This window comes from Amphiura filiformis, chromosome 14, assembly GCF_039555335.1.
Source record: "Amphiura filiformis chromosome 14, Afil_fr2py, whole genome shotgun sequence".
In the NCBI taxonomy this organism is placed as follows: domain Eukaryota; kingdom Metazoa; phylum Echinodermata; class Ophiuroidea; order Amphilepidida; family Amphiuridae; genus Amphiura; species Amphiura filiformis.
The window spans coordinates 21305809-21431158 of record NC_092641.1 but is presented as its reverse complement, the minus strand read 5'-3'; the positions used below and the strand labels follow the sequence as shown (position 1 = coordinate 21431158).

At 36.4% G+C, this 125350-nt stretch overlaps 1 protein-coding gene and 2 long non-coding RNA genes across 3 annotated transcripts; all 3 read left to right on the top strand.

The window, feature by feature from the left end:
• Positions 1 to 3715: 3715 nt before the first annotated feature.
• On the top strand, positions 3716 to 24480 carry LOC140168969 (uncharacterized). The gene is made up of 3 exons (XR_011861300.1): positions 3716 to 4413; positions 22951 to 23219; positions 23722 to 24480. It is a non-coding gene; the product is annotated as an uncharacterized lncRNA (long non-coding RNA).
• Positions 24481 to 24579: 99 nt separating this feature from the next.
• LOC140169823 (uncharacterized) lies at positions 24580 to 82425 on the top strand. The gene is made up of 17 exons (XM_072193125.1): positions 24580 to 25186; positions 25647 to 25715; positions 27432 to 27503; positions 28315 to 28383; positions 30350 to 30424; positions 31085 to 31153; positions 32690 to 32767; positions 34060 to 34131; positions 44509 to 44580; positions 44758 to 44901; positions 52708 to 52773; positions 65549 to 65623; positions 72736 to 72807; positions 73063 to 73119; positions 75372 to 75562; positions 79099 to 81080; positions 81851 to 82425. Exons 1-16 carry the CDS (start codon positions 25155 to 25157, stop codon positions 80520 to 80522), a joined length of 2637 nt encoding a protein of 878 aa, XP_072049226.1. The 5' UTR covers positions 24580 to 25154; the 3' UTR covers positions 80523 to 81080; positions 81851 to 82425.
• A 40864-nt stretch (positions 82426 to 123289) lies between these two features.
• LOC140168968 (uncharacterized) lies at positions 123290 to 124020 on the top strand. The gene is made up of 3 exons (XR_011861299.1): positions 123290 to 123382; positions 123572 to 123715; positions 123913 to 124020. It is a non-coding gene; the product is annotated as an uncharacterized lncRNA (long non-coding RNA).
• The last annotated feature ends 1330 nt before the right edge of the window (positions 124021 to 125350 follow it).

Sequence of the window (125350 nt, the reverse complement as noted above, 5' to 3'; positions counted from 1 at the left end):
GCATATGTGTCTGTTTTATATGTGCGGGTATCACTATGAGGTGCTATAATACAGCCAGTTGGGTAACTGATTATAAAGGAAACGCAAGGAAACAGTTTGCATGTGGACCCTTGTTCACGAAATGAGACAATGGTCTGCTTTTTGTTGTCCAGCATTCTTTAAAAATGAAGCAAATATAATGATTGTTGATTCTAACACGGTTTGGAAATACCTTTCTTTCATATTTTTGGTGTGTTATCTGTCGTTTACATATCCTTCCTAAAAACACAAAAGTGCGGATTTATTTCCAAACACCCAAATTAGCTACAAATTTAGGACATGTTAAGAAAACCATATTTCTGTGAATTTCATAGAATAGCTTAAATGTAGCTTGTACTGTTTTTTGTAGTATCCTTCAGAACGGTAAGCGGGTCTGTTACCAAATATAGCTCAATATTTTCGGTCAAATCTCCATCTTAATTAATGATGGGGAGTTTGGCTAGGCTATGAGCTGTTAGCTAAGTGCTTTGCCTCACTCATATTCTCTATGAAAGTGCGACTATTTCTTGAACATCTAACCTAGCTGTAATTTTAGGTCATGTTAGAGAAATATATTTGCTAGAAGTTTGGAGAATAGTTTAAATATTGGCCGGTTATTTTTCACACAGTGATGTTAACTAGGCAAATGCAATATACTGCTAACATACACTATTTGTAAAGGTCGCGCGTCAATGGTGGAGAGCACTGTGTATTGTGTATAGGAAAACGGACAGTAACTGCAGTATGGAGGTGTTATGATTGTAGACAGGTTTATGCTCCTCCTATAAATCCCTGATTTGTGGTTTCTAAACAAAAGACAAAAACAAATCTTATAACTTGAAATGACGGAATGTATTTTATTGTTTTATATCATAAAATTCACAATTCATGAAATTGTATGTAGAGGTTGTCCCAAACAACCTTATCACTGGATGAAGAATACTTCTATCAAACGGTCACAGTTGTTTGATGGAAAGTAAAACTGAGTCATTGTAAAGAAAATCTGAACATTACTTATGCTGGTTATCTTAAATCTTTGTTTGCATCTTTTTAAGGATAGACACTTGTATAATTGTATTAGAACATCACCAGAAAATTAAAAAACAAATGACAAAAAAGAATTTTCAAAAAACTTTTTATAATGCAAATGTTAGGCATAACTTATATTATTTGGCTAATTTGACTTTAAAATATATGTATATAGCGCCCTCATTTTGCACACATAAAATGTACAGTTTATAGAATAAAAGTTACCACAATAAAGCAGAGAAATTTGAATAATTTTATATAGAAAAAGACAATCTATGTTAAAAATTCCTACAAAATATAATACAGTCTACAAGTGTGATAGCTGTTGGTATTATTCAGGTCTAATATTATATAATGTTTTGTTAGACAAATTAATAAATGATCACATCAAGCAACCGTGCGGTGAAAGCTATGAGGTATTTTTTTGGCAAAGAAGAATAATCAAGAGCTTTAATATAAACTTTATTCCACTCCAATCGGTATTCTAGAACAAAGTTACGCTTCATCTAACAATCAAAAATCAACCTGTGGATATTTTCCTAAACGTTTCCCAAAAGGGGTGAAAGAATCGTGGTTTTGCTGTTAACAATTTAACTTTTATACTCAGAAATGTATATTTGTAATGTTAAGTGGATGTCTTTTATTTTATATCTATGTGTCATGTTTTGACATTCATAACAAACCCAGTACTATCTTGCTATAGTTTAAAGGCAATCGAAGAAAGTGAGTTACTGTTGGTTATAAGTATTCAATTCTGAAACTCAAGTTCAAATGTGAATTGCAAATCTTGTTTGGAAATCATATGGAAATTTAATTAGAAAAGTAACTATTTTACTTTCTATGTGTGATGCTTGCAAACATGCACTGTCGGCAATCACATTTGCAAACACCCGCCTCCCCCAACCCACACAAGGAGTCTATATACTCTAAAAATGCAAATATTTCACTGTCTTATTTTCGTATACCTATTTTGAAATTTTCAGAAATACAACATTTATTTGTACTGCAAATTCTAAAGTGTTATATTAGAGTCACGCGGTAGCCGTGACCATGCAGCAAGTTTTAAAAATAAAAGACTGATAAAGAAGACTAAACAGATGCTCCCGCGAGACTATAAAACCATTCTAAATGCTATTTACAGTCCCAAGTGTAATATCTTGACAAGTCATTAATTCAAAAAGGGACACAAATCCTACAGTCAATCATTGTTTGATAATAAACAAACTTTTTTGCTTTATTTCACGCGGTATTTCATAGCGTGAATTAGTGGAAAATAATACTGATCCAGATTTTTTGGACACGTCTACAGCCCCGGTGGGCATCACTTGCACTACTACTTTTTTGATATGGAGCTGAACTGATATGAAATCCACTCGCCAGTTATTTGGTTATAGAAATTAAACCAGATACATGGCCAATGGATCTCACAGACGGGGAAAGACTCGCTGAAATACTCGAACAGAAATATACGGATAAAACTTCACAAATAAATTTTAATTCCGCATCAACAAAGTGATCACAACATAATATAGATTACGGATTGAATATGCCTGCGTCCTCCTCGCATAGTGACTGGCTCTCGACTATAATAGGATAATAGGCGAGGTAAATGATGAGAGGAAGCCGTGAGAGCGATATATTTAAATGAGGAAATATAGAAAGAAAATAGCGCCATAAACAACACAGATGATCAATTTGAGTTGTTCTTTCATACATATGACAGGCCTGTGTATAGCAACAATTTCCCATGCTTAACTCAATATTCATATATTCAATTGCTTGTAACTTAATTCTTGAGGTTACATTGGATTCAATGTGGTGTCATAATGTGCAGGATTAGATAGTGCATCTATTAAAAAAACAAATTTATTCCTATATGGTTCAGTTTTGAAATTGCAATTATTTTACCAAGTGTAAGGATACTTTTTGGCGCAGTATATTTCCGCATGAAAGCTTGCGTCGAAGTCTATACAATATTGTTTTTGATACGTTGGTTGACCATTATTATGATTTATACTAAGATGTTATCAAACCTGTACTGTGATTGGCACCTGTACGAGGCATCGCTTTGTATAACGTCCTACCATTTTCCTGATTTGCTTAGGACCTGGTCAATATACAATCCCACAGGAAACACAGTAGTTTGACAACAGAGAGAAAGATCCATTGTTGATTAGGCGCGGATATCAAAAGCACAGCTCCTTTGCGTGTATAGCAGAAAATTGTAAATATTAGCATGTTTTAAATTTTGTAACTAAAATACTAAATACATTCTGCATTATTTATTCGTTTATTTGTTTGTTTATTTATACATTTATTTATTCATTCATTTTATGCCTATTTATTTATTTACTGACTTATTTATTTATTTAGTAGATTAGTAAGTAATTAGTAATATCCATCTGTTTATTATTGATTGTTGATAACTTGAACACTTGCTTGATCGATTGATAGCGATGTCATATATTCCTAGTTTCTATGAAATTGTATTTGAATATCATTGTACATTAGATATATACTGCGCCAATGAAGTATCCTCTTACTTGAAATAATCACATTATAACATTGAACAATATTGGGGTAAATTTGTTTAAATTTACCCCAATATTGTTCAGTTTTGAAATTGTGATTATTTTTCCAAGTGTAAGGTTACTTTATTTTACAACATAACTCAAGAACCACAGGACAGGATCTGTGATATTTGAATTCTTTTACACACTCGCTATGAAATGATCAATGCAATTTTTGCCAACTCGCAACAATTTATCATAATTAAGCAATATCAGGGATTACTATCAAACTTGTCACAGATATTAGTTTGTTGGCTTAGTGGTAATGTACTGAGTTTCACAACCCGGAGGTCACGGGTTTGATTCCCAGCTCTCCTATTTTGTTTGAAGGCTTGGAAAATTACAATTTCTGAACTGCTAACTTATATTTTGTGTCTCTAACTGGCACCCTCCCTCTGGAACCATGTTTTCTCTCTGAACACCCCTTAACCCATATGAAAGGCAGCATTGCCAACGTCCCGGCTTATCCAACCAAACGGCCGCTGTGATTGTTCTTTTTACGTACGTCACAGAACCCAATGATCAAAACCAGACAATACAAGTCTTATTATCATGCCCCGGTAACGGAACTTATGGCAAAACTACATAAACTACATATAGAATTGGGTTTTTTGCTCTTCAATCATGGTCACATTTGAGACGTGATAACCTTTATTGCATTATATGTGCCACATTACGGATGCAGCTTGTGTTTTTATGAGAACAATTAGGTAATCTCTATGGATAACGGAGACAAAACATCCTGCTAGGCCGGGATCGTTACTATTATAATACTGAGTCTTTAGTGCATATGAAGGTAAGGCTATTGTAATTATTGCTATGTGAATAAAATAATAATCTGGTCCGGTTCTACTTCTACCAAAGCTTTTCATATTATCTGTCATTTTATTAACTCACTTGGTAGGGAGGGAACAAACGAAAAAGGAGAGAAAATGATTAAAGAAGTCATTTGTTAAAGATGCGATACATGATTTACAGATAAGTGACTTATTTCGGAATGCAATCGTGCATTAGGAAAATATAAAATATTTAATAGTTTCCACGGCTTGGGTGGTACAAGAACCAGCGATTCTGACCATCGTTGTTTATGCGTCCAGGTCTTTACCGCTCAGCCACTGTGGCTATGTTTAGCCTTTTGTTTACATAACAATAACACATTTTGTAAAGATGGATTGGCCGTTCCACGTATAAATATCACGAACATATTGGTACAAACCAGGGTACAAAGCATTGCAATCAATGTGGATTTAAACAGAACGGAGGGGCAATAGATTACGTAGCGCATTGTTCCTTTTGTGCCGATTTGATATGCGGACAAACTATTCATCGAGAGGTATGTTTTGTTCAAGACAAAAGGGTTCCGCCATTAAATCGGTAACTGAAATGACAGCATATGAACGCTTTACCAGGCAGCCTACTGTTAATAGCTGATCAAAAGAAAGTTATGTGAAAGCGCCACCTTGAGCGAGAGGTACCTTTTGTTCTCATAGAGCCCACGAGTGTGGTGAGTTGCCGCAAGCACAAAGAGGCATAGTTGAGCCGTCGATGTGCAGTTATTTACCGCCCACCTTATTTGAGGCGTATCATTTGAGTTGCTGATCGATTACCCTTAACAACGTGGCGTGACTGCCATGTTACACGAAACACCACTAGGCAGCCATTCCATGATGCCAAAATCTTTATTCGTTACGTAATTATAATACCCGGTTACGTGTATTTCACTCCTCCAAAACATAAGTCACCCAATTTCGAAAATTGGACGTTCATGCACTCATACACTCTCATGAATATTGATTGGCAACATTTTACAATATGTCACCGCTCTAATCAGACACAATAGAACAATAGACCCTGCAGTGCGTTGATTGCAATTCCAAGACATAAGTCGTGTTCACACGTTCGGACATAAGTCACTTACTTATTATCGGCAATAAGTGACTATCGGTAATAAGTGACTTATGTCCGACCGTGTGAACACGCCTATAATGGCACAAAGTAAATCAACAAATAACGTGTAAAAGTTGAATTAAATGGTAAATAAAGAAGCTTGAACATGTCCAAAGTAGCTCGAAAAATGAGAAAAAGTGTATGTCACGAACCACACCACTTTTCGTCATACATACATTCTCCCAGCAACATTTCCCTCACATAATATGAAATTTAAAAAAAAGGAAATTTATTTTGGCAGAGGCGCCGGCGGGGCTCGAACCCACGGTGCACTGCGTCGCTATTATGTAATCCTGTACAGTATTGACATATCACCAGCGCCTTAGACGGCTCGGCCACAAGGACTTGTTGGTATCATCGTGTAAATTTAAACATATAATCGCAACGTCATTACTTCAACATACCACGTGACAAGCAAAGACAGAAAACGTACCATATTTTGGAATCGTATTTGTTTAAAAACATTAATGTGTATTAATAGTGCTCAATTGTTGATAACTGCGTGTTCTATATACAGCAATCCGACAATAAATGAGCCTATACATGCACAATAGTTTTTTCATATTATCGATTTTGACTCGAACGTGGCTACTCGCCGTATATGTCGGTCAGTATGTGGCCTACCACTTTTCTTGTAGCTTCTTGTATACATGTCAATGTTTTTTTCATTTATACAAGAAATCTACATTAGACCCTTAATTTTATTTCAGGAAATAAAAGATTAGATTATCATAAAAACGAAACAGTAATCTTTGGTGGGGTCTAATGTAATTTTTACATGGATTTTCAACGTTTTTTCTATCGCCTTTCTCGCGCAATTAAAAAAAATATTTTGGCGTATATAAAATTGAAATAAAATTCTCTGCCTCATAAACGACATCAAATGTGCCACAATTGGGTATCACGAATCGTTATATATGATGTGCAGTTAATATTCATATTTTCTTTTTATACAGAGGATGCTTCAGTTTTGACAGAAAAATATTTTCTTGAAAACCCTCTCACTCGGTTATTTCAAAAAGGTAACAAATTAGCAATGTGCAATAAATTAGCATTAAACATTTTCTTATTTTAACAGCATTCTAGAAACTCGTGGCGTTTGGCGAATAGAGGAGTAGTCACGAACACAAAAATGTTCATATCATCAAGCAAGAAAAAACGCCTAAATCAAAAATGGGTGTCATGTTATATAATAACTAAAGTTAGCTTGCCTGAAAATTTCATGAATTTTGGTTGAGTATATTCCTAGTCGTATATTGAACATGTTGAAATGTTTATCTTGTACTATATTGTCACGTGATATATTGTACGGTCTATGTTTTTCCTGCAAAGCAACTTTCATTGTCAATTGTCCATTCTTGGTTATTTACCTTGAAAATAATACCCCAACGTTCAAACAATTTTAAAAGTCAGCATAAAGGTTTGTGTTACATTATTTGGACGGTGTTAATTCATTCCAGAAATAGAAATACGAGTGAGCCACTGAGTGGGAATAACATTGCTATTATTACCGAATCTATCAAATCACTGGTATGGCTTAGTGGTAAATATTTGGAAGTTCGATCTTGGTTCGAACCCCGCTAGCACCTCTCTTTGATTTTTGATTTTATTTTATCTAATTTTTTAAATCCCAGTTTTCATATTTTATTAAAGCCATAATATACGATTTCGGGCAAATTTGAAGTTTTGTTATTAAAAAAAATTATTTTCTGTTACATTTTGAATCAGAAGTAGCGAGATAAAATGAAAGGAAACACTTAATATCTTGACCGCTTAACTGTGGTGTTCTATGGGGGATTTAATGTCTTTTAAAATAAGACATCAAAGTTAGTTGCTCTATCTGCATGATCTAGACAACGAACTTGGCTAAATCCAATTAGGTGTAATCCGAGGTGTAAGTTAGACATTGTGTAAAAATTACAAATATGCCAAAATATTAGGTTTGAAATTCGTGCATCTCATGATTTGATATGTATGCATAAAAGCTCATAAAATATGTTGTCGATAGGGGAGGGTCTAGTCCAACTTAAAAAAATCGTGAAAATCTCTGTTGATGTTCCTTTATTTGATATATATTCTTGAACTTTTAAAAATTATTTAAGTTTGATATGCTTTATTTCATATTGAAAGCTACTGAACTTGAATGCAATTTTTAAAAAGATATCAAATCGAATGTAGGGTTAGGCCTAAATATGAAATACTTAGCAACAAGAAATAAATCATGAAAAAGTGGGCCTTCAAGCTGACATCCATTAGGCCTATATTATTAAAGACAAAAGGGAGAGGGAAAAAAGAAAGAAAAACGAACTGAACAATTCCAAATCATCGATAAGGATAACATGGGAATCGAACTCTCAACCCTTCGCACCACAGACCTTCGCTCTGTCCACTAAGCCATCGCATCTTGTTTTGGCTCAAGGGTATTATTTTGCTGTCTTATTTATCGTTCAACATGTTCAAGTATCTCACTCAACAACAATCTTTTCAAAACTGCTTGTACTTCAGTTAAATGAGATGATACTACCTTCTTTGACGACTACAATATTTTGTTACACAATAAAGTATTTTGCATTTATAAAATATATAACAATCAGCTGAGTGAACACCGGCTGGTCACTGCATTCATTTGGAAATATGTAGGGACCAGCTTAATTCATGATAATGTGTGCACATGCTACATTATAATACACTTGTAGGCCTATGTTGTTGTTGGTGGTGGTGTTTAGCCCTTTTGATCTTAGTTTTCCTTGGCCTTTTCCTTATGGAAAATTGTATAGATATACAGGAGAGGATGGCAATCTTTTGCTTTCAGGACAACACATGAGCCATTTTGATATGATTACGAAAATCATTAACCACTACTTATGCTTTGAGTATATCCCCAAACCTAAGACCACGCTCAAGGAATTGCGAGGCCCCACATTGCTTCGAGTATTTTGACCAATTGCTCCGCTTCATGATCAGTGAGCACATAACTCACCCACTAAGTAATGGGTCTTGCAATTGAAATGCCTCGTGTATGCCCTGCCCTGCTTTAGGGAAAGATAAACACTATTCAAAATATCAATAGACAAGAAGAAAGGGATTTAGAGCTTTGTAATTTGTAATCTCCTTTTCCTTACATCTTCTCTGCACATATACATTCAGGGCCATGGATTCCTGAAAAGTGTTAACCCAAAGTGCATGATTTTTCAACTTTTCAGATGATATGCTTGGATTAGGGTTGTTCAATGGCTACACAGAACAATAGGTACAGTGTCGGCAAAATCAATCTCGAGACCTGTAGTGCACACGCAATGTCCAAAGGACCTTGAAAATTCGGGAAAAACGTAAAGTTCTAATTCCATCAAAAATTAATTAACATAGCTGTCAATGTAGATGCAGCAAGTTCAAACATTCATTCAACTATCATCAAAATTGCAGCTCAGTCGGACATTGGGAAGTGGGTCAAAATCCCGGGGTCAAAATTTGTGTGGAACAAAATCGTTCCAATTTGACAGTCATTGTTACGTTTTGTACTGACGTCTGTGGGGCAGCATTGGCTATAGGGGCGAATGTCAGGTTATTATTTCCCAGTCTTGAAAAAAATAATTGCAGGCAGAGGTGGGAATCGATCTCGGTACCTCCCGGTTAAAATGCATAGTGCAAGACCACTAAGCCAACTAAATATCTGTTGTGAGATGTGTGACATTAATCTTTGATATTGCTTAATGGAACAAATCGCGGAAATAAATCAGTAATAAAAGAAGTAGATTCTTATTTAGCGGTCAAATTTGATAAAAGGGGAAATATTTGTCCCTGCTCTAAAGAAAATATAGGTTAGAAAATAAATAAATTTAAATTAAAAATTGAGATTTTATATTTATTTATTTCACGAGGCGGCATTATCACAGACAAACACTGTATAAGCTAAAAACTCGATCACTAGATGCTGTCATAGCTCAGTGGTAGAGCATCAGACTGGTAATGTCAATATCGTTGGTTCGAGTCCGCCTGCCAGCAATGGTTATATTTATGATTTTAATGATACGCTACAATTTGTTCAATTTGTTTTATTTATTTATGTATTTGTTTATTTATGTAAATAATTTGATATATTTGAAAGGGGTATTTGAGCAATTTGAAATTTTAACCCCCGTATATTCCTATGGGGTCATTTTGAACCCCCATCCCCTCCCAAATTGCAAAACGCACAACACCTATGAGTTTGCATCATACATAATGATCAGTACGTCCATGTCATCATCATCAAAAAAAAACATTCTATGGGTCGTTTTATCTTTTCTGTTTCTGTTTCGGTTTCCGGTTTCGGTTTCGGATCTCATTGTTATTTTGAAGTAGCATGGTACGTGTGAACAATCGTTTTATTCTAGTCTTTTGTTGCTACAGAAAAGTTGAACGAAGATAACTTCTGTTTCGGTTTCGGGAGTTATGTTAATTTCTGACATGAAAAACGTAAGATGAGAGGGTTGATGCTAATCAAGACAAAAGAAGTGTCTAAATGTTACGGTCGTAAATTCGCGATAAATTGTACGGTTTCAATTGACTTGCGTTGGGTGTATAGGTACTCCAGCCTAAGCGGGAGTATCTCGTGAAAATAGCCCAGCGTAGAAATATACATTAACATGATTAATATAAATTAATCAATAGTAATCAGCGTTGCCAAGAATTACGTATACTTGTTCGTGCAATCGCGCAAAAATCGGTCATATTATGATTATGTAGCGATTAAATGGGAAATTATTTTCGTCCCAAATACACCTTAAAACTTGGTAATATGCAACATCAGAGAAGTGCGTTGAAGTGAAATTAATAGGATTTCTTTCATTGGAATTGGTAATCTGATAATTGCTTCAGGCAAAATTGCCAGACTCAAATCTATTTTAAATGTATATTATTTGAGAGAGTGGGGAGGGGAGGGGGGAGGAGGAGAGAGGAGAGGAGAGGAGAGGAGAGGAGAGAGAGGAGAGGGAGGGAGAAGGGTAAAGGAAATACAACATCCAATATAATTCAGATATCCACATAATTCAAAAGATGGCACAGGTGAGAGTTGGGGGGGGGAGAGACAGACAGACTAGAAAGAGAAGAAAGCGAGAGGAGAATTTAAATGTCATAGTAATATGGACCATAATGACACCAAATTTGCGTTCGGACCTGAAGTAGGCCTATCCTGCCTAGTTAAATGACTGACATGAGTAAGATTGCCCACTTGAGACGCCAGTGTTGCATATAATTGACTTATCCAGCCTTTATTGACAGACATAAGTGTGATTGACAGCACCTATTATTACCTCTTCAAATGAGAAGCATGATGCCCCAAACGTAACAATGAAGTCAACTTAAGGCCGACATACACGAGGCAATTTTCCAAGCAATTGCCTGTTGCACAGACCTTGGAAAAAGATTGCTCCGTGTATTTTGGATTTGCAAGGAATTAATCCCCAAGCATCAGGCAAATTAATCGCCCGAGCAACAGGCAAAAGGTAGAGACGTGCTCTACTTTCAAGGTTGTTGCATGCAATCTAATCTCCTTCAGCCAATCAGCTGAGTGAACACGAGCTGGTCGCTGCATTCATTTGGGAAATGTAGGGACCAACTTGATTCACCATCCACAACATGATAAATGTGTGCATTCTACATTATAATACACTTGTAGGCCTATGTTGTTGGCGGTGGTTGTGTTTGAAGCCCTTTTGATCTTAGTTTTCCTTAGCCTTTTCTTTATGGAAAATTGTATAGATATACAGGAGAGGATGGCAATCTTTCAGGACAAGACATGAGCCATTTGGATATGATTACGAAAATCATTAGCCACTACTTATGTTTTGAGTATATCCCCAAAAGGAATTGCAAGGCCACCCATTGCTTCGTGTATTTTGATCAATTGCTTAGCTTCATGGTCAGTGAGCACATAATCTCACCCACTAAGTAATGGGCCTTGCAAATGATATTGCCTCGTGTATGCCCACCTTTACACACCATCCTACTTAATCCCTTGCGTTTTCGTTTCTGAACAATAGAGCTCCCGAAACAGAAAAGATGAAACGAGCGTATGTATACCTGACGCCGGCAACTAGACTAGTATCACAAGTTCCTGCTCAAGCAAATATATAGAGCAGGTGATCATTGTTTACATGGTTTGTTATGGTTGGGATTAGTGTCCGATCTCTGTAAATGAAGCATAGAGGTTATCCGTGTTCTATAAGCTGCATATCCTATCAGCGACTGCTATAGACGAATCCAACGAGCCAAGTCATGGTCAGGATTTGGTCGGCCATCTTTGGTTTCCCGCTAGCACCAACCTGGTGTTTTGAGCGCCCGATTGTGCAAATAAAAGCCGCCTAACACCTAGAGAAGATGCAAAGACGAGGAGGGTTAATAGAATAATATATACAACAGAGGTAATCCTGTCGCATCTATTCATACATAGTCCTTTTGTTCATCCATTTGTACATCTATGAATAGATGCGACGGGATGACCTGCGGAATTATCTCTATTGTATTATTCTATTAACCCTCCTCGACCTTCTCTAGGAGCGTGTTTATAGTGAGCCAGATTATGCGGTATTTAGCTGGACTGCCACGCAGTCTATATTTGTTTATGTTTTACAAACCATTGCAAATCTAGACTACGCGGTAGTTTAGCTAAATAACGGAAAGATTGTCTCACTATAAACACGCTCGTTGTGTAAGGCGGCTTTTATTTGCACAACTGTTGGAACTGTATTGTGTTGTAATAATTCTTTTGTCTACCTGTGTTTTCGCGGAAGGTGTAAAACGGGTGATGGAATGCAGTTTAAAATTTCCGCCAAGGCCGAATCATTTCACATTTTGGATGCATTGTAGCCGACGGGGACCCAACTAAAGGCTGCTAGTCAGGTGTAGGAATGCGTGTATTTGGATTCGTCTATACCTTGTTTACGACTTTCAAAAGAAGTACCTGCATGTGCAACCATGCCTGTTTCAAAATAGCCCGCCAAAGTCATGTAAGTAACTCCGAGGTCGTGCATTGAATTGGTTTGAATGAGGAATACTACGGGAACCAGCGCCTTTTGTTGGAAGTCACACATGAGTGAAGTGGATAACCTCTATTGATATTCAGGAAGAATCGATCATAATCTATTAAGGTGGGCGTACACGAGGCAATTTCCATTGCAAGGCCCATTACTTAGTGGGTGAGATTATGTGCTCACTGACCATGAAGCTGTGCAATTGATCAAAATAGACAAAGCAATGTTCGGCCTTGCAATTCCTTGAGCGTGGCCATAGGTTTGGGATATACTCAAAACATAAGTAGTGGTTAATGATTTTCGTAATAATATCAAAATCGCTCATGTGTTGTCCTGAAAGCAAAAGATCCTGTCCTGTATATCTATACAATTTTCCATAAAGAAAAGGCTAAGAAAAACTAAGATCAAAAGGGATAAACACCACCACCAACAACATAGGCCTACAAGTGTATTATAATGTAGCATGTGCACACATTTATCATGTTGTGGATGGTGAATCAATTGGTCCCTACATTTCCCAAATGAATGCAGCGACCAGCTCGTTTTCACTCAGCTGATTGGCTGAAGGAGGTTAGATTGCATGCAACAACCTTGAAAGTAGAGCATGTCTCTACCTTTTTGCCTGTTGCTCGGGGGATTAATTTGCCTGATGCTTGGGGGATTAATTCCTTGCAAATCCAAAATACACGGAGCAATCTTTTTCCAAGGCCTGTGCAACAGGCAATTGCTTGGAAAATTGCCTCGTGTAAGTCGGCCTTTAGGGAAAGATAAACACTATTGAAAATATCAATAGACAAGAAGAAAGGGATTTAAAGATTTGTAATTGAGTAGTTTAGATGTCAGGCATGATTTAACAGAAGGTTCTTTCCAAAACCCACTCGTGATGTCTTGAGAGCAAATATAGATATCTTGGATAGAGGAAAAGAAAGCTTTAAGTTGAAGTGGAGGATTTAAAGATGTCATAGGCCTACGCCAGTGTAAAGAAAATAGTTCAGCGTCCAAGAAAATGTAATTGTATGTAGTAGACCCTACACGATATACAAGATTTTCTCTCTGAATTGGCCGTATTTTTACGAGTAAGAAAATCAATCGCATTATCGTATTCACTCTACAGCGTAAAGCTGAATTTATACTCCATCGCTGAGCGGTGAGCGATTTTGTTTTGTTTTTCGTGCCCTAAACAGAGCATTTATTTTCTCTTGCAGACATAAAAACAAACAAACAATATGACAAGACAAAAGTACAAAACAAAACAACAACACATGATTATAAGCTATAATGCAATATTCACAAAATGACTCTTAACACAGAACACAGTCAATCAGAAGATTCACTCCATTACTCAATAGGCACCCATTTGTTAAAATGAATATTTAACTTTGAAAGTCTTTTAGCACAGTAATATTCCAGTTTCCTGGTATACAAAATCATATTTTTAAAAGCATTAAAAGATGGTAATGATCTACCACATCTACATCTGTAAATATACTGACGAGCAATGATGAGTATTTGGTTGACTAATTTCAAATTTAACACATCCTCATCATACACACCATAAACTTTGTTAAAACTAGTTAAATCAGGAGTAAAATCAAGGTTATCCTGGATATCCTTCTAAAATTCATTAAAAACATCACATGCTGAAAAAATATGGTCAATTGTTTCCTCGTTTTGATTACAAATAGTACACAGGTTGCTGTCAAGAGTTTTGATTTTACAGAGCCATGAATTTGTAGGTAAAATTTTATGGGTAATTTTATATTGAAGCCACCTCAACTTTAGACTTCTCCGTAGTCCACTTGCCAATTGTGCACTACTCTGGCTATTACATTTAAGCTTAAAACTCTGATTTAATTAATGAGTGCACAATTGATAGATTTTCACAACTGATCTTTTCAGTCACCGTACGCCCTCTGTTTGTTAGCTTCCCAAGTGGACTACTGACTTTGCCTTGAGAGTTAGGCCAATTTCTGGCCTAACTAAAATTGGTGATGATGTAATGCATCTTTAAAATGAATCTGGCTTGTGATTGGTCGCCCAGATCTCGTTATTGTTTAAATCCTCCCGACGCGTACTGGTACCATTATGGTACACAACTATCTAGGGAATGCGGCGCTTTTGTGCTGGTGGATGAACGTATGCATCTAGCGCGTATTGTACCACCATGCTTAGGGTCTTTTTTATCTTTTCAGTTTCCGTAACTCTATTGTTCAGATACGAAAACGCAAGGGATTCAGTAAGTTTACTGTAATCTGACTTCATTGTTAACTCTGAAGTACCAATCAGCTTATTTCAATAGAGGTAATTGCCTGTGTCAATAAAGCCCATAAAGGCTGGAGATAAAATAGTATTGAACACCGGTGTCCGACCGCTGTTTTAATGGTCTAGCGCCCTCTCGTGTTTGACAGTGATAAATTGATTCACATTATTATGACAAAATGCAAATCCGAATGAAAAGGTACACTTTTTTCTGTAAAAACGTTGAAAATAAGCCCTTCAATCACAAAAGGTCCGCTTATGAGCCTGTCGCGCCCCATTGCACTTGTGCAGGGCCACAGTGTCGCCCTTCCCTCGTATCAATGTTTATCTCCCTATTTTGCTTCCCCCTGCCCCCCCCCCCCCCATATGATCAGTCTCCCCACTCCCTCCCCGTCCCCCGGTCCCTACTCTCTCCTCTCGAGTTCTTCTCTTTCTAGTCTTTCCGTCTCTCCCTCTCCTCTCTTTCTTCCTCACCCCCTCCCACTCTCGCTTGTTCAGTCTCAACTTAAGTATCTCCCTCCCTCCCTCCCTCCCCCTCGCGAAATTTATCAGTATGATCCATGACTGAAAATAAGCTCTGCAACATATAGGCCCAACCAATTATCAGATTAGCTTACCATGAATAGAATACATTATCTTTGCTCCAATGCAAATTCTTTTGTATTGCATTTCAATATAAAACTTGATTACCAAATCACCACTTGTACACGCCTCATTGGGATATTTTAGTCGCTCGTTTCATCGCCAATATGAAAGACTTTTGCTTATAACTTGGCAACATGGTTAGTATATATTTCAATGCAAGACTTTTTTTTTACGAGGCACTTACGTCTAGGCGTAAGTACATATACACCAAACACAAGTCAATTGAAGCCGTACAATTTACCGCGAATTTAGGACCGTAAAATTTAGACTCTTCTTTTGTCTAGATTGGCACCCAACCGCACATCTCAAGGTTTTATGTAAAAAATCAATATAACTTACCAAAACGAAAACTGAAATTCACGAGCTTCAAATTTTCAGTAACTAACAAAAGGCTAGAATAAAAGATTGGTCATACCTGGGAGACTACCACTTCAGAATAACAATGACTTACAAAAACTATTACGGATACGGAAACAGAAACTGAAAAGATAAAACGACGGTTAGTCTTGTGGTTAGATTTTATTGATAAACAAGTATGATTGACAGTGTGTGAGTCCCGGGGTAAAGTACTGCTTAAAAGTGAAAGTCCATAGTCGGTTTTTCGGATAATAAACTGGCAGATTCTAAAATTAGAATTGTTCAGTATTGAAGTGTCATTATAATTATGCCATTATGATATGTTGCATTCAATAATATAAGCCTACGTAGGGCATATACTTTACTTTTACTGTCACAAATATAATTATATAGCCTAAACTTTTTCATAACCATTTTATACTAGTATTTTGATGTAGGCCTACTAAATATCAGTATAATTTCGAGTTCAACTGAATGTGTTCATCATGATTAATAACATTTTTATTTATCATAAATCGACTATGGCATAGTCTACCTCAACTTGGAATCTAAAGCTGTTTTAAATGGCATAATATAAATGTTTTTACAATCATCTTCATTTAAATCATACTTACTGATGAGATGAAATTGACTTACAGGAGCTACAATACCTCAGCGGTGAGCGATTGCTATTTGACTAATAAGGTAGCGCTAAGCGATGTAGTATAAACTAGAAGGCTATATATTTGTACACAAATACGGCTATACCCGCATGTTATCGGAGTACCCAAACTTACAGTCCTTATTTGCTGAGGACTTAAAATAAAGAAATTGTATGTGTACAAAGTGAAAGTCCAAGTCACAAGCTTTAATTGAATGTAGGTTGCACTGTCGTAGCACTTAAAATAAAGAAATTGTAAAAGTCCCTCCCAGGGAGTCGCCTCTCTTACTCTCCATAGGTTGCTGTTGTCAGTCTCTCTTACTCACAGTGAGGCTATGCAATATGATTCAGGGGAAACTATTCCAGAGGGAGTATGTAAATTAAATGGAACAGCCATTTCAGAGGGAGTATGTAAATTAAACGGAACAGCCTTTTTGGGGCCATTTCAGAGGGAGTATGTAAATAAAATCAAACAGCCAATGGGTATGTAATTTAACTGGAACAGCCTTAACGCTTCACGCTGGTATTTCCAATTATGATATAATACGATCTGTCTGTTTAGTCCTACGTGTGTGGGGTGGATGGGTGTGTGGGTGTTAGTAACAATATAATTCTCAGGTGCTATCTGTGTACAAATTCTGAGCCCGGAAGCTGCTTTCTTTGATAAGAAACGGCCCGCCCTTTGTTTTAACATTTGGGGCCCTGTACATACACTGTAGCTACTTTATTTACTGAGTAACGGCCGGCCCTATGTTTTAGCGTTTGGGGCCCTGGGGCCAATATTATGTGATATATGGGGCTCATATGTACATATAACAATGTAGTTCTCAGGTGCAATCTGTGTACAAACTCTGAGCCATAAAGCTGCTTTTATATGATGAGAAACAGCCGGCCCTTTGTTTTAACATTTGGGCCCATGGGGCGCCCAGCCTTGTACATCTGGGGCTAAAATGGGCAAAAGGCACATCTACAACTTAGGGCCCATACATATGCCACATATGAGCCATAGTGATCTTGTACTTTTAGAGCTAGCCTTGTCAATCTGTTGCACCATATTTTAACATTTGGGCCCCTGGGGCCCATAATATATAACATATGGGGCTCTTGTATATTTGTAAATATAGAGTATATATCAGTGTACCAACTCAGGGCCCCGAGGCTGCTTCATTTGATGAGAAATGGCATGCTTTGTATTTTCACATTTGGGCCCCTGGGGCCCGTGACCTTTGACCTCTGGGGCCAAGATGGGCAAAAGGCACTTCTACAGGGTAGGGCCCATAAGTGTACCACATATGGGCCACAGGGCCTTTGTAGTTTTAGCGCTAGCCTTGACAGAATGATGTGTTTGATGGAGAAGGAGAAGGAGGAGGAGGAGGAGAAGAAACCACAGGATAACAATATACCCGTCCATGCTTCGCATGCGGGTATAATTCAGCTTAAGTTGGGCCCTATTGGACTCATTGGAACGTTCTAAACGCCCCCCCCCCGAGACTGTCAAGGTAAAATGAATTTAGTATAAAAGTACACTTGAGTTCATTCTTTTATACATGGCTGTTTCTGTTATAAGCTTACGCCCCTCTGGAATCAAGCACATGAAAACCCATGTAATAACCTTCATATGCCATCATCAATTTGCCTTGTAATTCAACAATACAATCGCAGGAAGTATACTTTACACTTCCTGTTTTATATATTAGTAGCAACGCTACTGTTTGTGATCTGTAGTTTTTGGATTCTGCGTGCTACCTAAGTTTAGTTTTTTGTTTTGATGTAAGAGCCATTTCGTGTAGAGCCATTTAATGCTGTGAAGGTCGTTCTTATTTTGAATGATAAGCGCCAAATCTTACGTAACACGATGTAAACACCATCCAGGTCGTTTTCTTTTCTTTCAACGAATTTCTCCTTTTTTCCCAGATTAGATTTGGTTTAATTTAGGTGAAATATCCTATAAGATTTACCCCAGTGGCCGAATTTTAAAGAAAATCAATAAAATTAATATCTGACATGGTAGTTTAAAAACCTGCTGTCACACAAACTCCCGTCACTCAAACCCTGTATAACTATACAAAACGGTTGAGATCATAATTAGTTGGTATACAGTAAACAAGGGTGTCATTTCTCGTGTTTATTAAGAAGCAATAATAAATATTGGTATTGACCATTATGTTAAAATTCAAAACCTAGAAAAGATATCTTACCCTTCCCAGAATTCTTTGCAATATGATACACCCCATGATTCATCAAATGGCGCTTACATTACTTTGTATAGGTTTCTCTTGTTTTCATTTTGAGAAAAGACTGGCTGAACATGTTGGTCGCTAGTCAAGAAAAACACGTTTTGAAAGATCTGGATGTGCTCTGTTCACTGAGGTATATTTCGTCACCACTATGATTGCACATGTTGCACTACATAGCAAATCAGTACAGAAAAATTAAAATGGAAGAAATGCATTATGGGAAGTGTAAGATATCTTCTCTGATCCAAGCCACTCTAAGGAAAAAACTTATTATAGGGGGTACTACACCCCTGACAATTTTGTGCCTATTTTTGCATTTTCTCAAAATTTAAAGCGCATTGGTGACAAGTAAGATATGTATATTATAGGGGCAAGGACTACATGTACAACTACTGCACTGGAAATTTTATTTCAACAAAGACAACAGTTGTGGAGTTACAGTCAAAAATGAGGGAAAACCAGTATTTTATCAATAAATCAATAACTACTTGCCTTGAGTTGCTTAATTTGCTGTACAGTATTTGTAGTCCTTGCCCTATAATATACATATCGTATTTGTCACCAATGCGCTATAATATTTGAGAAAAATGCAAAAACAGGCACAAAATTGGCCAGGGGTGTAGTACCCCCTTAAAGTGGTTCCTTTTTATGCAAATGAGACATTATAAGCTTCATAGCATTTACACAGAGATTTCGGGGCTTGCTTTTTGTTATGTTATTAAAAACCTTCTCAATTCGTTTCTACACAGGTGAACGGCATGAAATGTCCATCATTACTTTTTAAGAAGATGTGTGTATTTTGGAAAAAATAATTACAGAACTCTGAGTAACATCTTACAAAATATCAGAAAGACAAAAATTCCACACATTTTCAATATTTTTACACTGTTTTGTGAACGTAACCAGACCCAGTTAACATGTGTAGCGCATCCCCCGGAAAGTCACTTCGTGTATGTCGTGCGTTCGACTTTTAGTGGGTTGAGATTTTCAGAGCGATAGTAAAAAGTGCTTTGTTTCGTTCATAAAAACGTATCGTCATGCAAATTTCAATGAATTTCTAGGAAACATGTCTCAACCTAAATCTGGAGGAGAAAGAGAAAAGTGATTTGTGGGCGTTGTTTTCGCCACTGTTTCTGTGCCCGAATTGAACAGGTTTGTGTACAAAACGTATTCGCATCTCATTTTTTTGTATATTTCTAGAAAACATGTTTCAAACTAAAGCTGCAAGCTGGAGAAGTATCAATGTAAAAAATACACTATGCACCAATTGGCTTCAATTGGGGCTTCATTTGGGGGGAAAAGCTTATTTCTAGGGGGGACAACCCATGGCCGAGTGGTTAAGACATATGTCTCGTAAACCTGAGGGTTCGATTCCCAGACGGGATCACTTTTTCTACTTGTCTCCTTTATTTTTTGCGACGGAAACACAGCATGCATAGGCAGATAAAGCAGAGAAAAAACTCCTGACATACCTGCCTGTGCAGGGACTTGAACCCCTGACCGTCCGCTTGTCGGACAAACGCTCTAACCACTGAGCTGTCCCTGCTCAAGTTTGCTACTTACGTATATGAGCAAAAAGGGTAAATAGTACAAGCAACACACAACACACAATTTGTACAGTCAAGTGCCAAAATGGTTCACCAAATGGCTTCAATTGGGCCTTCATTTTGCAAAAGTTTCTCACCTCTGAGATGGGGAACACCTCAGACAACCCCTGCGCCACGAAAAGCACCACGTTATGCCTGCTTAGCGGCCATTTATTACATGTTACTCAAGTTGCCTCGCTTCATTGATCTACATCCGATATCCGCCAATGTGTGTCCACTCCAAAGTTTTCGGAAAGGATTGACAACCCTGCACTCGCCTAACTGAATTTAGAAACCTTTAAATATATTTTGTGCTAATACGTACTTCCACCTTTCAGGGAAATGGTAATGGTGAATTCAGTCATACAGAGAAAAATTTGAAAATGTCGTTAATCAGTATGCTTCGGCTATATTTATAATTCTATTACCCCCACGACCCATTATTCAAAATCGCGCACTGTGATTTGTTGAAACTCGTCACGTGACAGACCATTAATTAGCGATAAAGTGTCAAGGGCAACGAACTTTATGTTCTCATCATAGCGCACAGCAAAGCGCACAGCACACCTGCTTATGTAGGGGGAGAATGGAATGCCAGGGGTGTGTTATTGTATGTGCATACCTGCTTATAGGGGAGAATGGAATGTTAGGTTGTGTTATTGGAATGTGCATACGCTTTGGCTACGTGTAGGCGCTACACCTTGAGGTAAACAACTTGAAATATTTGGGCAAAAATGTGATATTTTCTCTTTAAATCGCACTATTTTGTGGTAATAGAATAGAAATAAAGGGTGCAGCATTATCCTTTACACGCAAATAATGTGTCCTCGGCAGTAAAATCGTTTAAATAATGGGTTCGGCTGCGCCACAGCAGCGAGAGGCGTGAAGCTGTGAAGTTACGTAAGCTTACATAAGTGCATGCTGCCGGGAACCAGGCCCATTGAAATACTGTATAAAATCATCAAGCACTATATTCCTATAATACCAGGCGCGGGTAGAAATGTTTTTTAATGTGATGACGTAGCACCTGGCAATGACTTGTTTAGACCTTTCAGATCCCCAAACGCTTCTTTTAATCATTCACAATTCAACATTTTTGGTAGAATTTTGAAAACAAACCAACTTTCTGACGCTAAATAATCTGTGTAAGAGACGGATCCAAACATGTGCGCAAGTGAGACTACAAGTATACAGTGCTTGGAATACGATGTCAGGCTATTTTTAGATATTGCACTTTCAATCATCATGATCATGATAAACCCCGATGTGATGGCCTACATTTTTGTACACTATGGAAATTCAGGATAAAAATACTTTGATCTGACATCAGGAAATATTTCCAAGTTGTGAATTTATGGATGTAAAATGTTCACCTTCGACAGAAGGCCTTGCATGAATTAAGCGACGCTATCCATGTGTTGTTTACTTCAGCAGACCCGGGCAGCAGACATGCATGGGCCATGGCAGATTACAGTGGGATGTTGCATGGTCAATAATAGCTATTTTTAATATTGGAATATTCTACTAAAGGAATTAATTATGAGCAAATATCAGTGAAGAAAAGCTCAGGACAGACAGAGTAAAAGGTAATTTATGCAACCTGACTTATATAAATAGTTATGTAGTAGTCGCCATGTCAGTATACCGATCATGACTGTCCGAGCGATCCAAGGAGTGACGACAACCACAGGTACATTTTAACTTCTAACTTTCATAAACAATATATGATAATTAACTCCAGACTCCCATGTCAGAATATATTAAAGCTGAAATATTGTATCATAGAAAAATAACAAATTATTATTGTCTGTATAGAATGAATTTAAATTCCCATGCCATGTCTGTATATTAAAATACTTGGTCTGACTGACCTTGCACCAAGTTGCGTGAATGAAAGTCTCACCCATTATTTACGTTTTTACTGCCTCGGACACATTATTTTCGTGTAAAGGATCATGCATTACCCTTTATTTCTTAAATACATATTTATAAAAACGCACGTGACCCATGGGCGCGACATACCAAGACAAGCAAGCTTGACCAAATCCTCATGCATTGACCTCTACACAGAAAAGGATAGGAACTCTGTAGATAAATATCACCAAATTTAAGTATTAATTGAATAGCAAAATTATTACACATTGGGGATTCCGAATTTGTAATATCAAAAACAACATTTTGAAAGTATTTGACGACGAAAAAAAAATATTTATAAAAATATGTACAATATAATCACAAAGTTGTTCCGCCTTTGCATTCAAATGTATAGGAAGACCACCCGCTTTGTAAAAGGTCACTTCGACACTTACTGTCCACAATATGTTAAGGCAGCGCAGAGGTGGTCACGTGCGTATTTATAAAAACGTATTTTTAAATATAGTCGAAGCACACTGTTAATTCTCAAGGCGAATCCGTATTAAAGTGGTGCATATATATAGTGGTGCATAGAACAGTAAACTGTTCACCATTCCATTGTTCTGGATGATACAATGGTTACATTTTTTACTCGCAATATTGCGATACGAGGATCGGTCCAGATATTATGAAAATTCACGTTTTACTATTTTATGAAATAATTTGGTAAGTTTTTTTTTTCTGTTGCAGATGAGCTAAATGTTAAGCTGAATACTTTGGCGGTATTGTTTTTTCTAGTCTTTAAGATTCAAGCACGTCAGGAACGTCACAGTGTCCTGCTAACCTGCAAATTGGAAACAACTGGATAGCAACATGTTTCCAATGAAGGGGATGCCGATATTGCAGTGTTTGATATTAACAGTGATCTATTGTCAAGCAGTTGCATTAAATAAGACAATATGCGAGATGTGCCATTGCCATGATAACTTTGTTAATTGCTCGTCTCATCGACTGGATGACTTGCAAGACTTGCGGCATGTGATCATCCCGAATGATACTGATACATTGTAAGTATCACTGGTAAAAACAAGCTTTGAATATCGTTTACGAAAACGTCGATTATAATAAAGTTGATAGTACGACGATGATATCTATCAACGGTGATAATGACGATGAAGTTGATGACGATGATGATGATGATGATGATGATGATGACGATGATGTTGATGATGACGTTGATGATGATGATGATGAAGTTGATGACGATGACGATGATGATGATGATGATGATGATGATGATGATGATGACGATGATGACGACGATGATGATGATGATGATGATGATGATGATGACGGTGATGATGATGATGATGATTTGTAATGATGTGTGATGATGATGATGATGATGATGATGATGATGATGATTATGATGATGATGATGGTGTTGATGACGATGATGATCAAAATAATAATCATGAGAAGTAGGAGCAAGATGAGAGGGGAGATATCATCTGTAAAATGTATTATGTCCGTCTCATTATCATTACGATTATTATCATTCAAATACAGGGATATTTCGGTCAACCAGATTGAGATTGTTGGCAACGTTTTCTACAATTTACCTGTGCTACAGATATTGTAAGATTATTTTAATCCAAACAGTATTGTGATAATGGAAAATTATGCTAAAGTAACTGGCGTTCACCATTTTTCTGTTTTATCAAATAAAACCTGCAACCCCCTTGACTCAACTTACAAAAATAGAGGAAGTACTATAAACATAAATAAAAAAAATAAATGTAGATATTTATATAGCGCTTAATGCCGTAAACAGCCTCAAAGCGCTTTACATTTATTCCGCCGTTATTAGAATATGTCAGAACCACGTTTGCTGCCTACAAATAGCGCAGGGTTCATCAGTACAACGACTGTGACTACCCCTAACAGCTTCCCATTGCACCTGGGTGGGGTGAGGCAAGCGTGACAAAGCGCCTTGCCCAAGGGCGCAACACGGTGGCGGGACGGGGACTCGAACAAACGCACGTCAAGCAAGCTCTCAGATTATGAGTCCAAGGCCGTAACCACTGAGCCACCGTGCCCTCTCAACATGAAACGTGAGCTTTAATTTGTAAACGGTACGTTTTAAGAGTAACACGGGTCCGTTGAGGTCCCGATGTATGGGAACATCCCAATTGGGAAGGATGAGAGAGTGCCATCATACGAGGGCCCTGGAAAGAATTTTTAGAGAATTCTTATATCGTCACGTTTTCAGGCTTTAGTATGTTAGCTGAAAGAAATGTATTAAAATTCTTTATCTTCCATAGCTTTGCCCCCAATATTTAAATCCTTACTATTTTATATTTCGTTGATCTTTATATTTTTATACGCTGTTCTCGTTTATTTGGATGAAGACAGTGTTAATTTTGGTCAAACAAATTATTGTACCTTGCTTTCTGCTTCTATTCAGCAATATCTACTGTGCTCATACTATAGCAGCCATACCGCGATGCAACCAATGTATGAATGCCCGTAATACTATTACAACTTCACATCTAAGTTCCTTTCACCACATAATATACTTATGTCAACATTACCTATATATATAAAATTGCCAACTCATTTTCAGACAATAATACAAAGTCAATACCATGATATACTCTATTTGTACATAGCCCTGTTTCTGATTCGTATTACTTTGTCATTTTTAAAGACATTTCTTGTTTGCTTTGTGTTTTGCCCATCCTATAAATGCATACCTTTTGGCAACGGTAGCGCCGTTCTTCGATCGCAATTCCAGTATCCCTTTCTGCTGTGTAAGCTCTAACCAGAATTTTAAATTTTGAAAACACATTTTTCTCCCTGACGTAGATCTTACTCAAATGCTACTATTTCTGTAATTTATAATTTTCATGTAGTAACCTTTTATACCAGCAGTAAAATCTTCATAGCTTTTCTTGTTTGTTTTCATTCATAGGACCTTGAAATATAACAAGATAGCTACGATGTACAGGCTACCATATTCACTATACAGATTGTATGTATCATATTATTGCTATCGTCATCATCATCATCATTATCGTGACAAAAATAATACGATAGCTACACCAAATTGTATGTATATTATTTTCACCAAAAGTGTTTGTGTCTTATTCTATCATCATGATCATGGTTTTGATGATTATCATCACCGGTATAAAAAGTTAGTATTATTATTATTATAATCATTGTCATTATTATTATTATTATTATTATTATTATTATTATTATTATTATTATTATTATTATTATTATTATTATTATTATTATTATTATTACTATTATTATTATTATTATTAGTGTTATCATTATTATTATGTTTATTATTATTATTATTATTATTATTATTATTGTTGTTGTTGTTGTTCTTGTTCTTGTTGTTGTTGTTGTTGTTGTTGTTGTTGTTGTTGTTATTATTATTATTATTATTATTATTCTATTATTATCCTCATCCGCAGGTATGGTCAATACAACCAATTGACAGATATATTTGGAATGTTTATTAATACTAGAAACATTGAGTTAGTGTAAGTTTTGCTATCAAAATAATTATAGAGTGTTTGAAAGCATTCAGTGTTTGCATATGTAAATGCCACATCATTTAGCTATTGTTGCATGATATCCCATGCAAAAATGGTTTGCAGGACCAATTTGACTATTTTTGTGTGGGCGCACGTACGTACGTCCATTCGTGGATTTTCTATATTTGACAAGAAATCAGAATTTTTTTGAATTTTGCATCGTATAGGAAAAAAGTGCTTGAATTATCAAAATTATAGAGAACTTGCTATTCGTTTGACATTTTGTCTTATGACTCAAATATCGTAAAAATTACGATATTTTTATGGTTTGATTGTTGTGGGAAAATATGACAAATTGAGCAATATGACCCACATAAAGCGCCCGTCATACTTTCCTGTCGCTTACCGCTGCGGCAAGCGGCAGGGCGTTTCAACCAATGACAAGCCTTTAGTGTGTCCATTTGTCTGCAATGCGCGTGCGCCACGCCGCTCAGCGGCAAGCGGCAGGGTAGTATGAAACCAGCATAAGGCTCCAAAAACACATTGTGCCTGTGAAATAAACCGTACAGGTAAATGCCACGTATTATGTATTACACGGGTTTCAATGGGAAAATGGCTAATTTCGGGTGGAATTTTCTCATATTCAGAACTCCCACAGTTAAATGCCACTAATAACAGGTGAAACTATTATGATTTAGATGCCAAATGATCAAAAATTCAACATAGGTTGACCTGAGACTATGTTGTTAAATGGTTTATGGAATGATGTGGGGTCGTAGTGGTCAGCGACAACCTGTAAAGTGTGCTGAGGCTTGTGGATCAACGTCGAGGCGTTGTGCCTATGCGTAGCGCACTATAAATCACTGCGCTTTCTTTCTTTCTTTCTTGTTTTAACGCACTGAACCATAAACACCTTAAAATGACAGTGCGCCCTCGAAGCTGAAAGTTACAATACGGTAGGGCGAATATTTACTAAAAACCGAAGCCGTGCGTATGAATTTTGGTACTATTACAACAAAAATGTCATATAATAAGAGAAAATGTACCATTTTGAAGCATCAAACCCTAAAAAGTACTTTTTTGGCTATATAACTTGATCAATTTTGACAAGTTTGAAAAACAAAATGTCAATTTGAGAAAAAACAATAATATAATTTCCACCAAAATCAGGCAAAATGTCTTTAGCTACCGCAAAAGTTATGCTCACTGACATAATTTCAAGTTGAATAAATGTTATATCTTCAAATTTATTTATTTATTCATTTAATTATTTATTTTATATACTGTTATGTTTTTTTTTAAAAACCTGATGATACCTATGTACACGATACGCTCTTAACTTAAGGGGGTACTACACCCCTGGCCAATTTTGTGCCTAATTTTGCATTTTTCTCAAAAATTATAGCGCATTGGTGACAAGTAAGATATGTATATTATAGGGTCAAGGACTACAACTACTGCACTGAAAATTCAGCAAGTCGAGACAAGTAGTAGTAGATTTATTGATCAAATATTGGTTTCCCTCATTTTTGACTGTAACTCCACAACTGTTGTCTGTGTTGAAATAAAATTTCTAGTGCAGTAGTTGTAGTCCTTGCCCCTATAATATGCATATCTTACTTGTCACCAATGCGCTATAATTTTTGAGAAAAATGCAAAAATAGGCACAACATTGGGCAGGGGTGTAGTACCCCCTAAACGCTGTTCTGATTCTTACAACAGCGACCTGTCATCTAACAACATTTCATCGATATCAAATGGAACCTTCTCCAGCTGTGTGCATCTAATTTACTTGTATGTTACTTCTATTATGTATAACCGTAACATATTATGTATACTACCGTAACATATTACTATGATACTACTACTACTACTACTACTACTACTACTACTACTACTACTACTACTACTAATAATAATAATAATAATAATAATAATAATAATAATAATAATAATAATAATAATAACTCTAATAATAATAATATTAACACTTATAATAATAATAATAAAGCACATCAGACATACCAAATCGTACTCTGTATACGAGGAATGTCCTTATTAAAAATTGATATTTTTAATATTTAACTGTCCTCGAGGTTGACTTTATAAATCGAATGATCTATGTAGCTGGAAGGACAGCTGTCCATTATACATGTATTAAAATTCTGACCTTTCTAATTGAAGATATACATTTTCCCCAAAAGACATAACATTTTTAAATGTCAAAAATGTCAATTGCCATGAAATTCAAAAAATTAAAATTATTTATCAAAAGGATATTCCCCGTATTTAAAATGCAATTGGATGTGTCTGATGTGCTCCCAGGTCCCACAAAAAATACGTGAAAACGTCGCTATCCGAGCCTTTAAGGGAATAAGTAGATTGAACAATTTGGTGGTGTTCAACGATGTTTATTGACATAAAAATATATAATGTCAATAAACATCGTTGAACACCACCAAATTGTTCAATCTACTTTTGACCTATACCATACGATGTCACGTGGGAATCCTTACCTTTAAGGGAATGCTCTTTAATACTACCATTGGTGTGATGCGCATAAAGCATGTTAACATGAACACATTAAATATTATTCATATCACAGAGATCTTTCTATTAATCCGTTATATATTCACGATGGAGCTTTTTCTGGACTTTCTCATCTACGATTGTTGTAAGTACCACGTATTAATATAGCTTAAAGCTTATTAATGATATAATGTGATGCGATCAAGCAAAATCAGTCGGAACTCGGAAATATTAAATTTTCAGTTTCTTATAGTAGTGTGTGAGCTCGGGGGATTGGGCGGTACCACTTGGGGAGGGAGGGGGTCAAAGCTGCAGTTTTACCATAGGTAGTTGACATCATGGGCTACACAAAAATACCCGATAGCAATTGAACCGGAGTAGCTTTGGCGGGAAAAGGTCATCGAACTTTACACAGGGTCACATTTCAACGTTGCTCAAATTGTGTTAAAACCATTTCAATGTATTTATCTAGTCACAAGGATTCAGAAAATGTACAGTTGACCTATTTAGGACCTACCAAAAAGGTTAAAGGTCACGTTTTTGGCTCTATGGGGGTCAACAACATCAAAGTGCTCCGATTCTGCCAAAAGAGGTGTCAAAATGTTCGTTTTGATAAAACACTTCAAATAAGGATAATTGCACCATCTTGGATGTTTCGTTACCTAGGTAACACAGCAAAATAGGTCAAAGTCAATAGAGCCAAAAACGTGATCTTTGACTTTTTGGTTATAATTCAAGAACGGCACGTCCTAGATAGGTCAAACGTAAACGTAAGTAACTGATGATGTTGAGGAACATTATCAGCTATCACATACTTTTTGAATTTTGACAGTTGACCGGTTCGTTTTTGGAATAAAAGAATTTTACGAAACCACATAATTTTCAATCCGTTCCACGGAGTCAATATCTATCAATGACAGTAAACGCATCATTAGTCTCGGTCCCAGCTGATTTACGCTCCTTCGTCACTAAACAAACCGTCTGGCGACAACCTCATAGTTCGTATTTTCTGATTGGCCAATCATCTTCATAAGAAAATGTTCTGACTGAGAAATGGCTGTCGATCAGCGCTGGGCTTGACGGTTGATGGACAGCTATGTGGTTACATTAATCCACACAACGTACGTGAGTACTCGCTGCGAGTCGCTGATGAAATGCGACACCAGACGGTTGGCCCCTCAGTAACTGTGAGCTAGCGTATATTTTACGTTTGCGGTATCTACAAATAGTGGGAGGCCTATGATGTTTAGTGTAAGTCACGTCCTATAGCCAATATTGAAAACAGTTTTATTTGGAAAATCATTAACCAATCAGCGGTCATTATTTCACGGTTGTCGCCAGACGGTTTGTTTAGTGACGGATGAACACAAACCGGCTGGGACCGAGACAAACGCATCACGCGATGATTATGCGCAGTGATTAGGCCATCTTAATTTAATAATTCGTCTCAAAGCCCTTCCCAAGTTAAAAACCTAATACGGAATGCGGTTTAATTTATTGTTTTTAATTTTAAAAATGCTTTTTTTTTTTTTTTTTTTGTGTGTGTGTATCTGTGGCAAGAAGGAGGTTGCAGATGAAGAATTATAATTGAGATTTACGCTTTAGGCTATTTTGACGTCTGACGATGTCTGACGTATGACGTGAGAATCGGGAAAAAAACTAAAACAACCGAAAAAACTGAAATTTACTCAATCCAACGGGCGATTTTACTAATGCGCGCGGGGCTTTGAGGCGAATTATTGAATCAAGATGGCCTTAGCACTCTGAATATAATAGATCATCGATTGATATTTGAATCTGTGGAAAGGCTTAAAAATGAGGGAATTTCGTAAAATTCTTATATTTCAAGAACGGTATGATCAATTGTCAAAATTCAAGAAGTATGTGATAGCTGATTTATTCCTCAACCACAGCAAGTATTTAGTTATGTAATTTATGTCGTTAAAATACCCAAACAATTAAGTTTCCGATGATCAATTCTTTCAGGGATACCCTGTACAAATTGGGAAAGAATAGATGAAGAAACATAATTACGAGTAAAAATATTTCCGGATAAATTATCACTGATTCATCACATTGTTATTTTTGTGTTCTTTTTGCATTACTGATAGACATCTAAAGCATGTTCATCAAGTGTCCTTTAATAGGGAGACTCTTAGTGGCCTGCCCGGAATTTTAGTTGATTTGTAAGTACACCGTTAAGTTAACCCTTGAACAACTGAGCCATATTATGTAACATCGACAACAAAAGAGGGTTGTTAACCCCTTAATATTTTTCAATTACTCCGTTATATACTTTGCGCAAAAAAGTATCCTTACACTTGGAAAAATAATCACAATTGGCTAAGTTTCAGAATTTTCAGTCTGATATGAGTCAAAATTGCCTAAAACACATTACAGGTCGTTACCATGGCAACGGTTATCATATGGGCGAGCAAAGTGGATTTTTACAATCTACACCCAAAGCCCTTCCAACCTATGAGATAAAAATGTTTTGGCCTTTGCCAACTATATATGATTTTTAGATGGGGTGACTCATTTAAACATATTTATTCACAAAAGTCTTTGCACAAGAACAAATGATAATGAGAAATGATAAGGGATAATATATAAACACAAGTAATTAGGGTGACTACGTAATTGATGCATGCTTGAACCATCTTTTGAACTTTGTTCTCAAAATTACAAAACAAAAATGAATTACACAATTATCGTAGTAGGTTGACGATTAGCCAATGCAATGAAGTGTCCAGAGATTTTGGTTTCAAAGGTCACTAAGGGGTCACATCAAGGCTGTATTCGTGGTCTAAGACCACAGTCATGTCTAGTTTGTTTTTATTTTTCAGAATAATACAATCACCGAACATTTCTCAAATTGATCCCGGAGTATTTGATTTTACCGTTACTAGATTGCTGTAAGTATATCATGTGGTGCGAGATTTAGGCTTCAACAGGAGAGAGCTAAAGTCAGTTAGCAGGGCAGCGTCAGAGGCTGCAGAATCAGGATCGTCGTGGGTGTGGTCCAAGTACATTCAGAGGAGTAGATAATCTGGAAGTGAAGTACATCATCAGTATCCTCAGCCAGAGCAGGCAGGCCAGCTAGCCATATCTTTTACTTGTTCTCATTCCTTCATATCAACTCCAGTTAGCTAGGTTTAAGTGATTCCAGCTGCATGGTAGGGTTAGAGGCGCCTTATCCCGTCTGCTTACTACAGACTAGTTTGGTCATCTGGGGGTACATATACACAGATCCCCCTTTTGACGGTGATGGCGTATCCCCATATGGGCAAAGCGTCTTGCTTTGTCATGCTGACATAGTATGGGTGCTAACTGGTGCTTGATCTTCTATTTTGGTTAGCTGGCCTGTGCCGGTTTCATTTTCTGAGAAGCAGATTGTTTATTTAGCAACAGATGCTAGAAGCAGAGTTTTAGTTTTATTTAGTAGCTCACCAGCGGGAGGTGGTGTTTCTTTCACTGCCGGCCCCCCACCTCGAGGGAGTCTTGATTATAAGAGGGCCGAAACTCCCCAAGACAGGTGGCAATCAACTGATGATCTCGCTGGTGAAAGCACAAGACATTTTTCATCTGGTCTTTGTGTATATTTAACTTGTGGTGAAATAAGGCTGTAATAAGAATGAGCGGTCTGAATTATCCCTACGAAGACCAAATGAATTCCAAAAATTAGTTGTTTTACCATAAAATCTGAAATACTATTTTTTAGGAGTAGGAGATTGTTTTTAATGAAAACAATGCATATTTTTGTTTATAAGTTAGTTTAATTAGGTTTGATTGTCGGCGATTTATATAAATCTTAAAATTGCAAAAATTGCCGATATAGAGGCCTTTTAATGAATTACTTGGCCTAGTCTCATAACTTCACGATAAACATAAATTACTAAACAAGAAACCCTACCAACTCACCCCAAAATAATAAAGTATACCCAGCCACCCAAAAAAATCAATAAACGAAAAAGAAAAAGAAATATCGGATTATATTTTGACGATGCGCGAGATTTCATTACCATGGACATATCCATTCCACTCCAGACAATTTCAATAGGAACAAAGGAGTGGTCATTCCTCCTGAATGGAATAGATTATTGAAAAGGACCTCTGACCAAGTTAATTAGCCTGTTTGTTCTCCACGCATGACGTTCTCCTTTTGATTCATTGACACTTCCTGTCGATCATTTTGATATCCCCCTCATTGACACTTTATGTCAATCACTTTGACATGTCCTATTGACAGTTCCCCTAGTATATATAAGGCGCATCATCATGTTTATTTAGTTGCTCTGAGGATGGCACTCGCTAGAGTTCCGAAAGTTCAGCCCTCTGAAAAGGACTTCTCTAGGGAAATATTAAATCTAACTCACGTTTCCCGACCTAGAGTACCAAGTAATTTCAAATCAAAAGATAAACGAGTACTTTTTTGTTTTGCTTTTTAACAGTTCATTTAGCGGCGGACGTCTGCGATACTTGCCTGGAGGAATCTTTGGTCCGACAAAAAATAAATTTTTCCTTACAATGTAAGTTGTCGTTTATTTTTCTGCAAGTGGATTTTTACACAACATGAGCTGATTTTTGCACTAATTCCGATGGGCCAGTACATTTCGTCGGTCGTATTACATATTGACGCATTTTTGACATTTTTCTGAATTTTGGCAGAGTAAGTAAGTAGACAACACTCTTCAAAATTACCAAATCCTAACTATGGATGCTGCTCCATTAGTGAGATAATTAATTAATTAATCAACATGGTCGTATTTGCTTAATTTCATATTGTCCGTTTCACATAGTAGCGTATTTGCTTCAATCCGTTCATTTACACGTGTTTTTCATAGTGGCGTATCTTGCCGTTCACCCGGCCGTTCGTAAAAATCGCCGTTTTACATAGCGACGTATTTGCCGTTGTATTTAAACTTTGACATAAAAATCGATGTTTTTGTTGTTTCACATACTGACATATTTTGTCGCATTGAAATACAACGGTGTTATTTGCATCGCATGTCAATGTGTAATTTTTACCGTTTTACATACTGACGTATTTGTTTGTTTGAATACTCGGATAAAGTGAAGTATCTATGACTAGAATAGCATTTATATTAACTTGATGAACGTCTTCTTTAGACTGGAATGGTTTTAATTCAATAGATGGTATATTTTAAGAGTACTGAAACAATAAATTTCTCAAAAACTCCAACGCCGTTTTTCTGGAAATACGCATTATGCAAATACGGCACTCTGTGATACGGCCGTCACGATTTTTAGTTATGTAAAGATTATGAAACATTCTCCTGTATAGAGTATCTACGAATCTCAAGTATAGATCTCAATCATAAAGGCAAAAGAGATGAAAGGCAAACGATGTGCAATGGAAAATATTTGTTGTACTTGTTTCTGAAAGTCCAAATTTACATGGTAACATCGGTAGACTTCCGCATCACTCATGCACCGCAAAGACCATGCTAATACACCCTGCCTTCGGAGGGGACGTGAAGCCGGCAGTCTGTACACAGAGAAGAATACCTATTTATCATGTTTATAAAGCTCATAGTTTCGTAAAGATAGGGTATAATTCACCTGATCGCCCGACCCGTTGCAAATGCATGCAAGAGACTCACATTTAAAGCAAAACTTCGGCACTGGCTAAATAATGTGAAAGGCTACCTTTTATTCAGATGTCAAAATAAAAATAGAATAATAGAATAATAAAACGAACATATTATTGGAATTTGTTAAATGTTTTCCATGAACGCCGTGCTTATACACAGTGTCGTTCACATGCTGTGATAATTATGGTTAATGTGATTGTTTTTAGGTACATCGACGATATGCCTCTACAGGACATATCCCCAAGGACATTTGATGGTATCGGATACATATTTACACTGTAAGTCCTTCTGACGGCCATTTTGAATACAATATCATTGGTGGCCATCTTGAATTCAAAACATGCAATTATTGAAAAAAATTGTGGCCAAATACATAATATCCGGTCATTTCAGGTGATGGTTACATTATATTATTGAAATTCTACTTCAGTCAGTCGTGAGCACGGTCGCTAATGAGCTCAAACGGCCAGTTGTGAAATGAGGATCCCGAAGAATCTCATGGTTTCTCGCTTGCAATCCGTGTACAATAATTTGGACAAAAACACGCTGAGCACTGGCTGACCTGAAAGATAAGGGGTATACTGGCATCTGTTTTCTGAAAAACATTTAGAAATTGCTTCCGAATTGCTAAGGAGGCATGTACATTTAATTCTGTGATAAAAAACGAGACCAAGTTTGCTTTATTTTTGTTGTTTTTGGTCATTTAAATGACACTAACTTTTTGTTGAATTTACCCAAATTGAAAACCTTAGGCGACATTCGTCTACCTCCTCTCCGATTTACCGAATCATGAACTTTTTTGACGTCATTTTCATGTAGTTCACATAATTCCGCTTTGTTTGGTATATTTATAGGTATGTGTTATTTAGATTAGTAGTCTAAATTGTTCTTCAAAAACGATGAAAAAATGCGAATTTTACCGAATTGCAGGCCTTTCTCGTGGCATTTTTTGCGTCACCTATCAATCAACATTCGGGTTGTCCGCGCCCTAACGCAAATACAGCGCCGGCGCGCGGTTAACTTTGCGTGACGCTCGCGCTATGCAAGTGGTGTGCAGCGTGATACGCGTTTCAGTTCGCCACGGCGTAAATAAGTAAACAAAAAGTTTTAAAAAACCTGAATATTTTCAAAGCTCATTTCATCTTCGCCGATAACTGTCTACCTCCCGGGTGATTTACGTCAATTTGTACAACATTTTCGTGGCATTTGTGTACAAAACCGTTTTATCTTTCATATTTGTGATTTTTAAGATTGTGTTATTTAAATTACAAATACAAAATTAAGTTTAAATATGGTGCTTTTTTCCCAACTTTTTACTGAAATTGTTTAGTTCAAAACACACGTTTATTTTTCATCTAAATAATCTTTGATTTCCTTCTTTTTTTGGGACATGCAAGATCACTAGTTTGGTATGATAATTTGAGAGAGTGATAATTTTTCGTGTTAAAATAAAGAAATTAGATCTCTTCAAACAGGGGAATGTCACAGGCTGATTGTTCTCGAACCTCATTTGACCTTCGTAAAAAAGTGTCTACCTCCTGGTCGATTTACGCCCATTCGTACGGATTTTTCGAGGTATTGGTATTCAAAACCTTTGTATCGGTCATATTTTTGAATTATACGAATGTGTTATTTGAATTACCGCCGAAAAATGGAATTTAATACTGCGTTTTTTCCGATTTTTGTATTGAAATTTGCTAGTTCAAAAAACACGCTATTTATCCATCTAAATGAACTTAGATCTATTTCTTATTTTGCAATGTGCTAGTTAAATAGGTTGGCATGATAATTTGAAAGTTTTGCAATTTTTAGTATTAAAACAAAGAAATTAGAGCTCTTCTAACAGGGGAATGTCATGAACTAATTAGTATGCATAATTGGTCACGGAGCATTACGCGCACTGGTTGTTATGCATATTTATTTTCACACAGAGCAGCGTTTGAGCGTGCTCACGACTGACTGACTTCTGGCAGCCATTTTGGACATCATATTGGCAGGCATCTTGAATTCAATTTAAACCAGCCAGAACTGTGGTCCTGCGACCACGAAGACAGTCGTTCGTTGTTGTCGACCGGTAGTTTGATTTGATTTGATTTGATTTTATTCGGTATCTCCATATTGCACATACAACAATACAAGATAAATAGATATAAAACGCATAAAAAGATAAATAACATATAATACACAAAAAACAAACAAGGAGATATCACAGGATAGCCCTTTAAGCCCAAAGGCTTATTTCCGAAGGGGTCCTTTATACATAGAAGGGCAAAAGGCATAAATACATATAAAAACATATAAAGAAATATATATATACAAGTGAATATTAAAAGTAAAATTAAATCTTTAAACATGATTAAAATCATTAGAAACTAAATTTGGTTAAAAAGATGAGTTTTTACAGACTTTTTGAAACTTGGTTTATTAGAAATTGATTTGATTGCACTTGGTAAGTTGGCTCAATCCTGAATGGCATTATAATAAAAAGAGCCAGAAGTGATGGTAGTGGATGTGGATTTTGGAACACGAAAGTGTTGAGCACTGTTTCTAGTACTGTATTGGTGCACGTTTGAAACTCTGGTAAAATTTGAACTAAGATAGTCTGGGCCAACTTCATTAAAAATATCAAAAACATGGTTCAACCTGAGTTGTTTAGCCCTATTTTGTATGTTAAGAAAATTAAGATCTTTAAAATCATCTTCTGTAATATGATACATGCAATTCTTATTTAAAATAAATCTGATAACTTTTGAGCAATTTGTAGGCTTTTACTTATCTGATTATGTGTGCCAGCATGCCAAGAAGAAATAGAGTAATCAAACAAACAAAGTACGAGAGCAGAGCACAACATTTTCTTGATATTTTGATCAAGAAACTTTGCCTGTCTGTAAAGAAATTTGAGTCTAGAATTTACTTTTTTTATGACACCAAGACCCATTTCGTCACCATTCAAGCACTGATCAATAGTAAGGCCTAAGTATTTGACTGAGAGGGTAGCATGAATTGTTTGCCCTTCACTCTCAATGGTATAATTTTGTCAATTCTTCAATTTACGTTTTGTTCCAAAAAGAATGAGTTCTATTTTACCCATGTGGAGAGAAAGTTTATTATTTATGAGCCATTTGTTACAGCTTTCGAGATTTTTGCTAAGCTGCTGCCCAATTTTCAACGGATCTTTATCAGAAACCAACAGAGCGCTATCGTCTGCATACTGAAGGAGCATACAATCAACACAGTTGGGCATGTCGTTCACGTAACAAAGGAACAAAATGGGACCCAAGATACTCCCCTGTGGAACTCCACATGTTAAAGCCATAGAGTTGGAGTCTGAGCCATTAACATTAACAATCTGAGATCTGCAATTCAGATATGACTCAAACCATTTAGTGGAGTCCATACCCAGAGCAGTAAGCTTTTGACATAAAATAGAGTGATTAACACTGTCGAATGCTTTCTGGATGTCAAGAAGCACCATTCCAGTAAACAGACCAGCACTGATTTGGTTTCTGATATGATCTTGAAGATAGATAAGACATGTGTCTGTGGAATATTTACCTCTAAAACCTGACTGAAATTTAATTAAGATGTTATTTTCCGTGAGATACCTGTTAAATTGTACAAACACTGCCTTCTCCAAAATTTTGGAGGCCACAGACAAAATACTAACAGGTCTGTAGTTGCCTACTTCCAACCTGCTCTTCTTTTTATATAATGGTTTGACCTTGGCAATTTTCATTTCACTTGGAAACACTTCAGTCCTGATAGAGAGATTAATAATAGATGTGATTGGAGTTTTAATGACTTCTGCAGCATCTTTCAGAAAACGAGCCGGCAAGCCATCTAAGCCAGTGCTTTTATCGATGTTAAGATTGGTTAGCTCATCATAGACAAAGGTCTCACTGACCTCATGGAGATCAAAGGATCCATTCCTGATATGACTGTAATAGCTTTGGAACCTGTTGGAGTTAACATCATAAAGACCGCTTGGCTCAGGTAGCTCACCAACAAGTTTGGCAGCAACTCCAGTAAAGAATTTGTTGAAATGATTAGCAACTTCTTTGTTCTCAAAACACTTTTTACCATCAATATCTAAAACCATATTGGTAGAGTCTTTTGTTTTGTTTTGGTACCCAAGCTCTTTGAGATTTTTCCAGAGCTTTTTAGAATCATATTTATTTGCCTCAATCTTATGCAACATGTACTGTTGTTTAGCAGATCGTATCTCTCTTTGGACTTTATTACGTAACTTACAGTACTCTTTATAATACTCAGACATATGTTTGTTTTTATTAAATTTTGCAAGCAAACAGTCTCTTTCTCTGATGTTATCAATAATCTCACTTGTCATCCATGGTTCAGAGCGTTGTTTAATCCGAACTTTCCTTAGAGGAGCAACAGAGTCAAGAGTGTTCAAGAATATGTTACAAAACATGGACCAAGTTCTATCAACATCGTTACATAACAATATTTCAGACCAGTAAGTTTCAGACAACTTATCAATAAAAGATTCCTTGCTGTAATTCTTTAAAGATCTTACTTTAACTCTTTTATGCTCGTTAAATGTTGCTTTGGGTGACTTCCTTGTACAGTACGTGAAAAGTGATCACTTAACCCAGTTGTTACCACACCATATTGACTGATTACATTGTCATAATTACATATAATGTGATCAAGAGCAGACTTTGTGGTAGGGGTGATTCTAGTTGGGGTATGAATAAGTTGTTTATGTCCAAACAAGTGCAACATGTTAGCATATTTGGTGTATACTCGGTCTTTACGTAAAGCACACAATGTTCATATCACCCAAAATAATCACTTCAGAATCAGCAGGCAATTTTGAAAGGACATTCTCAAGATTGTTGATAAATTGTGAATGCTTTTCAGGCCTGTAACAGGAACCAACAATAAAAGGTTTGCATCTTGGTAGCAAAATCTCAGTCCAAATAGCTTCCATTTTGGGAATGTCTAAATCAGGCCTGGGATTAAATGCCAAATCAGAATGAATGTAGATGCAGGTAAACAGAGAAATTAGGAATGTTGATTTCATTATCGGTGACTGAATCATCCAGCCATGTTTCACAGACAGTAGTTATCTTGGCTCTAGTATTGGATGCAATCAATTTTAATTCACTCATTTTGGGACAAACAGCACGGGCATTGAGATTGATAATGTGAATACCCTTCTTAGAAAAGGTTTTTAAAACATCGTCAGAGTCAATATTGTTTATTTTAATATTGTTTATTTTACAGTTTCTATCATCTTTCCTTGTGGAGATCCCGGTGTTCCGGCTAACGTTGTTATTTTCAGGCTCAACTTCATTTGGTGAATCTGTGCGGAATCTTATCCTGGGACCTTTTCCTCTATGAGTTGCAGGGCATGGAATTGATCTTTAAAGATCTATGACATTTCCAAACATCAGGGTTGATATGAGTGGATTTTCCATAGTCTTTGAATTCAAGTAGTTTGTCACGATCATAAGTAATGCGATGGCCAAAGTTCGACGTTTGGGATGGTGATGGACATTGGTCAGGTCCGGGGTTAGGGTTTACATCACCAGCAACAAGGAGGCGGAGATGAAAAGTAGCATCAGAGTTATGGTGGTATGGAATACGTGCTTTTAAAAACCAGAAGTTGTTATGCTCTGATGTATAAGGGTTGGAAATCTGGGATGAACATAACACAGATCATATTGCACAGTATATTGTATAGGAGTCAAAGGACACCATAGTTCATCATATGTTGTTGTTTGTACATATTGACCACCATGAGAAACTGTCAATAGAATTACAAGTACTTGAAACCAGCAGGTCAGCATGACAGCATAACAATAAATGTAGTTCTTGTAAACAGTCACTTTAAATAATTGATGTTCCCATTAAAGTTGGCTTACCAAGCATGAGTAGAGTTTGAAGTGGCTCTAGTACAGTGCAGAAAGGGTTAACAGTAACTGTATGCTATACTGTAGTCTAGGTAGTTCTGAGGTCCATCCAATTTTAGAAACTTTAAAAGACAATTTCTAACTTCAAAAGCAGATCCAGTTCAAATAAATATCCTCAGTAGATGGAGCAGTCTATAATAAACACTTGTACATAGCAGAATACCAACAATACTCCACAAAAACCATATAAAACAGCACAAAATTACAGAGGTTGAGGAGGCGACCTGCTGGTGCACAACCTCTTTTTATTTAGTACCCCTTAATGACATTTAACCCCAAATCTGTGGAACATTCTAGCTAATGTCCATACATGTGTGCAATTGGCATCACCCAGTGTGTGTGTGTTTGTGGCAGAAGATGCATTTTAAGGTGTTTCATCTCAGACCGGAAGTAACCCCTTGATGACCTTTGACCATATACACTGGGTAAAAACAATTCATGTGTGAATCTCTGCTATGTTTTTCTTGGCTAATAAAAATGTTGACGTTATTTAGTGTTAGACCGGAAGTGACCCTTAGTGACCTCTGACCCCAAATAAAAAATGCCACATATACACTTGGTAATAAGGCCAAATAAAAAAAACAAGTTTGTTTCCCGTAGCGCGCGCATTTCGGTTTTGACGGCTTATGTTGCGCATTAGAATTTTTTTTTCATTCTTTCAAAGAAAAAGAAATAGAAAAAAACCGGCAAAAATCGCAAAAAAAATAATGTAAGACACCACTGGGTAAACATTAAATGTTACATATTACAGCAAACGAGCATTGTGAAAAACAAAACGGAGTAAAGTGAAAAACACAAGTTTTTCTGTGCTCTCTCTGTCCAGGTATTTCCTGATACGGCCGATTTTCCTGATGGCAAGACAGGCTTTTTTGCAGATTATGCGAGGTCATGGGGAGGTGTGTGTAGACTACAACACCGAAGTCTTTTGCAAAATGTCATTTCGAAATTAATTTAGTAGACTTTCTTTGTAAAACATATATATCACCGTGCCTGATGGGAAATACCCGTCCGCCATTTCATAAACCGGATCGTTTTCGACTGGTTTGTGCCCAGATGTATTGGGGCGCGCTATACTCTCATTAAACAGACAAAGTTCGTAAAACTAACGCCGTCGTTATTTGCCAACTTGATCATGGGGTCGAATATGAATTATTCATAACGGATCGATAACTGGCCTCATTTTCTAGCTAGCAAACCAACCATAGGCGTAGATCCCGGGGGATGGGGGATTTATCCCCCAATATTTTGCCAGGGCGGATGGTCCATACAATCATCCCCCAATGTTGACGCCTGATAATGGGTTTCTGACCAAATTAACCTCATATTTGCCCATTTTAGCCCCAAAAGTGCAAATTTTCGCGCTTCGCGCGCATTTAATCTACTTTTACACCATATTTCATCAGTTTAGCTTCAAAATAGCAAAATTTTCGCGCGCTTCGCGCGCATTTATATCATAAACTAATTCTGTCGCCAAAGGGTGCTGGATTGACTATACTTCAAGATTTTTTCCAACTTCATCCCCCCAAATGTGAAAAAGAAATCTACGCCACTGAAACCAACGGGACTTGTCACATGTTTGCGTTGCTAATAGAACAACCGGGGATTTAGTGTCACCCCCTTGGTTATGCACTAGAGGGTCATAGAAAGTTGAATTTATTAATGTAAAAGGGTCAAGGAACTATTACAAACTAGATTTGATACAAGTTGTATAGCATTATATTACAGTGTTGAGCATCTGTTAGGATTGTGTGTAGTGCGATTTCACTTCTAGGCGGCAGTGTATGGTATGATACGCATATGGCCGGCTTCATTGCTGTTCAAATACATGTACTATAAAGTATTGCAATTTTATTGCGTTAATATAATTCGGAATAATTGATTAATTCGTTTGAATTAAAAAATAAGGAAAGTATTTGCTTCCCCAATCCCCATGCGCGGTATGTATGTCTGTTTTTTACATTCTATTGTTGCAAATTTTTTGCACACATGCCCATGACCGTTGTAAGACTATGACTGAGAAATGTGCTTTTGTTTGTTGAGATAAAAAATAAAAATAACATGCAAGAATCATCTTTCCCCACACAATACTTGTTACAAACAAGGTGTTGATATTGGCCCCTTCGATGCAAGACAAAGCACAAATGAAGGAAAGAAAACAAAACAAAAATGTTTTGAATTTTTATTCAATTACGCAACCAAAAAAGTAATGGCCTATGAAAAGACTCCCTAAATATAATAATATTAATATTTAGTCCTAAATACAAAATATAATAAACAAGCATAAAAGAATCTGATACGAAAATTCGTTAATCTAAAACGTTACAATCGCAGTCAAAAAATCCCCAAGAAATGACTCTTGATACAATTATATTTAAAAAATAAAAAATAATAAAACAACATCAAAAACAGAAACGGCTGCCTGCATGTGGAGCTCTTCATATCTGAAAGTTTGAAGCTCTTATTTTATACATCAGCATTATTTGCAGGTTTGCAAGATGACTTAAGGTGGCGCTCTTGGCTAATGCACAAATTTAAATTTTCTTTCCATTTAGATATATGTTAAAGCTCTTGCTCTGTAGATTGCAAAAATGAACATTTTGTTTCAATCGCACATTCGGTTCTTGAGATATGTCCTGTCAAAATGGCGCGAAACCAAAACAAAAAATTGGCAACAACTTTCTTTTTTTTTTTTATTTTGACAAGTCCAGATGATTTTCTAATTACATGCATGAATTATGCAAATGAAAGTTTTCAGTACAATTATAAGAGCTATGGTACTGAGGCATGGTACATGGGTAGAACACACAAGATACTACAAAATTACGGTTGCGTTTTGGCAAATTTAAATTTGCATAATTAATTAGGGCCACTAAGTTGATTAGGGCCCTAAGTAATTTATGCAAATGGAAATTTGCCAAAGGCATCCGTGGGTTTTATATCTTATTTTGTATCTGAAAATTTTACTTTGCATAATTCTTGCATATAATTAGAAAATTACCTGACAACATTGCATGACAAAAATAATAGAAATTTGTTGCCAACTTTTTTGTTTTGCGCCATTTTGACAGGCCATATTTTGGTAACCGAATGTCCGATTAAAATAAAATTTTCAGTCTTGTAATCAGGAAAGAATGGACTCACAAATATCAATCAGCAAAAATCTATATCCAATAGCGCTACCTAAGTATCTGCTTAACTAATAACAAAAGGTGCCTGTTGGTATCTTGGAGGCATTGTCTTTTTCTGCCTCCGAGTGGCAGTATGTTTTCGAATTGGCACCTAAAATGCCGCACTATTGCGCGGCATGTAGGCCGATTGTCCAATATGCGTGACAAATTTATAATCTGACTAGTACTCTAATTTCCGCCCAATATTGAGAGCGGTAGCAAGTGCCCGCTTCTCTGCGCCATACATAAATTCGCCTATCGCCATTACCCTAAATTGAATGTTCAAAAAGGTAATCACGTGCAATAAATTAGCATTAAAATTAATCTTATTCTATAAGGATTCTAGAAACACCTAGCAAGTGGCGCCACTGGCGTGGTCTTTCAAGTTCATGAATTATGCATTAGAATATTCTCGAGCTTACAGCCATCAACCGTTGTAGGTTGCCAATATAAACAAAATGGCAGCCTCACATGGAAAGGGAAATACGGAGCCAGTCCTGAATACAAAATATAATAAAAAAGCATAAAAGAATCTGATACGAAAATTCGTTATTCTGAAACGTTACAATCGCAATTTTCAGTCAAAAAGCCACAAGAAATGCCTCTTGATACAATTAGGCCTATATTTAAAAAATAATAAAACAACTTCAAAAACAGAATCTGCATCTGGAACTCTTCATATCTGAAAGTTTGAAGGTCTTATTTAATACATCAGAATTATCTGCAGGATTGCAAGATGGCTTAAGGTGACCGTGACCCTATTGGCTAATGCACAAATTTAGATTTTCTTTTCATTTAAATATATGCTAAAGCTCTTGCCCTGTAGATTACAAAACTGAACATTTTGTTTCAATCGAACATTCGGTTCTTGAGATATGGCCTGTCAAAATGGCGCAAATCCAAAACAAAAAATTGGCCACAACTTTCTTTTTATTTTCTATATTTTTGACAAGTCCAGTTGCCAGATGATTTTCTAATTACATGCATGAATTATGCAAAGTAAAGTTTTCAGATACAAATAAAAGACCTTTGGTACTGAGGCATGGTAGGTAGAACACACACGATACTACAAAATTACGGTTGCGTTTTGGCAAATTTCAATTTGCATAAATAATTAGGGCCACTTATTAGAAAAGTTGATTATGGCCCTAATTAATTATGCAAATGGCAATTTGCCAAAGGCATCCATGGGTTTATATCTTATTTTGTATCTGAAAATTTTACTTTGCATAATTCTTGCATATATAATTAGAAAATTACCTGACAACATTGCATAACAAAAATAAAAGAAAGTTGTTGCCAACTTCTTGGTTTCGCGCCATTTTGACATGCCATATTTTGGTAACCGAATATCCGATTCTAAAAACAAATCAGTCTTGTAATCAGTAATCAGAAAAAATCTATATTTTTAGCATTTGAAGTATCTCCTTAACTAATAACGAAAGGTGCCCACTGGTATCTTGGAGGCGTTGTCTTTTTAAAGACATTTCTTGTTTAAAGACATTTCTTGTGTTTCAATTGATTTGCTTGATTTAATTTCCATCCGCAGTAAAATACGCCACTGCGAGTTGAAACATCTACCAGAAGGACTATTTGACAATACAAGGATCGTTACTCAACTGTAAATATTAATAAATTTTTTTCTTAAAAAATACTTCGGTCTTTAAAAAAAACCAAAAACAAATCACTAGATTTGTAGGCTGTTTGATATCGAATATTTCAGGAAAAATAACTTTAAAGGAATACATAATTTTGATGAATTTATCTGTCAACATTATGATGTTTTCTTATTATCAAGGGACTTATCTAGAAACCGCCTCGAGGATTTGCCAAACAACTTCTTGAAATCTTCACCAACGATAGTTATTCTTTACCTGTTCGGCAACAACCTCAAACATTTATCACCCGGTGTCTTCGCAGGATTAGAACATCTTAGATCGTTGTAAGTTGCATTTTTCATCGTATACTGTATCTAATTAACATTTTGTTCAAAGACAATAGCAATATTTGTTCTAATCATGAGTGTTCCAGTAATTCGAAGTGCAATTAGGAGCTGTAATTTTTTCTGGAGGGGGTAGGGATCATGAATTATGTCCGTGCTGTCGCGTAGCTAGTGGTCGTGGTGCACAGGGCTAAAGATACACAATGCCCCCCCATTTTTGAAACAATTGCGCGCGGAGGACGCACAAATTTGCACAAATAGGGCCAACCACTGAGTAATTTTGGTTATAATGAAGTTGAATATCGGTCTTAAATTGAAAACTTCAACATATTTAGCGAGTTCGCCACGTTACTGGAGACAATTGCCATCGTCCAATGTCGCGTTTTATTTGCTGGAGATTTTAATTTTCATATGGATGATGACAGTGACCGTGATGCTCTACACATGCTTGACATTCTTGAAGCGGCGAGTCTTCGTCAGTATAGGACCTACGCACATCAAAGGACATACCCTAGATCTCATCATTTCTCGAGATAAGGAAAGTCTAGTAACACGAACATCAGTACATCGTTATCGTTAATGCATTTATTTTATCTCTTCTTTACGGAAGTAACTAAGGGCCATGTGGGTTCGCTTTGTAACACAAGAAGTCAGGATCTTGTGATTACAAATCCCGACTGCTTGTGTTCCTGACTTAGCCAGTTTGAAATAAAGAGATAGTAAAGATATAAAAATATAGAAATAGTTAAGACAACTAAGGATCTCAAGAACTCATGAAATCTGTTCAATTTTCATGGCGTTAGTATTTTAATTGTAAGCCCATCCGCTTTAGTTATCTCGAGATCCTATTTTCTTGACTTAAAGTCAGGAACTCGTGAACTCAAGCCACGCTTGAGTTCCTGACTTCCTGACTTCAAGTCAGAAACACAGGATCACGAGATCCTGACTTCATGACTTTAAAGTCAGGAACTCGTGAACTCAAGCCGCGCTTGAGTTCTTGAGTTCATGACTTTAAAGTCAGTAACTCGTGAACACAAGCCGAGCTTGAGATCCTGACTTCACGACTTTAAAGTCAGGAACTCGTGAACACAAGCCGCGCTTGAGTTCACGACTTCCTGACTTTGAACTCAGGAACACAAGAACTCAAGCGCCGCTTGAGTTCACGACTTCCTGACTTTGAACTCAGGAAGTCACGAACACAAGAACTCAAGCACGGCTTGAGTTCGTGAGTTTCTGATTTTAGCACGTGTGTTGCTGGCGCCATCATTTAATATTATATGCATACATTTAGACTCTCTCAGCTGGTAGGTGACACCGAACTAAACTTGTCATATACTCGGATACCACTTATAAGTGGATCTTGCAACTATAGTGGATTGATATCAAATATTTTTAAATAAAATTAGCACAAAAACTACGCATTAGTACCCAACAAACGTACTAGTACATCGATGCACTCTGTAATGTATAGCATATAATTAGCTCTAATTGTACATTATGTTATCATAAGTGATGACACATGGCACTGCCGGTATCAGGATATTTGGGCTAAAGTTACAATACATGATTCGTCGTGAAGAATGATGATCCGGGTAGGCTATAGGCTTATTATGTAAAAATCTACTCAAGTATTATATCACACATATACAATGCCATCGACCATACCAGTTCCTCATACTAGCCTGCAGCTTCGAGGTTGGCTGGGGAGGAAACCTTGAAGCTCCTTGACCCTCAGGCTCAGGCCAGGTTGATGCTACAAATTTTCTCTGCGAAAAAGAGCTGAACAGAACCTTCCAGTCTGCACAATAATTTAACAAGTATAATCTGAGATAAAATTCCTATTAAATTTCAGGGAAAAATTCATTCCTAATTTCAGGGTAAAATTCATAATTTTAGGATAAAATTCATGGTTTTAGGATAAAATTCATAACTTTAGGATAAAATTCATAAATTAGGACAAAATTCATAATTTTAAGATAAAATTTATAATATTAAGGGTAAAATCATAACTTCATAGGCCGACAATTCCTAAAATAGCGTAGGCCTAATATGCATTAAAAAAGAAGGAATCCCATCAACCCTCGGAGCAGACCAGTAACCTCCACCCACCCTACCTCAATATTCAAAATCTTCCGGAGCGTCTCAACTTTAGAAGTGACGGGTAAGGCCTATGTGCCTACCGGCATAGGGCATACAAAGCGTTGGGTACAAACAAAATCAAAAAGGGGGTCATTGGGTATAACCGTATAATGATTTGAAAAAGGGGGTCATTGAGTATAAGATTTCAAAAAATGGGTCATCGGGTAGAAAATTTTGAAAAAAAGTGGAGCAAAATTTTGAAAGTTTAGGCATAATTTAAAAAAATATGGAGCAAAATTTGAAAGTTTTGGCATTATTTTGTTGATGCTATTCTAGAAAATCTAGCGGTCATTGGGTAACCGCAACCAAAAAAAGGGGTCATTGGGTAGCTGCAACTAAAAAAAAAGGGGGTCATCGGGTATAGTCGACTTCAAAAGAGGGGGCCTATTGACAGGCACATACCGTCAGTTACAAAGTTGAGTGCCCCCCTTCTGCTATAAAAAATTCACTCGATTTCTCACTTCTCTTTTCATACAGGCCAGCATGCTTAAATAGGCTTTTAAGCCTGGCTTGAGCATTTTGTTTGAGCCTGGTCCCATCAGGACCCAAGCGTGTCTCCACACGGAGCGACCGTTTAAACAAACACACAAAGTCATTGGCGTAACCTGTTTGATACATCTTCTTTTATGGTTAGGCGATATTAGATACAGGCTGACTCGATACTTGTAATTCTGGTTCGGTGTCACCTCCCAGCTGAGAGAGCCTAAATGCATCTATTTAAAAACAAATGGTGGCGCTAGCATAAATTCCAGGCAAAGTCAGGAAGTCGTGAACACAAGCCGCGCTTGTGTTCGTGACTTCCTGAGTTCAAAGTCAGGAAGTCGTGAACTCAAGCGGCGCTTGAGTTCTTGTGTTCCTGAGTTCAAAGTCAGGAAGTCGTGAACTCAAGCGTGGCTTGAGTTCACGAGTTCCTGACTTTAAGTCATGAAAACAGGATCTCGAGATAACTAAAGTGGATGGGCTTACAATTAAAATACTAACGCCGTGAAAATTGAACAAATTTCATGAGTTCTTGAGATCCTGAGTTGTCTTAACTATTTCTTTATTTTTATATCTTTACTATCTCTTTATTTCAAACTGGCTGAGTCAGGAACACAAGAAGTCGGGATTTGTGATCACAAGATCCTGACTTCTTGCGTATAAAGCGAACACACATGGCCCTTAGTTACTTCCGTACTTCTTGATAGAGTTCAACGCTATTCTGTCAATGCTTAATGCCATTAACAAAACCTTAGTATTTTGTTCGTAGTCCTTTTTTCTGTGTTGTCAAACTCTTTATTGAGCTAAAATGCAAAATGTCACCGACAGCTAGAGGACATTGATCTTTGCGCTCTTCGTGATGATGTTATACACTCACCACTGATATTGACACCTGCTGATGATCTTGATGATCTTGACGCACTTTCTGAACAATATCATACTGTCTTGCGCACGATTCTGGATAAACGTGCTCCCGAGAAAAATCGTGAGATTACCCTCCGACCATGCCGACCCCATGCTCCTTGGTATGATGGCAGCCTTTGAAATGCAAACAGGAAGAAGCGTTCTTGTGAAAGAAAGTGGAACACATTGGGCAGGCGCGGACTTCGGGGGAAGCCCCCCTCCCTAATTTTTGCACAGAGGCGCCGCGCCCCCTGTATTTTGCACAGAGGCGCCGGGGAAAGCTGCTGCGACTATTAAGAAACTTCTTGGTAGTGACAAAACAAAATACCACAAGTCAGTCATATCAAACTGCGATCAGAAACAACTGTTTAGTGTCTTCGACAAATTGTGTGTCGCTCAATGTCCAACGGTGCTACCGTCAAATGAATCTTCTTTAGATCTTGCAAATGAATTTGTCAAGTTCTTTGATCAGAAGATTCAGAAGATAAGAACATCTCTTGACAACGCTTCTGTCTCTGCCTCATCTGTTAATGTAGCTGACAAGTGTGATTGCTCTCTCTTGCAATTCCAGGAAGTTTCCGAGGATTATGTCCGTGAAATTTTGATGTAGCCGTCCAAATCATCTTGTTCCCTCGATCCGCTGCCAATCTCGCTGTTCATGTTCTTGATTGATTATCTTCTGCCTGTCATAACAAAGATCGTCAATAGTTCTCTATCTTCTGGTTACTTCCCGGTTGCCTGTAAGGTGGCTCGTGTCAAGTCTCTTATCAAGAAGTCTTCTCTAGATTGCGATGATATGACAAACTATCGTCCTATATCAAATTTCTGGTTTGACTTAAAGCTGGTTGAACGCATCGGTGTGAGCCAGTTTCAAACTTTCCTGTAAGATAATGGTCTTCAATGCAACAAACAATCATGCCTGCCGTGATAGATGTAACACAGAAACTGCACTTCTCCGTGTGTGCAATGATCTCCTTCAGACCACAGATCAGGGTGATGAGGCAGTACTGGTTCTGCTCGATTTCTCGACCGCATTCTACACCTATAGACCATCAAATATTGATTACGCGCCTCGAGGAACGATACGGAATCGGCGATACCGCACTACACTGGTTTGCGTCGTATCTTGATAATCGCAAGTAGGACGTAGCTATTGCTCTATGCTATCTGATCTGATCCCATTGGATTGTGGCGTACCCAAGGGGCTCATAGAGAATGGATTACATTGCTTAAGCATGTCAGGCTTGCCTCATGAATTGACGGTTTTAAAACAGTGATTGCCAATTTTTGCGTGTCATCAAATTTCAGCTTCGGTACAATTTGCTCAAAGCTGGCTCTGTGTCTAAATCCTGTTTTTATGTATTTCACTACTTAATTTATTTTTAATGTTATAGTCCGGTGGCAGAGCAAGGTTAGATGGTTTTGCCAGTCAAAGTTGTTTTCTTTGCTGATTATTACTCTTTCAGTGGTACAAAATAAGATTTTGAGGGATGTAAAATGGTAACCCTTGGGCAATTAGAAATATTCAAGATGGCCGCTATAGATAATAAAATTAAGCTCGGTTATTCACTAGCGGTACCATAATAAATGATAACTTAAAGTATTTTGTGTACATTATTTTCCTTTTGGATGCTTTAAATATAAACTATATACAGTTTTAAACATGACACTCTCGCAATTCAAAATGGCCGCTGTTAAACGTCATGAGCAAAAACCATTAGTTTCAAGGTAAAGTTCTTTTGCCAGATTTTGTTTCTTACAATAATTAATGTACACCCTACAATTAAGAAGATCCAGTTTGACAGTTTACTTCTTCGCATAAAAATTCCAAGATGGCCACCACCTAAATGAAAGGTAGAAATATATCACATTTTGGAAGACTTTTTGCAGGGAGTGTATTGAGTGACAGCTCGGGGTTAACAGCTTTCCATTTGGTGATATCTGAACTGATATCTGTATCGAAATTATCTGCCCAACTTGTACCAATCCTTCCTGAGCTGAGCGCCTTCAATTCCGTGACGACTAATATCAACAGCGCCTGCAACTGCAGCCGAAATTTTTTTTGAGGACTTTGTTGCCTATCAGTAAAGCTGACAAGGACTTCTTCAACTTCGTCGAGGAAATCGTAGCATGTCAGATACTGAATATGCAGACAAATCCTCGTCGATAGGGATATTGTAGTGTGACTTTACAATGCGAATGTCTTTGCACTTTTGTACTACCTGTTTGGCTACTCTTTGGATGCTACTGCCTATAACAGTTTCATTATAACTTCACCTTTCACGTGCGTTAAAGTTGCAACGGAAGACGATAAAAACTAGAATAACTTTGTGATGAAAGAACTAGAAGCTCTTCGGCAAAGTTTGTTTGGAGTTCTTCATTGACTCACCTACGATCAGCACGAGTTAACATGGTTAATGTGATTTCCAAATGTGTGCAGCATTCCTGATACAATTCAGCAGGTTTCCAAATGCGACTCTTATCACCAGATAGGACATCTACACAATCATCTGTTCTTCCTTGAGTCACAGGATCTCTGTGATGCCTAATTCCCATCGCGTGAAGATTACTCACAGAGATTTCTAAACGTTCTTTGATTTCATTTGCCATTTTGGCATAACGTTCATGTGTAGATATGTACATATATGCAAGCTTCCATCTGTCTGGATGCTTTGAATCTTTTGGAGTTTACACTTCCCCACATTAGTATTTTTCAGGCTGACATAAGCTGTCATACAAATCATACTCATAATCTTGCTTGATGATTGTTTGCATACGTGCTGGCCCATTGTTCAGAGAGCAACGATGAGCCTTATTACATTCGTTCCCGTATCGGTATGTGAAGATAAAATGAAACAAATACATACTGTTTCAATTTTTAAAAAATTACTGAAGAAAATATGCTGTCTTTTTTCTGCGCACGTTGGAATGTTTTCTCGCTGTATAATATAGGCCAGTTTGTCATTTTCAAAACTCAACCTTAGTCCATAGCTATTACTCAAGTTACTCCCTTGGAACAGCAATCATTATATCTTCACACTCCTTGAAAGTGTATTTTGAAAGAGTGTCATACAATTATACCTACAATTCGCAGGTATTTGTGTTTAAGAACATATTTCATGATGACAATATATACACATGTAATGATTTTAAATACAAATTTTAAAAGATTAAATTAAATAACAAGAAACGTAAGAGTATGATATGTTATGCAAACCAATCAATGTGTTAAGAAAAGACAGTGACCTATTATGAGCATACATTACACAACTCACGGGACGCCATCGTGGCAATTATTTTGGGATCACTGAAGCGTGTCAATTCATAATCTACGTGCATATATTACATATTGAGCCCACACTACCATCAATGCGCACTAAATACGCTATAATTATTTGTTTTGTTACTAAAAAAATCATTTGAATGCTATTTAAGAGTTACGTGTCGGCCATTTTGAATAGCTCGGATTGCCCAATGGTGACAATTTCACACCCCTTAGAATCTTATTCTACACCACTCAAAGATCATTTATCAGCAAAAAAACTAACTTTAACTGCCCAAAACACTATAATTATTTAGTATGATACCATTTGTCACTAAAACACCATTTCAATGCTATTTCAGAGTTACGAATCGGCCATTTTGAATATCTCGGATTGCCCAAGGGTGACAATTTTACACCCCCTAGAATCTTATTCTACACCACTCAAAGATCAATAACCAGCAAAAAAAAAAAACTTTAACTGGCAAAACCATCTAACCCCAAAATATGGTGTTTGCAGCCGGACTATTATGAGTCGTTTTAATCCTCATAGTTTGAATGTGTAATAGAGATGCTGGAGTGAGGGTTCCTGTTATTCCGTGGTGCACTCTCTGTTTTCTTTCTGCGTGGGCGCCGTGGTCTGGCGCAATTGGTCGCTTCAGTATTTCTCTTTCTTTTCTGAAAATTTGTAGTATTTTGTATACCGTATTCTTATGCAGTATTTTGTAGTTTTAAGATTGTGGTTTTCATGATTAGTTTGTAAAGCGCCTTGAGACCCTGTTTGGGTTACAGGGGCTTAATAAGTGCGGTTTATTATTTACATTATTATTATTATTATTATTATTATTATTATTATTATTATTATTATTATTATTATTATTATTATTATTATTATTATTATTATTATTATTATTATTATTATTATTATTATTATTATTATTAGTTACTTCGACGACTTAAAGTTGATTTGAAACTGTGTTGATTATTTTTTTTATCTTTTATCTTTTTATCTTTTATGACAGATTATTGTTTCACAATAGACTTACAGAAATACCGACTATAACACATTTGCCCAAATTGGAAAACGTGTAAGTAATGTTTACGTGTCAAATAGAGTTGTGATAATTTCATTATTGCATGTATTTTTGTAATGTGTGGTTGTACTTGAGTATAGTTGATGGTACTTGGGGTGGGTGTGTGGGGTGGGAATGTTTGCTTTGGTTGTGTTGCCTTTTTCTCGACAAAAACGAGGATCCACCTGTTATAACCCATAGGAACACATAGGAAAGGGTTAGGGTTAGGATTAGGGTTAGGGTTACGATTAGGGTTAGGGTAAGTGTTAGGGTTAGGATTAGGATTTAATAAAATTTTGCGTCCCGTTATGGTTGCAGAAAAAAAATTACGCGGCCAGGAATGGGGGCGACCGTTCGTAATGACCGTACTGTAATCTGCGGCATTTAAAACCATATTATAGCCAGGCACACCGTCATCATCCCTATATCTTCGTGTTACAAATTCCCGTGGTAGTACGATAAATCCTCACGTTTTTCAACAACTACGCATGGTGATTTTGAGCTATTTTGTTCGAGATAGGCCGTGCGACTCAGGCTATGCATACAATTTGAGATTTTGAGAGCCGGCCACACTGTTTCTATTCTATGTTTTACGATTTTCGCATGATCAGTATATGGCTGGCCGTAACCGCCACAACGTGGAGCTGCTACGCGTAGCTTACTTTTCGCTTCGCGGAGCTAAATTGACCAATCATGTTAGATCTTTTCATTACGCGGAGCCAGTTGATGCATCATCGTTCCAGAGAGAAAACTCTTGCCAAAATTAATGTTTACTATGTGGATTTTAAATGAATCGAATGTAAATAAACCACAAACAGTTGTAGTACAGGATCAATACCATTGTTTGATCAATGTTACCTTGCATGCATGTGCCATGTGTGTGGCGTGTTTGTTTGTTTGTCTACTGTGAATTTTTTTTTATTAATTTTTAAAAACTAGATAAAAATATCTAGGGACCGTTTTTTTATTTTTTTGAATTTTGACCAACTTTGAGAAATTTGCACCAAAATGGTCAAAAAATGCAAAATTTTCAAAAAAATCATAAAAAAGCATGATTTTCGCCCAAATTTCAAATATTTTTGGTGAAGTTGGTCAAAATTCAAAAAAATGAAAAAACGGTCCCTAGATATTTTTATCTAGTTTTTAAAAATTAATAAAAAATTTTTTGGCCAAACAATTTTTTTGTTACGTTGCACGAAAAAATTTGGGCCAAAAAACCCGTTTTTTGGGATTTTCTCTAAAAATGAGCATTTTGGCCCAAATTGGACCTCACAGATGAATTCATCAAGCCATTTCCATTCTAAAAATGTATACTTTTATATTGTTTAGACTAATAATTTAGCAGTTATGAGGCCCGAAAGTTTTCATAATTCCAGGGTTCAGACCAACCTTAATAATAAGTCGGTTCGTACTTTTCATAAATTACTTTTTGACCGAGGATATCTTGCAACTACGTGAAGCTCGTCTGGCAAATTCTTAATGACTAAATTCGCTTCACGTAATGAGTAAGTCGTACTTGATTGGTCAGTTTTACCTCCGAGTAATGAAAAACTCTAACATGATTGGTCAATTTGGCTCCACGGAACAAAAAGTCAGCTACGCGTAGCAGCTCCACGTTGTGGCGGTTGCGGCCTACCATATCAGTATCCCATATGATATTTCTATTGTAAGAAAATTTTATTTGTTGTCACGTAAATCACAGGTTTCGTTTAAATGTACTAACTGGAAATTAAATGTACTAATTAGTGAGGACCGGTATTTTGCTGTGAATATGTTTAACTGCAATTTGCAAATAAAAAATTTGAAATCCTGAGTAAAAATTTTGATAATATTCAACTCTTTGAGAAAATTATTTTATAAAGGAATGCTGGTAAAACCAGGTGCAATACAATGTACATTATTGACACACTATCACGCTCTTTATCTTCGTCAATAATAGAATAATCGATTTCAATCGAATTGAATGCATGAGTTTGTAGTTGACTACTGAGCGACCTAAGCGATCGATTGCTAGCCAATCAGATAGAACTCCTTTTCTTGCGTTCAGTGAAATACCACTCGCCTGTCGCTCACTACCACTCGCCCGTCGCTCACCAACGGAGTATTAAATTTATATTTATCGTATAGGACGTCGACGGTGTGCCAGGTCCATCCCAAGTAAAAACTACCGCTTTTTCATACGGTCGTGCGTCTTGAACTCGCCACTCAAAAAAGGTGGCGATGTTACATTTTCCCAAATTCGACTCAAATTAAATGATGATATCTCTGCCAAGCAAGAAGTCATTGTCATGCTTGTGGTCTCGTTTTATTGCTAAATAAAATGCACTTTCAACCCTGTAAAAAGAATTCTGTTAGACGTTTTAATACTGACAATGTGTTTCATAGAATTCAGAATGGGCAGGGTGGCGGAGGTGGGGGATGTGGAGGTGGGGATGTGGTACACACAAACTCTATGGGATTGATATTTTTAGTGCATAATCTGCTTCTGTAAAGGCTGTAAAGTGGACTTTGACTCTATTTAGCACCTAAAAGACTCATGACCTTACAGCTAAACAATTCTATTAATTGTTTTTAATCATTTATGATTGGTTTAGTCTAGAAAATACAAAATTTTCCATAAAAACCTATAGTCCAGGCCCTAGCTAGAACCCGGCCTACACCGGATAGGGTAGAGATTTTGACACTTGATTTGGGTTATTGGACCTTTGAGGTTAAAGAATCACGGAGGTGCTTTTGCGAAAGCGGCTGCGAATTCGAGAAATCCAAGATGGCCGCCGGCGGCCATTTTGAAAATTTTAAATTTTAGTTTTCACTCAATATTCATGTGTAATACATCATTCTATAGGTTTTTGCATACAAGGAATCAATTTCTGACATTATTTTTATGATTGAAGGTCAGTATAACATGTTTACATTCAAAATGGCCGCCGAATGGTTGCCAAAAGGCTCATTCTCCGATAAAGCGTCCAAGTTTGGTCTCGGTAATTGCAAAATTCCAACCACGAAGAATTCATGAAAATCATTCAGAATCGTAAACTTTAATAGTTTCAGAGCACAAAACAATGCATGGGTGATTTTTCAACAATACTTCATTTTTGAGCAATATTACTTGTACGCATTGGTGGTAACGTATCAGTGGTAACGTATCTGTGAAGCCCTTTCACACTTTTGTCTTAATCGTGCAAGTGTAAAAACTTACCGACTTAAGAGGCATTGTCCAGGAAATTCGACTTTTGGGTGGCAACGGCCAAAAATAGATTTTCCTTATAAGTTGAGTGGTAAGAGGCCTTTGTCTCATATAAACACTGGTGGTTTTATTTTGACAATTTATATCTTGTTGCCATAGTAACGGACATTTTTTTCATTATTAGCATCTTTAACCAATTATCACACTTTCGAGCAGTAAAATACCCTTTTATTGGAGTAACTGTACCTCACACATAAAATTTCTCAATATTTTCTTATAATTTTTCCAATATAGATGGAAGGCTTAGTAGCAAATACATTGCATAACAAATTAGAGTGGGTTCAGAATTGGGCTATACCATTTATTTTAAATAGGGGTGTTTTTGATAATTTTGAATATTCCCATTTAGGCCTAACTTCTGGGCTTCATAACCCGTATGGTAACGCTTTATTTGATTTGTCATTTTAGGGTTGACTTGATGGAACATTGTTACATTGAAAATGGAACAAATTAGTTTGGGGAAAATCATGTGGTAAAAGAGGTGTTGCCAGAAAATGTTGTATACTTTGAATTTTGTAAATGAATTTAGGTGCATAATAAAGCTGGTTCTCACATAGAATACTTGTATAAAATTGTACTATTATCGTGTACAATAGGTTAGTGTAGTTTGTATAATGTATCAATATAAAAAATAGCAGAGTTGCCATTCCGCATGTAAGTGTTGCCATTTTTTGGCAAAAAATGTACTACATCTGTAAAAGTTCAACGCATGCTTGCAACGCTGATGGTGTTCATGATGAACTAATAATAAACCGTACTTTGATATTGACTTGTCATGAATAGCTGCATACAACTAAAATTGACATTATTACAATAATATTTGGATTGTAAATTTGTATTTACAATATCTACAGTTGAAAGTTCTATATTCAGATTCTCATGGGCTTAATTCCCCCTTGAAATATGTGTACAAATGCTGGTCTTCTTTGCTCGTTTTCAGGCCTTTTGAGTACCTTTTGAGATATTTTATGACAACCAGTCGATGAAAGTTTACATATGTTTCAATGTAGGCCTATGGGTAGCCTGAAGTTCCACCTCGCTTATCAGGTACGAGGCATTAAAGAGCGCCCTCACTGTTTTTGATATGCTCTCAAGACTTCAAACCTGTTTCTGCCTAGTTTTTATTTCGCGGACCTATTTTCTCGATAATTATAAAAATTCATAAAAATTATGAAAACTCAAATTCATGCATAGGCATTACACTTTATTTGAGCTATAATTCGCTACTCCCTCTGATTATTAGTCTAAAGGGCAGCCCAAATACCTCAAAAAGTGTTTGTATTTTACCGGAACTCATTAGGGTTACACAAATGGCGCATTGATAGTGGTGTGCTCCCTTCAAGGATAGGCTACCGAATGTTCATAAAATCAAATTTTGTTATAATTTTCCTGAAATATAAAATGTTTTGAGTAAAACAATCAAGGTTTGAGTGCTCTGTGACATTTACATCAAGAGAAATGCCCTATTAAATTTAAATGGTGAATTCTGAAAATGTGCACATTTTCAACATTTTGACCATTTATTTAATTAGATTTGCATTAAATACCAATTCTCTACCTACGAAAAACAACCCCTCTCCTAACATTTTTTATCCGTCATAAGAAACGCATGTGCATGTGCCCAAACGACCTAAGCTTGTCGTAGATCCATCCTTTGTTCTCATTTTAGTGATAAAACTCTGTTTTTAAATGAGCTTCCACACGTTCTAATGACGCATGCATTTTCACGCAATTTGCTTCAGGACAGGAGTATGTATTTTCTCTGCTCTCTAACTCCCGCCAACATTCTATCAACATTAAAAAAAGCCTATAGCCCAATTTGCAGAGTATAGAAAGCCAAATTCGTCATTTGGCAAAAAGTGTATACTGGTATTAACTGTTTGCTCTCTTTGCAATGTTTAGTACGTTATTTCTTTTGGTAAAAGTAACTGATTTTTTTCTCCCGAATTCAATTAATGTAATAATAATGATAATAATAATAATAATAATAATAATAGCACCACCACCACCACCACCACCACAACAACAACAACAACCAACAACAACAACAACAACAACAACAACAACAACAACAACAACAACAACAACAACAATAACGATAATAATAATAATATTTAATTATAAAGATAAAACACTTAAAACGCAATTTTCCAATTTTTAAAATAGAAACACTGCTTTTTTGGAGAAATTTTTATTCATTAATATTTTATAAATTGTCAAATGCTACCAAAATACTTTGTTATGCAAAATTGTTCTCTACTAGTAAGATTATCCCTGAACTAATGTTTCTTGAACTAAAAATGAATGATTAAAACCAAAATACTATAGAAACACTGTATTTTTAGCATTTTGATATTTCTGTAATCTTTTATTTACATTTGCAATACATTAGGCTTACAATCTCCAAACATTGTAATTTTCCCACTGCTAAAAATACAAATATAGGCGAAATAGACAAATAAGAAATCGTAAAAATAGGGAAATTTCTAGAAACACTGTGAGCATACAGATGGTTTCCCCAAACCATTTTTTCTATAAATTCTTAAAGCATTCTTTAGTCTTCCAGGAAACAAAAGTTTGTTGAATTGGAAGCGTTGGCATGATACTTACAGCCGTTTCAACCATACCGGTTCTATGTACTTTTCAAAATAATAAAAAACACCCCTCTTAGAAAAAGTGGTATCTCCCAAATCAAAAGGCCCTCAGTTCCCATTTAGGTCCTGAAACACAGATGAGACCTTGACCTAAATTATACCCTCACCAACTTTAATGAACCCGCTCTAACTTTCTTCCAGAATGATATCGAATTGACAGAAAATTTTACACATAATTTTGCCAAAATCACTCAATTTAAGGGGAAAACAACAATTAGCCGTTTCCATGGCAACAAAAAGCTGGTGTCACTATAAATGTTATTTTTGATACATCACCCTAAAGTATCATTGATTGACACAATATGAAGAAAATCTGTGATTTTGCGTTTTGCCACAAATTTGAAAAATAAGTCTATTTTCCTGGACAAGTCCTCTTAATACTCATACTTGATCAGTCATCACCCAATGTACTAAAGTCTGGTATGGTATTTGGCTTCATTTATCACAGCGTTTTTTCCGAGGGGAAGTAGAATTTAGGTAACGTATCTGTGACGACATGAACGTAACGTCAGGATTTTTTGCCATTAATAGACCTGATTTGTTTTACTTTGAAACCATTGTGTTATGTACCACATATATAATATAACTATGGAGCCTGCTTGATCCATCACATATGAAAACATTCATATAGCTAGTTATTTTGACAGATTGCTATCCATTAGAAATATGGTAACGTATATGTGAACAATATTGGCGACATAGTCTCAAAGCCCTGTTGGAAAAATTTAATAACCTGCGTTGTGATGTTTTATACTTTATAATTAGGGCATGATACCAGCTATGAAAAGTACCTATAATCCATTATTATGCGCGCATGTATAGCGAACAGGGACACATTATACGGAACGCACCTTGGCTGGCGACATGGAGGAAAACAATGGATATGTATAATCAGCTTTATTGTTTTATACTTTCTAGGCATGTTACAACCTCTAGCCCCACACACTTTAGAAAGCAACTCCTAAGTATCAGTTATATTAATAAAAGTCATTTCTTTCTGACGAAACAAGTCTGAATACGACTTGTAACTATGGGCGACACAGATTTGGCTTTTTGGACACTTTATCGGAGAATGTGCCAAAAGATGGGGTTTTCATTAAAATGCATTTAGAATTCAATATTTTAACTTATTTGATGTTAAAAATAACCATGGGATGCTGATATTATGGTGACAACAAAGCATAAGTCGTCTATGTCATTTCTATCATCTCCTGGATATGTTTAAAAATCAAAATGGCTGCCAAAATGGCCGCCAAAATAGTCTTTTTTCATTAAAATGTGTTACAGGAGTATTATAAAGTACCAGATTTACAATGAAATGGTGCCAAACATTGTGTTCTTTTGTATTCAAAGTATCCCTCTGGTAAAGGGGTAACAATATGACATAGGCATCAATTAATATTATCTCATATGGGCATGTAAACATTCAAAATGGCCGCCAAAATGGCTGCAAAACATGATTTTTTCATTAAAATGGTATTTAAAACAGCATTTTAATAGATGTTGTGTTAAATATTTCCATGGAACGCTGATATAATGTTAAAGGGATATTTCTATCCCAATTTCTTCCTGCTCATGTGTTTTTACATTCATAAAAGAATCTTAAATCCTAAATTTCATGCAAATCGGACATTCCGTTGGCGAATTATGGACTATAACATACCGTATATTTCAATGGTCCATAGGATTGTGTGTTATACTTTCGTTGGCGACAGAATAAAATTCAAAATCGAACATGTTGGCCGGTTTCTCTGGAAAGGGAATATATTTGCAAGATTCCTCTTGCACATGATCATTATGCACCTAGTATATAAGGGGTCCCGTTGGTACGAGCATGTCGGCAGAATCATTTTACGACAGAATGTTAACCATATGCCAAGAAAAAAAAAAAATGACATCTCCTGTAAAAAACTGGTATCTTGAAAGTTGGTGTAACAGTCATTTAAAAGAATATAATATACTCTTTTAAATGACTGTTACCCAACATCAAAATATTATTTTGGTGGCCAAGTTGAATTTTAAACATGCCCAATTACCCATAAGTCCATGCTGTTTTCCTGTGCCTGCTAAGCTATAATGATTATGTGGGAAAATACTCTCCTTTTATAGCACCATCCCCTTGAAAACCAGATACCTAGTGTCGCTGTAACAGATTTTGATGAAAAAAATAATATTTTGGTGGCCATTTTGGGAGTCACTTTTATTTCTTTGAACTTACCCATGGGATAATTTTGAATGACATATTTTACGTTACCCTTCTGCCACAAAGATATTTTTGGATCTCGAAGAAAGCACTCATGTGGCACCATTTCCTTAAAAAATCAGATAAATTACATGTTGTTGAGACATAATATTATCAATTTAAAACTACTTGCATGGTCATTTTGGAGAAAAAAGAAAGGAAAGAAAGCACTATTGTTGCACATAATACATTATGTAAATTGTAAGTTGCTGGAAGGTATGGGTCTTGCTTAAAATGCCATATAGTTGAAAGCTTTCCATCCTGTTTCTGTTTTGCGGAATTTGATGGAAAACAAAAAATAGGCTATGGGGCAGGTTGGCCCACTTGTGCTGGGGCAGGTTGCCCCCATTGTGTTTATGGGCAAGAGTTATGCATTTTCACCCATTTTGTGTCAAATGAAGCAAAATACAATTTACACACCAACACTAGTCAGTTCCATGGATAAAATTGTTCAAAGGCGGAGTATAGTACAAAAAAATCTATATTGTTGTCCTATTTGAGCACTTTTTGACTGGAAATAGCAATATTTCAATATCATATTTCTTTATAATTGGGAATTTGTACATAAAAAGTAATTCATCACTCAGAATAGTTAAAAAAAAAAAAAAAAGTCAATTACAATTGTTATCCACAGCCTTTCAGTTTTTCGTTATGGGTTTTATAAGATGATTGGTTAACGTTATTTCCTTGATTTTAGCTATTTCCTCAAGAATGACCCATGATGGCGCAAAATGAATTTTATTTTTTGATTATCTTGGAACTATGATAGGTGATATCTTACCGCAGTTGTAACTTTAGAATGTTTTATTGGAAAGAAATATGGCAATAACACACGGTTGTGCATAGAGGGCCAACCTGCCCCGTTTGGTGGGCCAACCTGCCCCGGCCTGGTTAATTTTCTTTTCGCTCTCTCCTACAACTACTATAACTTTTGTATAAGTCACAGAGCCATATAAATTTGTTAGCATTTACCTAGAGTAAACAGCTCTCAAGTATCAAATTGAGAGCCTCCTAACCCACAAACTGAGCTCTCCAGATAAGTGGGGAAAAAGGGGCCAACCTGCCCCGGTCTCCTTACTAGGTGCATAATGATCATGTGCAAAAGGAATCTTGCAAATTTATCTTATAAATTTATAATTTATATCTAGAGAAACAGGCCGAAATGTTCGATTTTGAATTTCATTCTGTCGACAACGAAAGTATCACACACAATCCTATGGACCATTGAAATATATGTTATAGCCCATAATTCGCCAACTGAATGTCCGATTTGCATGAAAATTTGGGTTTAGGTTTCTTTCATGAATGTAAAAACACATGAGCAGGAAGAAATTTGGATAGAAATACTCCTTTAACATTATATCAGCGTTCAATGAAAATATTTAACACAACATCTATTAAAATGCTGTTTTAAATATCATTTTAATGAAAAAATCATGTTTTTGCAGCCATTTTGGCGGCCATTTTGAATGTTTACATGCCCATGAGATCATATTAATTGATGCTGATGTCATATTGTTACCCCTTTACCAGAGAGATACTTTGAATACAAAAGAACACAATGTTTGGCACCATTTCATTGTAAATCTGGTACTTCATAATACTCCTGTAACACATTTTAATGAAAAAGACGATTTTGGCGGCCATTTTGGCAGCCATTTTGACTTTTAAACATATCCAGGAGATGATAGAAATGACGTAGACAACTGACCATAATATCAGCAACCCATGGTTATTTTTAACATCAAATAAGTTAAAATATTGAATTCTAAATACATTTTAATGAAAACCCCATCTTTTGGCAACCATTTGGCGGCCATTTTGAATGTAAACATGTTATACTGACCTTCAATCATAAAAATAATGAAAAAATCATGTTTTTGCAGCCATTTTGGCGGCCATTTTGAATGTTTACATGCCCATGAGATCATATTAATTGATGCTGATGTCATATTGTTACCCCTTTACCAGAGAGATACTTTGAATACAAAAAGAACACAATGTTTGGCACCATTTCATTGTAAATCTGGTACTTCATAATACTCCTGTAACACATTTTAATGAAAAAAAGACGATTTTGGCGGCCATTTTGGCAGCCATTTTGATCTTTAAACATATCCAGGAGATGATAGAAATGACGTAGACAACTGACCATAATATCAGCAACCCATGGTTATTTTTAACATCAAATAAGTTAAAATATTGAATTCTAAATACATTTTAATGATAACCCCATCTTTTGGCAACCATTTGGCGGCCATTTTGAATGTAAACATGTTATACTGACCTTCAATCATAAAAATAATGTCAGAAATTGATTCCTTGTATGCAAAAACCTATAGAATGATGTATTACACATGAATATTGAGTGAAAACTAAAATTAAAAATCTTCAAAATGGCCGCCGGCGGCCATCTTGGAATTCTCGAATTCGCAGCCACTTTCGCAAAAGCACCTCTGTGATTCGTTAACCTCAAAGGTCCAATAACCCAAATCAAGTGTCAAAATCTCTACCCTATCCGGTGTAGGCCGGGTTCTAGCTAGGGCCAGGACTACTACCCGTTTTCATATTAAACACTGTAGTAAGTAATGCGGATGTCTTCAATAATCTAAAATTTTAATTACTTATCCTACCATAGTCAAAGTATAGATTTTCTGAAGGGAAATTTGATGAGGAATCTAAATATGGACTTACTTTTTCTGTATGGATTAGGGGCAAAATGTTTCAGTTCACAATATGTTAAATTGTAAAAAATTCTAACATACGTTGGGACACCATGTATTCCGAGATTACCAAACAGCTTTGATTTTGGTTTCTTCCAAAGTCAGTGGGCTCCCCCTATCCTCTAACCAAATGAATGTTGTTTACTTCCAGTTTATTACTGCAAGTTGGTAATAAGCAATGCATTAAGTAACCCAATTTTTATCCTAATCTTTTTTTATTCCACCCTGTATAACTTGAAGGTCAACCTGTATAATGAGTTGAAATGTGTATATTTGAATTGCGTATGCCTTCAGCTTTCCAAAAATGTATACTTTTGCTAGTTTAGGGCTGATTATTGTGGAGATAATCTAATTAGAAACTCGATTGGTGTAAAAATGCATAATATTTGTGATGTAAGGGTGGCTAGTCCAGGACACATGGCCATACATATTAATGTACGTTCTTTTTAAAATACATTTCGTGATGTTTTTTTCAAACCTAATTTTTAATTACACCAGACATACAAACGGGAAAAGGGACAGATTTATATTAAAAATATAAAAAAATACTAAAGGAAACCTATATAGGCGGTGACAAATTCATACAGAGCATGCGCACGTGTCAGACAATCTAATAGGCCTACTGGCAATGCATGGTCCGTTAAAGCCCCGTCCATACAAGTGTAGATTAGAGCCTTTATGACATAGTTATTTTCAATTCTCGCGTTTCACAATACGATGCGCCTCCAGCGGTCGCTGGGTCGAGGCCAAAATACGCAGTGCATCATGGGAAATGAGTCGACATCCAAAGCCCGCGTAATACGAATACAATACAGGAACATGCATCACTGTGGGTTTAAATGTCATTATAATGATGTTACATGCGAATGCACACTAAAACAACAATTTACAACTATAGTAGATCCATTTTCTATCTATTGATCACAGGGAATCCTTCGTGAAGCTGTTTTCAACATATTTTATTATCACCTCACCTCACCTCACCTAGGCTGTTTCATCCTCTATACGTAGTATGAAGCCCTCTTCAAGAATCTTCCATTTCTGTCTGTCTTGCGCATCCCTTGCCCATGTGGTGCCTCTATATGCTGTTAAGTCATCTCGCCATCTTCGTCTTTGCCTTCCTCTTCTACGCTTTCCTGTTCTTGGTTGCCACTCGGTGACTCTTTTTGTCCATCTGTTGTCGTTTTTTCTTGCCACATGTCCTGCCCATCTCCATTTTGCTTCCCCGATCCTTTCCATGATGTCTTTGACTCCAGTTTTATTTCTTATGTCACTTTATTATCACACTCGCGTGAAAATTCAATAGCAGCTAGAACGGCGATGTCGACTCTGGAGTCGAAAATTTGACTGCCAAAAGCAACCGCTGGCGGCGCATCGTATTGTGAAACGCGACAATTGTTACGTTCTAACTTACACAATACTGGAATCATCTAAAAAAAGTCCTCCATTGTGTATGGGAGAACAAATTGGTTAAAACGGTGGTTTAAAACCAATGTGGCATTTATCGCTGATATTATAAGTTTTGTGAAAGAATAACCAAATAAGAATTTAAAAGAAATCGTATAATAAGCCTACTATAATAATGTAAGGGTTATGGTGCATTTTTCAGGTGTGTCCGGGGCATGATGGGTGTTCGTCAGAAGCTGTCGGAGGTCCGCGGTGATATGCAAACACTCCGGTGGTGGGATGTGAGGATGTGTATTGTGTAGGGGTGTGTGAGGATATGTTGTGTTTAGGACGTATGTTGTGTGTGGGGGATAGGGTGTGTGTGGGAGTGGGGTTGTGGGTGTTATGTGTGTGTATTTGGAGGAGGTGGGGTGGGGTGTGTGCAGGGGGTGTGTATGGGGGTGTGTGTGAACGCAGCGTTGAAATCCCCAAACTAACAGGTCAGTTTATTGATTGAGTCCGTTATTTATTCCAAAAGGTATTTATTTGACAACAACATCTCATATGTTGGCAAGACTTCGCTGAAGACACTAGGTCACACTATCACGAAACTGTAAGTATACGAGTACATCAAGTTCATCGGGACTCTCAAACTATTGGTAATTTTGTTTTACAAATCCAATAATTTGATCACGTTTTTGACATAAAATTGACAATTATAATCTATTCAAGTTGGTTTGCTATTTTGAACTGGCGACAGTTTCACAGGATGTTTCCTCAGGCCGCCTGATTTTTCGGGGGCGATTGGTTATTGAACCGTGACGGTGTCATGGACAATGCTTTACTCACGTTTATCAGTACGACGGCAACTTCGTGACCTCTTTTGTTCGATAGAAAAATTTTACGGGTTGGTGAACACGGGTTACGTAACTAAATGTTGAAAATTTGGCCGGCAAACATGTTTTAGCGAAATAGCTCCAGAAATGGGAGACACGGGTCGTTTTTTGCTTAAATTGCGTACCATGATCACAGATAAGATACCAAACATTTGTGCAAAGAACAAAAACGAGTAAAAGTTGAATAATATTGAAAATAAAGAAGCTTGAACATGTCCAAAGTGGCCGGGAAAATGAGAAAAATTGCATGTCACGATCACCAAAATGGTTATATCTACAACTGTGAGTAAACGCCGGTCGTATGCTTTTCTCTAATGATAGATATTAACTAACGTTAGCTTGTATTAAATTTTCAGCGAAAACGATTGGTGGAATAATCGAGTCGTAGGTTGGAAAGTTACTCTCAAAACAGCCCCGTGTCGCAATCTTGCGTGACCCGTTAGTGACAAGTGTCACTAGCAAGATAGCAGCCGGCCTTGTCATTACATCGAATAATAATCGTCAGAATCGTCCAGTTGACTCCAGTGACATTTATTTATTCAAGCAAAATACTGCATTGACTTACAAAATATTGAAGTCAATATAAAAAGTAATATCACCTCATTTGACTGAACTTAAAAGCAGTTTTAAAATATTATTGTTGATCGAGTCCCTGAATGAGAAATAAGATTGCAAACGATACGAGTATGGTACAGTGGTCTAGTGGTTGACGCTGCGGTTTGCAGTGCGAGAGGTTGAAGGTTCGAATCCTGCAGCATTTCGATTTTCTTTCTCTCTTGTTCTGTTAGGCCTATGTGGTGTATGTGTGTAGGCCCGTCAGTATTATGGTCATTTGAAAAAAAAAAAATTCTATGCAACACGTTTGCAATGTTTTTCTTTATGTGTAAGCCTAGTACATATTAAAAATGAGATAGCGTCAGCCAAAATTTACGAATTTCAAACCTGATATTTTGGCATAATATTATTTGTAATTTTTACACCGTTCTTACACCCTACCCAGACATACACATAATTGGAATCAGCGTTTCATTGTCTAGAGTAACTTTAATTATCTTTAATAGAACACCATACGGCGGTCAAGATAAAAAAATGCTTTACCTCATTATTTCTGCTTCAAATGATCAGAAACCCTTCCTGAAAGTTGTTTACTAATATCATAAATATTTAAAAAAAAAAAAAAACCGCTATGGTAGGGTTCGAACTTCCAAACTCACACACTTCAGGCACGGCCTTAGCCACTAGACCATCACAACCTGCTAACTTATTCTCGTACCTTTTGCAATGTTATTTCTAATTCAATGTCTCGTTCAACAATAATCTTTTAGAAACTGTTTGTAAATTCAGTCAAATGGCTTGAAATTACGTTTTATATTGACTTCGATATTTTGTAAGACAGGGCAGTATTTTGTATGAATAAATAAATATCACTGTAGGTCAACTGGATCCTGACAATTATTAATCGATATATGGACAAGGCCAGCTGTTAATTTTCCTGCTGACACTGGTCACTAATGGTCACGCACCACTTGCGAGGAGAAGCCGTTTTGAAAGCAACTTTCCAACCTTCGACTCGATTATTCCACCAATCATTTTCGCCGAAAATTTAATACAAGCTCAAGTTAGTTAATATATATCATTACAGAAAAGCATACGACCGGCGTTGGCTCATAGTTGCAGATATAACCATTTTGGTGATCGTGACATGCATTTTTCTCATTTTTAGGCTACTTCGCACACAATAAACATTTATTTTCTCCACAATAATTGGACTTTTACACGTTACTGTGCTCCTTATACTCATGTTTCATATCTTATCTATGGGCTCAATATGGAAATGAAGGGAGAAACGACTCGTGTATTCCATTTTTTGATGTTTTCTGAAAAACTGTATTTGCCACCTGATTTTCAACATTACGTTACGTAACAGCAGAGGTCACGCCGGTAAAAATTACCGGAAGTGAGCTAAGTTGCTGTCGTACTGTATGATGTTTCTTCTTCCGATCGGAATACTTCATCAGTAATGCGCCGATCTAGCAACACTACCACTATCCTGTCCTGTAAATCGTGCATTCTCATCTCATTCTAAATCATGTATACGTTCAGCTACTGCAAAGAACAGAACACGCTGGAGATAAGAATGGGAGTGTTGCTAGATCTGCGCATTACTGATTAAGTCTTCTGTTCTGAAGATAAACGTCAAAAGCGTAAGTAAATTATCATGATTATTGGACTTGTAAACCGAAATTTACCAATAATTTGAAAGAAAACATTTCAAGAAAGGAATGGAAGGAAGGTGAAGAAATGGAAGAAAGAGGGGAAGGGAGGGTAAAGAAAGTGAAGAGAAGAATAAGTATATGGAAAGAGAAGAAAACAAATAGCAGAGAAGAGGAAAAAAGGGGAAAATAGAATAGAAAAAAAAAAAAAAAGGGAATTGAAGGAAGAAAAGGTAGGAAGGGAAGAGCAAATCGTACATTATTACTTAAATTAGCAGTCATTGTTTGGAATTTTTCAAGTTTTCTTATCCCTTGTGGCCTCGCTTTTGTTGTTTTATAATGACGTGATATCGATGTTTACCCTATCAACGGCAGGAAAGTCCCAATTATAGGAATGGTCTATAGAGAGGAAAATTGTGAATTTCGATGCTAAAATGGGAAACAATGTTTCAGTTGGCGTATGTTTCCTCTTTGTTGCCGGTAAGCCAACTGACATTATAAACGCCCTTTTCACTGGTCTTGTAAATTAAAAGGATTGTATTTCCGATTCATATTGGTTTTTTTACATACATACTATATTCATGGTTGAAAAGCTCGCTGATTAAAGTGGATAAATGAAATGTCCAAATTAGTTGTCACTTTCAAATTCGGGAAAATCGCATTCTAATTCAGGCAGCTATTCTCTTCCCTTCCTGTGTTATTGAATGCAACATATCTTGGCATAATTACACTGACTCACTTCAATACTGAACAACTCTGATTTTGGAATCTACCAGTTTATTGCTCGCGAAAGCCCAAGTAAAATATACGACTATGTACTTTGCATTTTTAGCAAGACTTTGTCCCTAACACAAAATTGTTACAAATAATAATGGAAGTACACGACGCGCTTTACGTACGTCCATGCACCAAGTGAGATTTTTACTTTCGCGCCAGCACAAAGCGCCGCAAATTCCACAGATTGTTGTGTACGATGTAGTTAATGGTAATGGCACGTGCCAGGAGGATTTTCAGCACAGAATAAATTAAAATATTAATTTAAGACCGATATTCAACTTTATTAGAAGCAAAATTAATGAGTGATAGGCCTATTTGTGCAAAACAACCCATAGCTATACGACACTGTTTCATAGTTGTGCAGGTTTTTCGATTAAGGCTTGGAACCAAGTTATAACTATGCTGAAGACTTTGAATTACCAGAAAACTAACACGTCAGGTATATTTCACAATATTGTAATGGAAAGAAAAATGCAAATGTTCGTTCGTCGGATGTTTGACCAGTTCTAATGAAGTCACTGTGTAAACAACGTAAAGGTATTAATAATTAATTAGGTAATACCAAATATGGAGGTATCAAAAAGTATACTAATTAGAAGGTTCAACGAATCAGAATACGATCCTGGTATCCAAAATGTTGCAAAGGAGTTGAAGGCGGTTACGTAAACATGTAGAGTGGATCGTCTCTAGTTTATAGTGATGGACCTCTGTGTCAAACAATACTTTGTTTGTCTGAATCGTTATGATCAGAGCAATACTTTGGCGTGGTTAATAACATGATCTGATCAATTTTGAAATTTGACCCCTGTATGACCTTAAATCTTTTCTGAGCAAGGTGCATTTTTGCCACCCACTTTTTTCATATTCCTTGAGGTCAGATTGTGATATTAAAACTGATTCTGGACAAACAATGCAAGGCAGGGAGGTAAATAAAGATAATTTACTGGGTGGGCAATTTAATTTATTTTTGCCCTCAAATTAGGGAAAATAATTTACTGGGCGGGCAGCGATAATTAATGGCATCCAGGCGTTTGGATTTTCGGAAATGTACTCACAGATTAAAGAAATATATTTAATTATACCTGTTTTGGACGAGTGACATTTTCTAAAATGTATTGAAATTATTTGGTAAGATAATTTACTGGGTGGGCATTTTCCCACCCAGTTAACATGTTATTTACCTCCCTGATGCAAGGGATTTTGCTTGCTTCTTGAGCAACAACAGAAAAAGAAATATTCTTTATTCCTATTATCGTCTAAACACGCACAAATTTGATAAACCCTTCATTTGGGTATAGAATGGTGTAAAATTGCAAATGTCGCGCGTTTCAACTTTTACTTAAATATTATGTAATGGAATGAATATTCGCGCACTGCTCGCCCATATCTCATAACATTGGGCCGAACAAATTCTCACGGGTCAATTTTTTTTTCTTGCACACCCCCTCCCGACAAAAATTCAGACACGCTCCTGATTTCAACTCTTTACTACTGGGCCCCCAGGATATTTTGCTGACAGGGCACTTTTCCTTAAATCCGCCTCTGCATGTAACCCGCAATCTAAAGTCAGTAGTTCACTTGGGAAGGTAACAAACAGAGGGAGTACGGTGACTGAAATGATCAGGTGTGAAAATCTATCAATTGTACACAAATTAATACAAATCATACACATCCAATTTCTCACTGGATGTACTCTGGAGCTACTCCGGATTACCTCCAGGGCTACTCTGTAGCGGTGTACCGTAACACGAGTCAAAAATCCGTGGACTACTCCTATCCGGTTTTCCACGGTGTACCTCCCGTAGAGACAGACTATAGCGGAGTACCTCTAGAGGTACTCCGTAAAAAAATGCGTGATGATCTGTTGCCAGATTTAATGCTATTTTCTCAATTTAGCTTTATTGTATGCTTTTATTAGGCTATATTAGGGAGTTTTGTTCTTTCTTTCTTTCTTTCTTTTATTATTTTCAAATATATGTTAATAATATAATAACAGAAAATAATAAACAAGTAAATAGGCCTACATAAATACATAAACAAGTTCAGAAATAAGGAAGTAAGTAAAATTAATGATGTAAATAATTGACTAAATAAATTTATCAATGAATAAACAAATAAATAGGTAATTAAATTAACAAGTAAAAACTACACAAATAAGAAAGTAAATAAGTAAACATGTGCATTATTTAGGCCTAAATTTTTTTTTTAAATGAATAATAGGCCCTACTCGTAGGCCTAGGCCTATGTAAAATAAACTTTGGTTGTTATTTAGCTTTTTAATTTGATTACCTGTTTGCTTGTTTTTTCATTTGTTTGAGTAGGCCTGCATTTTGTATGTTTTTAAGCATTTTTCTTTGCATATTATACTTGAATGATTGGTCATTTTATAACTAATATTTATTTTAGGACCCCACAATTTATTATTAATTTTATATTTATTATTTCTTTATATGTATTATATTTTACTTATTTACTATTTAATTGTTTAGTAAGTTATTTAAATATTTACTTTTTACTAAGTGACCAATCATTCAAGTATAATAAGCAAAGAAAAAATGTTTAAAAACAAACAAAATACGGCCTACTCAAACAAACGAAAAAACACATATCAAACAGGTAAGTCAACTTAAAAGATGAATAACAACCAAGTAAAAAAATATGAAAACTGTGAATAACATAAATGAAAGATGAAAGACTAGTAGGCCTAAGGCCTAGCCAAACGAATCAAAACCAAACTGTATTGCAAGAAGGTGTATTATATAGGCCTATAGGCCCACGCCTTGCAACAGTAAAGTAAATGCGGTGCAAAATGTTAGGAAAACAGCTTAAAAACAAGAAATTCAAGAAGTATAAATTATGAGTAAATTTTAACTGTAATAATAAACCCGGGTACGGTAAATAAACAAACAACATGAGAAAGTGGAACCGCGAACCGCAGTCATGGCAGTATGCACACAGGAAAACAACGTCACACAAGCATCTCAAGTTAGCAAAACTAAAAACATAACAAGGAACACAAAATTAAATAATGATTGAAAATGATTTTAAAAACAAGTTGAGAAGAAGTCGTACTGGTACTGTCGTTAAACAAAAGAACACGTTTCTACAAAGGAAACAACCACTAAGAGAAACAAAATGTCTCCGTGACATCGGCAAGTGATTCTCGCTCCGTCATGACGCCCTATGCAAACGTGCAAACATGGTCAATCAATTAATCAAAACAACAAACGTTCGCTTTGCTAAAATAGCTAGGTACGCGCACTAGTACGCGGCCGATTACGCGTTAGGTGAGTTGTTTACCGCTGCCGGTCAGTGACCCGTTTGGCTGCGGTTGTACACCGGAGCTGACTTCGGTGTTTATTACTCCAGAGTTGGCTCGTGGCTGACAGCTATCAGATGTACTTCAGAGTAGCTTCTTAAGAGTACCTTTGCAGTAGCTCCGATATGGCGTATCTAGAAGTTGGCACTAGTGTAGCACCGGAGTTGGCTTCTAGACAGACAATGGATGGAGTAACAGCGAAGTAGCTCTGATATGGTGTATCCACGATGGGTTTGCTAAGGTGTAGCTTCTTCGAAGTAGCTTCAGAGTAGCTCTATCAAGGTGTAGCTTCAGGGCTACACCAGGTGTAGCCGCGAAGGTAATCTGCCGCGGTGGTAAACCGTGAATGAGAATCTGGATGTGTAGTTTTAGGCTTAAATATAATAGCAAACGTATGCACAATATGCAAGTGGTCTACGGAGAAGTCTGGTTACTTTACTATCACGTGACTATATAATGTTGTACCTGATAAATATATTTCACTTAGCACATGTCATATTAACCAGTAATATCTTTGCAGGCATATGTATTATAACCCAATAACAAAGATTGAGGATGATGCATTTCACTGGTTAGCAAACGGAGGAAATGTGTAAGTAATATAATTGTGATATCGACCTTTTGTACTTACTATATTATATACTGCTAATATAGATATATAACCATGTGGTTCAATGTTAAGTTTAAGAACCAGTATATATATATCCCAAATGTGTTAACATTTGCATCACATGTAAAGCCTATAAGTACAACGCTCAGCATGTATGTTAAGATAATTATATTTATATGGAATTTGGCATATTTAAATGTAACGTTCAATGTCGTTTTTCCTCATTACAATTATTAGATTTATATCTACAGAGTATCTACACCAGTGGCCGAAATATGCATCAAACATTACCATGTAAGTTTAAAAAGAGCTAGACGATACAACCTCTCTTAAAAGTGCAAGCAGACGCCAAGCATAAATTTTAAAAGATATTAAGGTCTCTATAACCCATCTTTGCACAGTATTTTGTGGGACCTGAAAGCGCATCCACGGTTGTTTGATGGCATGTAAAACTGTGTCATTTTAAAGAAAAGTTGAACAATGATGGCGCTATTTATATGAAAGCGTGTTTGCATCTTTACAAGGGGTAGACACTTGTATACTGGTATTAGAACATCAGGAAAAAGACTAACAAATGGAAAGGAAATTTTCAAAAAACTTTTTATCATAAAATGTAAGGAATAACTCAGATTAATTGGCTAATTTAAATTTAAAACATATGTAAATAGCGTCTGCTTCAGATTGAGCTAGGTGCCACCTGAAAAGGGCACTAATGACACAATGTTTTCTTTACTGGTATACTGGTATTAGAACATAAGGAAAAAGACTAACAAATGGAAAGGAAATTTTCAAAAAACTTTTTATCATAAAATGTAAGGAATAACTCAGATTAATTGGCTAATTTAAATTTAAAACATATGTAAATAGCGTCTGCTTCAGATTGATCTAGGTGCCACCTGAAAAGGGCACTAATGACACAATGTTTTCTTGAGTCCTTATCATGTGTATATTTACAATTAGGTAATCGCGCATCTTAGGGTGGGTTAGGAGAATATAGGACCGCCAAAATAACATATTGTCATTGAAACAGGTTAAAGCAACTTGTAAAACACTTTGAATGATCGCCCCTATACTCTCCCAACCCACCCTAAGATGCGCGATTACCTGAACTTTTCTGTTCATACACATGATGCGGCGGACTCAGGAAAACATTGTGTCATTAATGTACGGTCTAAAAACGCCCCTTTGTTTTTTTTTGTTTTGTTTTTTTGTCTGGTCAAAAAAGGCAAGCAAACTGGGGCGTAGCCAGCTTTCTTGGTCGGGGGGGGAGGGGGCAAACTAAAATTTCAGGTCACAAACGAAAAAAATGCACCATACATACATATACCAATTTTGTTTTTATAGAGACTGTACATGTCTTCGAGCTACCCAAAAGATCTTATTTGGAAGATGTGCGCAAAATTATTTTATTTGACACTATTTTTGCCCATGATTGGTATGAAACGGACTTTATTGTGAGAATGTGCGCGAGTAGTGGGCAAGAATTTTGTATTTTACACTACTTTAGCCCATGATCGGGTTGAATTTTGGTGGAAAAGAGGCTCCTTACCCCTTTTTTCTTTGTTCTCCAGATTTTCGCTTTAATTTTTTGTCAGGAGGCACTCTTCCAACACTCCCCCCCTGCTGGCTACGCTACTGCAATTAAGCAAGGTCGTCATGAGTTGACGGCATGACTTGTTACACTAACGGGCTCGTCATGCTTCTAGATGGACTATCACCACGGTTGTTTGATGTGATCATTATCTTATTCAATTTTCTAACAAAACATTATATAATATTAAAATCAGGACCCGGACAATACCAACAGTTATCACACTTACATACACATGCTAGCTATTTTAACATAGATATTCGTATCTTTATCAACTTATTCATCTTTTTCTGCTTTTTTGTGGTAATTTGTATTCTATAAACTGTATATTTGTGTTCAAATTGAGGGCGCTATTTACGTATATTTAGCCAAATAATATAGGCTATTTGGCTAAAAAGTTTTTGAAAATGTCCTTGTTATTTGTTACTATTTTTCTGATATTTGAATACCATTATACCAATGTCTACATGTATCCCTAGTAAAGATGAAAACAAGATTTAAGATAAATAGCGCCATCATTGTTTACCTTTTCTTAAAGTTAGTATTATTATTCAACAGGGATGAAAAGGGTTAAAAAGAGCTTCCTTATACCCTGGTATGGTAGGTTGAAGTACTTTGGTAGCATGTTAGAGTTACGAGCCTTTTCAAACTCTCTTAATACTTTTTGATGAGCCCTCATGAATGTATCTGTTTTAGGAAAACTGTGAACATTACTGTTTTGATTATTGCTGCGATAAGCCGAAAAAAAAAAATAGGTTCAATTTACATTTTCTTAAGAAGATATTGACTGAAAACTGCATAAATGAACAGCAAAACATGAACGCCTCGGTAAACATTTGGTCGTTGGACTATATCGACAGACTACAGCGTACGAAATCATCCAAAAATACATATTATTAAAAAAAAACATATAGGCTTTAATACTGTCTGATTGCTTCTTCTTTCTATTGCTTAGTTCTTCTGTTGGTACTGACGTCGACGATGTCAAATGGACAGTTGGTGTATATGTTAAAAGAGTTTTATCGCAATCGGGCTTCAACTGCAGCAGAAACGACGACTCTTACTGGGAATGTGTACCATGTAAAGTTGGATATTATACCGCAACCTACGTAGGACCTGAAGGACAGTGTATTAAATGTCCCGCAGGTTGGTATAAGAATATCTGAAATAAATCGTTTATTTATCAGATCGATGTTTTGCAACTTTATTAGGATTTGAAATATTAAAGTAAATAGCTCTTTTGTATCCATGTTATGAAAAACACAGACTTAATATGTACATTCATAAAAACAATACCAAGGCACAGGCCTTCTTTAATATTATTGTATTCATGTCCGGAAACATAACAAAACGCTTCTGTTTTCGCGTCTTGTAAAATCATTTAAAAAAACTGATTAATAAGATAAAATTATGATTCAAATATTACAATGTTCATTATTTTAATTATTTTATACTAGTCTCCTCCTTCACCAGTTTCATTCCGCTCACTCCACACAGTTTGCCAATGATAACGAAAGAGCCCTTTTGATTGGCCAAAATATTTCCCACGTCATCAAGCACGGCTTCAAACAATCAGTAACAATTGGCACCTGTGCACCAGTCTATTCATGCTATTTATAGTACCAATATCGTGCTTATGGTTTACTTAATATGCTTATACTGACGAATTGCCGATAATGTACACCATTTGTGTTATACTGAATTTAGGAGGAGGTGTTATCATTTTACTTTTGTTTTTTATTTGAAGTGCAATTTTTTTTTGCTATGAACATCCATTTCGATTTGGATTTGGAAGATACCTTCTCTTAAATAACAGTATTGCGAACCACCAGCATACATAACTCGATGTAGAGAGTCTTTCCTATTCAGAGGAAATATTGCAATTACACACCTTATTGCCTTTTAACAATGACCATTGACACTAGCACATATCAGAGAAGATGTAAGAAAAGGAAGGAGAACAGAATTATATCCTTGAGATAATCCCGTAGGTAATCCTGTTGCACCTATTCATAGTCCTTTATTCTCAAGTGGTGGGTTAACCAACAATTAACAATGAGAGGACATTCCTGAACCTCGTTCAGTTGGGGATGATTTGAAGTGACCGCCAATTATGACCATTTGATATTTAATACCAGCAATGTGAAAAAAAGAAAGAAATAATGTAGTGCCAAGTTTAACAAGTTATAACTCCGCTTCTGCAGTACGAATGTCAGCGGCGAATGTCAGGTTATTATTTCCCAGTCTTTAAAAAAAATTGCAGGCAGAGGTGGGAATCGATCTCGGTACCTCTCGGTTAAACAGCACTGTGCAAAAACCCTAAGCCAACTAAATATCTGTTGTGAGATGTGTGACATTAATCTTTGATATTGCTTAATGGAACAAATCGCGGAATTAAATCAGTAATAAAAGAAGTAGATTCTTATATAGCGGTCAAATTGGATAAAAAGGGAAATATTTGTCCCTGCTCTAAAGAAAATATAGGTTAGAAAATTATCAAATAAATTTAAATTAAAAATTGAGATTTTATATTTCTTTCTTTCACGAGGCGGCATTATCACAGACAAACACTGTATAAGCTAAAAACTCGACCCTCATCACTAGATGATGTCATAGCTCAATGGTAGAGCATCAGACTGCTGATATCAATATCGTTGGTTCGAGTCCTCCTGCCAGCAATGGTTATATTTATGATTTTAATGCTACGCTAAAATGTGTTTTTTCGTTTATTTATTTATTTATCTATTTATTTATTTATCTATTTATTTATTTATTTATTTATTTGTTTTTGTTTATTTATGTAAATAATTTGATATATTTGAAAGAGGTATTTGAGCAATTCGAAATTTTGATTTTATAATCCTATGGGGTCATTTTGAATCCCCACCCCTCCCAAATTGCCAAACGCACAACACCTATGAGTTTGTATCATGCATAATGATCAGTACGTCCATGTCATCATCATAAAAAAAACACATTCTATGTATACCTGACGCCGGCAACTAGACTCTTATAAAAAAAAATAGTATCACATCTTTCCTGCTCAATCAAAATAATACTTGCAAATAGATCATAGTTTACTAATCTAATCCTGTAATATATAGACCTGTAATATAGGTGATCATTTTACATGGTTTGTTATGGTTGGGATTAGTGTCCGATCTCTGTAATGTAAATGAAGCATATTGATATGCAGGAAGAATCGATCAGGGCGCTAGCTTTATTGTCCTATGAGATGTAGGGCCTAGTCCCAGCATTCATTGTTCATTTAGTATCATAATCTATTAGGGAAAGATAAACACTATTCAAAATATCAATAGATAAGAAGAAAGGGATTTAGAGATTTGTAATTGAGTCATGCATGATTTAACAGAAGGTTCTTTCCAAAACCCAAACGTAATGATCGATAATTTCCCCAAACCTCATGTAGCAAACTGCTCAGAGCATATTTTCTGGGTCTAAAGCTTACATCGTCTCATTTACTTGATCATGATGCGCGCATTATATGAAAATAATTATGCATCAACAGACCACTTTAAATAAACAAACCTGACACACTTATATTGTACTTAATTTTGATTTCAGTTACTTAAAAAATAAAGAAGTTGTAAGCATGGTAAAAAGTAAAAAAAGCTACCTATCCATTGGGATAATTCACTTTGTACTGTACTATATGGAATAGAGTAGGCTCATGATGCAGTCATGTCTACAGTAGAATTCATCTCGACCTTTGCAGGAATTAAACCCCATTAAAAGCTATTAAACCAAGATAACACTCATTAAAACAGCTCAACTGATTAAATCGGATCTTCTCTGGTTGTGCACATGTGTCTGTTTTACATGTGCGATATCGCAATAAAGCTGGTATTATAGCTTCAGTTGGGTAACCGATTATAAAGGAAACGGAAGGAAACAATGGTATGTGGACCTTTGTTCACGAAATGAGACAATGGCCTGCTTTTTGTTAACCAGCATTCTTGAAAATGAGCAACATAATGATTGTTGACTTAACACGGTTTGGAAATAATTTCTTCATATTTTTGGTGTTATTTGTCGTTTACATATCCTTCCTAAAACACAAAAGTGCGACCCTCTCCAAACACCTAAATTAGCTAAAAATTTAGGACATGTTACAAAACTATATTTTCTAGAATTTCATAGAATACTTTAAATGTAGCTTGTACCGTTTTTTTGTGGCATCCTTCAGAACGGAGCGGTCCGTTACCAATATAGCTCAATATTTTCGGTCAAATCTCCATTCAATTAACACGGGGAGTTGAGCTAGCTATGCTTTGCCCTCACTCATATTCTACGAAAGTGCGACCCCTTCTGAACATCTAACCTAGCTGTAATTTTAGGTCATGTTAGAGAAATATATTTGCTAGAAGTTTGGAGAATACTTTAAATATTGGCTGGTTATTTTTCACACAGTGATGTTAACTAGTCAAGTGCCCATTCTTCCAACATACATCATTTGTAGAGGTCACGCGCCAATGGTGAGAGCACTGTGTATTGTGTATAGGAAAACGGACAGTAACTGCAGTATGTTCGACGACAACTCTGAAAGTTCTGAATGCAGCATTTAGGACCCAATTTATGATGATAGCATCATTAAAATTTTAGCTTTGATCGTTTTTTACTTGCGGAAATGACGTCTATTTTGAATACATTTTTATTTTCAGGTGGATTTTACCAGGATAAAATTGGCCAATTAGCTGAGGATGGTGAAGATCTTGGCTGTGAGAGGTGTAATCCAGGAACATTTGTTCCGTTAGAAGATTATCCAGGGACAAAAGCTGCAGATTGCCAAGTTTGTCCTACAGGAACTGATAAAACCAATCCAGCTGGTTTTCGCGCATGCCCTTGTTTAGATGGATATTTCCGAACAGATAGGTTTGGGACTTGCAAACAATGCCCCGAAGAAGGTGTTGATTGTTCCTTTGAGTATCAGAAATTGAAACAAGGATACTGGTGGACATGGAACTTTGACGGGAATGATACAGCAGGGTATATAGAAATGTTGAAGTACAAAGACTTTGTGAATAATATTCTGATTTCAAATGACGGCTACGACAAAAATACCACGAGTTTTAATGGTAAGATACCTATGCCATTCAAGTGCCCTCAAGGAATTGACGCATGTCCTGTACACGGAGATAACATTAGCATTATTAATGCATCCTGCGGAGATGGTTATGAAGGATGGCTGTGTTCTAGATGCAGTAAGGGATACTACCCATGGTTTGAATACTGTTTTGAATGCCCGTCATGGTGGCGTTTGGCTTTAGAACTTGTTATTGTCGCTCTCGTTGTTGTTGCAGTTGTTGGTTTTGCAATTTGGAATTACAGAAGAAAAAGGGGCCGACCAACGCGATCTCCTCTAGATACTTTCATTGGTAGCTTCAAAATTGTCCTCGCTTATTACCAAATAGCTGGTGCAATTTTAACATCTATGCACGACATTCAATGGCCAAAGGAAGTATCACAACTAGCAGGCATCTTTAAATACTTAGAGCTGAACATCTTTAAACTCTTGGCTAAGCCTCGCTGCTTCACAGATGCCTTGCAATTAAACATTTACGAGGAATTCGTGGTTGGTATGTCATTTTGTGCCGTGGTTATCATCTTGTCTTGCATGATTTATGTATGCCTGAAGTACCGTTTTCGACATGCTGTGATTCCGGAAAAATATTACTTACCTGTAATCGCCCTCGTGGTCGTCTTCTTGTTTATAACCTACCAAAGTGTATGTCAGGTTATCATGGGGCTTATGCCACCAGCTTGCCATACCTTTTGTCTTGTTGCCAACGGTACCAGGTGCACGTATAGTGTTACCAAACTACGATCTGATTACGGAATCAACTGCAACAGTCCAAAGCATCTGCACTTCCAAATGGGGGCATACATATGTCTGATATACGTTGTTGGATTTCCAATCAGCATGCTGCTTGTGATCAAAGATCCTAAAACAGTCTTTGGTATCATTAGAAACATTTTTCTCAACAAACGGAAGATAATCATGATAATGAAGAACGCGAGAGTACGGCTTCGACAATGGAAGACAGTATTGACTCTGAAGAAATTGCGGAAAGAACGCCCATGTTAAATAACATTGACATATTGTCAGAGAGTAGTGTATCGGAATCTAATCGGGATAATGATGAACGCGGTGAAAACAGTTCGGCTTCAACAATGGAAGACAGGGTTAACTCTGAAGAAAATACGGATAGAGGGCCCTTGTCAATTAACAATGACGCAGATGAAAACAGTAATGATATTGACGATGACATCCCACTGCACATTCGATTTCTTTGCGAGAACTACGAACCTGAATATTGGTTCTGGGAAATCGTTGAACTGTCGCGTAAATTAATTCAAACGTCGCTTGTAGTTTTGTGGGGGTCAGAAGATACTTTTACGCTCGGTTTATCCATTTCCATCTCAGTGGTCTATACTGTCATTCACGCATATGTAAAGCCGATAAAAGATAAATTTGAACACTGGCTCCAGATGCTGGCACTCATGGCCATTTTCTTCAACTTGTTAGCAGCTATATATTTTAAGGTTCCCTACAGCGAAGATCCTACCTACAGCAACCACAGGGAAAACCTCACGACCGCGTTCATCCTTACCGTAAACCTTTCAGTTGTGCTGCTAGCTGTAGGTAAGTTTCAGAACATGCATGCTATGGTAAAATTGAGAGCATTTTACATTGGCCTTTTCGAGATATGGCGGACACAATAGGATGGCGCTGCTCGAAATAGGTAAATTCTTTTGAATTTACCGGCTTTTACCCATATTGAAGACTGCCCTCCTACTGTGTACGCCATATTTCAAAAAGGCTAATTGGGAGCACGCCGACCTAACTTTTGTGGCCTAAGTGTTTGACTCATGATCGTAAGGAAGTGGGTTCGATCCCCATCAGGGACATCGTTTTGTGTCTTTTTAGGCAAGAATCTTTATCTCGATTGTTCCATTCCACCCAGGTGAATAACAGAGAGCTGTTGTCGTGCCGGTGCCGTTGTTTTTGGCAGTCACATGGTGTGATGTATTCTAGTGTAGGTGGACCTACTGTATCTTGAGCATGTCGATCACATATCTTTGTAACTTTTATTCCAAACAATCTTAGAGATTGGCCCGAAGTAGGCTGGAAACAGAATGAACACAAAAATGTAGTATATCTTATTCCTGACGCAATAGAACTATATACTACGATATTAATTAACCCCTGTTATGAATTAATCATTAAAAATAATACAAGCGTACTATAATTTCAGGTGAAACAAATTATAATACTATCAAATATCTCGAGTAGTTTTCATATTAAATTCCCAAAATTGAGTAAAACAAAATTTTAAACTTACAAAGCAACCACTGTTGTTACCAAATAGCCCCAAAATGTAGTTATATGAGTTTAACTTTCCATCTTTGCAGGAAACATTCTTATCAGGCTCATCAAGCTCATCGTTGAATGGAAAGCTGTTGGAAGTCAACGATGCAATGACAACCCCGTTGACAACCCCGTTGACAACCCCGATGACAACCCCGATGACAACCCCGATGACAACCCCGATGACAACTGCACAAACTTACTTCGCTGCGGTGGCTGTTGCTGCGTCTCAATTGGGGGATTGTTGTCCGAATTTTCAACCGTTAGTCATCATAATACACGAAGACGTAATCTACCCACATAACGATCAGATTTTATTATTTTTCAACCGGATGTGACAGTGACGTCAACGCGTTAAGGTAGCTGCTTCGCACTAGCGTCTATACGGCGTCTTTATTTGAGTTCTCGGGTGTGGGGTCAGAAAGAACTGGGATAATCAGTTACGGAGCTTTGATTTCATTTAAAGCTACGTGAATTAAAGTGAACTATACTCAGATCGGAATTTTTATTTTTAGTGATTTCATTGAAGAAATGACTGCAGTGATATTGACATTTATCGTTAGTTTTTACAGTTTTAGGAATATGATAATTTGTATTTAGTTTTTTTTTTCATCTTTATTATCATTATTTAAGTCGAATAGCTTAAAGGAGTATTTTGTGACGAAAACAGCTTATTTCCAAAATTTCAGTTGATTCCGATTTTGCATTTGCGAGTTATGCATGATTATGTGTATTACAGTGTTCCAAAGACAATGTGTTGTAATTTCGTTCTGGTATACCAGAACGAAATTCAAATTTCACGATAAGTATAGTATTCGCCGTTAGAAGTGACGTAGTTAATCACATTAACTACCATAGCAATAGAGGAATATAATTTTGACTATATCGCCCTGCACTACAACGCTCACTCGGTACCTATGCATTGAACCATACATGTCAAAGAACAGGGATAATGACCTATATCGTAATTCTATAGAATATGCATATTATGCTGATCACTAGCACCAGTTAGTGTGCAATCTGCTTGTAGTGCGGGGCGAACTATTCAAAATTGCTCGGACTTCGTTAAAACCACGAGCAATGTATATATGGTTGTGGAGTTATGAGCAAAAAGGTAACATTGTGACGTTATAGGTCTAGTTTTGGCACCACAGGGAGTAAAATAAAAAAATGCTCCGATTTTGTTACAAATAGTCCCAAATTATTGGTCTTTTCATGATAAATCAGAAAAATAATAGTTTGCACTATGTAGTATGTTTTGTAACCTCAGTAACACATCAGAATCGACAATACCTATTAAATGGCATTGAGTTCTATTGAGTTAATATGACCTTGACAAATTGTTGTGTTACACTGTATAGGAAAGCATTCAAGATAGTTAAAACTATTCGTCGGCAGAGTGCTACACTATCGTAAGTGCAGTTTGGACAGTTTTACAGGAGGAGCATTTTTGTGTTTAGCGTAGCCGTTTGTTTCCAAGTAGCCATAAAATGACATGGGAATGTAAAGCAATTTGATTTTAATAATATAAAATATACAAATCGTGTTACAGTTAATAAATCGATTAAATTATTTACTGATTTAGATGTCGTAAGTGCCACATACGATAGTGTTACACTGAAATTGAAATGAGTGTAGACGGCAACACTATCGTATGTGCCACATACGATAGTGTTACACTCAAATAGAAATGAGTGTAGAGTGCAACACTATCGTATGTGCCACATACGATAGTGTAGCATTCATTGCTAAATTAGGATGTGCGTAATATTGGCTCAAATATCCAATATTTTGTCATTTTATGTTTCTTAAGAAGTGTTAATTTATTTTGGCACATAATATTTTCAAATACAAGACACCTTTCGCCGTAAAGTTATCTCTCAAGATTTATTACTGAATCTAAAACTAAAAACACCGGATTTATCGTCTCTATCACCAGTCATGGGAGCTATGAACTTAGCCAGCATGATGAAAACGCATACAACCGTCAGCGTCACAGCCAGTGATGTGTTAGAGACTGTTTTGCACTTACGATGGTGTAGCATTCCGTGATGTTGTTGTTTAGGCCCAATAAAGTAGCGTATGTGGCACATACGATGGTCTTGCAGCAAATGAAAACAAAATTAGCGTGCAAGACTATCGTAAGTGGCACATACGATAGTCTTACATGCATTAATTAAAATTGCATTGCACTTACGATATTTTATTTTATTAATTAAAAAATAATTAAGCAATTTTGAAACTTAGAACCTGGTTTAAAATGTGCGTTTTTATATGGCCTTCCATAATTCGTCAAAATCTCATTTTGGCCAAAAATGTCACTTACGATAGTGTAGCACTCTGGCGACGTATTCTTTTTCTGATTTCTTGCAACCAGACAAAAAAATTTGAGATCAGTTTTTTCAATATCAGAGCAACTTTCATTTTCGCCCCTATTGGGCCCATGACTTCATAATCTTACTCTTTTGCCCGTAACTCCATAATCGTAAATCATAGATAGGCCAAAGTATAGTTTTTCTGGATCCTTATTATCAATCCACTCGCTGTACTCGCTATGAAATAATCAATGCAATTTTTGCCAAAGCTCACTACCATTCGCAGAAAATAGTTACTAACCATAAGGCATATAGAATATACTATAGTAACTCTTCCCTTTTCTCAGTTGAATGAATGTCAGCTAAACTCTTGTCACATAAAGGTTAAAGGCTTTAATTATCAGAGATTAACTAAATATACAGCGCCTTCCGCGGGTATCAATAATATATTAGAATTAATCTTTATTTCCATAATAAAAAACAACAAAATACAAAGAAATTCAACATCGAAAAAATAAAACAAGACAATTATGGAGGAGATGATCAGCATTGACCATCCCCTTACAGAACTAAATTTTATTTATTTTTATTTATAACATTCGGCCGAAGCCAGGCTAATCCCAATAGTACTCAGAGGCTACTAAATTTAAGGGACGCCATCCGGATATGACGGGACAGGGATATGGGAAGAGGTCCGATTTTAGATGCAGGAGGAAAACCGGAGCTCAATTGATTAGCGCGTTTGTACTTACCCGAGAGGTACCCGGTTCAAAACCCGGTACCGGAAGGTTTTTTTCTCTCCATTTTTAACCCAAACTTTTTTATATTCATTTGAAATGAACATATTGCAAGGCGTAATATATTTTGTTTCCTTTTTTCTGACACGGTTCGAAAAAAACAAATATTTTCCGTTCAATACAGGCCGGGCATTGTACGTCATACGAACGCGAATTGTTGTTGTTGCTTGCCTGCCCAGAATGCAATTCACGTATACCAAGGTATACGTAAATTAATACAACAGCAAACAAACAAGAGTATATAAGCCTATCACACAAGAACAAAAACGGGGCTCCAAGAACTAGTTGTAAATTGAGATTAGCTGTGTTTTATATTTGTTTCGAAAATGTTTTATTGAGTTTGCTACTTTAAGGTTATCGTTCAGGGAATTCCAGAACAGTGGGCCGGTAGTCCTGATTAAATGATCAGTGAATACTTTCTTGTTTCTTGTTTGATTATACTTATTACTGTTCCTTGTGTGATAGCTATGAATATCGGATCGTTTTAGAAAGAAACTGTCAAATGAACATGGTAGCTGTTTAAAAGAATATTTATACATGTATACACCTAGTTCTAGTTTGAATATATCATAAACATTGAGCAAATTGAATTTATGAAATAGTGGTCCAGAATGGCTTCGATAATGGCTATTTAAAATGGTTCTCATGGCCCATTTTTGAAGCAAATGTATTTTATTAAGATATGTTTTACATGCATTCCCCCATGTAGTTATACCATAATTAATATAAGGCAAGGCAAGCGTACAATAAAGCGTGTGCAAAACACGCCCAGGTATAAAAAATTTCAACTTGTTTATCATACCTATATTCCGTGAAATTGTTTTTGAGATTCCGTTGATATGGTTTTTCCATGTGAGATTTTCATCGATAATTACACCTAAAAATTTCAGTTACCCTTTGCAAGTTTGTACCATCCAAAGTAATATCTCTGTTTTCTTGTGAATTATTTATCGAAGTCATTCTAGGGGTATATCCATAATCATGTAATTAGTTTTACTAGCATTTACAGAAAGTTAGTTTGCTTTAAACCAGTTACTCACTTCGGATAACTCTTTATTTATTAATGACATTTGATTAGCAATGTCATTACTTGAGTATAGAATTGTCGTATCATCAGCAAATAATACAAAGTCTAATATAGTCGAGGTATTCGCTATATCATATATGTATCAAAGGGCTTTACATTTATTCCGCTGTCGTTAGAATATGTCAGATGCCCTACAGTGCCCAAGGCATGCTCATACCTTTGGGCGGCGCTCAATGGACAATATTCATAACACTGAGCTCCCCATTTCACCCCTGGGTAGAGAGAGAGAGGGGGGGGGGCAAGGGATTGTGTTCCAATATCTGTGTTTAAAGCGTCTTACCCAAGTGCCCAACACGATTGCACCGCCGGGGCTCGAACTCGCAATAATCAGATTGTGAGGCAGAGCCCGTACCGCTGCGCTACCGTAACATATTATATATAGGCTTATTTGATCACATGTCATATATATTGTATAAATGTATGTAAATGGTCTATTCCTGTTGAAATCCGTACCCGCCTATGGAAGACACACAAGGAGTGTAGATTTCAAATGGAGTCATTTATTTTGATAACCTCATTTGAAGTTTACACTCCCTGTGTGGAGGATTAAGGTCATGTTATTCCATAGATTTCAACTGGAATTGCCCCATAATATTAATAACTCACTCTGATTGCAAATTGGTACCATCTGTCTAGCGCCGTACTACGGTACTATGCCAAATTCGACAGACTCCGATAAAAAACAACGGAATAAAAATAAGTATGGACGTACTTTATTCTATTTTCATTTTGATATCAGAATTTGCCTTTATCAGATTTGCCATTAATTGTCCGTTTCATTTCTGTAGCAACAGCTGGGCATATGCTTGTTCCAAAAATACACAAATCCAGGGGCGTAACCAGACCTGACCTTCCGGGGGGCAAGATTGAAAAATTTCCCAATTTCTGATCAAAAGTTGTAGCATAGAGAGCGGCTTGCCGCGAAGCGTTAAACGGGCGGGGTCCAGGGGCCCGCCTTAGGGCCCCTGGTGGGGTCCAGGGGCAAAGCCCCGGCGGAGGTCAAGGGGCGGAGCCCCTGAAGCTCCTGGTTTTGGCATATTAGAAGCTAAAAAATCAGTGTTTCAGAGTACAAATTTCACAATGAAAGTAGTATAGATCTTCTTCCCTCTTTCTTTCCCTTTTCTCTTCCCCCTTCCCCTTTTCTCTTCTCCCTTCCCTTTTTTTTCTTCCCTCTTTTTTCTTTTCTTCTTTCTTCTTCCCTCTTTCTTCCCTCTTTTTTCTCTTCTTTCCCCTTTCTCTTCCCTCTTTTTCTCTCCTTCTCCCCTTTTCCCCTTCCCAATTAGGATTGTTTAGATGGCTTGCTTATTCAACCGTTTCAACCTTTTTAATATTTGTGATGCGATCTAGCAAAATCAGTCGGAACTCAGAAATATAAAATTTTTAGTTTCTTATAGGATATTCTTAGTCAGTGGGAGTGGTCTATACGTAGACACATAATCTGATTGGACAATCGCATGATTTTGGGTGTCGTCTATCAGGCCGTAGACGACCCCACGTCATCATAAGTGTTGATAACGCGTAACACGCTCGTAGAGGTGCGCGTATGTATTGCGTTGTATGCGTAGACGCAGTGCGGAATACTCGCACGCGCTAGCAGTACGCGCAACTAAGGATGTGAAGTTGTAAACAAGTTTCGTTCATTTTAGAAAAGGGGGAGTTTTTATGATGGTAACTTAATTTTGCTTTAAAAAATAGTTTACAGTTATTAAAATAAAATTTAACTGACTAAGCGCCGGCATCCACTACTCAAAATATTGGACCTGCCTGTCGTCTATCACACGGTAGAGGATAGGCAAAATAAAAATTCCTATCGTTTATTCTCTAAGTAAAAAGGATTTACAAAGCTGGATTTTGCAGAAAACCTTAGTAAAATTGAACAACCAATTCCAAAGATATGAGAAATTAAAGAGTTTCCAAAACAATAAGAAACAAAAGGAAATATTTCCTTTGTGTGGCTATATCTCAAAATCAATATTTCCAGTTCCGACTGATTTTGCTTGATCGCATCACATTTTATTATTTTAAACAAACTTGTTTTAAACGGTTTTAATACAGGTCACCAAAACAACCCGATTTTTAAACGTTTTAAACAGCGGTTTTAATATTCCATGTTGCACCAGAATAGTAAAAATGTTTGTAATGAAACGTAAAATGTAAGTAGGCGCATGCTTTTTTCTATCGAACAATTTTGTCTTCAAGGTTTGAAATATATAAATAAATACCCAGGATGGTTTGTCAATACTTTCTTGTCGTCTTCTTTGCCTATGTAGGCCTAATCATAGAGTTGAACTGCCCACTACAAAAACTGTCAGACTGTGTACACCAGTTTTGCCCAAAACGGGAATATTGTATTATACCACTCGTGACGTCATATAATCTTGGAGTAAAGTTACACGCAATCGTAACAGTTGTGTTATTCCATAAGTTTTCCTGTCACAGGTCAGTGGTTTAATACGAGATTACCGAAATAATTGATTCATCACGTCTCGCACTTGCAAATGCCTGACGACTTTAAACCCTGTTTTAGGTGATATTATTATGGCCCATTTCGGCATTAAAATTAAGAATTAGTATTTTGATATATGATTTGTCCATTTAAAAATCTGTCAAAGACGCGAAAATTTCATGTAGCTGCTTTTATTACTTCAAGTGCAAATCCATATTCTGCTGTTCGTGCAAGACCATTGCAAGTGGCAAAACATCGCTCTGTTTTATTATCGTCCATTATCGGTACTCAACTTCCTGTAACCTTTGAACCGAACGTCTATTCAAGGCCGAGATAATAAAAATCCCTTTAAAAAGGGATGCGTCTGGTCCAGAGAAAAGATTGGATGCGTTGTGGTCATGGAAACAGACTTGACGAATCAGGATCCAAGTACTAGTATATTCTCATGACTTATTATTAATCGACATAAATATAAAAATGAATATAGTTGGTGGTATTTAAATAATTTTTTGAGAATTATTACTTTTTATTGTTGATGGTATTGGACATATGTACTCAAGTGATATGTACTCATGATAGCGACACTGTTTCATCTCGTTGACCCCATATAACCTGACCCCGAATGACCTCTGTTGATGACATTGATTAATTAATTATTTATTTAACTGACTACTCTTTCTTCTTTAAAAAGGTTAATATTATAATGCAACCCTGGCACAAAATGGTATAATCCTAGTTGCGGCATGATAGTGGTACTGTAAATTCTGTTTCACCCCGTTGACCTCCATATGACCTTTGACCCCGGATGACTTCTGATTGATAACCTTTGACCTCGGATGGAATTTATTAATTTATTAATTATTAATTAATTAATTAATTAATTAATTAATTAATTAATTAATTAATTAATTAATTAATTAATTAATTAATTAATTAAATAATTAATTAAATAAATTTATTTATTTATTTATTTATTTATTTATTTATAAAACTCTTTCTGTCTCCATTTATTAAGGGTTAATATATTTAACCAATCCCTGTCACAAAATTAATTAATTAATTAATTAATTAATTTATTTATTTATTAATTTATTTATTTATTTATTAATTAATTAAATCTAGGCTGGTCAAAACCCATCTCTGCTTTCAATGATCACTTTGTGAAATGAAGTGCATTACTTTACCAGCGTGCTTCACAATTTGTGTAATATAATTAGAGAACAAAAAATAGTTTCAAATTATACTATTTCATATCATTCCCGGGATATCATTAAGTTTGGAGGAACATTATTACAAAAATTACAGCAATATAACGTAATACATTAATATTATGGCAACACAGGACTATGTTCATATGATCTTCTGATTTATTATATTGTAATTTCAAGCGTTGACCTATGAACCTATTATGGCCACAATTCTTCCTACTAAATTTATGACACCATAAGCCGCCTTACCCTAAAGAGTCATAAAAGGCTGGTCGGTCAAATCCCATCTCTGCCTCAGTCTCTGTCTCAGTATCAATGATCACATCTTCAGCTGAGTTATAACAGATAACTTCTAGAATGTGTCACTGGAACTCCCTGGGGATTTAATCCCGACACTAAATGCATCTGGCCCCTTGGGGCCAGACACGAAAAGACTAGTTTGCGTCTGACGTCATATGTCAATCAAACTCGAGCACGGTTTGTTTACAAGTGTTGTGATCATGTGAGTTGATAAACGCGGCGATAAAACCGGACGCCTTATTGTTAATTTTGCACTTTCAAACATACAAACTGAAAAGTTAGGTCTTTATAGTAGGAAACCTTTTTTCGCGAAGGTACCATGTCAACAATGCCTAGAAAAGTTGCTTTTTGCCTTGTAAAACTACGTAATTTTTCGCCATTTTGTGCTATTCCTTTTCTCCGATCTGCACCAGATAAATCGACCTTCCTTTTTTCGCGCTATTAACCAATCAAAGATCGTAGGGAATTTGATTGACAGTGACGTCAGACGCAAACTAGCCTTTTTATATCTGTCTTCAATTATACCACACGGAATAAAGCAATGATATCGTGGATACTCGGTAGTTACTGGATAGTTGTCTGAGATTCGGCTTTCTGCGTTATCACCAAATTAATGCTGATTTATTTTTAAAATAAATTAACAACATTAACCTGGGTCGACGTCAGAATCACTTTGTCTGATGCATCAAATATATATGAGTCCACCCCCCACCCTCACCCACCACACCCAGTACATGGCCTGGTCGGTTATTTTTAGATGGTGTATGTGGAAAGATTCTCTCAAAGTCAATATTTCTGAGTTCCGACTGATCTTGCTTGATCGCATCACATATGTGCCTATTAACGAGTTGCTCGGACAGGAAGGAATTTTTAGTGTGGATAGCACTTGTTAAACTTTTTCATTATTTTTCTTTTAATTTACAAATATCTGTAACACAAATATTTTGTAAATTTAAAAAAATTAAAAAGTTAAACAAACTACCTTAAGGGGGTACTACACCCCTGTGGTAAATTTGTGACTATTTTTGCATTTTTCTCAAAAAATAATAACACACTGGTAACAAAAGTTATGTATATTATTGGGGCCAGGAATCCTATTACTACACTGAAATTTTAGTGACTCAAGACAAGCGGTTCAGTATAATAATTATGATAGGAAATAAGGTACATCCTAGCGGTACCTTATTTCTTATCATAAATACCAAACCGCTTGTCTTGGGTCACTGAAATTCCAATGTAGTAATTGGATTCCTTGCTCTATAATATACATAACTTTTGTTACCAGTGTGTTATTAGTTTTGAGAAAAATGCAAAAATAGACACATTTATCGAGGGTGTAGTACCCCTTAAAATTCGTTCGTGTCCGAACAACTCGTTAATAGGCACATATGCTTTAGCTTATTAACGAACTTTCAAGGTATTTCGGCTCGTGGGTAGAGTGCACGTCCATCATCAGTTACATTTTTGGCGAATTTTGGAAGTTGAGGAGTTTTGAAATATATTTTCAAAATTCAAAGTTGATTAGAGGTGCTAAAATTTAATTGATAATTAAATCCCCTCGCTCGCATCCCATGTATATCGTAGTGTTGGCGTGATCCTCGGCCACATCACGGTTCCATGGCTCTGATCAGAACGGGCAATCCAGACGTTACCGGTTCAAATCCGCTTCAGCCATTATTGTCTTCACACCCCTTCTTAATTTTTGAGAATTATTATTACCTCTTTTTATAAAACAGAACTTTGAAGAAGAAATTGACGGGATGTCGTTTTTGTCTGGCATAATGAAATCAGTTACTGAATCCGCCCACGTATGTAATCGCTAACAAAAATGAGTCTAATTCAGTTCCATTTTAAGGTACACATAATAGGCAAATACAACGGCAAGTCAAATTATGAATGACCCACCACTAATTTCATATCAATACGCTAGCGAAGTGATGTAATAATCGGACTACCTTAGCAATAGGTGAAAATAGTTTTTGAAAATACCGCGCTGAACTGGTACGTTCACGCGGTACCTCTGCATTTAACCATACCATGCTGATCACTCGCACCTGTAAGATTATTATCTTTGAAAAGACCGGTATTGTTTTCAATCTATGCTTGCAGAAATGTCAATTACACAGGTGATGAGTGCAACCTGCCTATAGTGCAGCGCGGTATATTCAAAAGTGTTTTCACATATTGCTATGTCAGTTAATTCGATTTATTACGTCATTTTGCCAGCGTTTGTGTCTCGCCAATAGGATTCAGAAAGCACCGATGAACATTTCTTGAGTTATAGTCAAATCCCGGGAGTCAAATACATGACACGGACGGGACTTCCCCTTCCATTTTTGCTTTGATCGTCAGAAATATTTTCCATGATCCATAGTTATATAAGTGTGTAAGCTCACGCAGAGACTTAGATTGCGTGTAGGTACATGTAAAAGAGGAAGTCAGACATTCGATTTAACTTAAGAATCTGCGAAGTATTTCATTCCAGAATAACTACCGTTTTGATGTGGTTGAATATTCTTTTCAATGCCATTGTCTTAGTTACCTTGTTGTCTGCGATTTCCGAAAACTAACCCTTTTACATTATATTTATTCTATAATTAGTTCGTGTCCCTGTTTTTAACAATTCTTGTCTCCGGGATTACAATCATGATGAGGGTGCTTATGATGCACTTGAAATACATGTTTCTTGCCATAATTGTTCTGCAGTATCTGGAAAGTGTAAGGTAAGTAGAACCATTTCATTGATGTACAAGAAGTTAAGATTGCGCTGTTTATGAAACATTGCTTACGATTTTAACCAATATCTGTTTAAAGGCACATATTTTCTTTTAAACAATTTGGTTTAACAGGTTTAAACAGAAAAGTTTAAGATTCGTTAACTTTTCACAAGGTAAAGCCTTTAAGGGATCCAAAATGAGCGTTTATTGCGTTTCGACAGTATTTTTTGTGGGACATGAGAGCACCTCAGACCTATCGAATTGCATTCTGAATACGAAGCATATCTTTCTGATATCAAATAATTTTCATTTTTTAAATCACAATATAATACAAATTTTATGACAAATTATAAAATTTGATATTTTTCAAATTTTTGATATATAACAGTCCTCGAAGTAAATTATATAAATCTAATGATATATTCTTAAAGTGTATGTAGCAGGGAGGAAAAGCCGACGGTCAATTGAAAATTTTGACCTTTCATATTGAAGATATGGATTTTTTTCCCAAAAAGACCTAATTTTTTTGGTGTTTTGGGAAAAAATCCATATCTTCAATACGAAAGGTCAAAATTTTCAATTGATCGTCGGTTTTTCATCCCACCTACAACACTTTAAGTATAAATCATCAGATTTATAAAGTTTACTTCAAGTACTGTTAAATATCAAAATATCAATTTTAATGATTTGCCATAAAATGTGTATTAAATTGCGAATTTCAAAAATCAAAATTATTTGATATCAGAATGACATTCTTCGTATTCAGAATGCAATTCGATATGTCTGATGTGCTCTAATGTCCCAAAATAAATACTGTCCAAACGTTCATACCCCAGCCCTTAAGCAAGTGGGTTAATTACGGAAAAATCCTAGTTGTTATTAGAATTTATTAGAATGTTAATGGGCGCATCCAGATATTTTTGGCTCTCCCCCTAAAGAAGACATGGGAAAATCTTAATCTTTTTTAAGATCTGACCTCGTAAACAATGAGGTCAGATCATAGCCAGTAGTAGTACATAGAGTATCATGCCTACGGATTTCATCACAGTCTTACCTTAGCACGCTGGTAAGCAGCGTTTGAGATGGTGTTAATCGATAGTCGATAATCGATAATCAATGATCAATCAGCTATGAATATTTAATTGGATTCTAATGTTCAAATGTGTGTGTGGGTGGGGGTGTATACCCCCTCGCATGTTGGTGCTCGCAATTGCTGAGGACGGCTTTTTACCCCTAAAGAAGACATGGGAAAACTCAAACTTATTGGGAATCCCATGTCTTCTTTAGGTGGGTGCCGTTAATTTCTGGAATAGCCACGGTCTGCCCCCCCCAACTTCATAATCAGAAGCTTTTCCCACCACGCTAGTAGATGCGATTGTAAAGTAGTGCTAGAGTTGGGGCGGTGGGGAGAATATATAATTACAGATAGTCGATAACCGATAATCAATGATCAATCAGTTATAAACGTTCAGTTAAACCCAAACACGCAAATGATGATCAAGGAATCGCTAAGGATGATTTCCTTCTGGGTAGTGGGGGGGGTGAGGGGCTATTGATAATCGATAATTGATTATTGATCATCAATGATCGATAATCAATTATCATTTATCGATAATCAATCATTAATTTATCCATATTCAATGTTTGAAAATGTATAGGCCTCCGCAACCGACAAAACTAGGAATTGCTAAGGCTGATCTCCTGGGGGGGGTGAGGGGAATTGATAATCGATAATTGATTATTGATTATCGATTATCGATAATCAATTATCGATTATCGATGATAAATTATCCATAACCAATCATTAGTTTATCCATATCCATTGTTGAAAAATGTATAGGCCTCCGCAACCGACAAAACTAGGAATCGCTAAGGATGGTCTCCTTCTGGGCATGGGGGGGGGGGGTGAATGGGAATTGATAATCGATAATTGATTATTGATTATCGATTATCGATTATCAATTATCGATTATTGATAATCAATCATTAGTTTATCCATATTCAATGTTTGAAAATATATAGGCCTACACAAACGCCAAAACGGGATATCTGCATTAATTTGAAAAATGATTTTCTCCAAAGTGCTATAAAAGCACACTCTTTGATCATTTCTATGCACATCGTATCTCTTGCAACCTGAAGGAACGAAATTTGTTTCCGTTTTGAATTTAAACAGCTTAAAAATGACATTTTTCGTAAAATGAGGCTCAAATATTTTGTTCTGAATTGGAAAATCTCTCTTGGTATAAAATGAAAACTATTACTGATTTTGATGGTAAAGTTCAAACTTTTTTTATATCAATCATCATATCCGTGGGCACGTGGTACTGTATTTTGAAAGCCATCCGAGTTTCCATTTTGACAAAAGGATAACAGCAAAAATAGTTTTAACATTGTCATCTATGGAAGAAAAATCACAAAACTGCCTTTTTCTCAAGAAAAAAAATTGGGACTCGAAAATAAATTTTCTTCAAAATTGTTTTTTAAATCTTTATATATTCTTAATAACTTAAAAAAAAAAAAAAAAAAAAATTCAAAGCTGATACTTCATGTAAATGATTCCCCCCCCGAACCCAAACCCTAACCCTAATGCTACTCATAACCCTAATCCTAACCCTGACCCTAATTTCGTGTACAAGTAGGCCTACATGATAAAGAAATAAACAAACTATATTGGAATATTGGACACTTAGACAATAATAGCCTCATACACCCAACTCCGCCTGCTGCTTTCACTTCACTCTTTAATCCCTGTTATGAAACTGTGACAGAAGATTGATATACAGCCTCTCAGAGCGTCCGAACTTTTGTGTCACGTGACCCTGCCTTATATGGGCGCATCCAGATATTTTTGGCTCTCCCTAAAGAAGACATGGGAAAATCTTAATCTTTTTTAAGATCTGACCTCGTAAACAATGAGGTCAGATCATAGCCAGTAGTAGTACATAGAGTATCATGCCTACGGATTTCATCACAGTCTTACCTTAGCACGCTGGTAAGCAGCGTTTGAGATGGTGTTAATCGATAGTCGATAACCGATAATCAATGATCAATCAGCTATGAATATTTAATTGGATTCTAAAAATAATGATCACAGACTCTCATGTTCAAATGTGTGTGTGTGTGTGGGGGTGTATACCCCCTCGCATGTTGGTGCTCGCAATTGCTGAGGACGAAAGCTTTTACCCCTAAAGAAGACATGTGAAAACTCAAACTTATTGGGAATCCCATGTCTTCTTTAGGTAGGTGCCGTTAATTTCTGAATAGCCCACGGTCTGCCCCCCACCCAACTTCATAATCAGAAGCTTTTCCCACCACGCTAGTAGATGCCATTGTAAAGTAGTGCTAGAGTTGGTGCGGTGGGGGAGAATATATAATTACAGATAGTCGATAACCGATAATCAATGATCAATCAGTTATAAACGTTCAGTTAAACCCAAACACGCAAATGATGATCAAGGAATCGCTAAGGATGATTTCCTTCTGGGTAGTGGGGGGGGTGAGGGGCTATTGATAATCGATAATTGATTATTGATCATCAATGATCGATAATCAATTATCATTTATCGATAATCAATCATTAATTTATCCATATTCAATGTTTGAAAATGTATTGGCCTCCGAAACCGACAAAACTAGGAATTGCTAAGGCTGATCTCCTGGGGGTTGGGTGAGGGAATTGATAATCGATAATTGATTATTGATTATCGATTATCGATAATCAATTATCGATTATCGATGATAAATTCCATATTCAATTGTTTGAAAATGTATAGGCCTCCGCAACCGACAAAACTAGGAATCGCTAAGGATGGTCTCCTTCTGGGCATGGGGGTGAGGGGAATTGATAATCGATAATTGATTATTGATTATCGATTATCGATTATCAATTATCGATTATTGATAATCAATCATTAGTTTATCCATATTCAATGTTTGAAAATGTATAGGCCTACACAAACGCCAAAACGGGATATCTGCATTAATTTGAAAAATGATTTTCTCCAAAGTGCTATAAAAGCACACTCTTTGATCATTTCTATGCACATCGTATCTCTTGCAACCTGAAGGAACGAAATTTGTTTCCGTTTTGAATTTAAACAGCTTAAAAATGACATTTTTCGTAAAATGAGGCTCAAATATTTTGTTCTGAATTGGAAAATCTCTCTTGGTATAAAATGAAAACTATTACTGATTTTGATGGTAAATTTCAAACTTTTTTATATCAATCATCATATCCGTGGGCACGTGGTACTGTATTTTGAAAGCCATCCGAGTTTCCATTTTGACAAACGGATAACAGCAAAAATAGTTTTAACATTGTCATCTATGGAAGAAAAATCACAAAACTGCCTTTTTCTCAAGAAAAAAAAATTGGGACTCGAAAATAAATTTTCTTCAAAATTGTTTTTTAAAATCTTTATATAATGCTTAATAACTTTAAAAAAAAAAAAAAAAAAAACGAAAAAAAATTCAAAGCTGATACTTCATGTAAATGATTCCCCCCCGAACCCAAACCCTAACCCTAATGCTACTCATAACCCTAATCCTAACCCTGACCCTAATTTCGTGTACAAGTAGGCCTACATGATAAAGAAATAAACAAACTATATTGGAATATTGGACACTTAGACAATAATAGCCTCATACACCCAACTCCGCCTGCTGCTTTCACTTCACTCTTTAATCCCTGTTATGAAACAGTGACAGAAGATTGATATACAGCCTCTCAGAGCGTCCGAACTTTTGTGTCACGTGACCCTGCCTTATATGGGCGCATCCAGATATTTTTGGCTCTCCCCCTAAAGAAGACATGGGAAAATCTTAATCTTTTTTAAGATCTGACCTCGTAAACAATGAGGCCAGTAGTAGTACATAGCGCAAATGATGATCAAGGAATCGCTAAGGATGATTTCCTTCTGGGTAGGGGGGGGGGGGGGTGAGGGGGTATTGATAATCGATAATTGATTATTGATTATCAATGATCGATAATCAATTATCATTTATCGATAATCAATCATTAATTTATCCATATTCAATGTTTGAAAATGTATAGGCCTCCGCAACCGACAAAACTAGGAATTGCTAAGGCTGATCTCCTGGGGGGGTGTGAGGAATTGATAATCGATAATTGATTATTGATTATCGATTATCGATAATCAATTATCGATTATCGATGATAAATTATCCATAATCAATCATTAGTTTATCCATATCCATTGTTGAAAAATGTATAGGCCTCCGCAACCGACAAAACTAGGAATCGCTAAGGATGGTCTCCTTCTGGGCATGGGGGGTGAGGGGAATTGATAATCGATAATTGATTATTGATTATCGATTATCGATTATCAATTATCGATTATTGATAATCAATCATTAGTTTATCCATATTCAATGTTTGAAAATGTATAGGCCTACACAAACGCCAAAACGGGATATCTGCATTAATTTCTATGCACATCGTATCTCTTGCAACCTGAAGGAACGAAATTTGTTTCCGTTTTGAATTTAAACAGCTTAAAAATGACATTTTTCGTAAAATGAGGCTCAAATATTTTGTTCTGAATTGGAAAATCTCTCTTGGTATAAAATGAAAACTATTACTGATTTTGATGGTAAAGTTCAAACTTTTTTTATATCAATCATCATATCCGTGGGCACGTGGTACTGTATTTTGAAAGCCATCCGAGTTTCCATTTTGACAAACGGATAACAGCAAAAATAGTTTTAACATTGTCATCTATGGAAGAAAAATCACAAAACTGCCTTTTCTCAAGAAAAAAATTGGGACTCGAAAATAAATTTTCTTCAAAATTGTTTTTTTTACATCTTTATATATGCCTAATAACTTAAAAAAAAAAAAAAAAAAATGAAAAAAAATTCAAAGCTGATACTTCATGTAAATGATTCCCCCCCCCCCAACCCAAACCCTAACCCTAATGCTACTCATAACCCTAATCCTAACCCTGACCCTAATTTCGTGTACAAGTAGGCCTACATGATAAAGAAATAAACAAACTATATTGGAATATTGGACACTTAGACAATAATAGCCTCATACACCCAACTCCGCCTGCTGCTTTCACTTCACTCTTTAATCCCTGTTATGAAACTGTGACAGAAGATTGATATACAGCCTCTCAGAGCGTCCGAACTTTTGTGTCACGTGACCCTGCCTTAATTATATTTTGATCTCATGATTTGGCGCAATCAACTTGAAATAACAAATGAAAATTGCAACAATATTTATTTTTGACAAAACAGCATGATTTGTGAAAGTTATAAATTTCTCATCACTATAGGCCTATACTCAAAACTATATGTTTGTGGGGGTGGGGGTGTGTGGGGGTGGGTGTGTGTGTGTGTGTGTGTTGCAAGCGTATTCTGATACAAGTTAAAGCAAGTCTAAATTTTATAGCGGCAAATGCCTGCAATCCTAATAAAGGAATATTAATTAATGTGATCACGGCAGGACCTTGGAACGCACGGGGCATAACAGACATGATCACTTGACGTGCCAAAATAGTTTTCTTCATATTTAACTTGTCTAGTTTGTACTATTAGGCTGAGTTCACATAGAAGTATACGGTATACGAGTATTCGCTATACGAAATACGCTCATTCGATCAGGCTGAGTTCATATAGGAGTATACTATGTGAACTCAGCCTGTTCGAATGAGCGTATTTCGTATAGCGAATAGCGAGTATGTCAGTTTACCCATTTTCTTCGTCTTATCAAATGCTTGTAACTTTACTTCTTGAGGTCACATTGCATTCAATGAGGTGTCATAATGTGCAGAATTAGATAGTGCATCTATTAAAAAAATGAATTTGCCCACATATGGTTTAGGTTTTTTAAAATTTGGGCGGTATACGCTGCACTAAAATCGAACACGCGCGATTCCCACTATACTATACTATACGCAGGTATACGGCCTTTTCGAATAGCTCTTATGTGACCCGGTACTATGAAATTACCTTGCTCGATTTAATCTATACGCGTGCACCTGCAAAACGTGCATCGTATACCCGAATAGTATACTTCTATGCGATCGTAGCCTTATGTGACCCGGTACTATGAAATTGCCTTGCTCGATTGAACTATATACGCGTGCACCTGTAAAACGTGCACCGTATATAGTTCAATCGAGCAAGGCAATTTCATAGTACCGGGTCACATAAGGCTACGATCGCATAGAAGTATACTATTCGGGTATACGGTGCGCGTTTTGCAGGTGCACGCGTATAGCTTAAATCGAGCAAGGCAATTTCATAGTACCGGGTCACATAAGGCTACGATCACATAGAAGTATACTATTCGGGTATACGGTGCACGTTTTGCAGGTGTACGCGTATAGCTTAATTCGAGCAAGGTAATTTCATAGTACCAGGTCACATAAGGCCTCGTATCCATAGGCTGTTCCCTTGTGGCGTGTGCCCTTGTTCCGTGTTTACTTTTCCCATGTGACCTGCCACACAGACAACGAACCTTTGTTTTGCTTAGTGGCCGAATCCATAGGTTGTCTGTGTGGCAGGTCACATGAGAAAAAGTAAACTAAGGGCACACGCCGCAAGGGAACAGCCTATGGATACGAGGCCTAAGAGGGCACTATTCGAAAAGGCCGTATACCTGCGTATAGTAGTATAGTGGGAATAAGTGGGAATCGTGCGTGTTCGATTTTAGTGCAGCGTATACCGTCCTAGTTTTAATGTTTTATACCGTCCTAATCTAATTCTGCACTACACCACATTTCGCCATAATTTATTCTAGAAACGCTTGCTGTTAGAATAAGAAAAATTTTAATGCTAAATTATTTCACATTCTAGGGAAGCGTGGTTACCGTTTTGAAATAACCGAGTGAGAGGGTTTTCAAGAAAATATTTTTCCTGTCAAAACTGAAGCATCCTCTGTATAAAAGAAAATATGAATATTAACTGCACATCATATATAACGATTCGTGATACCCAATTGTGGCACATTTGATGTCGTTTATGATGCAGAGAATTTTATTTCAATTTTATATACGCCAAAATATTTTTTTAATTGAGCTAGAATAAGGATAGAAAAAACGTTGAAAATTCTATGTATAAATAACATTAGACCCGGCAAAAGATTACGGTTTCGTTTTTATGGTAATCTAATCTTTTATTTCCTGAAAAAAACATTTGGGGTCTAAAATGGATTTTTTATGTAATTGATAAAAACATCGAACGACATACAAGAAAAATGGTAGGTTCCTCTATAGTATTTTACTGACCATGGAAATGTACTGACACCGTGCGAGCACATGTCAAAATCGATATAATGTATTGTCCATATAGACGCGCATTTATCCGCTTCTCCTGAAACTTCGTTCAAATAGGTAGGTTTGAGTCAATCAGGTTGCACCAAACTCGAGATTCGTTTGATAAGTTATGCATACATCGTTGAGACATAAGGATGGAAATGGGTTTATTTGCTAGATTTAACAACATCATTGGGATTGACATTCTAGCGATACTGTACTGTTCTACGTGCACGGTGCATATATCACCAATGTGCGTACCGCGATGTTCAGTATAGGGCATACGTACAATAGCTTACAATGTAGACGAGATGCATTGAAGTGAAGTATCGGTATGCTGAATACCGTATCGAGTGTGTGAATTTATTAGGGTTGATGCATTGTATTTTAGCATTGTATCGTAATGCATGCGAGAGAGAAAGGCTTTACTAGATTTTAATTTTTTACTCGGATACATTGCCCGGATACATAGCGGGTTGAACCGATAAAAAAACCCAAAATACTTTATGCATGAAATTGTATTTTTGAATGAATCTCACAGCTGACCAAGATCTGATGACTTTAAATCTATCATGAATTATGTTTCAGTATAAAATTTAAAAAAAGAAAGAAAGAAAGTCCCAATCATATTGACCTATTCATATATTTAAGCAATTATTGTTTAAGACGAGCGTCTTTTAAGCAATAAACGTTTAAAATCTTTAAACAATTGGTTGTTTAAAGTCTTAAACGTGCAATTCGTCGGTCGCAACACATAGTGGCGTAGAGTGATTTTTCAAACTTCCCGTTTCACATAGTGGCGTATAGGTTTCGAGTTAGCTTTTATCCTATAATAGTTATTTCTTGTTAACTATTAAAGATACAGTGTAATAGTTTGAACTTTAAACTTCAATTTCAAATAGAATCGGGCCACTGAGATATAACAGTGGACGAGTATCAACTCCGTTACTAGTAGCATATCCTTCAAAAATGTTTTGCTCGGAGACGTATTTTGTCCTTCACGTACGCCACTATGTGTTGCGACCGACGAATTGTTTAAAGCATTTAAGCATTTATTGGGTTAAAGTTTAAGCAATAATTGTATAAGATGTTAAACAGTGGCAAAGTTTAAGGCTTTTAACCAATAATTAGAAGAGAGGGCCACGTAAACAATGATTGGTTAAGGATTTCTATATCGGAGGATAAGAGTGTGTAAATTATGTTCAGGCTTTTGCAACATTTACTATTACCATGTTGCTTTTGTTATTTTCTGTTCAAATTATTTACATAACAATCTTCGTTTCTTTTATAGAGCGGGGTCTGTTTGCTCATACTCTCAAGCGTATAATAAAAACTGTGGATTATTTGGATGGGGATCTTGCCAAAGATACAGGTAAATATGTTTTCATATGTATTTATTAAGTGTGATACATTTTATTTTATCCTCGTCCTACCAAGGTTTTTTTGTTTGTTTACAGGCCGTCCCCTCTGGAATTGTAAATTTAACTCCTATTTTATTCTATGGATGTTTTCTATTCAGTGATGCCACGATAGGTACGTTCCCAGCAAACACAAAACGTTTTGGACATTATTCGCAAACGGTTAGAAAAGGTTTCCAGAAAACGTTTAAATGCCGGGTTATACAAAGGGTATATAAAGAGTGTAAAACGTTTTATAACATGCAAAAACATTTTTATAAAACTTACTGAAAACTATTCTAACATAATTTTTATTTAAGTGTTTACGAAATACTTCGCAATTAATGTTTGCAAATAATATTTTACAATAGTGTGTTTTCATACAAAAGGTTTAGAAACGTTTTCATGATCTTTATATAACAGGATATTTATTGTTATTAAACCGTTCTTACCAAAACCAAAAGCCAAAATATGACCCATCTAAAACGTTTTGAAAACGTTTTATGTTTGCTGGGTTATAAGATCCTTCATTTTTCACATCTGATTATTAAATGTAACGTGATTTTTTACTTTATTTTTTATATATATTTAACTCCTTAGGGCCAGATTTACCAAGGGCCCCCAAAATTACCCTGTTCATCTTCTTTTTATCCCGAAAAACACCAATGTTTTGGGCCAAAATAGAGACCCATAGCTAAAGTTTAAATTGAATTCTAATGCATCAGCCGCCACTATCGATCTTAAATGCATAAAATCATGCGACTTCCAACGGATTTTTGGCTATTTATGAAAGGATATCACAGATCTAAAGTTTGATGTCAATGTTAGTTGGAGTATTCGGGCCTCAACAAACCCTCTAACCAGTACACTTCGGTTATATATATAAATGCGCTTTTATAAATGCGCACGTGATCAGATGGCCAGCGCCATTTGCATTACATCACTGTCAATCACTGAAATGGCGACCATTGAGGGAAAGGCTACAGCTGTGACCTTGTTTCGTGGCTAGCACTGGCAAGGAACATTGGCTGGAGGTTCGATGTTATTTGCAAGGATAAATCGTGGATATCGAAGGATATGCAATAGATTACGTAACGCATTGTTCCTGTGATCCCGATTTGATTTACCCCGGGCTCATGATTATTGCACAGCACCCCCACACCCATGTACAAACATAACTAATTTTTATTTATTTATTTATTTATTTATTTATGTATTTATTTATTTATTTATTTATTTATTTATTTATTTATTTATTTATTTATTTATTTATTTATTTATTTATTTATTTAATTAATTAATTAAATTATTTATTTATTTATTTATTATTTTTACTTATGTACTTTATTACTTATACTTATTATTATTATTCCCCCTTCCGTGTTAAGTAAAACTTTATAAGCCGTTTGAACCAAACTGAACAAAATTGACGTATACAATTACAATATATAATACCACGACAATAATGTGTATGACGATCCAACTTGCCATACTGGCCGAATAAATCACACATCACATGCGTTAATTGTACGTCAAATTGTCATATAACGTATGAGCGTGATGTAAAGTTTACATCTTCTTCAACATCTTCCAGCCGGGATTATTAGATCATGTACAGTCATCTGCGTGTTTATACTCCAAGTTGTACGTCAAAGGGTGTACAGATTACCGATTTAGCATGCGGAAACGCAAAAAGGTGCTTAAAAACACATTTTGAATTTGTTTTTTGTCCATTTTAATACTTAATTAAATGAGAGCGAGCGAATGAGTAAGTTAGGGTTGTGGGGGTCGGGCGGAGACATCTAGCCTATTAGTTCAAGAGGGTCGTTATTCCGAAAAGGGCTAAAGTTATAGTTTCGTCAATTTATGTTAAATTTAGTGTTAAAATTAGGATCAGGGTTATGTTCAGTGGCGGCACTACCAGGGGTGGAGGGGAAATATTTCTCTTGACTCCCAAATAAATACATTCATGACCCATTTCTTTCGAAGAAAATGACAGCCCCCTAAGTTCCCTATCTTCACGTGCAAAAATTATCAAATAACATCATCGGCAGCTACGCAGTTCTGACCTTAATGCCCGTAAGAATCACATTTTGTCATCGATATGGCCAATTGCCACGCCCATTTAGCACGGACGGAAATAATGAAATATAAGTTTATAAATCAGCTATATCTAGCCTTTCCGTCGTTATTTTTTTCCGTAATGGAAAACCCAAATAAAGAGTTAATGTTTCGGGTCAAAATATTTTGCTCTTTGCAAAAAGTGCCACTATTTTGCAAGAACAATTTTCCTTGCAGCCTGTCATTTTCGCTTATACTTTTGCGTGTGGAACTGTGTACATCCGGGTACCTTACATCGTTGAACACGGTATGGCGACTTGGAGATGTCACGTGCGCATTTATAAAAGCGCATTTATATATATACCCGAAGTCCACTGCTAACCTCGAACCCCAATCCCCGGCTAAGGATGTAGGTGCATTATTGTTTTCTCTAAAATGGGTGCAAATTATGAACTTACGATTTCGCCATGTCCTTAATTCGACCGCTTTAGTGCGTCAAGAAAAATCTATGGGACACGACCCGCTCCCTACCTCCTTCCTTTAGGATGATTAACCTAAGGAATTGCTGCCCGGGCCAGCCTAACCACGGTAGGTACAGGTCGGTGATCGTGTGCGTGACATGCGAGGGGTACCGGGTTCGAATCGCGGGGGTACCAAGTGACTGCTTTCTTCATCTTCTCTCCTTTTTCGTTTCTTCTTTCCCTTCCGATAGCAACAAAACCGTTATGTACGGTATATTACTTTTGTTTCACCATTTTCAACTATTTTTTACATCAGAACAGCATACCGCTGCTGTGCGAACTGGTCCGGATCAGATTGCAGTGAACGTAAGTTTATATTTAGAGTTTAGAACCAGAAACTTTGACCAGCTCTCACAAAATCAGCATTAAGTATGCTTTGGTCTTCAAAAATAAACATTTCCTTCACAATGTATTTTGTTTTCTATTGAATTTTGTCATGATTAATGGACTGTATCTTCTATAGTGGCGACTTTATGCTCATTTTGTGGGAGCAGGTTATTGTGAGTTGAGGCTTTTTGGCTCTCAACCCCCGATATGTGGTGTTGTTCCTTGTACCTTCTTTTATTTTTCATACACCATAATACATTAGTAATATTCAGGCCCATTACTTTGATGATTACTTACATAGCCACATTTTTCAAACCCCAGTAGACAAGCCAAAATTGTTATAATGTTATTATGAAACCTGTTGGCACACTTTTCACACCATATTGATAGCTCTGTAGTGGGTAATCAGCAGGGAATAATTAGAGGGATTTAGTGGTTTTGATTTTTATATCTTTTCCGTAGAGCAACTAGTGTAACATTGTACACAGTCTTATTTTTTTAAATACTTGATCATTTCAAATTACTAGAGTAGAAAGTGAAATGTACTAAAATCCCAAAGCGAACTTCATATAGAAAGAGGAACTATCTGTAGCCCTTGGGAGTTACTGACGAAAGCAAAGTCTATTTTTACAGAGGTGTTACAAAATTCCTTAAAAATGCTTCCCATAAATAACACCGATTAATAACGCCACTAGCACATGTATTCACATTAGCTAGTGTCTATGAGTAGGGATGACCAATGAACCATCAACTTGATTAGAACACTCCCATAGACATGCAGGGAGCTCAACTGTGCACTGCTTGCACAGACATTTCTAAATTGAGCTCATTCTTTTATTTTTCATAATTTTTCTGTAAAAATTGGAGATGTTAATGCCAATTATGTTTTTTAACTATCCTGCAAATTACAGCATCATAACTTATTTGGTTTTTCTGTAAGTGTGAGTCAAAATTGGTCCATCGCCACAGTGCACGGTTGTTTGATGGGATCATTTATTCGTTTTTCAAACAAAACATCATGTATAACCAAATTATAGGCTTAAACAGCTAAAAGTGATATCGTGCGAATGTATACAGATGCTTTTGAGTCGTTCTTAACTTTAATTTCCCCTCTTTTACAAAATTATTCAGTTTTATAGTATTTTTAAAGCTTTTTTCGGATATAAAATGTATCTATTAATGACAAAATTGGTGGCGCTATTTAGTTACTCGAAATTACCCTTTCAAGCTTTTAATACAAATAATTCCTTTTATTGTTTGATAAAATATGTTTATAAAATTTCCTTGTTGCTTGTTTCACCTATTCCAGCTGTTTTAATGGCGGTATTAATCACCTAACCCTTGCAAATAAAGCAATATGATTTAGGATATATAGCGCCATCTATAGTTTGCATTTAGTTAATAATGAAGCCAATTTTATATACATCAAACAGCCGTGAGTGCGCTTAATTGCCAGTGGCACAGTGCAGCACTGCTCAGAATGGCACAAAATATTCAGATGAATAAGATCAGGTGAACACCTTGACCTACTGAGCTGTAATTTGGCAGAGTTGTTGTTATTACCTCTATCATACCCTCTGTAAAAAGGAAAAAAACCGGACAAGTAGATCTCGAGTTAAAAATTAAATCACCAGCTTCCCTTTGGAATTTCCAAACACCTTTCGAATCATGTTAAATAGACACCTTTCTGAACATAAATGTGAAGTTTCATGCTCATTTGTTGTATTATTCACCTGATCTCAACCCTAAACATTTTCTTATATTTATACCATCTGCACTGACTTGCTGCTATACACGCACAGGAGCTGTACTTTTAAAATACGCGCCTAATCAATAATGAGTCTTTCACTCCATTGTTAAAGTACTGTGCTCCCTGTAGCATATGGAGTGACCAGGCCCTGGAGTGTGATGGTGTTGTAGCACATGACAGTATTCATTCAAGCCTATCAAGGTCTGTTATTAGCCACTTGCTGAATGGCTGGGCATTATCAGCTATCAAAGAGATACCTTATGCTGCTGCCAATCACAATAGAGGTTAAACATTTTGTTAAAACCCCAGAAGTGATATCAGGACAAAGCTGTGCATGTTGGTACTTGATTGTTTGGATTCCTATGTTGAAAATCCCTTGTAGTACATTAGTATTTTTCTTATGTGTAGTGTATATTGTTGTGGAAAAAAAGTTCACCTATACTTTTGATTTTGTGCCACTTTGGCCATTATGGATGATTTTTGGCAAATGTTTTCTAAAAGCATGATTTCAGTGCCTCGGTTTGAAGAAATACTTAATGCTATTGACTAGTAAAGTGCCATTTCATAAGAAACCCTTTGATACTTTCACAATATGCTTGTTTCATGTTTGCATATATATTAAAATAAAGAAATATAAAAATGTAAATATATGCTTATACCAATTTTGCTCACATTGCTATATTTAGACTTTGTCAATTTATTTCGTTCCAATGACCGGTCAGAATGGGAAACTTTGAAAATTCATAATTCGAAAAGTTTTTGACCGATTTTGACCATTTAACCACCAAAATACTTCTGTTGATGAGTTCTTTCCAGAAAACAATCTTTTGTAGCAAAAGGGGCAATATGAAATTATGATGGTCATCCCTACTATGAGATGTACACAGATTCGAGGAAAAAAGTCATAAAGGGGTACATTAACATAATGATAATATCTATTGTCTATGGGGTGTTTAAAATTTTGAGACTTGTGGTCTGAAACGCTATAGCTTCTTATGCCACAAAAAGCATAGCACAGTGACGCAACATGCATCTGCATTGACATTTCTTTCTTTCTTTCATTCTTTCTTTAACATGCTGTTGTCTAGGAATCGGATAGCAACATTTGCATAGTATTGCTTAAGCTTTTACTCTGCGCATATTATTATTTTTGCCTGTCGTTTCAATCTGCAATGTTGACTTATTTTCAGGAGTGTTTCAGTATTGGTCTTAATCTTGTTTTTATTACGGTTTTCATGTGTGTATTGTTTTAACCAGTGTATAAATTATACTTATTATTAAATGGCAACCCAGCCTAGGCAAGGAGGATCGAGCTGTATGGATCTTGATATGGTAGAAAAAACAATTGTAAATCTTCTCAGGGTGAAATATTATTATTACGTAGGTATAAAACCTAAATCCTTCTTAATGATCACCTACAAAGAAGAAATGAAAATAATAAACACTAAACTGAGAATAACGATTTTCTAAGGCTTGCATCATACATTTTAATGATGGAAGAGTAAATTCAAGTAAGGCTACACTTAAGATGGAATCCCAACACCAACTTATTATTATAGAAAGAGGAACTGATGATTTTGATCATTGAAAATGAAAACAAACGCAGCAACATTTACTGATGGAATGGAAAGTGAAATGTACTAAAATCCCAAAACGAACTTCATGAACTGAAGTATGATAACATTAAAACCCATCTTAATGATCCTGATTACTTAAAATGAAAACAATCGCAGCAACATTTAATGATGAAAAGGAAAGTGAAATGTACTAAAATCTCAAAGCAAGCTTTATATAGAAAGAGGAACGAAACTTTATAAAAACATATAAACACGGACTAAACGTATCGTTGGTAATTACCTTTAATCATATAGGGAGCTCTCCCGCCCGGCTCTCCCGATGGCTCATTTGGAAATGGCGGGGCAGATGATCCATAATAAAAGAATTTAAATATGTCGTTAAAGTAGTTGCCGACCAGGGTTTTTCGCCCGATTGTTGGCTACACTTGTCTAATCTGTAAAAATGCTCCGTAACCAGGTTACTCGTGCCTAGATGAAGTTTCGTCAGCGATATCTTCCAGATGTCAGCTGTTTTAATGCCAATATTTAATCACAGGAATTAAACATGACAAAAGCAATAACATTTGATCTTTTTAATGAATTTGGTTAATTGTTTTCAAACCTGCTTTCTTGGCATATTTGTAAAGTTTACATATGTTTCAACTTTATTAGTCTGGTGCCTAAGCCACAAACCTGAAAGTAGCGTCCGGACAATGTTTTATTGTGTTTTCTATATCTCTAAGATCTACCGATTCAGAATCTGGAGGGTGTGACACTGGCACCCTTAAGCATTTTAAAATAAATGACCCCAAATAACCCTATAGGGTTATACAAGGTTCAGAAATTGAAAGTGCTACGACCAAGGATCACATTTGTTTTTCTCAATACGACCTTTGGTTCAGAGGTTATGTGCCGTAATAGGCCAGGGGTCCAAAATTAAAGTTGATCCGATTTTCGTGAAAGGTGTAGCAAATTGTTTGTCTGTCAATTCAGGGATTCAGAAACGTAACAGTTTACATTAGCTCCGATGTCTGGTTGATGAATTACGGAGACAAATATTGCATTTGCCGATAGGATCAAATGGCAAACTATGGTTTTTGACCTTATCGTAGACGAACAATTTGCTACAACTTTCACGAAATCGGATCAACTTTAATTTTTGACCCCTATGCAAGCTGTAAATTGACTCTTGACCTGTTGCAGCACATAACTTTTGAACCATAGGTTGCATTGAGAAAAAAAATACATTTTTTGATAACCCTATGGGGTCATTTTGGGATCATTTATTTCAAATGCTCGATGGTACCCACCAGATTCTGAAACAGTAGGTCCCAGAGATATAGAAAACACAAAAAACATTGTGCCCTCTGCTACAAGTATGAATTAAATGTAGGCCTATTTAGCACACATTTTCCAATTCAGCTTTCAACATGAAAATACTCAAAATGTATGTTAAATACATGTACATTAATTATTTCATTGATAGCATTTTCCTTAGTTTTCATCCATAGATAATCACAGAGTATTATCTGTTTACAAAATAAGTGTTTATGTTCAGATTTAATTAGTCATGTTATCAGTTAGCTATCAGTTATACGAGCTGGATCCGGATCTTGGTAATATTTACATTGTTATATAGTCAAAAACACATACTTTTCCCTGGTAGTCCCGGATGGCCCAGTCTACATGTGGCTCAGTCCCAAACATACACGACAGAAGCGGCTGTGAAGGAGCCTTGTGCATTAGATTAACTTTCTTATAATAAAAATCCGTTTTGAGTATAATAAAGAAAGTCATGCATATGCAAAATAAAGGAAATTTCTATTGCCAACATAGGAAAATGTATACTCGTAGCCCAATCTGAGTCTTCATAGCACCCAGTTAATGGTTTCAAAATATTGCAATTAAACATTGAAAAGAAAGAGAGCAAGGTATACCAACTTGATGTGGGGAAACAAAATACAGACTAGACGGTATGCAGAGGGGGACAAAAACAACAACAAAAGTAGGCATAGAAGTAGGTAAAGTTCTATAGCCAAAAATTACCAATTCCAAGGCCCACAGAAGTGTTAAACCTGCAAAACAACAGGGATCAACAGGAATACAAAAGTGCACTGGAACAAGTGATGAAAATCACTATGCACATAAGCAGACACACAGAATCAAACAACCAATGTAGGTACAGGCAAAGTTCGATGGGCAAAATTCCCAATTAGCTCACAGAAGTGTCAGGAAAACAATACAATGATAAAAATCACTGTGCACATAAGCAGACCACAACAAAAAACCGACGTTTCGAGCAGATAAACTGCTCTTCTTCAGGGACAGACAACAAAATATAAAATCAACCAGCGAAAACTACATGCTGTAGTTTAAAAACAAATTCAAGTCAAAACTGAAGGCAAGTTTAAATAGAACTCGGTAGCAAACACGACAACAAGCGCAGTGCAATTACCCGGTTTTAATTAAACATTGGTTCTTTCAAATATGAGACACAAAAACCCATACCCAGTATAAACAATCATTATATTTATAAAGATATAGCAAACTTTCCATGGTAGAGATTTGACCCAAGACAAATTACACCCAAATTAAGTGCAAATTCAGTGTTAGACAGCCATGGCGGAAAAATACAAATTATAGGAATCGGTACACCTTAGGCGTTAGCCTTCCGATTCCCAAACACTAATTGTTCACTAAAATTAAACATTGTAAATAAGACTTCAAACAAATCAGAATAATACACTGCAATATTGGGGCTGCTTGAACAGGTACACCTTCGCTAAGGTACTTGTCTGGTACCTTGGTACAGACGACTCCAATATTGAAGATCTATTTTTTTTTAAATTATGCCAATGATTTTCAAAATATTCCACGAACATGCAATTTCTGCGAAATATGGAAGGAAATGTATATAATTATTTTAACCTAATACCGAGTTAAAAGTTCATATCCTTTCAAAATAATTACACACGAGAACAAATTTAATTCAATTTTAATTCCCCATACACACATACCCCACACCACGACATCATCACCCTACCACCCCACACACCCCACCCTCCCCTCACCCCACACACTCACCCCCACCTTCGTAGGACGCGACGATAGCTAGCCTAATAACAAATAGGAATATATATTGTTTTAACTTATTTTCTTAATTCATTTGTTTCCTCCTTGTTTCCTTTATACTTTAGCACATTGGGGATCGTGGAGTTCCTGGGGCACGTGTAGTCGAACGTGTGGTGGTGGAACAAAGGCTAGAAATAGGAATTGTCCTACAGGTGGTGTCTGTAGTGGATCAACTCGTCAAATATTGTCTTGCAACACAGCAAGGTGTCGTAAGTATTGAATTCATATAATCCCATATAATTATATTTTCAGACGTTCGATAATTGGAAAAATTTAAAGGACAATACCTATTTAGACATCATTGTTATTATTATTATTATTATTATTATTATTATTATTATTATTATTATTATTTTTATTATTATTGTTATTATTATTATTATTATTATTATTATTATTATTATTATTATTATTATTATTATTATTATTATTATTATTATTATTATTATTATTATTATTATTATTATTATTAGTTTTCACTGTCACTGGCCCGAACAGATGAGGCAATACAAAGAAAATTGTTATTTTATATATCAGCTCATAATTCGACAATGCGAGCCACCCAATCCAACGTGATCTGAACCTTGCGTAAATTATAAACTCGGTCCTTTTATTCAAAACTACAGCACCTTAAGTCATGATTTTTGTAGGATATGTAAGTTCACCAAAGAACATAACAATTGTTCAAAAAACCGAATGTAGAAAAAATGTTAGGGCTTCCTCATCAGCAAATGTTACAATATGGCTTTAACCAAATTATATCATTAATAAACGCAGCAATAATAGGTAAATATATCATCATCTCTTTAACGGAACTTTCAAACTTTCCATAGAATATTGGAGTTCATGGAGCTCATGGGGCAGTTGTAGTAAATCATGTGGTAGTGGAACTAAGACTAGAACCAGGACGTGTTCTGTAACAGGGGCTTGTAGTGGATCGTCTAGTGGGTCAAATTATTGCAACACGGAAATATGTCGTGAGTATAATAAAACCATATCATCATGTGAATTTCACTTTCATTTTAATCAGATGGTGAAAGAGCAATTAATTATAGTCTACTGGTCTACTAGTCTACCGATGTCTACGTTTGGAAATCACAATGTCTCTATTATGATAAATACAACTTCAGATCTGGATCCCGATATTATTAGCATTACTTTAGACAACATCCAAAATACTGACAGTGGTTTACCCACTACCGCTTTGTTCTTAATGGTACAAATCGCTACTTAAATGCATCTACTTGTTCTATTTATAATGTATAACTGCATCGAATAAATGCAGCAGTAATAATTAGAAACATCTTCCCCTCTTTGACGGACCTTTCAACTTTTATACAGCAAATTGGAGTTCATGGAGCTCATGGAGTACTTGTAGTCAATCCTGTGGTAGTGGAACTAAGACTAGAATCAGGACGTGTTCTGTAACAGGGGCTTGTAGTGGATCGTCGAGTAGATCATTCAATTGCTACAGTCAAACCTGTCGTGAGTATAGTATATTATATCAGTAATAAATCCAGCAATAATAAGTACATGTATCTCACATCTTTGACGGACCTTCCAACTTTTTTACAGCATATTGGCGTTCATGGAACTCATGGAGTAGTTGTAGTCAATCCTGTGGTAGTGGAACTAAGACTAGAACCAGGACGTGTTCTGTAACAGGGGCTTGTAGTGGATCGTCGAGTGATTCAAATGATTGCTACAGACAAAGCTGTCGTGAGTATAGCATATTATATTACTAATAAATCCAGCAATAATAAGTACATATATATCACATCTTTGACGGACTTTCCAACTTCTATACAGACTATTGGAGTTCATGGAGCTCATGGAGCAGTTGTAGTAAATCATGTGGCAGTGGAACTAAGAGGGGAGAAACTGCTTTATTAAATACCACACATTGTTTCTTATCACTGAGATAATTTTGAATCCATGTAGTAGTGGAATTAAGACAAGGCAAAGGACGTGTTCTGTAGCAGGGGCTTGTAGTGTATTGTCGAGTAGTTCAGATAATTGCAACGCGCAATTATATCTTGAGTATGTATTCACCATAATTATTATGTCACTAATAACTGCAGCAATAATAGGTACCTACACCCTCGTCTCTTTGACGGACCTTTTAACTTTTATACAGCATATTGGAGTTCATAGAGCTCATGGAGTAGTTGTAGTAAATTTTTGTGGTAAATTTACAAACAATTTTGCAAATTTTTGATTTTTTGTGGCTATTTTACTAGTTTGTTGGCTATTTTTAATTTTGTTGGCATTTTTTAAATATATTTAGCGATTTTGCGGCTTCACCTGACTCTCAGTACATAAAGCACTCTGTTGGGACCGTTGAAGCGGTTAAGGGCCACGCAGGATCACTCAAAGTGGGAAATTGTAGACATTGTTTTGTATTGTATTTTTTAAAATTAGTGATGATACGTATATAAAAGTATACATTTTCAGAAGGGAAATGATGCAAGGAATCCAACTAGAACAGCGGATTCCTGCAAAAATGAGCAGTTTTTGAGAAAAGCGACACATTTGATTTTCCATGCCAATTTTGTTTTGGTCCACCATAACAACTTACAATGTACCCTAAATATCCAAATTGATAAATTTGCATATCTGTTTTCTAAAGACACAAAACTAGATTCGGTTTTCTCAAAATTTTGAATTTTTTCTTCATTTTAAAAATATGGGTCAAAAAAGGTCAATTTTGACCAAAATTTTGGATATTTTAAAGTATATTTTCAAAACGAAGAAAAATTTCAAAAATGTGAGATAAAATATCAAATATGCATGAAATGTATAGATTTACATTACAATATACATAAGAAATTAGTACTTTTTTATTCTGGATATAACCACAATGCAATTTAATGGATTGCTTATTGTGATGATTTTTCACATTTACGCTGAAAATGTTATCTTTTTTGAGTCTGTAAAAATGAAAAGAGACCCACATTAAAAGGATCAGATAGCCTTTGATCAGCAGCTTTAATTTCACTTGAATTGGAAATTGTCGTTCGCCACGCATTTGTCCAATTTATTTAAGGACAGGCTACCATTTTAGATCGAAAATGGTAAAATTTGTTCCAAAAGAAAAAACACTGGGGGCGATAAACGCAACTTTTGCCTCGTTTCAAAATATGACCCAGGTTTTTACATCAACCTCCCTGTGGCGTACCAGTGGCATGTAACAATCTTCAATGTGGGCTTAACTAGTGATGAGTCGTTGTGTTTAAAGTAGTATTGGTTGGTTCTGCGAGTAGCATCCTTTCTATATGGCATCTTTGATTAGATAGACCAACAAGTTAAATCTACAATGTGTGGGATGAGACTATGGATCGTGCCTAATGCATTTCACATCGAATATTAACGTGTTCAGAATCTTCTTTCAGCCCTCACGGCCTGCACTTTTAACAGAGACAATTCACCACTGTGTGGTTACACTCAAGCAACTGATGATGACTTTGACTGGACTCGGCGTAGCGGTGGTACACCATCAAGTAACACAGGTCCGTCCGGTGACCACACAACTGGAAGTAAGTACAACCTAGAAACAACAGAAATGTCAGGTTATAATCTTGCGACATTTCGAAATGTCAGAATATTTATGCAGTATGTTCATGTGTATTGGTAAAAAAATTGTGCTGACATGTATAGGGAGTAAGGTGGTTTGGCAGTGATTTTCTACATCCTATTTATCCTAATCCTGATTTACACACCTGAATACTATAGCTCTGACACCCGGCTCTGACACTACCCAGTACTACAAAATACTACTTGATATATGCACTGTTCATACGTGCCTCCCACGTGATGTGATGACGCAATCACCTTAAGTGATATACAGGCACGCTTACGCTGGCCAGGCCAGCGCAAGATCCATGGCAGAAGTGTCGCCGACCTAGTGTTTGGCATGCGAGGGTTCTCGGGCTCGAATCACAACCAGAGCAAACATCTTCTTTCTTAGTTTTCTCTCTTTATTCCTTCCTTCTTTCCCTTCACCAACCACCCTGGGGCGTTAGAGTTAGCTATAGCTGAATTGACTGCTTCATGGCACGTTCTTTGAATTGATAAGAAAGTTAATAATTGAGATTTTTTTCAGGGGGGTGCATTGGAGGAAGTGAATTTTAGGTGGGGGCAAAATAGACAAAGTTTGCGCAAAATTGGCGCAAAAGTGGAAATTTACGTAATTGGGGGAGCTCAAAAGTGGGGGGGGGGGTGCAAACTGACAAACCTTGAAAAACCTTCTCCTAACAAAACATTTTCTTAAACTTTCCAGAACCACTGAACACACACCTTTTCACTTGGAGAAATAAAGTATAACAGTCATGCTGTTTCACTTGTTTGTTTTAATGAATTTTTTCATGATGAATTCAAAAAAAATTATGGTCATGAACATACCATTTACAATTCAGATATTTTTTCATATTTAAAGAATGTTTGAAACGCAGTCGACATCCGCTTGCAGAGGGTTAACAAGCAACACTGACACCATCAGTGGTTCTTATCAATGAAATGCTCTTTAAACTGAGCATTATTGCCACGCAATTTTGCAATCTGTTGAATTTGGGGTTAAAGTTTCCATAATTACTTAAACAGGTGGACACTACATCTATTTGGAAGCAAGTAAACCGAGAGTTACTAATGATATTGCTCGTTTGATAAGCCCTTCAATTCTTGTAAACGCGGGAGGCAGAATTTGCATCAACTTCTGGTGTCACATGTATGGAACCGACATGGGAACATTGAGAGTATATGCAAGGACAGCTGTTGGAGGAGATACTGAGTTGTGGTCTGCATCTGGAAACCATGGCGATAAATGGTTCTTTGTTTCTCTGTCACACTCTAACCAACACGTGGACTTCAAGTAGGGATGACCATCATAATTTCATGTTGCCCCTATTGCTACAAAAAATTGTTTTCTGGAAAGAACTCATCAACAGAAGTATTTTGGTGGTTAAATGGTCAAAATCGGTCAAAAACTTTTCGAATTATGAATTTTCAAAGTTTCCCATTCTGACCGGTCATTGAACGAAATAAATTGACAAAGTCTAAATATAGCAATGTGAGCAAAATTGGTATAAGCATATATTTACCTTTTATATTTCTTTATTTTAATATATATGCAAACATGAAACAAGCATATTGTGAAAGTATCAAAGGGTTTCTTATGAAATGGCACTTTACTAGTCAATAGCATTAAGTATTTCTTCAAACCGAGGCACTGAAATCATGCTTTTAGAAAACATTTGCCAAAAATCATCCATAATGGCCAAAGTGGCACAAAATCAAAAGTCCAGGTGAACTTTTTTTCCACAACAATATACACTACACATAAGAAAAATACTAATGTACTACAAGGGATTTTCAACATAGGAATCCAAACAATCAAGTACCAACATGCACAGCTTTGTCCTGATATCACTTCTGGGGTTTTAACAAAATGTTTAACCTCTATTGTGATTGGCAGCAGCATAAGGTATCTCTTTGATAGCTGATAATGCCCAGCCATTCAGCAAGTGGCTAATAACTGACCATGATAGGCTTGAATGAATACTGTCATGTGCTACAAAACCATCACACTCCAGGGACTGGTCACTCCATATGCTACAGGGAGCACAATACTTTAACAATGGAGTGAAAGACTCATTATTGATTAGGCGCGTATTTTAAAAGTACAGCTCCTGTGCGTGTATAGCAGCAAGTCAGTGCAGATGGTATAAATATAAGAAAATGTTTAGGGTTGAAATCAGGTGAAAAATACATTAAATGAGCACGAAACTTCACATTTATGTTTAGAAAGGTGTCTTCTTAGCATGATTCGAAAGGAATATGGACATTCCAAAGGGAAGCTGGTGATTTAATTTTTAACTCGAGATCTACTTGTTCAATATTTTAACCTTTGTACAGAGAGTATGATAGAGGTATTACTAGCAACTCTGCCAAATTTCAGCTCAGTAGGCCACGTTTTTCACCTGAAATTATTGACATGAATATTTTGTGCCATTCTTGAGCAGTGCTGAACTCAGCCACTGGCAATTAAGCGCACTGTGGTGATGGACCAATTTTGATTCGCACTTACAGGAAAATGAAATAAGTTATGTTGCTGTAATTTGCAAGATATAATTGGCATTTACTACCCCAATTTTTACAGACAAATATTGAAAAATAAAAGAATGAGATCAATTTAGAAATGTCTGTGCAAGTAGTGCACAGTTGAGCTCCCTGCATGTCTATGGGAGTGTTCTAATCAAGTTGATGGTTCATTGGTCATCCCTACTTCAAGGTTAGATATAGTCGAGTAGTAAAAGTACACATAACTAATGCAATATTAGAAAACCTTTATTTTCATAACACGCTATTTGATATTGTACTGTATCTAAACAAATATAATTCGATTACGTCAAGTTGTTGTTTTTTTATCTAAATAAACATAACTTCATCACTATGTAACTATTCATTTCGTGAACATGGGGATCATTGTACATGTTGTACGAACGAACTATCTTCAAGTAACATGTATCTTTACTTCGTATTCCGCAGAGAAACGTGATTTATTTCTTACAATGGGGATGCGTTTGCGAACTTTATAGAATTTGAAAAGACCTTTTTTCTGAAAATTAGTTTGATGCCTAATGGTGATGTTGTACTTAATTTTGCACTTTTAAATCGAGCGCCCTTTTCCATAAATATGCGCTTGAGTGCTGTGTGTCTTCATACAGAAAAGTAGACAGGGGGTGCAATTACAATGCGAGCACTTCAGACCTCTCCCCTACTTCACTTGTTTAGTGAGATTTGTAAGTACCCAATATTCATGCTAAAGACTTGCAAGTATATACAAATGTTTATTAATTACGGACCAGTAATTTGTGTAAATATAATATATGCAACTCTTCAACATATTTATCGAGTACTCTCAATTATCAGAGAGCAGTGGAAGATGTTAACGACCGTGTTGAAAAGTCTAAAGTGACAAGTTTTGTGTTTAAAATATAAACAGTGAACATAATTAGACAAATGCTTTTGAATATTTTAGGTAGTTTTTGTTGGATTCAGAGGTTCAGATTATACAGGGGACATGGCGTTAGATGACATTGAAATTGTTGGGTGTGGTAAGTGTTCAACCTTACAATGGTTTTATTTCAAACCCGAGACATCAAATTCAGTTTTATTTTTGTTTGTTTTTTCAAAACTAGCCATCTGATATTTTGTTGTTTTCGTGATTGTTTATTATTGTGATGTTTCATTTGCCAAACGGTGTAAGAGAATGTATAATCTCCACAGAAAGAATGTCCATTCTTTATTCGGCATATAGATTCACCAGAATTGTCTGATTGAAATTATTTAAAAGGTTCTAAAACAAATCCAGTAAATAGGTGATATTGACATACTTCAATGACCTTTCGTGCTTAACACAGTACTTTCTGAAATTTAAATAACCAGCTTTCTCGTCTGTGGCTTTCTATTGGTAACTGACGTAGATGGCGCTGTTAGTAACTGGACATACATGAAGGAAGTAAATGACACAATCCCCGTTGAGTGTATTAGCCTGGCATCTTTCTTATCCAAATTGATTCCTTTATGTGTCTTCCTTTCCTGTTGGTTTCAATGTCTCTTATTTTGGCTTCGTCCCATCCGATCACGTGATTGTCTTCAGCGTGATGGTCCGTGCGAGCAGATTCCTTAGGGCCGCTTTCAACTGATGTTTTTTCTTTAGGCCTGGTGGAAGGTTTTTTTTTCTGATTAAGATTTATGCTCTTTCATTCTCGTGCCAAAGTGTCTTGAGGTTTCACCCATGTACGATTTGGGTCAACCTAAACAGGAGATATCATGCACACAATCTGCTTCTTTAATATTCTCTTGGTCTTTTCCGAGAGGCCCTGCTTTAGACACACACAACTCCGGATTTTGGTTTGTGATCTTTGGCTTTTCGATCGCTGGGCTTCGCAACGCGAAAAAGCTTCCCTCATGGGGGGGGGGGGAGTTGGCGCAGCTGTTATTCTCTCGCCACTGAGGTCCCATGTTCAAGCCACGGCGCGGCCCTACGACTCATATCTACTTGGTTTATCCTGATTCCATGCTCGCTCCCGCAGGCTTTCTCCAGGATCTTCGATTTCCTCCTGCTTTCAAAAATCGGTGATTAGTAGTTTGGTTATCAAAAGCTTAACATGGTCCATCAGGTTCCAAACTTCAACTTCAAGTTTGGGCTAAAATCAGGAGCGTAGCCAGCTTTCTTGGTCGGGGGAAGGGGCAAAATAGAAATTACTGTCGCAAAGTCGAAAAAAATCCCGGTTGCATCATTTTACCTGGTTTATCGTAGGGAGATAGTAAAGTTTTCGTGCTTCCAAAAAAAAATGGTACAATGTGCGCGCGTAGCGCGTAAAAAGGTGGTATTTTACACTATTTTGCCCCATAATCGAGATGAATTTTTTTGTCAGAGGCGCACTTTTCTCTTTTATTTTTTGTCAGGGGCACTCTTCCCACTTCGCGCAAACATGTCCCAATAACACCGACCGGCACAAAATATGCTCGCTCCCCTTTGTCAATGCTTCATCCGCTATACTGATGTGCATCTTCATCTGTTCCTGTTTGAGGGCACAATTGTTTAACTCTTTAACCCATTTTATGCGTCAAACTTGAAACCTTTCTCGCGTTTCGCGCGCCATGTGTCCGATAACGCGCATTTTCAGCAAAATGAACAAGTTTTGTCTATTCTGTACTGTAAATTTGGGTAAAAAGCTAAAGGGTTCACACTTTTCCACATCCTATTACATGTAGTGTACAAAACATTCTCGATATCAATGTTTTGATTGATTTAATGGTGTTTTTGTTTTTGTAGTGCAAAATAATGAATCGCTGAAGATAATTTTGACATTAATTAACCTTTATTCACAGGTTTTAAATTTTACAAATAAACGAAAGGTATGTCAAGTTATGTAAAGTAATGGTTTGAAATTTGGGGGAGGGGGTATTGTTTGTGAACCCTTTATATTTGATTGTCAATGATGTGAAATTTTGAGCGCTCATATACAAAATCACCCCATTTTTGACGTTGCCAACACCGAATGATCCCTTTTTTCTGAAAAGTTCTACACCGATAGACCCCTCGTTTCAAACGCTGGTGGGTACAGGTACGTCACTTTCATATTCGAGTGCCCCCCCCCCCAACCGGGAGTACTGTAGCAGGTCATTGGGTAGATTTGCTTTTAGACCCATTTGTGATTGTAAAAAATCATCGTAATTATGGACAAATTGGTGCGAAAGGTTAAACAATGGCAAATGTGCCTTTCTTCAACTTATGCGCAAAGAATTCCCATTTAAGACCACATAATTATTGAGAACATGAAAGAGTCTGTTAATGCCCGAAATTTACCTTCATTATTGCCATGATTTATTAAGTATAATGTGGAAAATTTTACGCGCTACAGGCGCAATTTGTTCAGCGCGTCTATGAGAAGTTCATTCTGGGCGTGACTTTGCCAGGGGATGTGATGTAGAAATGTTTGCCCTGTGCATCTTCCATTCTAGCCCGAAAAATACTGTTTTGGGCCAAAATAGGATAAAATTGTAGTACATCTCACATCTTTGACTGACCTCTCAACATTTATGCAGCATATTGGAGTTCATGGAGCTCATGGAGTAGTTGTAGTAAATCCTGTGGTAGTGGAACTAAGACTAGAACCAGGACGTGTTCTGTAACAGGGGCTTGTAGTGGATCGTCGAGTGGTTCAGATGATTGCAACACGCAAAGTTGTCGTAAGTATTATAATTCATTAAGCATATTATACCACTAATAAATGCAGCAATAATAAGTGGATGCATCTCACATCTTTGACGGGACTTTCAACTTTTATACAGCATATTGGAGTTCATGGGGTAGTTGTAGTCAATCCTGTGAATTTTCGTTCCTATCCATGAAAACGTTATCCCAAGTCAAAATGAATCAAATCGAACAAGTCATTAATAAACGGGAGTGCAAAATCATAAAAATGCGTTTTTCTCAAAGAGTCTAAAATGACTCCTAAGCAGTTTTGCAATTCAACTCTTCAATTATATCTCAAATCTTTGACGAACTTTTCAACTATCAACTTTTCTACAGCATATTGGAGTTCATGGAGCTCATGGAGTAGTTGTAGTCAATCCTGCGGTAGTGGAACTAAGACTAGAACCAGGACGTGCTCTATAACAGGGGCTTGTAGTGGATTATCGAGTGGTTTGGATGAGTGCAACACGCAAAGCTGTCGTGAGTATGATATTAGGCATATCTTATCACTAATAAATCCAGCAATATTATATACACATATCTCAGATCTTTGACCAATAATTGCAGCAATAATAAGTAGAGACATTGTCCCCCTTTGACGGACCTTTCATCCTTTTTCTAGCACATTGGAGTTCATGGAGCTCATGGAGTAGTTGTAGTCAATCCTGTGGTAGTGGAACTAAGACTAGCCTCGAACCAGGACGTGTTCTGTAACAGGGGCTTGTAGAGGATCATCGAGTGGTTCAGATGATTGCAACACGCAAAGTTGTCGTGACTATTTATATATTAGGCATATCATATCACTAAATAAGTAGATACATTATTCCCTCTTTGATGGACATTTCAACTTTTATACAGCACAATGGAGTTCATGGAGCTCGTGGAGTAGCTGTAGTCAATCCTGTGGTAGTGGAACTAAGACTAGAACCAGGACGTGTTCTGTAACAGGGGCTTGTAGTGGATCGTCGAGTGGTTCAGATGATTGCAACACGCAAAGTTGTCGTAAGTATTAAAATTCATTAAGCATATTATATCACTAATAAATGCAGCAAATAAGTGGATGCATCTCACTTCTTTGACGGGCCTTTCAAATTTTATACAGCATTTTGGAGTTCATGGAGCTCATGGAGTAGTTGTAGTCAATCATGTGGTAGTGGAACTAAGACTAGAACCAGGACGTGTTCTGTAACAGGGGCTTGTAGTGGATCGTCGAGTGATTCAGATGATTGCAACACGCAAACATGTCGTGAGTTTTACTCAATCATCTTTATTAATCGAAAGAAGAGAAACGTTCAACCCTAAAATCAACTGAGATCCATATCGATCTCAGGTAAGGGAAATCGCAATTATTTTTCATATTATATTACCAATAAATGCAGCAATAATAAGTAGAGACATTGCTCCCTTTGACGGACCTTTCACCCTCTTTATAGCATATTGGAGTTCATGGGGCTCATGGAGTAGTTGTAGTCAATCCTGTGGTAGCGGAACTAAGACTAGAACCAGGACGTGTTCTGTAACAGGCGCTTGTAGTGGATCATCGAGTGGTTCAGATGATTGCAACACGCAAAGTTGTCGTGAGTATGATAATTAGCATATAACATTACTATTAAATCCAGCAATATTAAGTACATATATCTCACATCTTTGACGGATACTTGCGTACATTGGTGACGATATCCATATTAAGCATATTATATCACTGATAAATGCAGCAATAATAAGTAGATGCATCTCACATCTTAGACGGGCCTTTCAAATTTCATACAGCATATTGGAATTCATGGAGCTCATGGAGTAGCTGTAGTCAATCCTGTGGCAGTGGAACTAAGACTAGAACCAGGACGTGTTCTGTAACAGGGGCTTGTAGTGGATCGTCGAGTGATTCAGATGATTGCAACACGCAAACATGTCGTGAGTTTTACTCAATCATCTTTATTAATCGAAAGAAGAGAAACATTCAACCCTAAAATCAACTTAGATCCATATCGATCTCAGGTAAGGGAAAACACAATTATTTATCATATTATATTACCAATAAATGCAGCAATAATAAGTAGAGACATTTTCCCCCCTTTGACGGACCTTTCACTCTCTTTATAGCATATTGGAGTTCATGGAGCTCATGGAGTAGTTGTAGTCAATCCTGTGGTAGCGGAACTAAGACTAGAACCAGGACGTGTTCTGTAACAGGCGCTTGTAGTGGATTATCGAGTGCTTCAGATGATTGCAACACTCAAAGCTGTCGTGAGTATGATAATTAGCATATAACATTACTATTAAATCCAGCAATATTAAGTACATATATCTAACATCTTTGACGGATACTTGCGTACATTGGTGACGATATCCATATTAAGCATAATTATTATATCACTGATAAATGCAGCAATAATAAGTAGATGCATCTCACATCTTAGACGGGCCTTTCAAATTTTATACAGCATATTGGAATTCATGGGGCTCATGGAGTAGTTGTAGTCAATCCTGTGGTAGTGGAACTAAGACTAGAACCAGGACGTGTTCTGTAACAGGGGCTTGTAGTGGATCGTCGAGTGCTTCAGATGATTGTAACACTCAAAGCTGTCGTGAGTATGATAATAAGCATATAACATTACTATTAAATCCAGCAATATTAAGTACATATATCTCACATCTTTGACGGATACGTTGCGTACATTAGTAACGATATCCAAACTGGTGTTAGTTGCACCAATCGCCCTCTTGAAAACAATATTCGGTCCGTCAAAGATCGGAAGATGTATTTACTTATTATCAAGATATACTCAGGAAAACAATATCCTCGGTTTGCTCCATTTACATTGACCATTATGTCCTTTTAGACTTCAGCAAGTCCAAGAACGATAAAATGAATTCCCTTTTTGGGAAAGATACGCCTTTTTGGCGTACTCAAAATCTCCTTCGTTCAGGCTTGAATATAGTAGCTCTTTGGCTACGCAAAACATTGACTGGTTTGCAAGTGCTCTTATTTGAAAACATGTATATAGGTGCAATCTTATAGCTCACACTTGGAACATTCTCATAAATCTGAAGCAAAAATATCTTCTTGCTTCTCGCCTTTATAGCACTAGTAAACTGGAAAGTTCCAATTCAATTGATAGCTCATTCTTTTACATTCTATTACTCTTAGGACCCATTATTCAAAATCGCGCACTGTGATTCGTTAAAGCACGTCACGTGAGAGCTCATTATTCTTCAATAATAGGTCAAGCGCCGTAACACATTCTACGCACAGCATTACGCTTGGTTACGCGTGCAATATTTCCGCGATACTCGCTGTCACTTACGCGTACGCGCTCCACCTTGAAGTAAACAATTAAAATATTTGTGCCTAAAAATTATATTTTCTCTTTAAATCGCACTATTTTCTGGTAATAGAATAGAAATAAAGGGTGCAGCATTATCCTTTACACGCAAATAATGTGTCCTCGGCAGTAAAACCGTTTAAATAATGGGTTCGGCTGCGCCTCACCCATTATTTACGTTTTTACTGCCTCGGACACATTATTTGGGTGTAAAGATTACCCTTTATTTCTTAATTCACATTCCTGGGGCTGGGGATCACAAAATGTCCTTTTAAATGTAATATAATTGCGCATTTTTGCGTATTTTCAAAAGCTGGTGCGCACATTTTACTCTAAAAAATAGCGCATTTTCCCTATGCTTATGTATACAGTATAAAGTCTGATCATGAGCTTTGCGACAACACCAACAAACGGTTGAAAGCAATCATTTTCTTACAACCTGTACAGCTGTAGTGGATAACGGTTGTGTTTTGTTGTCTTCCAATTTCCTCTTTCCAAAACTATTACAGACCATGAGCACACATTGTCACATGTCACTCGTAGGGTCAAAGGTCAC

What these genes read in the sequence shown, in the direction of transcription:
- LOC140169823 (XM_072193125.1), top strand. Translation starts at nt 25,155, where the DNA reads ATGTACAGGCTACCATATTCACTATACAGATT. An exon ending in ATCGGATACATATTTACACT is followed by an intron (nt 34,132 to 44,508) that starts GTAAGTCCTTCT and finishes TTCCATCCGCAG; the next exon opens with TAAAATACGCCACTGCGAGT. An exon ending in TTAGCAAACGGAGGAAATGT is followed by an intron (nt 72,808 to 73,062) that starts GTAAGTAATATA and finishes TACAATTATTAG; the next exon opens with ATTTATATCTACAGAGTATC.